This window comes from Thamnophis sirtalis, unplaced genomic scaffold (genome assembly GCF_051295495.1).
Source record: "Thamnophis sirtalis isolate CommonGarterSnake01/CBP01778 unplaced genomic scaffold, rThaSir2_p1.2 scaffold_5, whole genome shotgun sequence".
In the NCBI taxonomy this organism is placed as follows: Eukaryota; Metazoa; Chordata; class Lepidosauria; order Squamata; family Natricidae; genus Thamnophis; species Thamnophis sirtalis.
This window is the reverse complement of record NW_028261385.1, coordinates 24,861,476-25,005,654: the sequence shown is the minus strand read 5'-3', so window position 1 is coordinate 25,005,654 and position 144,179 is coordinate 24,861,476. Positions and strand designations below refer to the sequence as shown.

At 38.5% G+C, this 144,179-nt stretch overlaps 1 protein-coding gene across 1 annotated transcript; it reads left to right on the top strand.

Moving 5' to 3' along the window:
- The first annotated feature begins 48,655 nt into the window (after positions 1–48,655).
- Positions 48,656–140,309, top strand: FGF10 (fibroblast growth factor 10). Its single transcript, XM_087715472.1, has 4 exons — positions 48,656–49,208; positions 49,373–50,301; positions 132,990–133,093; positions 139,164–140,309. Exons 2-4 carry the CDS (start codon positions 49,917–49,919, stop codon positions 139,380–139,382), a joined length of 708 nt encoding a protein of 235 aa, XP_087571598.1. The 5' UTR covers positions 48,656–49,208; positions 49,373–49,916; the 3' UTR covers positions 139,383–140,309.
- Positions 140,310–144,179: the final 3,870 nt, after the last annotated feature.

Here is a 144,179-nt window from a genome sequence, read left to right as displayed (position 1 = left end):
AGAAATACAAACATTCATTTCCTTCCCTCCTTCCAACAGAAAAACATACAACAGATACACAGACTATAGTATCAGGAGGAAGAGAAAGGTTATAGAACTGTGAACCAAAGGAAAGGGAAAGAGAAAGTTGGGGACAAAGTTATTTGGAAAAAAGGACTAAAAGAAGAGGTAATTAGAGAAGATAATACAGCAAAATGGGATGTTTGGGTTTTTTGTAAAATTAAATTCATCAAAGAAGCAGATTTCCGAAACAAGGAGGTAACAGTTCCTTTTCATTAATATTGTTTATGGTAATTTGCTCCTCTTTTCTATTCTGTTGTTTTCATTCACTTTTTTTATCCTTCTCATAGCCCATAAATTCACAGATAATCAGTGATGACAGAGGGATTTCAATGCATCTATTATTTTGCAATTACACTGCAAAAGATAGAAAAATGAAAAATGGGTTTTGAAAATACAAAGTACCTACAGAATGGTTGCAGATTAAACATGAATTGAGCTCTGTGAAAGGCAGCAATTTTCATCAATGAATTTGCTAATATATCAATCAGTGCAATTGTAAAATGTTACACGAATTACACCCCGTGACGTACTTTTTAACCATGAATTCTGTTTAACAACCTTGATTGATTGCCTGGATAAACCCTTTAGCTGTAATTTTCCACCGGTGTTTATTTTCTCTTTCACGATATCCATAATCCCATATTTATTTCTTATTCGGAACTTTAAGCTAATTGTAATACTTTTAATTAGGTTTGAGAATTGTAGCCCACTGAAAAAGGGTGAAGGGTTTGGCCCTTTGATTAATCTTTTTAAAGTTTTCTTAAAATATTATTTTATTTCCTGTTTGGATAAAAATGGATACCATGAAAGCAAACAGCAGATTAAGTTATAAAGGTTTGGAATAGACAGTAGGCACAAAGTGTAAGAATTACAGATGTTTCGTATTGCATAGCTGGTGAATGGATATAGTGTAGCTTTATCAGAATGTTAAATATATATAGAATAATTGCTCTGGATTTATAAAAGATCTAATCAGTTTAGGAAACATCTTTCCCAATGTAACAAAATATCCATAGAGATAAATGTCAGCAATTAGTGATCAAACTGATAATTACATTAATGTATGCTAAAAGTACACATATGCATTTATGCAATATTTGGCTTATTCTTGTATACTGTGTAATGAATGGTTTAGCTGACCTAATCTCATTCCACATTGATATAATCGTAACAGATTGCACCTAAAATGATGATTTAACCCCTGTAAGGCAGCTTTACTTGGATCATGTATGTACAACTTTTCTAAATAAAATAAATACTTTAGTTATGTTAACTAACTAAATTAATGATGTCGTAGTGAAGAACTGCCATGTTCAATTCCTTATTTCCTACCTTTGAAACTGAATATAAGATCTTCAATCAATTAGTATTTGTCATATTAACTGTCCCAAAGATGCTTTTTCAAGAGGCAACTGGACTTGGATGAGAAATGAAACATCTTAAAAAAAAACACAGAAAGTCCAGTTGCCTCTTGAAAAAGCATCTTTGGGACAACCATGACCTGGATGACTGAGAATCTCTGTAGACTCTCAGATTAACCCTTGCAAGTAGTAGGAGGAGTAGGAGTAGGAGTAGGAGGAGTAATTGGTTGAACTTCTTGGCAGAAGAAGCTTTTGTGTTAATTTCAAGGATCACCTATGCAGTCGTCTTGGTAACAATGTGGAACAGTTTGCTATGGTTATCTTCAAGATTCCTTACTAGGTATTCTTCTGTCTAACAATTGGCCTTGAGTGTCCCCCATCTAAGTTCAGCACCACTTAGTTTCTGGGCTCAGATATCATCTCCTGTTGAGACTTGTCACTGAGGAATGGAAATGTGCCTTTCATCAAATTATTTATATCAGATATATATCTTTTGAAGGCTGACTTTTGTGAGAAATTGCTCATTTCATTGAATATTTTCCAACATGGTGATTTTGATTCTGTTGACCTCTTGGAAACACTAATATCCTGACAGTGAGGAGCCTTTCACGCACATTGGTTTTCAAATTATCAGTATTTTGAATTAAAACAGTATGTACTCCAATCCCTTATTATTTCCATGCTGCCAGATATTAATATCTTTAGGTAGAGACCATACCAAAGCAGCCACAGTTGTTTTGAGTCTCAACATAGAAAATACCTTTTCTTAGATGACACATTTGCGCAATACAAGTTCCTCTAATTTTCCTCAATACCCCATATAGGTTAGCTGTTAACTTCCTTTTAGCATAATTAAACCCAAGCATATATCCTCGGCAAACTTTATACCACAATATTTGGCACACTTTTAAAAGAATTAGTGCAAGATAGGAAGATATGGAGAGATGTGGCCCAAAAATTCGCCAAGAGTCAGACAGGACTGAATGGATAACATCATCATCATCGCCAGATTTTTCTGGGGAAAAGATTATCCTATAAACTGGAAAGGATTGGATATTTGAAAGAGAACTGGATATAAATCCTGAGATGACAAGAAATAACATATCTGACAAGAAATATTATATCTGTCTAAACTTATCACAGCATTCGAACCATTGTTTTTAAAATTAATTTTAAAAGATTACTTAATATTGACCTAGCAATAAAACTGGTAAAAAAAAATCATTCAGAATCTTGAAAAATATGCTTTTTAAAATATTTTTCAATAAACTTTTCTCAAAAGATTATATTTCTTTTGATAATCTAAAAAGTATTATAAAAACAAGTCAATGTTCTCACAATAAACTACCTTATCAGTGCAATATGCCTTATTTTTAATAGAAAATAGCAATCATCATTTGAAGGAATGTAAAGACTGACTTGATCTTTGGGTATCAAATTAAGGGTGAAATCTGTGATTTCAAAAATATTGATTGCTGTATTCTTTTATACAGTGTGCAACAGGAATAATGTTTTGTGTTCCTCAGTCTTTTCAAAAGCTTACTGATTGACTTGGGACAATCAAGATCCCCAAATTAATTTCTTTTATATCCCTCCTCTAAAAGATACCTTGGCTTGGGAAAGCTAACATTTTCCTGATCATTGTGCTGGACACCCTTATTCCTTGGCAGCCTGCAATGGAATTGAATAATCAATCCCCCCCCCCCCGGCACCCCATCTCATCAAGATTATGTGCAACCAAATTTAGACACAGAAGACAACTAAGAAAACAGCAATGTAGAGCATCAGCCAATATGCAGCCATTGTAAGCTAATATACATCCAACGTGTCTGTTTCCTATCAGTACCATTAAAAGTTACAGAGTGACCTCAAACACTTTTTTTCAAAGTATACATGCTCTCTTTGAACATGAAGGTGTTACCTTCTGGGAGAGAGAAAAAATTATCATCTGAACATAGAATAAACTGATCCCTGTAATTTAACTCTTTTGTAGCAAAGCAGCCTGACACAACAAAAAGATCAGGTGTTTCAGATGTTAAACTTCAATGAGCCAGAATGGATTACTTTTAAGATAGCCTACCTATTTTTTCTTAATTTGTCAGCTGCACAACCCTTATTGGCTTGTGCTCTTAATGTTGGCATTTGAAGAGGGACTCCACCACACCTGTCTCTTTGGGGCCTGTGGTTTTTAAAGTCTTTTGTACCCCGTAAATCTTTGTTGTGGTCTGCTATTCAAAGAATGTGCCCCATCTCTAAAGCTGAGCCCTCTTTCTATCCTGTTTCTTCAAAGTCCAACTTTTACTCCCATAAACCTCACAGGTAATAATACCATTGCTTGTGCAATTCTGATCTTTATACTCCAGACACATCCGGGCATATAAACATCTTTTCCAAGGCCTTCTATAGCTAGAAGGATGATTGATGAAGTAAATAATATATTATGTGCTGTCATGTTTTGCTAATTTGGAGCCAGCTGATTTTGACATAGTCTCATTTTTTTGGGTACACATTCCACAACTTGACATGATGGGCATAACCAACCATAATCAATAAAGTACATGCCAATTTCTTTCTATGCTTTTATTTCTCAGTCATCCAATGCATATCAGCAATAATGTCTTGTGTTCCTCATCCTTTTCTAAACCTTAAACCAGTCAACATCCCTCAGGCCAACTATCCTTTATGGTTGCCATTTTAGAGAAAATTGGAAGATGGAAAACTCAATAAGCCGCTTTTCTTAGTAAAGACAAGATGTAAATAAATACATGCATTCAATAACCTTTTACAAGGAATAATATGACATTCTCTCCTGAAACTCCAATATGGGTACTTCAGCTTTTTAGTCTTTCTATTTATTTTCACTTATAAGGAGCAAAAAGGAAATTTATACAAATACATTTATTTATTTATTAAATTTGTTTGCCACTCAACTGGCTACAAGGTGACTCTAAATAAATAATAAATTTAGGTTTATTCTGTTGGTCCATTAAGTGCTTCTTCTTTTGATTTTTTTCTAAGCAATTTTACTTAGGTTGTCAGTCTTTATCTTGAAATTTAGCACAGTACTGTTGGAGGAATTGTCCTTCTGGGTTCAGTTCCGAGTGGGGAGAAAGACACTGGAAACATGGAGACTGCTTGGAAAGATGGTTCTTAATGGTGGACAGGATCACATGATTTGAGGTCCTGAGGGAAAGGGGAATCACATGCCTTGAAGGTTTTGAAGAAAAAGGGCAGAAATGCTGAGAGTCCCTGGGTTTTATGCCCTCTCTGGGCTTTTGAATTTGAGCTTGTATTCTGATTGGTTGTCAGACTCCCCTGGGGCCATGCAGGGGCAACTGTGTAGGTTGTGTTGTGAGTCCCAGGTTTGGTTGACCCTTTGCTGGCTGATGATGTAATAAAAGGGCTTTGGGATTCCTATTATGGCTCTGCCTGAAGGAGGTAGATCTTTGATATGTAGTATAGACTGGCTCAGACCTTAATGGCCCATTGACAAAGCGGGGGGGGGGACGGGACTGAGTTTCTGCCTCGCATTTAGGGGAAATATTCTGCCCTTTTAATATTTCCTAAAATATCTCATTTATCTAGAAGAGGGGTGGGTGCTGACTTCCAACAGTACTATAAGCCACTGATGTACTGATCTTGCTTTTATTATTTCTGTATGTAATGTTAATATTTCTATATTTATGATTTTAATTGAAAACTTCCTAGAGTCACTTTGCAGAGTGAAATGGGTAGTACCCTGTTTCCCTGAAAATAAGACCTCCCCAGATAATAAGCCCAATCGGGCTTTTGAGTGCATGCGCTAAAATAAGTCCTCCCCCTAAAATAAGACCTCCCTGAAAATATTGCAACAGAGCAGCAGCCATGAGGTGCCCACACTCACTGCCTCCTGCACCCCAAAAATAATAGGACCTCCCCAAAAATAAGACCAAGTGCTTATTTTGAGAGTCAAAAGAAAATAAGACCCTTTCTTATTTTGGGGAAAACGCGATATATAAATCAAATGAATGAATGAGTACCATATAGAGAAATATTTAACTCATGGCATCAGTTGGGTTTATTAGCTCTAGCACTGACCTCTTTGGTTCTGGCACAAAATACATAGGATTGGAGAAAATTGTTCCCAAGCCTTCCATAATCAGCTAGGGTTCCCATTTTGAAAAAGTGCCACGGAGAAAGCTGAATGTGTGTTTTTGAAGAGGGAAGGCTGCCATGTTATATATTGGGAAACCTCCATTGTTTTACATGTAACATCAAGAAAAAGAAACTTCTGCATAAAGTACAGTAATTCTTCTAGTTTTCATTATCATGGAACATTAATAAAAAACACTTTAACCCCGGGCAAATATCACTCTGCAGTGAGAGCATTAAAAACAGATAGAAGGATCATGCTTATTTGGTCATAATTAACTTAGTCTTTTCTTAAAAATAAACTTTTATGATTTTTTTTTAAAAAGAAAAAAACAGGCAATTTTCCCCCATTTTTTCTGTATGTACAATTGAAAACAAACTTGCTTTCATAGCAAGACTTGAATTCACAATTTCCCACTTTCCAGTCTGGTGCCTTAATCACTAGACCAAACTTTTCCTTCAGCCTCCAACTTCTTAACTTTCTAAAGTGGGGGGGAGGGATACGAAACCATTCTCTAAACAGAAAGCTAAGGATCCTAGAAAAAATAATTCAAACAGCTAAAAGTACCAAAAGGTAGCATTTTCATAACAAAACAAGTTTATGAAAATGCATTTTGAGTACCTTCAGTATTTGACTTATTTTCTAGGATCCTCAGTTTTTGAAACATTTTATTGTGTATCTTCATTATAATTATTTGATCACCCAAATAAATAATGCATCACTTACTTTTAAGTTGATCCATTTACTCAATTCACACTTCTGTGAAATTAATCCATGTATTCATTATTTAACAAGAATGAATGCCTCTGCACTTCATAGCAGTTAAATTATGCAGAATTAGGGACAGCGGACCAGCTAATTCACAGAATGATACTAATTTATTTTGAGTTTATTACATTTATTTGTTCTCTGTTCATAAAATATATTTAAGTGAGCCTGAAGTGACAGCCAAATTGCCATGATTTTAAAGGATTTAAAACAATGGTCAAAGCCAATAAAAATGAATGTCCGGTGCTAAATCATTGATAAACCTTTTATTACTGTATTATATTCAGAGGGACATTCAAAACAATAAGAAGGAAAAATTAAAGGGAATAGATACAGAAAGATTATTTACCAGCACCAGAAAATAATTAATTCTTATCCCAACTGTAATTGAAATGACATTGATATAATGCCATATTAGAATATCTTATATCAATTTAAAGTTTTGTCAATTTAAAATTGGTTATTATGCACTAATAAGAACTGAAACTTGTATTGTTCAAATTACTGTAAACATTATAAAAGGTAAATAATCATTTTTTCTTTGGTGTACATGATTTGACAAATATAAGAAATGATAAAGATATTAAATATTGTAGTCTTTCATTGGGATAAAACCAAATACATTTACTTATTTTACTCAGGCCTTTCAATGGTAAATAAAAGTATCGTCATTAAATGAAAGCATTAATTTGTAAACAGAACCAACCAACATAATGATTATGATTAAGGATATCAAAGAATTTAGTCTCAATAACAACTAAATTTTCAATCTATAAACATTATTACCTGTATACTTTCTACATTTTCCTTCATGAAAATAATTATTTAATATTGAAGTAAGAGGAGATAAATGTAGATTGTTTTCATGTACAATATTCATTCCAAACCTTTACAACACTGCTTTTCATTGAATGATCCTATATAGTTTGTATTTCTCTTTTTGCTAACTGACCAAAGATATTTGCACAAGCCATTTGGAAATCCTGTTCCTTCCATGAGGTGTGATAATCCAGTTCGTAATCCAAGTTAAAAAAAACTATCTTTGTGATACAATTTAACATTTGGTACTGCCAGTCCATCTTGTTCTTTTGTAAGATTTTAAGCTTTATCCGAAAATTTTATTAGACCATATAAAACTAGTTGTTTGTCTCTGTCATTCATTTAGTGGCTTATCTTCCATTCTTAGTGCATTTTGTCCTTTTCTTTACAGCAAAAAGTTGAGCCTTAGCAATGCATTTAGTTTTACCACTGCAGTTCTTCCTAACCACAACAGTTTCAACTGTGTCTCTCTTGGAATGCTGCCACTTATTCACTGGCTTCCTCTGAGTGACATATTATTTTCTAGCCCAAATGATATCACAGGGTGGTGGTTATGATGACAGTTGAAAGAGATAATTATTGATTGGTTTATTGGTTGGTTTGATTGAATCAATTAATCAATCAATATGTCCAAGCTGAAGAAAGAAAGAAATGGTCTCTATTTAGACTAAGAGACAATATAGTAAAACATATTCTAAGAGCATGTATGTTTGAAAGCTGTAATTTTCTGGTCATTCTGCAACCTTGCTTTGCAGAATCAAACTAATACTAAATATAGATTTCTATGATGTGAATTGTAGCTTTGAATCGTAGCAATAGAAATCTATACTTACTATTAGTTCGATTCTCACCGGCTCAAGGTTGACTCAGAGTCCCATCCTTCTGAGGTTGGTAAAATGAGGACCCAGATTGTTGGTGGTGATATGGTGACTCTGCAAACCACTTAGAAAAGCACTGTGAAGCAGTATATATGTCTAAGTGCTATTGTTAGTGCTATTGATATTATACTCGCTCAGAATCCTAGCTAGTCTTCCCTAATCTAGGGTTGACCAGAGGGATTGGAATTACATCTCCTAGTATTTCAAGTTAGCTTGGTGGTTAGCCATCCTAAAATGTAACAAATTAGGAAATATTGTGCTAATTTATTGTTTTATATCCATTTTACATTTTGTTTTGCTGATATAAAAGGGAGTTTGACCATAAAGCATGTAATTCCATTTTAAAAATCATTGACTAGTAAATTGGGAAGACTTCTGCCAAATTAGATAATAGAGACATGATTTAACTTTACAATACAGTTAGTTACATATAATGTATTCTGGTCTATTTCTGTCTACAATACAGGGGTGAAAAAAACTTACCTTCACTGCCAGTTCACAAATGTGAGCGCATCTCTGTGCATGTGCAGAGCATCAAAAACGGGACAGGATGACATCCGGGCAGATGGGTAGAGTCTCCTGCCACCACTGCTACCGGTTTTCCCGAATTGGATAGAACCGGCTGAATAGCACCACTGCTACAATAGGGATTGATACCCTTTATTATAATAATTCTAACATATTAAAATACATTTTCACATATTAGATTCTGCCTTGACTTACCTGAGCAAATGCATGTCAATCAATTTTGTGCTGCCCATCAAAATCAGTCTCAGGTATTTGGAAAAAGGAAGAGAACCATGTTTTCTTGGTTGGGCTTTTAATATCTGCTAAAATAAAATGAAAAATTTAAAAATACCGGGAGCCACAAAACCCTTCCCATGCCTGACTATTTCCTGAGTGGCCACAAAACTAGTATATGTAGTTGAAGTAAGCATTCTGTTTTCTTCTGAAACTTTTCTTTTCTTGGATTTCACCATGTTTGGCCTACCGGGGGTTGAAAAGCTCAAGAAATCATGTTCCAGCGGGTGTCGCACATTGGTGGGTGTAACACATATTTTGAGGGACAGGGAGCCGCAGCAGAGGGATAAAAGAGCCACATGCGGCTCCAGAGCCACAGATTGTTGACCCCTAGGCTTGGTAATATACTATTATTCTCTCCCTCCCTCTCTCTCTCTCTCTCACTCTCTCTCTCTCTCTCTGTACTTTCTTTTATTTTTCAGTTCTTGCTTAGGTTCCAATTCAAATGTTACAAGGGCCCTAAGTTCAATATTAAAATGATTCATCTCTTTAAGTAACTAATAGTAATTATCTTGATTAAGAGCAAAGGAATTCAAAAGTTATGCTTCTTGAAGTTTCTATAATATAGGGGGTGGGAACAGTATCTTGCATACTTAAAAAAAAACCAGTTGTTTTAAAGCCCCCCAAATTATCCTCACTGCATGTTTCCTTTCTGATAAATGAATGGGAAGATGGATTTCATTGATGCTCCAATACTGTCCTCTAATATCCACTTGCACTGGCAAGTTAATTGCAACGCTATAACAAAAGCATTTCCACAAATGCATGGTCATTTTTTCCCCCTACTGCTTCAGAATGTACTTGCTGTCAGGCTGAAAAAAATGCCATACATGCCCTTCTGAACCTTATAGAGTTTATTTTATGAAATCCATCTGCTTTACTGAAAATTCCTGAATATTAGTGCCATTTAGCATTTTGCAAAATTCTGCAGCACCCAGAATGGAGGGGTGGGATCCTACCAGTTTATCAACCAGTTGACTGAGCACGCACTTCGCACAAACTATATTACACAGACTATATCATAGATCCTCAAACTACAGCCTAAGGGCTACATATGGCCTGCCAATGTAAAGTGTCCGGCCCATGAAGTGATGGGATTCCCATGCCCTGCCCCACACTCTGCCCCACATCTTGTCCCTCACCATCAGCCTAATCTTCTATCAAGCATCCACTCCAGCTGCAATTCTGGTTAGTTATTTCACCGGTTGAGCTGCACTTCTGATCACACAGCTGCTGCTGAAGGTAAGGCCGAAGGGCATGGGGGAGGACCAGCTGACTAAGGGGTGGTCTCGCCAGGGCAGTCACATGATCCAAGACCTGTGGGTGAGTAGGGGAGGGGCTGCTGCTGGCTTGAAAAGCAGCTCTGCTGCCAGCTTGAAAAGTAGTGCTTTAAAAGTCTTTAAAACGCTTTCAGGATGTTTTTCACAGCCATGTGATCCAGAGCCAGTGGGTGAGTAGGGAAGGGGTAAGTACAGCAAGGACAAAAGCAAAATGGACTGCTAAATTGGCCACACCCACCCAGTCACATGACCACCTAGCCATTTTCACCCAGTCATACGACCACCTAGCCATGACCACCCAGCCAGTCCAGGCCCCCCACAGTCTGAGAGACCGTGAATCAGCCCCCTGTTTGACTATCCCTGGTTTATATTAACAATGGAAATGCACAGGGTTGGACTCTGCTGAAGACAGCTAAGAAATACTGCAAATAAGAGATTGCATATAATAATTTTAATTGGTATTGCAGCACAGTAAAATTGCGGGTTAAATATTTTTTAGAGCGTCCCTTTCCCCAAATATACTTTATTTTAGAGTGTACAGCCATATAAAATGAACAGAGATTAAATGAAGAAATCTACCATGTGGTATATTAATGATAAAACATTTTTCATTCTTCAGTCATTTAACTTGTCATTGTTCACTTTCTCATTAAAGAATTTTTTTTAAAAAAAATTATGTTATGCTGGAAACCTTGGTAACATAATGTCCACATCTGGAGGGGAAGCACTACAATTTTATAAGCAGTGAACCGTGAAATATTTTACCTTTATTTCTAGTGTTTTTTTTTTCTAAATAACATAAAAAGAACTCTGGATCACCCAGCTCCTTGTGAAAATTTTGTAGGTCTTTGTTATCATTTTAAACAAGTGGCAGGATGGTCTAGTGGTGAAGACGCTTGCCTCACACTTGGAAGTTGAGAGTTCAATCCTAGGTAGCGGCAGATGTTTCTGTCCTAAGGCACAAAGAGAAAGTATCTGCAGGAGAGAGTGTCAAGATGGAGGCTGCATAAACTGAGATGGGATTTTGATTGCATGGTTGTGGAAATCCCTGCAGGTACCTATTTTAGTCATTCTATTACCACATTCTGAGAGAAAAAAGCTTATGTGCTCTTTCTTCTACATCAGTGTTTCTCAACCTTGGCTACTTGAAGATGTCTGGACTTCAACTCCCAGAATTCCCCAGCCAGCATTTGCTGGCTGGGGAATTCTGGGAGTTGAAGTCCAGACATCTTCAAGTTGCCAAGGTTGAGAAACACTGTTCTACATTCTTCAGTTCTTCTCTTCAATCGTAGACATGCAGTTTCTCCAGATTGTTCAATTGTGTCTCAGTCGTAGCTTCTTGATTGAAAGGAACAACAGATGTTCTCTACAGGTAGTCCTCAATTTACAACCATTCACCTAGTGACTGTTCAAAGTTTATAACAGCATTACAAAAGTGGCTTGCAATAAGTCCTCACACTTATGACTCCCTGCAGTCATGTGCTTGGCAACTGGCATGTATTCCCTCATGCGATGGCAAAGATGATAATTGTAATCCAGTCCATCTGGAAAAATGCAGGGCTTGTTAAAGCACTTTTAGTTTATGATAGACAAAAACACAATAATTCTGCAATATGGTAGCAATAATTTTTTTAAAAATCATAACAGCTGCAATAGGTAAAGTGGAAACTAGACACTGTGTGGTAAGAGAAGATGTGTTCAAACACCTCTTTGAACTTCTATAGTGTAAGGAAAGTTATTGTCTGTGGATTACAACAATGGAAACTCACAGCAAATTCTAGAAGGCAAAAAGTGATAGAATAGAAACAATGATTTTTTTTGAAGCTCCAGAAGGTGTACCTAATGTTAAAGAGCTTAAGAGATTCATTTGAAATACTTGTTATTGATCCAAATCTTCAATTCTTTGAAGTATGCAACTGCTAACATAAAGCAATTTAAAGTTGTGAGTTTTTATAGTGTTTTCTTTATACCCAAATATTTACTTCTATTAAATATCTGTTCCTTGGTTGCCAAATTATGCACAGGTGAAGTTCAAGGTGCAGTTATTAGTCCTGAAAGCCCTTTAAATAGTTTGAAATTCAGAAACTTGAAGGGCCTCTTGGGAGAATTGGACTCTGACAGACTTACTAATGTTACATTGCACAGTTGAGTGTAATTTCCCTTTACTTCCCCTCAGAGTACAAGCAGACAATCTGCTACCTAAATTCACATTTAATTCTTTTTTAAAAATGGAGGAGGGGGTAAGTTAACATGCTATAACAAAGTAAAACATTTTTCTTTATTTTTATTGGAAATCCTCACTGCTTGCTTTTTTGCAAAATAAAAACGTTTTTTCTGGAAATGTAAGAAAATAAAATATAAAAGTATATCTTTTGGAGTCAAACATAAAGATAATAATAAAAATTATTTTTTTAGGATCTTGATATGGTAATAGAAAACAACCACTGTAGTTTTTATTCTACTAAATGTTTTGTTATTGGAGATGTCTGTCATGCAAGGGAATTTGTAAATAAGCAAATTTCCATGATGGTCACTTGTCAGACAAAACACGACACAACCTCAAAATTCAGAATGTGGCCACTAGGCCAACTTTTTTCCTTAAAATTACCTTGAAATACAGAACTCAGATAAACAAATATTGGAATGCTTTTTCTGTTGGTAAGGCCCCATGATATAGAGCCAAGGTGGCGCAGTGGGTAGAGTGCAGTACTGCAGGCCACTTCAGCTGACTGCTAGATCAGCAGTTCAGCGGTTCAAATCTCACCGGCTCAGGGTTGACTCAGCCTTCCATCCTTCCGAGGTGGGTAAAATGAGGACCCAGATTGTGGGGGCGATATTCTGACTCTGTAAACCGCTTAGAGAGGGCTGAAAGCCCTATGAAGCGGTATATAAGTCTAACTGCTATTGCTATTGCTATGATCAAATTAAGTTGGTGTAGTTTTCTAATGACCCTGCAATAACCTCATTGAATATACATGACTGTGGTGGCACACGTGGTTAGGATACTGGGCTGAGACCAGTTGCTGTTGTATGATGGAGTGAATTCCCATCATTCACTCCAGCTTCTGCCAACCAAGCAGTTCAAAAGCAGGTGGCTGTGAGTAGATAAATGGATACTGCTTCAGTGGGCAGCTTAATGAGGACATGAAAAGAGTTCTCAAGTAGGCATCCTCCAGGCAAGGTGATGTCACCAGCTAATCCTTTCAACCCGGAAGCAGAGGTGGGCTGCTGCCAGTTCAGACTGGTTCGGGCAAACGGGTAGTTCCGACCAGCAGTCCGGTGCTATCCCATACTATATAATAGATGTATGTTTGATGCCACGCTTGCTCACATTTTCAGTTTTGGGCGAACCAGTTGTTACATTATGTGATACCCACCTCTGTCCGGAAGCAGTTTAGCACTCCCAATATGACTGTAATAGTAGGATTGAGTATATATCAATACATCAAGGTATATCTACCTATATCATCTATAGCTATCTATTTATGTAGTTATCTAGCTATCTATCTATCCTGATGAAAGACTGGATTTCACATGGCAGGAGGAATCATATAATGACTCCATCAGTATTCTGTTATGCATTGTCCTACAGTCATCCTCATGGAGATAGGCTCATGGCAATAACAACAGCATTTAGACTTATATACCACTTCATAGTTCTTTGCATCCCTCTCTAAGCAGTTTATAGAGTCAGCATATTGCCCCCAACAATTTGGGACCTCATTTCACCCACCTCAGAAGGATGGAAGGCTGAGTCAACCTTGAGCCTGATGAGATTTGAACTGCCAAATTTCAGGCAGCCGGCAGTCAGCAGAAGTAGCCTGTAGTACTGCACTCTAACCACTGTAGCTCATAATGCAGAATAATGTTTTTACTTGGAATGCATGGTCCCAATCCATATCAGAGTGCCTCCATTATAAATCTAATTTCATTACCTCCCTTGAGAAATAGACATTTAAACAGAGCCTTCTTACAGAAATGTTCAGAGTATCCCCACCACCAAAATAGAAAAAATTCCAGACCAACAAATGTCCTGTGAACACAGCATACAGGATTGAAAGTCTACCCATTTGCCAAAAATGGTGCTTTTATATCAATTGTGGAAAGCAAATACTTTTGATTTGACACACGTAACCACAGAGTGAGGAGGAAACCGTCAATTGACAGTTGTCTCTGGTGGAGTTGTTTTTTAAGTCAGAGACCCTGAAACACAATACAATAGCAGGTTGTTTCTTTAAGAGGAGGCAGAAAATAGGGCTGACCATTTACTTTTTAAAGAGGAAATTGATTCTTGGATGTTGTAAGTCTGTTGCAATGAATAATTAAAACAAAAACAGATGGTATCTTTGCTAGGCTCAGTGAATCAAGGAGTCCCACAAAAGCATGACTGTTGCTAGAATTGTTCTCATATCAGCAGGTTGGGTTGAGCATAAGTTTTCTTTCTCTGGATAAGGTTGCTTGTCAGACACTCTTGTTACTTAAGTCCTGAAAACTAATATTTGTATTTGCATCTATGTCAAACATGTACAAGATAGCAGGTATAAATATAAACATGGATATGAATGAAAGAAATGAATACAAATAAATGGGGACAGTAGGACAAAGGCGGTAGGCACGGTAGTGCCCTTATGCACACCCCATTTATGGACCTCTTAGGAATGGGGTGAGATCCACAGTAGACAGTTTAAGGTTGAAGCTGTGAAGGTTTGAGGATGTAACAACGGAATGAGGTAGAGCATTTCAGGCACTGACCATTCTGTTGCTGAAGTCGTATTTTCTGCAATTGAGTTTGGAGCTGAAGAAGTCATTGACAGGTAAGATATTGTAGCAGATAATTTTGTGTACTGTGCTTAGATCATACCACAGACGGTGCAGTTTCAGATTGTCCAAGCCCAAAATTTCAAATCTGGTGGCAAAGGGAATTCTACTATGAGCAGAGGAGTGGAGGACTGTTCTCATGAAATACCTCTGGACCCACTCAATTGTATTAATGTCTGATATACAGTGTGGATTCCAGGCAGATGAGTTGTATTCAAGAATTAGTCTGGCAAAGGTTTTATATGCCCTGCTTAGCAATACAATGTTACCAGAGAAGAAGCTTCGCAAAATTAGTTTAATAATTCTTAATGCCTTTTTGGCAATGCTATTACAGTGGACTCTGGGGCATATAAATATAAGTGACATGAACTCACAAAATCATCAGTTTCAAGAGCCGAGGTGGCGCAGTGGTTAGAGTGCTGTACTGCAGCCACTTCAGCTGACTGTTATCTGCACTTCGGCTGTTCAAATCTCACCGGCTCAGGGTTGACTCAGCCTTCCATCCTTCCTAGGTGGGTAAAATGAGGACCCAGACTGTGGGAGCGATATGCTGACTCTGTAAACCACTTAGAGAGGGCTGAAAGCCCTATGAGGCGGTATATAAGTCTAACTGCTATTGCTATTCATTCTGAAGTAAATCAGTATCCAGATTTTGGGGATTCTAAAATAAATTAATAGAAGTTTAAGAACCTAGTGAAGAACCAAGAAAGTAGATGTCAGGATTGAAAAGCAAGATCAGGAATTGTTAAATAATTTAACATACAGTATCTGAACTCAGGGGTTCAGTTGTCATTTCTGAAGATTACCTCCAGCGGCACAGAAAAATTCAAATTCTGAAAGGTAAGAAATAAATTTTGTGAGTTCTTACATAGGGTAACTATTCACAGACAATAGCTCCTGACAGTTTAATTTAAAAAGAGAATAGGATCAACAGTAACAGAAGGAGATGGCTTAGATGAAGTTCAAACTAGTTTCTGAAGCTTTCTACACCAATTCTTGTTTCTAAGTTCATCCTGACTAGTATATTGTAATTGTAATGATTGAACATTACACATAACATCCTTGACTTCTTGAGGAAAACTGAGCTTTAAAAAACATTTGATCATCAATTTTCACCATCATCAAAGCCAACAAACCAAATCACTTACAGGAGATTTAGTAGATATTTATCTAATGCTAACATTTGGCATCATACTATAGTAGGACTGTAGAGATACATTATACTATGATGCCAAACGTTATATGACCATATAGGTATGTAACAACTAAGTTGCTATAGTGCAAAGACTGCCAATATTTGATTAGGAAAATGTTGTTTCTCTGGATAGGAATCAAATATGTTCTAGACTGATTCTGATATTATGGAATCTATTGGTTTCTTAAGAACAGAAACAAAAGATGAGAATGCTTTTTGGTTCTTAATAAACCAACAGATTCCATAACATCAGAATCAGTCTAGAACAGATTTCATTCTTATTCAGAGAAGCAACATTTTTCTAAACAAAGATTGGCAGTCCTTGTAAGATTGGCAGTAATTGTAATTACAATTACAATATACTAGTTAGGATGAAGTTCAGAGCTGGTATTCTCTCCAGTTTGGGTGAACTCGTAGTGGTGGCTGCTGGAGGCTCCGCCCATCTGCCCCCATGTAATGCACGACCACTGAGCATGCACAGAAGGTGGTGCGTATGCACAGACGCAACATGTGCACGCACATTTGCGAACCAGTAAGGAAGGTCAGGGAATCCCACCACTGATGAAGTTAGAAACAAGCATTGATGTAGAAAGCTGCAGAAACTAGTCTTGAACTTCACCTATGTCAGAAGATCTGAACTCATCCAATCTACATGCTGTGTCACGTAAGGAAGAACAAAGTGCATAGACAGGAGGACGATAACCTTCTTCCATGGCAGCATGATTTTGCCACTTTTCCAAGTGCTAATTTTATGACATAGTGCAGCTTTGCTACTAAGAAAAGCAACTTGCAGTTAAATATCAGTCCTTCAGTCCTGGTACTCAATGCTGTTAGCTTTACATAATATACCATAAGAATGGGTAATTAGCATATTTTTTTGTTCTGGCTTCTTTCCTTTGTGGGAAAGAATATCTTTCAAAAACAATGTGTTATATTAAGCCTTTGGGCTTTGGGTTCCAACATTGACAATGTGTGGTGGCATCTCCTATTTCTTTTATAGTCAAAATCAACTGTCAGAATTCAGAAATGTAAATAGCATCACCACACTACTTTTGCTTGCCTCCTTGGGTACACAGTAACAGGAATATATGCTGACTAACTGAATGCCTGACTGGGAAATTTCACTCTACACCCATACAACTTTGAAATTTTTTGGAACTCTAATAGGGGATAAGTGTGTTGTTCAGTGTTTCCACTGTAGCTGTATTAGAATAAGTTTTTTCCCCCCGAAAAAATAATAATAAAAGCAAGACCTTCATGCCACTGAATAAACAAAAGATGTTTCCTTGTCTTCCTAGCTGAAAACCCCTTTTCTGCAAAAGCGGGAAGAGTGAGCATTCTTCATTTGAGGAAGTATCAGTGCTAATGCCAGGTAGATGAAAACTATTTCCTGTTACGGGAAAAAGTAGCAAGCCTGTTTTTAATGTTGAAATCCGGATATTATGAAAATCATCAGGATGGGAATATTTAAGAATCTAGGAAACTAATTTACAGTGAATCCTATTATTGGTTCATTAGATCCAGGGCTTAGGTTTACCAGAGGTATGGTTCAAAAACATAGCCAGCAACTAGACAGCAGGAAGCAGTTACAGTGTTGTCTAGTGGTCATCTACATCAGGGTTGTTCAAACTTGGTTTTGCCGAATCCTAGAGTTCCACAATAACTTTATGGCATCCTGTGAAAGACTCAGGACAAAAGTCCCATAAGGTTTGTTCAGATGCATCCAGGAGCACTCATAACATTTTTTTTATGGGAAAAGTAGTTTACAAGCATTGAACATCAATTTGTTTGGTTAACCTAGTGTTTCTTTAAGATGTGTTTTGTTAACTTTAAGATGTGTGGGTTTCAACACCTGGAATTCCACAGTGTGTTGACTAGGAAATTCTGAAAGTGTGTGTGAGGCGGGGAGGGCCTGCAGAGATCCATAGTGCCTCTGCCAACAAAAATTATATCTACATTTTTGCTGGCAGAGGGTTGCAGAAGCTCATTGCAGCCAAAAACGGAGCCAGGGAGCCCATTTTTGCTGGCAAAGCACTTGAGCCATCATAAGCGCCCCCCAACACGAGTGACGTTGAACTGACCATGTCCCCCCCACCCCGAGGTCAACACAACCATTGTGCAGCCCTCAATGAAATCAAGTTTGACACCTCTGCTCTAAACTAATAAAAGGGAAGCTTTGCTGTGCAACTCTTCCAACCAGGAGCTACTAAACTTAATGAAGAAAACAATTGGCTTGTATGAACAATCAGATGTCCAGCACACTCTTCCATTTCCTAGGGCTAGTAGAAAGATGATGTTTAAAGAAATGTCCTAATGTAATTTATTTATCTTTAAACATCAGAAAGGCAGAAAGACCAACAGAATTGGAAAAAACCTTGGAGGTCTTCTAGTCCAACTCACTGCTCAGGCAGGAAACCATATACTATTTCAGGCAAATGATTGTCCAATCTCTTCTTTAAAACTTTCAGTGTTGGAGCATTCACAAAATTTGTAGGTAAATTGTTTCACTGATTAATTGTTCTAACTGTCAGGAAATTTCTCCTTAGTTCTAGGTTGGTTCTCTCCTTCGTTAGTTTCCATCTACTGCTTCCTGTCCTGCCCTCAGGTGCTTTGCAGAATAGCTTGACTTCCTCTTTGTGGCAACGCCTGAGATATCGGAACACTGCTACCATGTCACCCCTAATCCTTCTTTTCATTAAGCTAGACATACCCAGTTCCAGAAACCATTCTTTATATGTTTTAGCCTCCAGTCCCCTAATCATCTTTGTTGCTCTTCTCTGCACTTTTTCTAGAGTCTCAATATCTTTTTTTACATTGTGGTGACCAAGAATATCAAAGATGCTGACTTATACCTGGATAACAAACTGAACAAAGATGAATGAGATGAATGAATAGTTCAAGTCTTCCTGCTATGATGAGATGTATTGTATTTTTTTATTAAATTTTATTGCTGTTCAGTTGCTAAGTAGTGTCCTATTCTTTGCAACTCATAGATCATAGCATGCCAGGCCCTCCCATCTTGCACTGTCTTCCAGAATTTTCCCAAAATCATGTTCATGGAGTTGATGACACACTTTAGATTCTGCTAACTTTCCATCTATGTGTATTAATCAACATATGTAAAGTGGAAGCAAAATTGTGTCAACTTTTACCACCTCCCATTCTAGTGATGCATACATTTCCTTCAATCATAAAAGAAAAGAAAAAGTTATCCCAATAACCCTGTCCCATTTCCCCTTACTCCAATTCTGTTCAGAATTCAAACGTTTTAAAACTCGGTCCTTAATAGAAATGAATTAAAACAATCTCACGTCCTTCCTGCCAACAGTTGCAGATGGTTAGGGTTAGGGTTAGGATTCTTCTGCACATTTCTCCAAATTTTTCTTGTTTTAATTGGTCCCTGTGGCCCAATTTTAATTTGCTGTGCCATAAAGTGACAAGAAACAGTTCTTTTTGATAGCATGAGCCAGCCAGGACTGCTTTGCTCTTTCCAACCCTTTTCTCTCTATGTCATTAAAAAGAAACAATAGACGGTAGATTTCAGTTTTAGTTTTTGTTGCATTACGAATATATTTACAAGCTCAAATGCTTCACGCTGTTTTTCCCCCTAATCAATGTGGGAAAGACATCTAAGTGGCACAACGTATAGCTCTTAAAATGCAAGATAAAGATACCCTTGAGATATGTTTGATGCTTACTGACTATGTGGTAATCACCATAATTTTCTTGGCTAGACTCTAATACAGAAGTGGTTGTTCCTTGCCTTTTCCCAAGGTGTTTGGAATTCTAACCCCTAGAATTTCCAAGTTTCCCTCTATCAAAGAATTAGCCGAGCCAAACAACACTATGTTTCCTGATCTAGACTGGGTCAACCAGTCTATTTGTAAGCAAAGGATATAACCAGTGGTGCTGACACTTTAACAACCAGTATGGGGAGCGTGTGCTTTACACGTGCACATGCCTAAAGCGCTTCTGTGCAGTGTTGAAAATGGAGCATTTAGAAGCTCAGCTGCTTACATTTCAAGTCAGCAATGGGAAGTAGAACAGCGAGGGCGATGGGAAATCAGCTGTGCCAAGCAATTGAGATGAGCTGGAAAGCAGGAAATAAAGGACAGGATAGGGTGTGTTTGGATGGGCGGGGCCAGCTGATCATTGGAGCTACCGGTTCATCTGAACTGGTCCAAACTGGTTGAATAACACCTCTAGATATAACCAGATATAATACTGATAGCAGTGTTCCAATGTTTAAGGGGTGGCCACAAAGAAGCTATGTGGCACCCTATTCTCCAAAGCACCTTGAAGGCAGAGTAAGAAGCAACGGAGGAAAACTAATCAAGGCGAGAACCAACCTAGAACTAAGGAGAGCTTTGGAACTACTTGCCTCCAGAAGTTGTGGCTGGTCCAACACAAGAGGTTTTTAAGAACAGAATGAACAATCATTTATTTGAAATGATATAGGGCCATGATAGCGAACCTATGGCATGTATGCCACAAGCGGCACACAGAGGCCACACCAGCTGTTGCCCCAGGGCAGCCCCACTGTGTACACATCTTCCGCTGGCCAGCTGGTCTTCGTGTCTCTACAGCACATGTGTGGGAGGTGGGGCACATGTGGGGGATGCACGTATGGATGCGTGGGGGTCAGGGGGCATGCACAGGGTGCTCACATTGCATTGTGGGGCCTCCTGCAGCACCCCTATGCCCCATTTTGGGCCTGGAAGACCTCCTGCACCAACCTGGAAGCCCAAAGTGGGCATGGGGGTGCATGCGCAGGGGAGGGTGTGTGTGTGGGGGGGTCAGCATGCAATGACAAAAAGGTTATCCATCACTGATAGAGGGTTGGACTAGAAGACCTCCAAGGTCTCTTCCAATTCTATTACTCTATTAACCCTTTGAAGTTGCATGTATCGATCTGGTTTCCACATACTTTATTAAGAACCCTTTTGGGAGGAAGAGTACAATAGATTAAATGCCTGGACATTTCATGGAAAATTATGTGTTTGAAATGATGAGCTCGATCTTTTTTTAAAAAATTCAAGGTAATAAAAACCAATCTTAAAGAGCCAAGGTGGCGCAGTGGTTAAAATGCAGCACTGCAGGCTACTGCTAGATCAGCAGGTCAGCGGTTCAAATCTCACCGGCTCAGGGTTGACTCAGCCTTCCATCCTTCCGAGGTGGGTAAAATGAGGACCCAGATTGTTGGGGGCAATATGCTGACTCTCTGTAAACCGCTTAGAGAGGCCTGAAAGGCCTATGAAGCGGTATATAAGTCTACTGCTATTGCTATAAAAAAAAAAAATCTCTTAAGATATCATCTCAAAGTATTCAAATCAAAAAGTATTCCACACAATTATAATAGATAGTAAAACATTATAAAAAAACAAACAAAAATGAGCTAGCTGCTGGAGAACCACTGGATCCCTGCATTGTTGTCTCATTGGTATTACATTTAAGTTTATTAGGCTGTATCTGTCTCCAAACGGTAACACTTGGTAAAGAAATCATCCCAGCAACTCCATGTAGGTAATTAAATTGTGGGACACCAAATAGTGGGATCCTGATGAAATCTCCATCTTGAAAATTGGCAACAGAACCGACTTCCTGGGAGGAGCCTACTGGTGGAAGCAGCAAAAAATCAGCTGCCTCCGAATTCCTGGCTACGTACCTGTTTAGAGGATCTTCCATCTGACGTCTTATCAGGTTTTCTTATCCTTCAGGCAAGAAGGAAAGAAGAAACTGTTTTGCTGGCAAATGCTCTTCGATTTTTGCAGCTTTTGTGCTTGCAAGGAAAGGGGGGCTAGCCCAAGGCAGAACAGCTGTCCGTGCTGGGAACTTCAAACTGCCTTGTGCAGGACAAAGTAGGTCTCTCCCACTCTGCTCTAAGCTTTGTTTGATTTATTCTTATCACGAGCTGGATCCGTTCACTGTGGACATTAATTGCTTATCAACATTTTAGCTTCTTTTCTTTTTCTCCTCCGAAAAATTATTTACTCAGAGGCTTCTAAAATGGCGCCGAGCAGCCTGGTTTCTCCGGTAATAACGAACACTTTTTGCTAGACAATGCAAACCCTCAAAAGAATGCAAAACAAAAGAGATTGCTTATCATTTGTTTTGGTTTCACAATAGAAGAATTTTACTCCTTTATTAACCTTGCTTACTTGGAAGTTAAATGGTGATGAATCTGCTGAATGGTCTTCTTACAATGTTTACTCACTGAAAGTTTTGCCAAGCCTTAAACTTCAAAATAAAAGCCTCTTTTTTTAAAGCTGCTTATTTAGGCAATAGAGTTTTATTAACTGCAGGCAGATAAATTTTGAAATGGCCTCAAAACCAAATATTAACTTGAAGTCGTCACCCTCTACTTCCAGGGGCACATCCTCAGTGCCTGGCACAAAGCTGCAGCCTCCGCTTCCTACGCCCCCTGCTGGGGATGTGTTAACGAAAGAATTTTTTCTGAGTAATCTAAGCGAGGCTCTTAATGCACAGACAATTAAAATGGAAGATAAATTTAGAGATAATAGAGAGGAGAGAAAAGAGGAAATAAAAGAAATGAAAGAAGAAATTAAAAATGAAATTAAAAGTGAAATAAAAGGACTTAAACAGGAGTTGTATGAGAAATTTGAGGCTAAGGTTGATAAAATTAGAGACGACATGCTGAGTCTTGTAACTGTATTAACAGAACATATTTCTGGAGTGGAAGATACTTTAGAGGTTCTTAATGATGCCAATGCTAACTTGACATTGAAAACAGAGGTGGTGGAACAAAAAGTGGAAAATGCTGAAAAAGAAATTATTATGATACAGTACCGACAAATGGAGTTCGCATTAAGAGTAAGGGGGCTGCGTGAGGAGAAACAGGAGAACCTGAAACAGATCCTATCGGAAGCTTTTGACCGCCTGATGGGAAGACCAGGGACCAATCAAGGTTGGCAAATTGACAAAGCTTACCGCGTCAACTCCTGGCTGGCAAAGCAGAAGCAGCTTCCTCGAGACATCGTTATATATTTTACTACAAGAGAGTTTAGAAATATGGTACTGCAAGCATCTTATAACACTAAGCTTCAAATTGGCGGTCAAGACCTGGTTGTTTTGAAAGAGATACCACCTCCAATGTTAAGAGCCAGGAGAGACTACGCTTTTTTGGTCGAAGAACTCAGAAATCGTCAGATACAGTATAGATGGGATGCACCATTTGGCATCATATTTACATTTGATAAGCAAAGGTACCGCCTCAACTCTGTATGGAAAGCCCGAGATTTTTATTATAATATATTGAAGGCCGGACACCCTGCACCATCTGGACCCAGAGAAAGACCACAAGAAAGACAGGATATACAGCAAACTACACAACCATCAGACAAGATGGAGCATCTTTCTTCTCTAGAAGTGCAAGGTGCTATGGAACCAAGACCTAGCCGCATGACTACTAGACGTATGGAGAAACAAGCTAAAAAGCAACAGCATCAACAATCATCGGCCATCGATCAAGGATCTACAACAACAAATCTGGAAGCAATGGGAGGAGCTAGACCTAAGGTTAAACAGGCCGTGCAGGAAGCTCTAAAAATGCTTCAACCAACCAAAAATGACAACTAAGATTTTAACATGGAATGTCAATGGACTGAACTCTCCACAGAAGAGGAAGAAAATATTTCATTATCTCAAACAGTTTAAGAACGATGTAATTTGTTTGCAAGAAACTCATATCAAGTCAACTGATCAAAAATATTTGATCAACTCAAAACTTGGTCAACATTTTGCAGCTTCTGCTATGGAAAAGAAGAATGGTATAGTTGTATACTTAAGAAAAGATATGAAAGCTGAATTAATAGAAGCAGATCCCTTCGGAAGATATATTGCTTTAGACTTAATCTTAGAAGGGAAAAAGACATTACTTTTGGGAATTTATGCTCCCAATCAACAGCAAGATAGATTCTATAGAAATCTTCATGCTAAATTAGTACAGTGGGACTATAGTTCCTGTATACTATTGGGTGACTGGAATGGAGTGATAGACACTAAGAGAGATAAGAAGATTTCCCGCCTAAATACCAAGATGCGAGCAAAGTTACCCAAATCTTTCTTTGACATTATGGATGATTTTGAATTGAGAGATATTTGGCGAGAAAGAAATGCAGAGGAATATGACTTCACTTTCTTCTCGGACAGGCATCAATCCCTTTCAAGGATTGATTTTATCCTAACCACTAACGATTTGCTTTCTAGGGTCAAGAAAACAAAGATTGCAGTTAGGGTCCTTTCTGACCATAATCCAGTTTGGATGGAGTTGGGAAGGGTAGTGCAGGCAAGAAGGTCTTGGAGATTGAATGAAAACTTATTTAGATATGAAAAGTATATTAATGATTGTAAAAAATTATTATCTGAATATTTTGTTTTGAATATGAATAAGGGTACATCTATGGAATTTGTATGGGACGCAAGCAAAGCGTATATGAGAGGAGTTTTGATGAATATAAATAAAACACATAGAAATAAGCAAGGGTTAAAACGAACAGAACTGGAAGAGGAAATTAAGAGAAAAGAGCTGGAGTTAACAATGAACCCAGACGATACAAAGGTTAAGGAAGCTATTAACATATTAAAATCTCAATTTGACATGTTGATCTCTGACCAGGTGGCTACTAATCTATTATATGCAAAACACAATACTTTTTGTAATGCAAACAAACCTGGCAGATGGTTAGCTTATCAGATTAGGAAAAAAAGGAAAACTCGAAATATATCTAAACTGTTTTACAGAGGGAAGGAGGTGTTTCAACAGGAAGAGATTCAAAAGGCTTTCTGGGAATTTTTTACAGAACTGTATAAAGGGGATAAAATTAATGGTTTAGACATAGACAAATATTTAGACAAAGAGAAAATACCTTCAGTTAGAGAAGAACACAGGCAAAAATTGAATCAACCAATAACCTCGGGGGAAATCCTGCAGGTAATTAAGCAATTAAAGTTAGGGAAAGCACCAGGTACAGATGGCTTGACAGCGGTTTACTATAAAAACTTACAGTTAGAAATGGTAGAACCTCTTAGAGAATTATTTAATATGATTCAAACGGAAGGTAAAGTCCCTCCATCTTGGAAGACAGCGTTTATATCTTTGATACCCAAAGAAGAACAAGATACTACTCAACCCAAAAATTATAGACCTATTTCATTACTGAATGTAGATTATAAAATTTTTACTAAAATATTAGCAAATAGGTTAATGTTGGTCATTCAACAATTGATACACACGGACCAAACAGGTTTTATACAAGGGAGACAGATGAAAAGTAATGTTAGATTAATTATTAATGCATTAGAATATTTGGGAAAGAACAACCAGATCCCTGCTGCGTTTATATTTTTGGATGCTGAGAAGGCCTTTGATCGAGTTAACTGGCAATTTCTGTTGAAGATACTGCAAAAAATGCAGATAGGAGATAATTTTCTACAGTCAATTAAAGCAATATACCAACAGCAAACAGCACAAATTATAGTCAATGGAAGTCTAACAGACTCTTTTCAAATTGGAAAAGGTACAAGACAGGGCTGTCCTTTGTCCCCATTATTGTTTATTATAACTTTGGAAGTATTGCTGAATAAAATACGGGGCTTGGATGGTTTAAAAGGGATCAAGATTAGGCAGCAAGAATATAGAGTCCGCGCTTTTGCGGATGATTTGGTCATAATATTGGAACAACCGCAGGAATCTAGTATGGTTTTAATGAATATGATTAATCAATATGGTCAAGTGTCGGGCTTTAAAATAAACTTAGGAAAAACCAAAATATTAGCTATAAATATGAATATTAAACAAAAGGAAGAATTAGGAGTGATGCTAGGATGTGAGGTAGTTAAAAAAGTTAAATATCTTGGAGTTAACATTTTAACTTCAAATGGGAAATTATATAAGCATAATTATGAACCACTTTGGCATAGCATACAGACAGAGATGAAAAAATGGGAGAAATTGCACTTATCTTTGCTGGGTAGGATAGCGGCAGTGAAAATGAACATTTTACCAAAATTTTTATTTCTCTTCCAAATGTTACCTATACTTAAAAAAGATGCGAACCTTTTAGAATGGCAGAAGGGTATCAACAAATTTGTGTGGGCAGGAAAGAAGCCGAGGGTAAAGATGAAAATAATGCAAGATGTACGTGAGAGAGGAGGATTGAAACTACCTAATTTAAAAATATATTATGATGCAGTGGTATTATCTGTAATTAGTGACTGGATTCACTTAACCAATGATAGAATATTGAACATTGAGGGACACGATCTGGTATTTGGTTGGCATGCTTACCTGTTATTCAACAAAAAATTGGATAAGAACTTTAAAAGTCATATTTTAAGAATTGCTTTATTGCGGGTCTGGAAGAAATATCAATATAAATTAAATGACAAGATACCCATGTGGGCAATTCCTAGACACGCAATTGAAAATATGAATACAGCACAAAAACAGGACAGAATTACCTACAGACAGCTTCTTACCTCGGAAAGGGGGGTATTACAATTAAAATCTTTAGAGGTATTAAAAGAGGAGAAGGTAGTTCAAACATGGTTCCAGTATGGGCAATTACAGGCTAGGTGGAAAATAGATCAAAAAATTGGTTTTATTCAAGTTGAGGATAATTTGTTTAAACAAATAAGAGATCAAAGCTTAATGCATATAAAGAGGATATATAATGTATTGATATAGATGGATTCGGAAACAGAATTAGTTAAAGATTGTATGATAAAATGGGCTCAAAATATTGAGGAACCAATAATGTTGGATACATGGGAAAGAATCTGGGTAAGAAATGTGAAATTTACACAAGCTCAAAATCTGAGAGAAAATTTTTACAAGATGTTCTATAGATGGCATTTAGATCCTAAAAAGTTGGCTTCTATGTATCCGAATGTACAGCCTAAATGTTGGAGATGTGGTTCTCTCGATGCTACATATTATCATATATGGTGGACCTGCCAAAAGGTTAAAGCATTTTGGATAAAAATATGGTGGGTCATGCAAAATGTTTTTAAAAGAAGGATAAAGTTTAGTCCTCAGTTATTTTTACTAGGTATATGTACTGACTTTACAGTGGTAGAGACCAATTTGACTCTGCACCTGATAACTGCAGCAAGACTGTTGGTGGCGCAATATTGGAAGAAGGAAGACTTGCCTACAATTCAAGAATGGACATTGAAAGTAACAAACTTAGCTGAAATGGCTAAAATATCGGCATATCTCAAAGATCATTCAAATGAGAGATATAAACGAGACTGGAAAAAATGGATTGACTATATACAAAATAAATACGGGACTAAGAAATTCCAGTTAGCCTATGCTTAAGATCAGAAATGATTTAAATTGTTTAAAGTTAGTTCAGTAAGAAGAAGCTAAGGTCAATCTAGAATGTCATTAATTTCTTTATTTCTTTTTTCTCAATAGATTTTAGACTGTGTTAGTTAAAATTCTATACCGTGTACGGGTTCTGGGAAGTCGGGGGGGGGGAAGGAGGAGGGGGGGTGGGGGGGTGGAGGGAGGGAGGGGTACACACACAAAAAAAATTGTACTTCAATGTTTTAATGATTGACAAATGATGACATATTTGTGTTTTGTTTTTTTTAAAGAAAAATAAAAAAAAGTTCTGTTAAAAAAAAGAAAATTGGCAACAGAACCAAGCAGAGATCCCATTTTTCTAAGAAGGAAGGGAGAATTGTTGGTTTAGAGTGTTTCACGACTCATAGAATCAACCCAACAGGATACAGGGGGCTGTTTCAACGTCTAGGCTTAATAATTCCCTTTGTACATTAGGTGTATAGAATTATGATTAGAGCCATGCAGAAAAATTCTGCTTCCTTCCTTTCTACTCATTTTCATTCAGAGAGATGAAAGGGAATATACTTTTATACTTCATTTCAAAGGGAAAGGGTACTGAGAGAACTTCTCCTGCATGCAATTTGATACTCTTGAACAGATCTCACTGCAGGTGCTTTGTATTTCAGTGGATCATCTATTTGCCTTGATGGATTCCCACACTTCTGTGCAGTCTGAAAGGGAGACATGCTCAGGAGTGGACCAGGGCTGGCCTTCATATCAAAATGGCAATATGCTCACAATGACACCTTGAGCCAAGTCCCACCTTTATGAACCTGAAGTCTGACACACGTTCATAGATATGGCATTTATGACACGATGTGACAAGTGACGCAAATCCCATCATTTGTTCTCCAATAAAGATGAACATGGAAGGAATTCCTCCTTTGAGATGGGGAATTATTGTTAAGGAGGCTTCAGAATCACATAAAGAATTATGCAATTATAATTATGTAATTGTATTATATATGTATAAGGTGGCTAAGACGCTGAGCTTGTCAGTCAGAAAGGTTGGCATTTCGATGGTTCGAATCCCTAGTGTCGCGTGAGCACCTGTTACTTGTCCCAGCTTCTTCCAACCTAGCAGTTCGAAAGCATGTAAAAATGCAAGTAGAAAAATAGGAACCACCTTTGAGGGAAGGTAACAGTGTTCCGTGCACCTTCGGTATGCTGGCTTTGAAATAGAGATGAGCACTGCTCGGGAACGACTAGCACATATGTGCAAGGGGGACTTTTACCTTTACCTTATTAAATATATATATAATAAAAAGTAACCACACCCCTCCACCACCTTCAATAATAAGGAAAGCTCAAAAGCATCACCAACATAAAGTCAAGACACATTCATCCTTAAGCACCCTGAGAAATATTAAAGTATGTGTGTGTGTGAAAATGGTGTTTCACTCAAGTCCCACACTTTTGAGAATGTGCAATCAGATAATAGCTCATAATTAATTATTATATTAATCTGATTTTCCAATAAACTTTGAACCTGAAGCCAATACTTGCCCACTCAAAAACAATATCAAAAAGAGAAATAAATGTAGGTGGAGTATGTTGTCTTCCTGGCCAGGGTATTTTGGCAAACTAAATACCAAGGTGTTGTGCATAACAAGACCATAGAGGTCAGGAGGGCCCTATTTTCCCCTGTGATCAGGAAGACATTATCTGTCACAGGCTCGTGCTCTCTAGTGCTGGCCAAGATCCAAAAAGACTAATTCTTGGAGCTGAAGAGGTCCTGACATCAAGTTTCATTTTCTCATAAACGTTTGCCTTTGTGCCATTATGGCATACTGCTTTTTCAAATGGAAGGAAATGTCAGAATCAGTTTGTGACATGAAATTAGAAGGGTGGCATTTCCTGAATCTATTCAAAGGAGAATAAGAACATTCCACTAGGTGGATTCAGGAACCTGCTGCTACCATTAGGTCAGATGACCATTTAGCCCAGGGTCATTCCACCCCCCCTGAGTAAGATGGACTTACTAGAATCTCAGGAAAAATGTTACATCATATTTGGATTGTTTCCTTGTTCATAACAACCAGGGTACTCTTTTAGATATGCTTACATCAAATTGCAATCTCTACTGTAGTGTTGTTGTTAGTTGCAAAGTCATGTCCGACCCATCACAATCCCATGGACAACGTTCCTCCAAGCCTTCCTGTCCTTTACTATCCCCTGGAGTCCATTTAAGCTCACGCCTACTGCTTTGGTGACTCCTTCCAGCCACCTCATTCTCTGTCATCCCTTCTTCTTTTGCCCTCAGTCATTCCCAGCATTAGGCTCTTCTCCAGTGAGTCCTTCCTTCTCATTAGGTGGCCAAAGTATTTGAGTTTCATCTTCAGGATCTGGCCTTCTAAAGAGCAGTCAGGGTTGATCTCCTCTAGGACTGACCGGTTTGATCCCCTTGCAGTCCAAGGGACTCACAGGAGTCTTCTCCAGCACCAGAGTTCAAAGGCCTCAATTCTTTGGCACTCAGCCTTATGGTCCACTTTTCACAGCCTATATTGCATATATCTACTTTGCATATATCTACTGTAGTATCAATGTAAAATCTATTTTCTGGACTCCATTTTTCTATATCTTTTCAATATTTTCTGGATATTTGGACACCCAATCCAGATCTAGGAATTCCCATCTTTAGTCTAGGAGGGGGCTGCACTTCCCCATTCAAGACCAATGTGCAATCTGACATTCATCATGGACTCACAAGTCCTGTTTGAGAAATCGATGGTTACTATGACCTGAACGAACCAGTAGTATCTGTTCCTAGATTGACCCTCCAGTTAGTCACTGATGCACTAGTTGTTTCATGAATTATTGCAGTGATCTCTACATGGAGCTGTCCTTGAAGATCACAGCTGGTCCAGAATGTGGCAATATGGGTAGTGACACATGTCACAAGATGCCTATGTGTCATGCCTGATGCATAAGTTGCACTGGCTGTCAGTTTGCTTCCAGTGCAAAGATCCTGGTTATTTCTTACAGCAAGTCTCTTATAATACCCTTCAGGTTAATTTGTTTATTTTTTAAAGAAAACTTCAAGGGGCTCTCTTAAGTAGCTTACTTGAAAATAAATATGTGGTTTGAGACCAATGGTATGCCTTGTAGTATAGGATGCTAGTTATTTCACAAGAACTTAATAAATTATACTGTTTCCCCAAAATAAGACAGGGTCCTATTTTCTTTTTACCCCCCAAAATAAGCATTTGGCTTTATTTTCAGGGAGGTCTTATTATTTTTGAGGTGCAGGAGGCAGCAAGTGTGGTCACCTCATGGTTGCTGCTGTGTTGCAATATTTTGGGGGAGGGCTTATTATCCAGGGAGGGCTTATTTGGGAGAAAATAGGGTATCTTAGGAGAGATATAACATCTGGAGGGACATCTCTGGGTATCCCACTAGTAGCAGAGTAGCCTAACCTGAGTATTGCTTTTCTCTGTTTTGTATCTTTTCACTGGACTGGGAAGTTGAAAAGTCACCCAGAAGAACAGAGTGGTAAACTACTCTTATAATGCTGCCAAGAAAATTGCCTGGAAACAGTCTCTGGGTATCAAGCTTTTTAATACGTAACAGAAATAAAAGATTTGCTTACAAATCTTTTGAAAATCCAGGTAATCAGTGCTTTCCGAATCATTCTTACTCACTTGATTTTGGCAAGACAAGACTTTTTTTGCAGAAGGTGCCAGGCCTTAGCCTTTTGATAGTTTTATCTTTGATGACGTTTTTCACAATTTATATACAGCTGAGCCAGAAAAGCTGGCTCAGGTTCCCAGTCTTCCCAACTTAGGAAATATGATAAGATTTCCTTCTTATCTTAGATAAGATTAATTATGTATCGTCTGGAATGGGAGATTTTAATACTTCTCTTAGCAGTACTCCAGATAGTCCTTGACTTACAAGCACGATTGAGCCCCGAATTTTTGTTGCTAAATGAGACAGTTATTCACTTGATTTTGCCCCATTTTATTACCATTTTTCCACAGTTGTTAAGTGAATCACTGCAGTTATTAAATTAGCAACACAGTTATTAAGTAAATCTGGCTTCCCCATTGACTTTGCTTGTCTGAAGGTCGCAAAAGGTTGTCATGTGACCTCAGGACACTACAAATGACGTAAATATGAATCAGGTGCCAAGTGTCTGAATTTTGATTATGTGACCAGACAGATGGTGCAATGGTTGTAAGTGTGAAAAATGGTCATAAATCACTTATATCAGTGCCATTGTAACTTCAAATGATTATTAGATGAACCATTGTAAATCAAGACTAGGGACGCAGTAGCTCAGTGGCTAAGACACGGAGCTTGTCAGTCAGTAGGTCAGCAGTTCAGAGGTTTGAATCCCTAGCACTGCGTAATGGAGGAGGTCCCATTACTTGTCCCAGTTTCTGCCAACCTAGCAGTTCAAAAGTACATAAAAAATTCAAGTAGAAAAAATAGGGACCACTTTGATAGGATGAAGTGGTGGGTTTCAAAAAAATTTAGAACCATTCCGTAGGTGTAGTCTGTTTTGTGGGAGTGGCTCGGTGATCATGTGACTTAGTATATCAAGGTTCCCGATTGGCCCTGGACATTTTCAACAATTGTTCTGGAAGCAAAGCTGCCATCTAGCAGGTGACTGTAGTAAAAGCAACGGACATCTTTCAGTACACCATACCTTTTCCCAAGGTTCGTGCCAAGCCACACTATTAAAACAAATATATAATTTGTGAACATACTAGATCTTTAGCTTGAAGCAGTTTTATCACAATGTTGACCACTTGATCTGTCGGAAGCAACATAGGAAGCTGTGTTATAGCAAATTCATCTAATGGCACATTGCTTTTTTAAACTGCTCTCTAGGGTTTCATGCTGAACCCTGTCCCATCCCCATGTGAAGCAAGCAATGATTTAACCAGAGATCTTCTGTTTGAAAAACACAGTCAATGAACTGCAACCCCATCCTTCGCCTTTAAGCACTGGTAAGACTCTTTTTCTCTCAAAAGCATAACTGTCTTATAGTTTTTCTGGCCTGAAGCATTCACATTGTTTCCAAACCTTGCTCCAGCTTAGCCAAGGCTGAGATATGCAGTGTAAATGAGAATCCCCACTAGAGAATTTTATAAGCATTTCTCTCTCCCCACCATCACCACCCCATTCATAACACATAGACCAGGGTATCAAACTGGATTTCTTCGAAGACTGGATCAGCATTGTAGTTCTCCTCCAGGGGGTGACCGGGGGTGAGGGGTGGGGTGATGGGATGGACACCGCCTGCAGCATCCTGCCAGTCAAAATGGGGCATGGGGGGCCATGGGGGGCATGTGCGCCCTGGCACGCCCTGTGTTTGACCTGGTTGGCCTCCTGCAGCATTTTGCAGGCCAAAACAGGGCATGAGGGGGCTGCAGAGGCTGCACATGCCCCCCCATGCGCCATTTTGGCGATCAAAGGCACCATGGGCTGGTCCTTTGCTATTGCCAAGCTGGCCCCATGGGCCAGATTTAAGTAACTTGTGAGCCCCATGGATCTGGGCTGTAGGCCTTTATTTGGCACTGCTAACATAGAGGAACACATGATACAACACCTACATTTCTTGTATAGCCACGTTGATCTTAGTAAATTAGATCCTACATAGCTCTTCTCAGTTTTGTTTCTTGATAATTGAAAGGTAAGGCAGAATATCTGAACAGGAAATCCTCAATTTATGATGACATTTGGGATCAGAATTTTCATTGATAAGCAAGGTATCTTGTTAAGTGAATCACACTTTATTTTACAAAAAATATTGCCACCGTTGTTAAGTGAATCACTGCAGTTGTTAAGTGAATCATCTGGTCATTACATAAGGCAGGCTTCCCCCTTTGACTCTGCTTATCAGAAGCCAATTGGGATAGTTGCAAATGGAAAGCACATAACCCCGGGATGCTGCAAATATATACCATTGCCAAATGCCTGTATTTTGATCATGTGACTATGGGGTTGCTGCAACAGTTGTAAGTGTGTGAGGACTGGTCATAAGTAACTTTTTGAGTGCTAATTTTGAATGGTCATTAAATGAATAGTTGTAAGTCATGGACTATCTGTAATTATTTCTAGATAAGTAAAATAGTGAATCTTCTTTTAAAGTAATACTGTGCCAAAAACTTTCCTACAAACACTAAAAATGTTTTTCCCTATTAAAAAAAAAGGTGCCTGCTTTTTTCCTCCTTTCTCATGGTACTTTTTATTTTCTTTTGATATCACTTAGTGGTGTTTTTGCTCCCGTTATTGTTTTGACTCCCATTATATTGTTTCATGTGGCTTGCAAGTGTTCTTCCTTTTTCACTTAACGCTATTGCTCATTGCTCTGGAGCCTCTTTAAAAAAAAGTTGGTGGAATTTATGAAATTTTCTTGAAGAAATCAGAAAGGCTGCCAGCTGCTGCAGAAATTATTGAATAAGTAGCAGAAATCCAAACTGATGCCACAAAGAACATTTCCCCTACGTTGTTTGTACTATTTCCAACATTTTTCCTACCATTTTTCACTTAATTCACCGAGGGGGGCAGGATAATTTGTCTTTTGAAACATCTTTTAAAGAGGAAAAAACAGCGAACATCTCACAAGTGCGCTATGAAAGTCTTTTATTATGTAATGGACTTGCAGTGAATGTAAATATCTACCTTTAATTGTGCAGTCCTTTCTTCAGTGATCTGCAGCCTCCTTATAATGTAAAAAAAGAAATTTAGCTATAATGTCTATTGTCCTCTCCATTGATAAAAAATAAATAAATTCCAAAGCAGCATAAAGAAATTTAAAAGAAATGTTCAAAAGGATAAATTTGGAAGAGGGGACAAAACTTTTGGTAAACCTCCATGATTCTGGTGGAATCTTCCATAATTGTCGGTTCCAAATGGATTTAGACACAGCAGACCATTTTGTAAACAAACACTTGCAAGCTTCTTTGGGATCAATAAAAGAGCCTTCTCCTTACAAGATCATAGGAAAGCTGCCTGAAAGAAAACCAAGAAGTTCCTGCCCTATCAATTGGTACAAATAGGTTCTAAATGGGAAATGGTTTAGTTATTGGAATTCCAGTAAGCCCAACTTTATACTTCCTAATAAATCTTGCTAAAGTCAACTCAGTGAGAATCAACCTTAGAAAGTATCACTTTTGATTTTAGGCAGCACCCAAAGACCATATAAGTGAAGTGTATAAATATGGTTAAATAAATAAGTCCCAAAGTTGCATCGGTGTGAATATTTAGGGAATTTCCTCAGCAATTTTTAAATAATTGCATGAAATTGTCTGAATTTCAAGAAAGTTTCTTGTGGGAGGGGACCATCATATCTTCCAGTAGTCTGAATGAGAATTGTGAAAATAAAACAGACGTTTGACAGACCACTGTATGTATGTATGTATGTATGTATGTATGTATGTATGTATGTATGTATGTACGTACGTGTGTGTATGTGTGTGTGTGTGTAAACTTTGAGCAATGAATAAGCTCATATACATATACATGTGTATACACACCCACATATACATATACACACATGTGTATACACATACACACACATATGTACATACATACATACATACATACATAGAAAGAGAGAGAGAGAGAGAGAGAGAGAGAGAGAGAGAGAGAGAGAGAGAGAGAGAGAGAGAGAGAGAGAGAGAAGATCCAAAACAATGATACATCACAGAGGCGAGTCAACAGATATCAAGCTTCTCCAACTTTTTACTTGGCAACTGATGGTCTTCTCTGTTCCCACCTGGATCCTAAGGAGACATTCAGAATCAAGAAATAAATCCTTTTTGGCTTATTAGTCTCTTTTTCCCCAATCAAGAGAAAGGTTCTGGCTTCTGGGAGACAAGCAGGAGGCACATCTAGGAGCCTGGTGATATTCCAATAATACAAGGGGGTCAAATACCTTTTACAAACCCAAAATAAAAGTGATGGCATGCAAAAAATAAAGGGCAAAGCAGAGGAGTGTACATGTTCTAGCAAAGAAAAGGAAACAGAGACATTTCCTTTAATATTTTTTCCTGAACCCAACCAATTTCCATTTGATATGTTTGAACCCATTTCGGGAAAAGTGGTGGGAATGAGCCCACTTTCATAAGCAGCCTTCACTGAAGGGGAAAGGGCCTTGTCTCCTTGGCAGGGAGACTTGACTGAAAGAGCCTGTTGACAATTCTGAGTTTTTTTTAAAAAAAGTTTTATTTCTGTTATTTATGTAACCTCCAATTTTCATCGAACAGTGCGTGTTCTGGGTACAATTGTGCTTAAGTAATCATATTCTACATTTTTGTTATTATAATTCCTCACCAACATACTAATAAAAAATAAAATATAATAAAATAACAATAACAAAAACCCCTCTGAGGAACTTTACTTTGTCGTGGTGGAGGAGCTTGCACAGTCTAATGATCCTAAGGGATATGCTGAACAGGTACAACCATATCAGACAAGTCTTAGGTGAAGGGCCAGACAAGATTTGCTCCACAACCCATTCAAATATGGTGAATACCAAAAAAAATGAAATTTATGCCGGCTGAACCGTCTCCCAGATTAACAAGGGTTCCGTTGGATGCTGTGGCTCCTGGGCATTCTGTGCAAAATGAGCTACAGGGCTCAGCTCCCTCTGCTAGGCAACCAGGGCATGAAGCTGACAAGCTACTGGAAGAAAAAGTGAAAAAGCGAAAAATCTGGACTAGGGAAGAAAACATCTCTATAATGAAAGCTTACTATCAGTCTGAGCCAGGAAAACATGGATACAAATGTATCACGTTTGGAAGGTGAACCACACGGACTGTGATATCAGTGAACAAAGGCTAATTGACCAACAATGTGTAATTCTAAGCCACAAATCTTTCACTACAGCAGAATTAATAGGAATCAAAGAGAAAGCAACTAATGGTCTGAGTATACCAACAAAGAAGAGTAACATCAAGAATGATTTGCAGACTCAAAAGCAAAGTGAGGAAGAAAGGGAGGAAGAGGATGCTGAAATGGATGAAGATAAAGAACAAGGAAGCACTGAGGAACAAACACCAACAGATATTGCTCAATTAGCTGAGAAAATAAAGCATCAAATGGAAGACGCTGAAAGAACACGTTTGCCAAAGCTGAACCAAGTGAACCGGAAAGAATTGAGAAAGGTACTAAAAAAGGTCAATCAGGCTGTGCAAACCATTCAAACCACTACATTAGCTGAAACAAACCAGCTGATGTATGCAGTAGCCTTCATAACTACCAAAGAATTGGGTTTGAAAATACAAAAGAACCAAAGAGACAAGAAGAGGAAGCCTAAATGGAAAATTTGGTTGGAATTGAAGATCAAAAAATTTCATGGAGACTTGAGCAACTTGAAGAACCTAAGGCAAGGACAGCTAAAGAACAAGCAGGTCAAAAGCAACCTGGAAGCAAGATACGATTTGGAGAATAAAAAGATTGCGATAGTAATTGAAGAGCTGAAGCAGAGGGCTGTTCCCGTTGCTGAAAAGATTAAAAGATATGAAAACCGAGTAACTCAATTCAAGGAAAACTCACAGTTCAGAGCAAATCAGCACCAGTTTTATAAGAGCTTAGAAAGTGGAGATGGAGTAACAACAAATGAAAAGCTTGATAAACAGAAAGCTCTGAAATTCTGGAAGAATTTGTGGGAAAACAACAAGAAGCACAACAGAAATGCAAAATGGGTCAAACATATTGAGGATTCTATTAAAGTGCATAAAATGGAAGATGTGAAAATAACAAAAAAAATGGTGCAAAGACAGTTAAGAAAAGTGAAGAACTGGAGTGCACCTGGACCAGATGAGTTACATGACTTTTGGTTAAAGGCACTTACAAGTATGCACAAAAGATTGGGAGCCCAAATGAACCAGTTCTTTAAAAAAACTTGAAAATGATGAATGGATGACAATTGGAAGGACATTTTTGATCCAAAAAGATAAAGAAAAAGGAAAGGATCCTGGAAACTATTGGACAATCACCTGTTTGCCAACAACATACAAGCTCCTTACCGGTATCATTGGAAACCAATTGAATGGATACTTGGAAAGAAATAACTTGCTTCCTGTAGAACAGAAAGGATGCTGCAAAAATTCAAGAGAAACAAAGAACCAACTGCTGATTGACAAACTAATCCTAAAGAATTCAAAGAAAAGATGAACCAACCTGTTCATGGCTTGGATAGACTGTAAGAAAGCATTTGATTCAGTTCCCAATAGCTGGATCAAGAAATGCCTGAAAATCTTTGGCATCAGCAGCAACATACAAAAATTCATGGAAGCTTCAATGAACCTCTGGAAAACTAAGCTTATAGCTAATGAAGATGTACTGGGTGAAGTTGAAATTAAATGAGGCATTTTCCAGGGTGATTCCCTTTCACCCCTACTTTTTATACTCTCAATGTTACCACTGACAATCATTTTGAAGAAGATGAACTATGGATACAAACTTGCAAAGAAGGAACTGAAACTTTCACACTTGGTATACATGGATGATTTGAAGCTGTTTGATAAAACAAAAGCTGAACTAAATTTATTAATTGAAAGCACAAAAGAATTTAGCCAAGACATTGGTATGCAGTTTGGAATTGACAAATGTGCAACAATGGCAACCAAAGCAGGTAAGGTCATAGAAGATGATGGAATAGAACTTGAGAATGAAGAAATGATAAAGGCAGAAAAACCAGAAGAAGGCTACAAGTACTTGAGGATTTTAGAGGCCTCTGACTTAATGCATAATAAAGTCAAGGAATTAACTTCAGCCAAGTACATTCGACAAATTTGCAAGATATTAAAGTCCAAATTGAGTGGAGGAAACATCATAAAAGCCATAAATATCTGGGCTATACCTGTGATTCGATACTCTGCAGGAATAATTGACTGGACCCAGTTGGAATTGGACAATTTGGACAAAAAACAAGGATGCTTATGACAATGAATCATGCTTTGCACCCTAAAAATGATGTTGATCGATTATATCTACCAAGAGCAGAGGATGGTCAAGGACTCCTACAAGAAAAACAGACTGTGGAAGAAGAAAAACACAGCTTGAATGATTACATCCAGAAAAGTGAAGAACTAATGATTAAGGAAGTAAATAAAGGCGGCCTTTTAAAGACAAGTAAGTCAAAAGCTGAATATAACTAAGAAGTAATTGAGAAGCGAGCTGAAAATTGGAAAAACAAAACTATGCATAGCCAATACTTGAAAAGTATTGAAGCCAAAGCCCACCAAAAGCTAACTTGGAACTGGTTAAGATCAGGAGCACTGTAAAAAGAAACAGAAGGCTTTATTTTGGCAGCTAAAGAACAAGCTTTAGCCACAAATGGCATGAAGGCAAAAGTTCAACATGTTACCATCAACAGCAAATGTTGCCTCTGTAATGAGAAAGACAAGATAGTCGACCACTTGATCAGTGGGTGCAACAAAATTTCAAACTGACTACCTACAATGCCATGACCGTGTTGCTAAGATCATTCACTGGAAATTGTTACAGGGCTCAGCTCCCTCTGCTAGGCAACCAGGGCATGGAGCTGACGAGCTACTGTATCCGCAAATTGAAGATAAGCAGCAAGAAAAAATCATAAAGAACCAGGACTTGCAAATTGAAGTTGACCAATAATGGAAAAAGAAATCGAGTGTTGTCCCAATTGTAATTGGAGCCCTTGGAGCAATATCTAAAGGGCTACCTCGCTATTTGGAAATTCTACATTTACCTGACTTGAACATTCTGATTATACAAAAAAATCACCCTACTTGAAACAGCTTATATCCTCTGACATTACCTTAACAGTTCCTAGGTCCTTGGTTAGGACTCCAGCTGTTGAGCTACCAACCAGCCCTGAAGGCTGTGAATCTCACTTAAGATGATGATTTTATTTATTTATTTATTTATTTATTTATTTATTTATTTATTTATTTATTTATTTATTTATTTATTTATTTATTTATTTATTTATTTTGTATGCCACCCACTCTCTAGAGACTCAGGGCGGCTTACAAGTAAAAAAGGGAAGGGAAAACATACAAAAAACAAAACAACATTAAAAGGTCCACAACATTCACAACTTAGGATGGGGCTGGACAGAATCAACAGCCCCAGGCCTGCCGGAACAGCCAGGTCTTAGTCGCTTTGCGGAAGGCCAGAAGGGTAGTAAGGGTCCGGATCTCAACGGGGAGATCGTTCCATAGGGCCGGAGCAGCTACAGAGAAGGCCCTCCCTCGGGGAGTCACCAGTCGACATTGACCGGCAGATGGAATCCGGAGGAGGCCTAGTCTGTGCGATCTTATGGGCCTCTGGGAAGTAACTGGCAGGAGGCGGTCTCTCAGGTAGCCAGGTCCGATGCCATGTAGGGCTTTAAAAGTAATGGCTAGCACCTTGAAGCGTGTCCGGAGACCAATGGGAAGCCAGTGCAGCTCGCGGAGGATAGGTGTAACCTGGGAGTACCTAGGTACACCCACTATCGCTCGCGCGGCTGCGTTCTGGACTAACTGAAGTCTTTGAACACTCTTCAGGGGCAGCCCCATGTAGAGCGTGTTACAGTAATCCAGTCTTGAGGTGACGAGGGCCTGAGTGACCATCCGAAGGGCCTCCCAGTCCAGATAGGGTCGCAATTGGTGCACCAGGCGAACCTGGGCAAAGCCCCCCCCCCCTGGTCATAGTCAACAGGTGATGTTCTAGCGATGATGATGATGATGATGATGATGATGATGATGATAAAAAAACATTTGACATCATCTTCTTTAACAACTCTCCTCTTTACCATTTCCTCTAGTTGTATCTCCTCCTTTCCAACTTCTATTATCTAGCCATTAATAAAATATGCCCCATATCAAAAAGTATTCCGTTTCTTCTTTATCCTTAATGGCAAGTGTTAATCTATCCATTTCTGCTCAGTCTAAAATGTTCTTGATCACATTCCCCTCAGACGGGATCTCATCATCTTTCCATTGTTGCACAAATACAATTCTAATTGCAGTTAAGATATGCAAGATCAAGTATGTGGTCTTTTTATCATATGTTTCAGGTGGAATGCCCAACAAAAATATCTCTGGTTTCAAATCTACATGTTGTTTTGTCATTTTTTCCAGCCATGTATGTATTTTCATCCAGTATTTTCTTGCTTTCGGGCATGTCCACCACATATGACATACTGTATGTTGACAATTCTGTTTTGTAGACCCTAAAAAGAGCTCCTTATGGTTTTCTAATAGGTGAGAGCTTATTCAAAAAGTAATTGGTTTGATTAGAGGGGGAGGTGTTTTGTCACTTTTTAGAATGCAAAAGGCAACATAAGGATTTACAATTGAGTAGTTCTCACTGGGGCAAGCTGCATCTGAAACCTAATGGCCCCTTCAGGAAAGACCTAGATTTCAGGTCTCTCCACAAGGCTGCATAAGTTTGGGGTGTGTGTAGCCAATTTATCAAAGAGTTCCAAGAGGAAAGTCTAGACTTCAGAAGTTTTTGTTAAATCTTTAACATGCTGGATAAATTTGAAATAATGCCCGAAAGAAGATACCATATTATTAAGGTTTGCTCATGCACTCTGATGTTTGCAAGAGCCTAAGCAATTTGCTAATAACTCTAAATCCTGACTCATTTCAGTATTTGGAGGTTTTGATTCAACCCGACATTTCCCACAATTTAATTAGATTATAGCCAGAGCAAACTTCTAAAATTATGGTCCATCCCAAGCCTTATGGCCTACAGCAGGGGTAGATAATTAAGCTTCACATAGCTACAAAGAATAAGGATATCCATGCTGGGAGGTGAGCAGTGGCTTTTATATGTATCTCAGCATTCTCCAAATTACAGATGGTTCAGCCATCCAAAAAACAAGGACCTACCCTGATGGCCAACTGCCCACCAACAGTTTCTGAGAAATCAAGGTCCTTCATTTCATCAGTCTGCTATCCAGCCAGCAACCAGATACCTCTTACTGCTTTCCAGGTACTACTATTCCATAAGCCCAGGATTCAAGGTAGCATGATAATTATTTATAATAACATGGAAATTGGGAGGGGAGTACTACCTGATAGACATGGCCTTGAATCAGGTGAAGAGAAGGAGGAATGCTGAACAAAGTAATTGCTATATAAGCACCTGTCTTTCCAAAGCTCTTTTTTCAAGAGGCAAGTGGGGTTTTTTTTTCTTTGAAGGCGTTTTGCTTCTCATCCCAAAAGCTTCTTCAGGCCTGGCTGGATGGTGGGGAATGGAAGGATTTATACTCCTTGCAGACAGCTGCAGTCATTTGCATTCTTTTAGAGTGTCATTGAGGCCACCTGGAGGTTTATCTATGTCCTCAGGGCCACCTGAGTGGTGCAAATGGGTGTGGAGCCTTTTTTGAACTGTTGAAAGGACTGTGTTGTAGACTAGATGATGTTGTATCCCTTCCCCTCTGTTGAGAGAGGGCTGTTCAATTTTGACATAGACTCTCTAAATCAGGGGTAGTCAACCTTTTTATGCCTATCACCCACTTTTGTATCTCTGTTAGTAGTAAACTTTTCTAACCACCCACCGGTTCCACAGGCCTGGGGCTAAAGAGCTTTTGCCCCCCTCCTCGAATGGTATGGTTGTTGTGTGTTTTTAAATTGTGTATTGTTATGTTCATCTTTTTATCCCCTGTCTGTACCCCCTTTCCTGACTGAATTGTGAGCCGCCCTGAGTCCCCTTCAGGGAAAAGGGCAGCATATAAACGTAATAAATCTAATCTAATCTAATCACAGTAATGGTGATTCATAAAGTAGGGAAGTAACATTACTTTGTAAAATTTATAAGCAGAGTTACAGCAAAGCCCTACCGCCCACCATGAAAGATAGAACGTCCACTAGTGGGCGGTAGGGACCAGGTTGACTACCACTGGTCTAAATGAATGCAAATGACCAGCTGTCTGCAAGGAATATAAATCCTTCCATCCCCCACCATCCAGCCAGAGCTGAAGAAGCTTCTTGGATGAGAAGCAAAATGTCTTCAAAGAAAAAACAGAAAGTTCAGACACCTCTTGAAAAAACACCTTTGGGGCAACTCTGATGAATCTCCGTAGACTTTCTTTTCTCTTCCCAATACAGCTTCAGTGCATCCTATACCATACGTGAAACACTGTAGTGAATTGCATTACATTGTATCAGAATATATTATACTGCCCTAGCATTGTGTTATCCTTGAAATTATACTATAAATATTATATTAGGACAATTTACCTTATGATATTTATACTCCATTAAGTCTGTTTAAGAACTACAATATGCTTGTAGCACACATAAAAATGACAAGTGTAAAATAGACACACATATAAACAATACAGATGCTACCCAAACAAAGGTATTAAGCACAAATGAATCCAAAGTACTCATAGAAGTGCCAAAAGGGCTGATTTCAAATCAGAATGGATTACAGTGCTTTGAGGAGGAGAGGTCATGATTTATAGCAGCAAAGGAGGGGGGGCAGCCTATTTTCCAAAGCACCAGAAGGCAAGACAAGAAACAATGGATGGAAACTAATTGAGGAGAGAAGTAACCTGGAATTAAGGAGAAACTTCCTAACAGTGAGGAGAATTAACCAGTGGAACAGCTTGCTGTCAGAGGTTGTGTGTGCTTCATCACTGCAGGTTTTTAAGAAAAGATTGGACAGCCGCCTGTCTGAAATGGTATAGGGTCTCCTGCTTGAGCAGGGGTTGGGCTAGAAGACCTCCAAGGTCCCTTCCACCTCTTACTCTGATTGATTGAGGAAAGGCAGCTGTAAATTGTGCTTAAACGATCTATGCTTTAACATAGAGATAAAACTCTTATTTAAAATTTTGTAAATGTTAACAGTCAATAGATACAATTATTGAATAAAATGACCACGGTGTTTCCAATTGCTAAAATTCCTTGAGACAGATATAAATTCACTGAACCTCAAACGTCATTGGAAGTGCAAAGATGGTAATACTCTCAGTGAAATCAGTATGGTACAAATGTGAGGATTATCATTTGAACATCACATGCCCCCCCCCCCTCTCTCTCTCTCACACACACACACACAAACACAGACACACACTTTTCAGGCATTTGCAAATATAGCTGTTATGGTGGGAACAACTTATTAGGTAGATTCATTAGGCTTTGTATTATTTCCTCTCAAATAATAGAAAAGTTGAGGATCTAAAATAGCCATATCTTCTTTTTTTTGAGATTATATTATCAGCTTATTGCAATAAGCAAGCCTTTAAAATGTTTTGTAAAATGCACGACATGCAGATTTTAAAAGGATAAGGGGAAAGGGGGGGGGGAGAGAAAGACACACAGTGTGGATGTATTCTTCTAGCCTAGGCCTTGGTCTGAAGATAGGTTTCTTTCAAATCTAGCAGGGGAACAATTAATAAAGGAACCCATTAAGGCCTGATTGTTGCTGCTAAAAAGGAAGGTTGAATTTCAGTCCTTTGAAGTAACTGAGAATGATTCAGGCCTCATTACAGAGATATAATCTACATTCATACATTTATGTTAGTGATTCAGATCTATTGGGACAGATTGAATTCCGTTAAATAGTGCATCTTTCCTCTGGAACTTTTCTCAGGCTTTTTCAGACTAACCTAAGAGGGAACCTAACAATACAAAATAGTATGGTACTTAGGGATTCAACTGTGCTTTAAAAGAAAAGACTATACAGAGAGCAGAAAAAAAGGAATGAGATAGAATCTAAAAAGCTACGTCAGCGTTTCATTGGGCCTCTGTTTTGTAAGTGCCCATCTTGTCATTGCTCAGTAGAGAGAGAGAAAAGAGGCCTATGAATGTTTCTTCACCTGCTGAAACTGAATTTTATATGACAGCATTTACGTTGTTTTAAAGGAAAATGCTTTGTCTGGAGCAACAGTTCAAACTGATCATTTGGTTCAGTTTATATTCTTTTACGCAAAGAGTAAAATCAGTCGCTCCTTTTAAAAAGAAAAATATTACAACTCTCTCTCTCCCCATGCAAATACACATTTAAAGAAAGTATCTAAAGCAACAGGTGACAGCACTTTGCTTAGTCAGGAATGGCACAGTGGTTTGGAGAAGGAACGCAAATAAAATGTAACGCTTGCAAATTAAGTGTCGGGAATACGTGGACCTGTTTCTTTATGAAATTTTCTACTTACCTATTCTGTCATTTAAATGAAGGCCACAAGTAGATGTACTCGTTTGCAGTAGACTGCATGCAACAGAATATCATTAAGATGTTGTCTTCTCATGATTCATGAGACTCATGAATCTACCTAGGCTAATGTTATTAGGACTTGACTTGAAGCAACTTTTCAAGTCTTTGGGCAGACATTTTTCTAGGCCAGCCCAGAGGAAATGGAAGCTTTTTGCTTGGAGTTGTTTGCACTGAAAGAACGACTGTTTCTGAAGAACTTTGGAAATACATGCGTATATGCTCTTCCATTGTCAGATCCAAGTTTCTTCATAGCGTGGATGAACACTGCAATGAAGAACTTCATGTGGTTAGGTTATCTATCGTAAAGCTTCTTTGTCTTCGACGACAATTTTTCCCTTGGACTAAAAGGTGGTGAAAGCATATTGTAGGACCCCAGCCAACCTAATGTCTCCCCATCAATTGCTTTGGACATTCTGCCTGGGAATTTTGGGAATTGCAATTCCAGAATTTGGGGGGAAGTACATCATATTGAGAAAATGCTATTATTGCTAGAAATAGATCTTTTGTGAATACCATTGGTGTCTCACAAATTTCTGCCTAATTAATTGCCTAATTCCAAATCCACACTAATAATACCTTTACTAGGCAACTGAAGGCACAGAATTATTTATTGACCTCATGATTAGAAAAGAAATGGAGAAAGGAAAGGCAAAAGCTACTCAGTCCATTTAAGCTCTTGCCAACTGCTTCAGTGACTCCATCCAGGCATCTTATTCTCTGTCATCCCCTTCTTTTTTTGCCCTCAGTCTTTCCCAGCATTCGGCTCTTCTCCAGCGAGTCCTTCCTTTTCATTAGGTGGCCAAAATATTGGAGTTTCATCTTCAGGATGAAATCTCTAGATAGGTAACTTAAATCTCATTAGACACTGAACTGGTCTTAAAGCTGACATAAAGATGAAGTTGTTGATAAATGATCACATAGATAAATTGCTTATATTATATATAACAAATGGTGATACATTAACACATGCGTATATAAAAACAAATGCATTTCCTGCATGTCAAAAAATCCTTCAAATCAGATGCAACCTTGATACTTTACAAAGGATGCAGCACACGCTTCAAATATGAAGACCAACTATTTCAAAGGCGCGTAAACAATGTAATAAAGCACATAGATTCCAAAGCAGTCTTCTTTTTTTCTTTTTTCTTCTTCGTTCTGAGGGCCGTATAAATGTTTCCTTTTGAATTGAAGTCCATAAATTTCAGAAATGAGTCTTCGGTAATCAAGTCCACATTGTAATTGGAGAAAATCATTTCTAATTTTCTACTGCATTACCAATATACTCAAAAGCCCAAGCTAATGAATCAATCCAATCTGAGAACTATTTGTTCTGTGTGTATGTTGTGCTAGTCAAGGAAAGATTGATTCCAAATGCAGACAATATTATGCCCTGTCTGTTTTTCCATTGCATTCCATTGATCAGCATTTTCTTTAACTTGCATTTTATTCCAAGAAGCCCTCTGTTTATATACGATAGAATCCAATTGTGTGTTTTTTAATTTTGTTTTATTTACAAGCTATTTCTTTCCTCTGTAGCATTTCCATAGAACATGAAAAAGAAGTCCACATTTTACATTTTGCAATATTTATTTTAGGCTGATGAATGCCAACCCACATTTTTATGGCCTGCTGCTGCAACCAAAAGCCTCCCCCCACCCAGCCCCGGTTGATTTAGAGTGCTTGCACCCATCCTTAAACTAGAGAAAACTATCTGGCATAAAATGTGTTGCACTCATTTCCATTTCCTATCCTACCTCCTCTACCTGTTTCAAGTCTCTGTGGGCACCTTCCAAGAACTCAAGAGATTTTACACACCTTGAGGCTGGGCTTAAATGGCATCAGAATCAGAGGTGGGTTCCTACCAGTTCGCACCTATTTGGCAGAACTGGTTCATCAAATCTACTGAACCAGTTAGAAGAGGTTCCACCAGTGGACCCGGAAGCAGGCCACACCTACAGAAAAGGTTCCAAAATTTTCTGAAACCCACCACTGGTCCTTGGATATGATTATTCTACACTATCATGCTCATATTTATAAAACTCAGTGCCTCTGTGGAAGGTAAGGATGACTACTGCAGTTGTGGTGCAATCAGAACATTGCGTGTGTTGAAGTTGTTTTAATGCAAACCAAAGATGCCTTTTAAAAAACAAGTTTACATCATATTCTTATGCATGCCAGTGCTGTGTGTGAGGTAATTTAAGGTGGTCTGGCAAGTGTCATCGGCATCTTCATATTCGGTCACATGGGCAGCAAGCCACTCCCATCCGGTCACATGGGTGGCAAGCCATTCCCACAAAGGAGGCCACACCCACAGAGTGGGTTCGAACAATTTTTGAAACCCACCACTGATCAGAATAAAGAGGAAACACTACCTTAACACTGTCAGAGTATATTCATAGACTGGACTAAGCAACAAGGTCAGCCAATGTGGACTGTTTGGAAACTGAAACAGTATTTGCTGGAGACAGCTGGGAGTCTGGGCGTGGCTTAATACTATAGCTCTGAGTCTGTGCTAAAGCTAAGAAGTGGTCTAAGCTCTGAACTGAAACTGGAAACTGCTCTCCCCTCGCTAGCACGTTGGAAGAAACACTTTTGGTATTGTATATATGCCTTATTTGTTATCATGTGTATAAAGAAGTTAACGAATCCTGCTGAATCAGTGACCTGTGTGTGCTTTCTGGATTTGATTGCTGCAACGAACTCTGACAAACACACCTACAATTGGCTTAAACCAGTTTTTTCTTGTGGAATGAAGATGAGATGAAGGCAAACAGAGAAAAACACAGCTGCTCAGAAGGTGTACAAGTGTTAAAAGGCCCTAATTACCTACTGCAAGGTGATTTAAAGATGATTAAATCCATTGGAAAAGGACAGTCTCACTGTCTCTAGTCTTTTCCTTTAACCAAGTGGTAGGTATACAAATCTGGCAGCCTCCATCCTGGAAGAGTACTAAGTGCTGGCAGCAGTTGGGGCCATCACAGGAAAAACATAGTATATCTGTCATGAGGAACATGACAAACTTGCTAGGAAGGGTGAATTAACAGCAGCACCTTTTGTGGAAGATAAATCACTACCCACACTTCAAAAACAATAGATGTTAGATGTGCAAACCAAAAACAACAATAAGTCAAAAGGCAGAATGAAGGAAGAAAAATCAAAACAAAAAAATGTGTCCCTTTCTGGTAAAGGAAACCACATTAATGGGGGAAAAAAAGAATTTTTTTAAAAAAAAAACATGCAGATTTTTATGGGCCAAAACTTTGCCACGCCAATAAAGCTCCCTTCTCTTAACTCTCTAAACCCCCCCCCCCTTCTTTTGAAGTCGCAGGCGAGATTCAGTAAGTGGAGCCATGTTAGCAATTAGAAATTTGGCCATGGCAGGGACCTTATTCTGCAGAGTTGGAGGGTGATAAATCTTGAAAGCTCTAAAGAAAGAGGGAAAAGTGTGATTTCCCCCTCTGTGTTTTTGCTTTTAATTTCAGCCACAGAAGCCAGAAATCGTGATTAATGAAAGCAAAGGGGAGAAGGGAGGCCAGGGCAGGCAAAAGAACTCCTTGGAGGCAAAGTGAGCTGCCTCCCTCCCCATCTTTCCTTTTTTTCTTCTCTCCCCATTTTCTCTCCTATCCTAACAGCCCCCCCTCCAGCAGGCTCGCGCCCCCCCCCTCAGTCCTGCACTATATTGTTCTTTCTCCGTTCTTAACTCCCCCCTCCCCCTTTTTCTTCTTCCTTTCTTTAAGGGGAGAAGGCAGGAGGGGGAGTCAGCAAGCAACATGCACCAGGTGGCTCTCAACTGCTGCCTGCCAAAAAAAAAATGAAAATAAAAATCCTTCTCTAGAAAACAAGTTTTTTTTTTTTTAAAAAAGGAGGAGGGCTCCCTAGAGGGGATTGGCTGAGCCTGGAAGACAGGGAAATTAGGAAGGCATGAGTCTCCCAGCCCTGCTGGTGGCCAGAACGGTTTGAGGAGCAATTAGCAGAAGACGGCGGCTGCGGTGGCTCCTACAAAGAAGGAAGGAAGGGAGCGAGGGAGCGCGCAAGAGAGAGAGACAGAGGGAGAGAAAGGGGACAGATCTTGGGGAGTCGTTTTTCCTCTCTGTGTGTGGGTCTCTCTCTCTCTCCCTCCCCCAGCAGGCGCTTGCTCACTGCAACTTGCGAAAGGGTTTCAGATGTCCCAGCGCCGCCGCTTGACAGTCTCCCCCCCTCCACCTCCCCGCAAATAAAACTTGACCACCAGAGGCACGTCTCACCTCTCAGCTTTGTCATCTTTAGCGTTTAGGATACAGCCTCCCAACCTGCCGGCAAACCAAGGAGAGAGAGCGCGAGCGAGCGAGCGACAAGAGAGCAAGGCGAGCAGACGCGTCCGAGCCTGGTTCCCGCCGTCCCTATTTCCTCAAGGGAGAAATAGAGCTAGCGGCGTTCGTCGCCGTAGGTTCGCCTCTCGCCCTCGGGAGGATTGCGGAGAGGGAAGGAAAAGTGTACGGAGAACTGGGGGTGAAAAAACCCCGGCAAAGGCGACTCCTGCCCCGCTTAACTTTTCGCTGAGGAGAACCCGCGCCCGAGCGAAGACTTCTGGGGTGAGGAGAAGGTGCAGAAGTCAGTCCGGGGGGTGAGGGGTGGAGAGCGTGGATTCGGATTTGCTTTTAAACCGTTTCATTTGGGATTTTTTTAAAAAGGATTCGAATTCGAGAGCCATTCTTTGCCTCTGGTTGTCATTTTCCTCTCTCTCTCTCTTTTTCAGAGTTTCGGCTGCCTCCCCTGGGAAGATGGTGCACGGACCCCCGAGGACCGAGCCTCGTTAAGCCCCAGCTTTGGCGCGTCCGGATCGGGGCCGCCGCCTCGTGCGCGCGACTGGTTTCCTTTGGCTCCCGCCTCTCACCTCCCCCCCCCCACGCCCACCCAGCCCCACCCGCGAACTTACTTATCACCACACGGTGGGTCTTCTTCGCTCCGCTTTTCGCCGAGAGTCGGCTTCCCTCAGCGGCCAATCGCCGCCCCTCTACCCCCACCTCACCCCCGCCCTGAGGCGAAGGGCCAAAACTCCCAAGGGCAGACGTCAGGCGCCCCCGAGGCAAAGGGCAAGGGGGAAGGCGGCCGTTTCCCCCCCGGAGAGCTGGCCCCCTGAGGCATGGATGTCGGCGCCCTCCCTTCAGGCCAGATCAGCGCGCCGGAGGCTCTGAGCGAAGGGGCTCCCCGCCGGCTGTCCGCTCGCCTCGCCCGGGAGCTCACCCTCCCAGCATGTTTCTTTCCATGAGGCCTCTCCCAGCGCCCAGAGCTTCAGTACAATGTGCAGATGGAGACTGATACAGGGTGCCTCCGCCTCTGCCCACCTGCCTTCCTCCTCCTCCTCTTCTTCCTCCGCCGGCCGCGGCGGCTGCAGCTTCTTGCTGCTGCTCTGCCTGATGTCTTCGCTGACCGCCTCCAGCCATGAGCACGGGCGCGGCGTGCTGCTCCTCAAGGCCGCCAACGCCTCGTCCACCTCTTCTTCTTCCTCCCCCTCGTCGTCTTCCTCCTCCTCTTCGGCCGCCAGCGCGGGGAGACGCGTGCGGAGCTACGATCACCTCCGAGGAGACGTGCGCCAGAGGAAACTCTATTGCTTCAACAAGTTCTTCCTCCGGATTGAGAAGAACGGGAACGTGAGCGGCACCAAGAGGGACAACTGCCCCTACAGTAAGTGCGGCGCCTTGACACTGAGGTCTCCTTCTTCTCAGGCATCCCGTTTCAATCCTCCTGAGTTAAATCCAGTCATTAAATTACTCCTTTGAGTAAGGCGGTGAACTTCTGCCTGAGGTCCACTCCGAGGATCTCGGAACTGTCTGCTTTCTCGGTGGGGCAGTTCTGTTCTTGAGGGCGGCGGGACCCTGCTCCCCCCCACCCCACCCGCGGGGCACCTGAAGGACCTGCTTGGGGTAGAAGGGGGATGGCGGCAGGCCCTTTGCACATGCTAAAAAGCTCTGCATCTTGTGCGTCTCTCTCGGGTATTTTCATTATTGTTTCATCTGATTGACTGAAGGCTGGCGCATCTATTGGTCTGAATAAAGGTAGTTGCTCCTGTTAAGGGCTATGGGTTCCCCTCTCCCCTTCTTCTTCTCCCCCCCCCCTTCTTGCTTATTCTTCCCCAAATCTAGACTTTTTCTCCTTACTTTCGGGCTGATCCCCTTTAATCTCGGGTTTTCTTGAATCGTCTCGGTGGATTCACGGGCAGGAACTTCACCGTGGGAGAAGTAAATCTGGGCTGTTGAACAGAAGGGATCATCCGACAGGTTGTATTCTCGATTGTTTGACTAAACTTGGCTTGCCCTAGCTCGCATCTGACTGGTCGTCAGTCTCCGTCCACTTGGAGTTTGCCACCTCCCTGGGCAGTTTTGATCACCTCGTTGCTGGCTAGGATGCACAACCTGGAGGGCATCGGGGTTTTAATTACTTGGAAACCATCATCCCCATTCCATCGTTTCTCTCTGTTTAGCGGGACCGTAAGGTGAGGATGTAGGAGAAAAAGAGAGAGAGATAGAAAGAGAGGCGGGGATAAACCCCTTTCTCGCCGCTCCGTCTGGTACCTGCCCGCGGCGTGCGCTCCTGCTTAGTGCCTTCCCCGAGCCCGGGAACAGGCGGCAATGCCCGCTTCGAACCTGTGGAATGCCCGCTTCGTCTGCAAAATTGACCCAAAAGTTTCCTTCCACAAATCACAAAGCAGATCTTTGTGATTTGTAGCCAGATCTTCAGTAGGTTCAAGGTGCAGAAGCTGACGATTAGGGAGCGCGGCGCTGTTCTTCGAATAACCGAATCTTTGGGGAGACGTAGGTGGCCGGTTTTTTATTTAAGATAACCACTTAAAGAAAAATGGGAAGATGCTTGGTCTCCGCCTAATTTTCTGTCTGTTTAAACAGCTGGCTTAAATGGCCCTTTACAGCAGTGTTTTTCAACCTTTTTTGTGCAAAGGCACACTTTTTTCATGAAAAAAATCACGAGGCACACCACCATTAGAAAATGTTAAAAAAAATTAACTCTGTGCCTATATTGACTATATATAAAGTGTTTTTCCCACGGCACACCTTACACTATGTCACGGCACACTAGTGTGCCACGGCACAGTGGTTGAAAAACACTGCTTTACAGTAAACAGTAACAGAGTTGGAAGGGACTTTAGAGGTCATCTAGTCCAACCCCCGGTTCAGGCAGGAGACTTCTACTAGGGATTCGAACCGCCTGAACTGCAGACCTTTCTGATCGACAAGCTCAGTGTCTTAGCGGCTGAGCCATGTTAGTAGCTGGACAGCACAAACCTCTTTTTTTCCCCCTGGAGTGTTTCAATTCATTTTTTTTAGAAGGTATGTTTTGCGAGCAAGGTGCTCCCTTAGAGGCATTTGGCATCAGTTTTTGCCTGGGCTAAACAGGACACTGTGTGGCTTGGAAGCATTTGACCTGGAGTTTTGTGTATTCTGGCAGGTTTTAACTCCACTGCCCCTTTTTAAGGGTCTCAGGCTGCAACTCGAAGATAACCTTTTAAACCTCTAATGCTGTAAGGGATCTCACTCATACATCTCTTCTTATTCATATCTATTCAGATTTAAAGTCAAGTAGAATTGTCTTGGCCCTGGAGAAACTTCCCTCCACTTGCCTGCACAATCTCAGCAGAAACAACTGCTGTAAATCACAGCCTGTTTCGTTATACTTTTAAGTGACTCCATGCTGCTGAAATTAAATAAATAAATAGCATGTTGGGAAAGATAGCCTCTGCTAGACAAATGTTTGAATAAGCTTCTTTATTGCCTCTGGATGTTGGGAAGGGCGGCTGGTGTTTCCCCTTCTGATGCCTTGGATGCCTGCTTATTCCTATCCAGATCCTGCCTTTTCTCAAGAATTGAGAAAACTGACAACTTTGGGGTTTTCCTTTTTTTATCATTCCAGTAACCCAGCGAGGTAAACTGGGGACAGCAGCGCAGGGCGGGGCTGGCTTTGGTGTTGGCAGCCTCAGAAAAAGACTCTGAGAGAGCTGGCACCCTTGCCCTGTGATTGACACTATTGGGATTACTCCTTTATTAGATGTCAAAGTTGTCTGTGGCCTTAAAACTTTTCCCTGGCCAGGCGTGCTGGCTCAGAGGTCTTAGATGCCACTATTTGGTCTCATGGGTTAGGAGTCTGGTAGCACTTTTTAATTTTATTAAAAACATATACAAAAAGTTGTTAACGCATTACACTTGTTAATGGATAAGCTACTTGGAAGCTCTCTCATATGTCACTTGCATCAGCATAACCAACCTAGCTCCCCCACCTTCCCTTCTCAACCCAGTTTAAACCCTACATCAATCTAAGGTGAAATGAGCTACAGATGATGCAAGATTTTCGATAAATGTGCTAGTTGGAGAAGGTGCTACTATACTTCTGTTTTTATAGCCACTGACTAACACAGCTCTGCTTTTACTCTGTCAAAATGAGTCAGTGGCCATCCAGGAGTCTTCTGTACCCAGAACGAGAAAGACGACAGATTCCTTGGGTTGGCCCTGGCATCCTATTTATTTCAAGACAGAGGATATTTCCCCACTTGCATGCAACCTTGGCTCTAATCTTCCCCAAACAACATTTTCTTCTGCCATCTCCACCTCTTCTCCAGCCTGTGAGTTCAATTACTGTTGGTACTGTCACCAATCCCTTCATGGATTACTGTCTTGTCATGGCAAAGGGGCTTGCGTAGTTCAATGAAGCTATGAGCTATGCTGTGCAGGTCCACCCAAGACAGAAAGGTCATAGCAGAGAGCTCTGATAAAATGTGATCCACTGGAGAAGGAAATGGCAACCCACTCCAGTATCTTTGCCATGAAAATCCCATGCACAGTGTTGTCCATGGAGTCAGGATGAGTTGAACATGACTTTGCAACTAACAACAACTCTTACCAACTGTTACTACTTTACTTTTACCTATATTAAAATTACATTCTCCACTCCTATTATGACACTGTCCAAAGGCTGCATCCAGGAGTATATAAAATCTCATAGGCTCTGTTACTTCTTACCTTGGAAGGAAATCAGAGGACTGGCAGTGATTGGGAACAGAGTAGAGGTGGATAGGAAGCAGCATTGGAACAGCATATTTTAAGAATATTGAACAGCTACTTGTCTGAAATGGTATAGGTGCTACTGCTTGAGCAGGAGTTTAGATTAGAAGACCTCCAAGGTCCCTTCCAACTCTGTTATTTTGTTACTCTGGTACTCTCTTTATTTCAAAGCTAAACACAGCCTGCTCCTTCTATTCCATCCCACACTAACTTGAAACAGCAGGCATGATGCAAAATTTGAATGACATTTATTACTGGACCGAAGTATATCCCCCCCTTGCTGAAAAGAATCTAATGTTTAATTTCTTTATGCTCTGCAGCTCTATATGCTCCACTGGGCATTCTGTGTCATCTACTGTTGGCTTTAGTCATTTAACATGGGCACGAGGGGATGCTTATTCTTCTGGAGAATCGGTCTATGCCAAAGACATTATGAAAAGACTGTAATAGGAAGCAATCATAGGCCCACTTCGTCTCCAAAAACGGATTGATTCTTAGGGCTCTGCAGTACTTTAGATTTGAAAGGGGGAAGATACTTCAGAGCATATGGGGGGTGTATGTTCATACAGCACCTATTTGCAGCCCTTCAAATTGTTATATGCTTTCTTAAAATGATTTAGCTGCAGCATAATTCCAAAAAAAGCACCTCGGGCTTAAGGAATTGATGACAGGTGCCATGTGTCTACCCAGACAAACTCCAGGACATCTTTTCCCCTTTAAACCAAAACACGGCACAGCCCTATTATTGAATTTATACAGTGTCAAACTTTTTGATGCACCACAAGATAATATGATGCACACTATGACCTACCCAGGGAACCAACATGCGGATAGATATTTTGTCTGCCACCTTTTCTTGCCCCACATGACTTTAATTTGGAGACGGTTCTTTTAATTAAAGTGATTAAACAGGAAGCTGGCATACTGCATCTTTGATTCCAAGAATATAGTGCATCAGATTCCAGAATAGATCTGTGTACTTTCTTAGAATTTTTTTTAAAAAAAAATGGGTATAAGCTAAGGTTTGCTTGGAAATATTCTTTCCTGTCTTGAATACTGAAATAAACCAGTCATTAGAGAGTCCTGGGAAGATTTCCAGGACCAATTTCATTGTATTTAAGTACAATGACAATAAAGATTATACTTAAGATAACACAGAGCAACCTCACTTGTTTGCCTACTGGTGAAAGGATTTTTGTAAGAAGGTCTACAACATGCGCTTAAGATTCCATAGACAGTATGTCCACGCAATCAACTTCAAGGCCATCTTGAAATTATTTTCCAAAGGTATATCAGAGTGCAAGATAGAAATCTTAGCATTTGTTGAAGATGCTAAAGATACAACTGCAGTTTGCCCTTTATCTAGCAAGATGCAATGAATTAAAGGTTTCCAGAACAACCCTGAATGAGGTAGCTGCCTTAAGCAACAAATTCTTAGAAATGTGAAATTAACTACACACTTGTCAGTGAAATAAATTAGGGTGAGAAGTGCTCATTCATCTTTAAAAACATCATTGGAGAACTGTTATTAACTGCAGTTAATAATACTATGATAAGGCACAGTGTTACTGTTGTTTCAGGATCTATTATAATAATTATTAGTGGTAATTATAATCCTGCCTTTCCTCCAAGAATTTAAGGAGCCGCTGTGGCACAGTGGTTAGAATGGAGTACTGCTGCCAGAAGTTTGGCAGTTCGGGTCTCAGCGGCTCAAGGTTAACTCAGACTTCCATCCTTCCAAGGTCAGTAAAATGAGGACCCAGATTGTTAAGGGCAGTATGCTAACTCTGTAAACTACTTAGAGAGAGCTGTAAAAGCACTTTGAAGTGGTAAGTCTATTGCTAAGGAGATTTACTTGGGATTTTCTCTTCATTTTATGGGCTGTGCTGGGACAGATGACCAAAGTCAACCTACCAATTATCTGTGACTGAGGGTAGACTAGATAGCCTGTTGTCCCCAATGCTAACTCAGCACCTTGCAACTGACTCTCCACACCATAACTCATTGTTAGGATCTGGATCCCAATATGTCCCCAAGAACACTATGAAGCTTATCATTTCATGGGAGTAAAGTTTACACAGAAAGTGAAAAAATGATCAAAATATGCTCTTGAATAAAGATACGAAGGACAAGGGAGGCACAGAAAGGGTGAGGGTGCATGATTGGCTAGTGCACTGTGAACATCAAGGGGCTGGGAAAGACTTACCAGAGCAACTGGCAATCTTTCCTACAGGCTTCTGCATTGACTGGGGAAGCCATCAGGAAAGATTGCAAATGGCAATTAGGTGATCTCAGGGTGCTTCAACTGGTTGCAAGTGCAAACTGGATGCCAACCACTAGGATTGGAATCATGTGACCATAGAGGTGCTGTGACAGCTATAACTCCAAGGACCAGTCATAATCATCAATCATTTCGTGCCTTCATAACTTCGGTTGCTGAACAAATATTCATAGGCCAAAGACCACTTGTAGGCAAATTGTTATAGAAAATCCCTTTTTAATTGCTTAAGACTTTTCAAATTAAAAAGTTACTTCTATCTTCTTGCTCTAGGCAGCTAAGTATCTTGAAATAATGCTATTGTTGTGGTCCACCAGTGGCCAGCAGAGCTGGCAGCAGATTCAGACCAATGAGGAGGTTGGGGAGGAAAATGGGCCAGTCCTGGATTCTCGGGAAGGCTCTGATGTGGCCTCTGTGTAGGAGGGAGAGATGGGGCCATCTGTCAGTTATCAACTGCCTTCAGAATCAGACATCAGTGAGGCAGGTGAACAGCTGGAGCCTGTTCATGTGCAGAGTTGCCAGACGAAAGGAACAGCTAAAAAACAGGGGTCGGCTTGGGACTAAGGTGATGGTGGGCGATGAATGGCTTTCCCAGAGAAAATAAAAGAGGAGCAAAAGGGGAGTGGAGTTTGCAGGAGACAATTAGTTCACTTAATTGGTTCGTGATTCTTCGAGACTCCTTGCCAAGTTTTGCAGATATCGACCTGTCAGCTCTCCAAGTCAGATAAGGTCTGTGACTGTACATCCTCCCTTGAAAGACTGCTGAATGTGACTGAGCAGAATTCATAGTACATTAATAAAAGGGGTTTTTGTCAGGACAAGGCATTTGCTTCATGCTCTTGGCAAGCCTAGGTCAGAACAGCTATGGATTAATGTATTTGAGCATATTTACCCAAAAGCAAGTTAATTTTGATGACAAGAAACTGTACAGTCTAGTGTCTGTTTAAATTGTGTTTCCCTGTTGATAAGTCAATCTCAAGTACAACAAGTTGTCAGAGGTGCAGTGTGTGTGGTGAATAAGATGTGCAACCTGAAACACTATTCAGCTACTGAACTCACTGGATGACTTTGTATCAATGATTATATTAGTCTGGACCGCATCATATAGTTGTAAGCCCTGTAAGTTAAGAGACTGTTAGCTTTAAAGGCAATGACTATATAAGTGCTAATAAAATTGAAGTTTGGGGGGAGGAAGAGAATACTCAATGCAAGATTAGTAGACGTATTGTTTCTATTTAGTATCTTGGCCCAGTTCCATTGGGCTTCTGCTGCTCAGGCTTATGGCAACTATGGTATTGGACCACAGATCTCAATGAGGGTGCTCTCTGAGCTTGGTTGCTTTCTTGCAGATGTTTCATTACCCAAACTAGGTAACATCATCAATGCTAGTCCTGATCATACTAATGCTAGCACTGAATATCACTAGCATTAATGATGTTACCTAGTTTAGATAATGAAACATCTGTAAGAAAAGTCTATAGAGCTTCTCAGTCATCCAGGTCATGGTTGTCCCAAAGGTAATTTTTCAGGAGGCAACTGGACTTCCTTGCTTTTTTCTTTGAAAACGTTTCATTTCTCATCCAAGAAGCTTCTTCAGCTCTGACAGGATAGTGCTGAATGGAAGGATTTATATTCCTTGCAGCTGGTCATTTGCATCCTTTTAGAGGATTGTTGAAGCACTTGGAGGTTTACCTGTGTCCTCAGAGTCACCTGAGTAGTCCTTCTGGTTCCTGTAGTTTGCATTTTTTCCCTCTGGAAATCCATTCCTACTCCCACACTATTCAAAGGGTGTTCATCCCAAATTGCATAGATAACAGTCTGTAGAGATTCTCAGTCATCCAGGTCATGGTTGTCCAGCAAAACGTCTTCATAGAAGCAAAAGAAGGTCTTCAAAGAAAAGTCCAGTTGCCTCCTGAAAAAGCACCTATGGGGTGATCTGAAAGAAAACAACCAAGCTCAGAGAGAACTGTTACTCATTTCAACCCTAAATACAAATATTCTCCTTCATTGGTACAGTCCTCATTACTCCCAGCCAGCATGATACAAGAGGGAAGAAGACTAGTTTAAGCTTACAGAGAAAGAGAGAGAGAGAGAAGTCTTAGGATCAATGGGAAATATAACCCAGACCATGCTGATTAAAGTAGCTTCAACAAGATTCATTTTCAGAACAGGTTTAATATATACTTTACATGAAGCCCTGGATAAAGGTTTACTTTGGCAGATGTTTTCCAACATGATTGCACAGAGCTATTACCTCAGCCTTTTCCCTACCTTTAGGATAATGGGAAAGTGGGATGAATTATGGTGGTTCTGTCAAAAGTCTGGGACAGCTCGCATAATTTAGCATTGCTGGAATATATCTGTCACTTGAAATGTGTAGGATGGCTTGAGTTTTGTTTTATTTTCTTTACTGCTAAAGCTTTACCCTGAAACTTGACCACTTGGCTGTCCTTCTTACCTCAGTGGTGCAGCTGCAGAAGTCTTCTTGTGAAACGGCTCTTGAGAAATGGATTTCTAGGGAATAAAGCAGCTGTCTTAAAACACTGCTAACATATGCAAAGTAAATAGTCAAGAATAAGCACTGCAGCTTCATTTTAGGGGTCTGTTCAAGGAATATCTGAAGACTGCCTAGAAGGAGAAGGAGGAGAAAGAACATAGATATCCAGATTCTGGAAAATTTTCAGTATTTTTCTACTCATGTTTGTTCTGAAATAAACTTACTGGCTGTACTTTCAAATCAATTTATAAAGAATTGCCAACTGTTTTCCTGGTGTGGATCTACAAAAGGAGAATGTTGAGACCTTGGGCATCCTTTGGGATTATATCCTGATCTTTCAGGTGAGAGACACTGCAAGGGGTTCAGTATCCCTCTCTTTGCAAAATCTTTTGCCCCTGTATCCCCCTCTAACTGCTACTGTAAATTAATTAACAACTTGGTTCCAACACAATTATTAAGACTGCAATGTTTGGCTAACAAAACATGCTCAAGAAAAGAGATTAATATAGATTATATGTAAGTGAAAAGTCTTAACAGCTACCATATTGGGGGAGAGAGTGAAGTCCCTAATAATCTTTTTCTTCTCCATTCTTTTTCTATGGCATATACATTATCCATCTTTAAGCCAAACGTTTGCTTGGTACTTTAGTGATTCAAATAATTTCAGATAAAAATAGAGGGAGGGAGGGAAGGATGGACGGATGGATACATCAATGGATAGATAGATTTAATTTAGTCATATTTAATTTGTATTTTAATTTGTTTAAATTGAGGTCAAATTTGTGAGTTTAATTTCTTTACATCTGAAAGCAACTTCTTAGCCAGAGGTAGAATGGTTATCATTCAGAGCTTCCTCCATTTTCCCCCCCCAGAATTCCATTCTTTCTTCTTCAACTTCTTTGTTGAAGTGCCTCTTCTTGTTACCATGACACATTCATTTCCAGAAAATTTGGATAGTACCCACTGAGCTGTGGTTGGCTGTGGTTGGCTAGTTGGCTAGTTTGTAGCATGGAGCAAAAGGTGAACCCAGCCAATGTGATGATTATTCAGTGTGTTGAACAACCTCCCCCCCGCACAGTTTGATTAATTCAAGTAATCATAAATTAGCATGATATGTTATAGCATGTTGTTTTATATTCTGCCTTTACTATTGCTTCAGACAAATACTTCCCTGTTGCTGCACAATCTAATATTTTATTCAATAATAAAAATAATTTTCAAGGAAGTTCTTGGCCATGCTGATTTCACTGGAAATTTTTAATAGCTTTTTAGGTACAGTTGTGATAATTGTTATGAAAGAAATAATAAGATTTCATAGAATCTCCAGTTTCTGGGTTGAAATCCATCAAATAAATAGCTAAGATATGTCTGTTCAATGGAATCCTATTGTGAGACATTTTTTCTTGATTCTTTGCTTTACTTATTGTATTATCTTTAAGAAACATCTAAAGAGAGCTGTAATTAGCAAGGCTGATTTTGATTGTATTAGATACTGGTTCTTGGGGATTTAAAGAATTGAATTACAAATTGATCTGTAATTTGCTTGCTTAAAATGCTGATGTAAGAAGCCCAACTGAGTTTTCTATCTGAGAGTTGTGTTCTATTCCTTGGGCTCACTGCCAATATTATACACTTCAATGACCCAGAAGTATATCACTTAAAGTTAATACTGTCCAATGGATAAATTTAAATGTAACCCAAGGGCAATAAAACCACTGTTTATCTCAACATCTCTTCAAAACAGCATCTTATTATTACACTATGCCTTCAGATTACATTATTTATATACAGTCATGTTTATTCATATGTAAAGGCAATCTGTTGCTTTGGATGATGGCTAATTCTTATTTAAGGAATGCCAACTGAAATCAATGGAATAAGTAAATAAATACAATCAATGGAATAAGTTATTGATGATGAAAGAGTCACTATAAGTGTCTATTAAAACTAAATTTGGATACTACCCATCAACTTAGAAATAGCTCTTAGAATTTAGTTTCCTCAGTATAGAAGATGTAAGATTTTTGTTATACTAAATGCATTCTCATTTAAGTCTGGATTGTTCCTGGATTTATAACCATCAATTTTTGACCATGGATATTTGGGATTTATGGATCCAGAAAGGATTGCAGTCTGTCCTATCTACATGACACTCTCCTGTTATTTTCTATTACATTCCCATAGGATAGATGCTCCACGCACATCACTACAATTATTATAAATCTATTAAAATATATAATTGTAAGGAGCCTTTGTCTTCATAAATTTGATTTATAGCCAACTGCTAAAGATGGCTATGAAAACATTTGGTAAAAATTACCTTGGCAACCTAAAAAGAATATGACACAACAGCCAAAGGAGCTCAGTTTTCCTACAGTATTTCAACATATTTAAGTTTATGGCCCCTTACATGTATTATAAATTCATCATTGATGGGAATTTGCCCTGACTAAGAAATTCCAAAATATATGCTTGGCCTAGAGAAAAACAGCAATTTTTCATACATTTTTTTGAAAGTTTAGTCCATTCAATGATGTGGAACTTTCTCTTGAGGTAAGATGCATAGATTCAAGCAGCATCTTTGGGGAAGCAAAATAGACCAGCATTTGCCAAATATTTCTACAGTTCTCTTAAAGATGCTGAGTAACATTTTTCATGAAGAACAGACATGAAACAAATGCAATTCTTTTAAAACTATAATTAAATGTATTTCAAACATCAAGAACAAATTTACAGTGGCCTAAAGGTTGTTTCACGTTATTTCTAAAATGTCCAGTTGCAACTGGATGATACTATATGTGTTTTTCCAATGCTGGTTTGCTGTAATTGTGCACATTTTAAAAAGTAAGTGAATACTTATTTTTATCTGATGGAAATGTAAGCTGACTGGGATGAGTAGGAAAGTTGGAGGAAACAAAAGCTGAATAGATGTAGAGATGCTATTTGAAAGTTGTCCCTTTGCATGGTTTAACTTAAGGTTGAATCCCTTGGTCGCCTTCCAATTTTGTGGCCAGTTTTGTAAAATATTGATTTAACCAGGACTGCTATTTTTGACTAGAGGGTTGGCTATCTCGAGCATATTAATTACCTAAACCTAATAATGATCTTCATATCTCAATAGTTAATGAACCAAAGTAAACTATGTGGCCCAATAATTAAAATGCAGTATTTCAGGCTAAGTCTGCCTTGAGCCCATTCAGTCCTGATAGGCTCAAGGTTGACTCACCCTTCCATCCTACAGAGGTCAGTAAAATGAGGACCCAGATTGTTGGGGATGATATGCTGACATTATAAACTGCCCCAAGAGTACAGTAAAGCACTATGAAGCAGTTTATAAGTCTAAGAGCTATTGCTTTTATTAAGACATCCATGTCTTATTCAAATACAAAACTTTCTTTCTGGCTTTAAGTCACCTGTTTAGATGTCAATATTGGTGAGTGAGAAATGTAGGGTCCATATATATATATGAGCCTGCCCTAATATGTTCTTTAAGCTTACAAATAAATATTTTATATGAGTAATCTAAAACAACCTTTAGGTTTTCCTCAAGTGTATTTGCTGGGGGACTATCTATAAGTAGTAATACCTTTGAAGCAATCAATTTAATGAATTGCTGTCAGCTGCTACCTAGAAATACGAGAATTAACATTGGGTTAGATTTCATGGAGTTCAAATAAATGCTTCAATCAATACTGCATTTGTTAAAGGTGTCATTTGATACAGTCCGTTGATATCCTTGTTTGTCTCCTGTCTGTTCTCCTTTGATGCATTTTTACACCATTTTACAGCATTTGTGACAATATGAAAGCTGCAGGGTTTTTTGTGATAAGCAATCTGCAAAAGTATTACCCAAAAATAGCTAGGGTTCCTTTTGTAGATATGATGAGAAGCATAAATGATTGTACAGTCTCAGTCTATACCTAGTATTAACTTCTAAACTTCAGCATGCCTAGATAGGTTCATGTTCTGAATTGTTTACCCAAGAATTTGATGCATAAATCTCAGTAATTTGATTCTAATTTAGTGGCAAAAATATTGTCCATCTTTCTGTTCTTTGTTCAAAGTTGCAACTAACCTTTTATGACTCATTTTTCAATCTGATAAGGTCAGAATAGTTGTTACTAGAGCACAAACAGTTGTAGTTAGTCCGCAATTATTTGTTCATTTCATTTCTAAGTCTTATCTCAAGTTTTTTTTTTGAAGAACTCTTATCCATATTAAATGGAATTTAAAGAATAGGTGAGTAGAGAATATAAACCATTTCTCATAAACCAGATCCTTCTTCTATGATGGAATAGCTTAGTTCATTCCACATGGTCCTGATTTTTACTGAGATGTGATTGAGGAAATGTGGGAACATTTATAATGTGTCATGTGTCACTTATTTAAAGAGTGGCTTTATGGACATTTTTCACTTTTCAATTGGGTCACCGGCATTCTTCCTTTGAACAGTCTGTTCTAATTGTAGCTATAAATCACTGAAGATGCAGAGTAGTTTCTCTTGTAAGGTGGACCACTGGACTGGACAGTGCCTTTTGCTGCTCCAGACATGTGCTGCAAATTCTGTTATTGCCTGCTAAGAGATGTGGTGTCAGAAAGAAAGCATTGCCTTTTCTTTATTTGGTCATCATTCAGAAATGATCTCTCTCATTCATGGTTCTTATAACACATGGATAGAGGCATAGCTGTATGTAAAGAATTGGCTGCAATAACAGCTTTATGTGCACAAATTGATTGAATTAGATTCAGAGGGGAAATAAGATGTACGTTTAGGTAACATTTATAAAAAACCTATCTGGAAGAGAGTAATGGTCTCCCTCATGCATTCGTAGGTCATGACCCACACATCCAACAAATGCTTGCAAATAATTCCCCTTATGTCATTGATTTCTGATCTTCAACTTTGGTGTCCTGTGCCCACAGGTTTCTGCTCCTTATCTGGATGGGGAAGTGAAGGTCTGGTAACATTCCAAATTAGGAAAGGGAGGGGGATGATTTTATTTTTTGAGAGTCCAAAGTGGAAAAAGATGAAGAGGATAAGGGAAGAGAAAGTTGTACAAAGAAAGACCTGTAAAATTAGGTTGATTCTACTTTAAGATTATTATTTTTTTGAAGGACTGTTTATCTGGCCTATGATTTTCAAAACTAATGTAGCAAAAATATCATTAGGGATTTTACTTTCCTGAATTGATAAACTTTTCTACATTTGTCTTTTTTTTCTTATTCATTAGTGCCAAAGTGATTTAGGTCTGTTAGAATGCAACATCTTAAATTATTTAGAGTGTATCTTTTCATAGTAACACTAAAATATTGCAGTTTCTTACTTATTAAATTAGATGAGCAGAGGTATTTTATGTAATGCTATAGAAGTGACCATCAATGTTTCCATCCCTGAGTTACAGAAGTATAGCTTTAATCGCAATATGATTGAGGTTCTACAGATAATCCTCAATTATGACCATAGCTGATAATTTCTGCCACTAAATGATTGAATTGCACCCAATTTTGCATCCAATTTTACAATCTTTTTTTGCCATGGTTGTTAAGTGAAAGACTGTGGTTGTTAAATGAATCACATGGTTGTTAAATGAATCCAGCTTCCCCCACTGACTTTACTTGTTGGAAGCTGGCTGGGAAAATTGCAAATGGCAAAACATGTGACCCCAGGAGCTTGCACCCATCATAAATACATGGAGGTTGCCAAGGACCCAAATTTGAATCATGTGCCAATACTGCGACAGTCTGAGACCCAGTCACTTTCCAGAGCCATTGTAACTTCAAAAATGGTTGTTAAATGAACTGTTGTAAGTCAAAGGCTATTTGTATTTCAGGGGTTTTTAAAACAAATTCAGGCCATTGAACCTAGTAGGTTTTTCTAAAAAAAAATCCTAAGACCTCTGATCAAGAGGCAAAACTTTACTGATAAAAAGCTGGCTGCATTGCAGTAAACTCTTTTTAATTCCCCTTTAATGTCTCATGTAACCATCAGACTCTGCTGTACCTGAAGGAGCTTAAAAAGATGGTTTACATGTGACTAGTTATTCCAGAAGGAGAGGGAAGTAATTATGCATTGAAATGCCTATAGCACTGAAAAAAAAATATAACACTTCAATTGACGCTGTGATATAATTTACAAAATGGGCATTTTTTCATACTAGCATACAGTGCAAATAATACATGTACTATAGATGTTATTGGGGAGGTAAAGTGATTAACTAATTCATTAACCCTCAGCTTAATTTTAAAAACCCTGTAGCAGTCATTTCAGATGAGTGCCAAGTGGACAACTGCATTTGCAGTTCTTTTTCTTTTGTTAAAATTCCTTGCAAAAGGAACCTTAGATAGATTCTTATGATATGGAGTTCTTGTACTTATTTCATTATAGCGTAGACATCCAGTTGTGAGTGTCTACAATTTCATTACATAAACATTTCTCTAGCAGACCCTCTAGCTTCCTATACTTCTCTTAAAATACCAAGGAAATTTCTTCCCTGCCTTTTCCTAGCATTGTCACTACCACCTGTTGCTTCTTAGTAACAGTGAAAAGGTCTTCTTTCCCTAGAGAAATTCAGTGAAATTGTCCACCCAATTTCTCTGCTCTAACCCAATGAAGAATTTTCAAATGTGGTTCATATCCGTCTCTAGTTTTTTTTTAGCCAGAGCAATTTGTCCAACCAGCAAACAAAGAGAAGTGTTCAAGTAGCACTATTCAATAGCATTATGAAAGGTCAGGTTCAAAATAGGCAAGATGACAACCATTTTGTGATTCAGGACCCTTCCCTGTTGTAAGTGCTTCAAAATAAACAGTATTTACAAAGAGCTGCAGCTACCATTTTGCTTTTTTGACTTTCCCTATCCCGGATACAATTGGCAGCATGAGAAAAAGAGATGAATGAGAGAAGAGACAGAGGGGGGAAAAGGGGGTTAGAGACAAAGAGAGGGAGGGGGAGGGAAAGAGAGAAGAGAGATGGGGACAGAGAGGAAAGAAAGGCAGAGAGGGGGGGGGGAGAGAAATGTACTTTTTTCCTATTCTTTTCACTAGCAGCCAAGTGTCCTCAAGGGAATACAGCCTCCAGGCATCAATAGCCTCCTCCTCCCACCACTTATTTTAAATGGATTAGGAACTTCGTCTTAGCTTTATAAATGAAATATAATTTGATAAGCGTGTATGTACTGCATATAGAATGGGGATTCCCACAATGTCTACATTTTATTCTCCAGTGGTGTCCGCAACAGAGGAAAAAGGTTATGTTTAATTGACCCCAATACACAGCAGATTTCCAGAAATTTTACACCTCTAAGCCTAATATGTACGTGTCTCAGAGCCTTGGATTCCGGCCAAGGCTGAATGCATTCAACAACTATGTTTGCTTTGCAAGCATATATTAGTGGAAAATAGCAGCCTCCTGTCTAGTCAATTAATACATTTCAGTTCTTTGCTCTTCTGTCATTTCTCCTTCCATTCTTCAGCATGATTGTCCATCCCATCCCATCCCATTACTCCATTTAATGAGATCATACAAATGCCCTATACATGACTTTGTTCCAACCATATGCCTATTAACATGGGATTAGATCCCCCTGAAATTAATCCAAGATACACCTGAGTAAATAATGCATTGAGTTAAACCCATGATGGCGAACCTATGGCATTCATAGCCGTCAGCTCTGACGTGTATGCACACGCTGGCCAGCTGATATTTTGCCCTTCCAGAGGGCCGGTGGAGGCTGTTTTACGCCGTCCCCCACGCTTCAGGAAAGTCTCCCTGAAGCTTGGGAAGGGCATAAAACCGGAAGTTCAAAACGATTTGTTTCCAGCTTCCAGAGAGCCTCTCGGGGATGGGGGGTTGCCTGTGGAGGAGCCACATGCACAGGTGGGCAGGGAGGATTTAATTGGTGCAGGCATGTGTGCGTGCGCAATAGTGCATGTGTGCGCAATTTTGGCATGCTGTAAGAAAAAGGTTCTCCATCAGTGAGTTAGCAATAGCAATAGCAGTTAGACTTATATACCACTTCATAGGGTTTTCAGCCCTTTCTAAGCGGTTTACAGAGTCAGCATATTGCCCCCAACAACAATCCGGGTCCTCATTTTACCCACCTCGGAAGGATGGAAGGCTGAGTCAACCCTGAGCCGGTGAGATTTGAACAGCCGAACTGCAGAACTGCAGTCAGCTGAAGTAGCCTGTAGTGCTGCATTTAACCACTGCGCCACCTCGGCTCTTCAACTATTCAAGTTTAAGTGGTTAAATGCAGCACTGCAGGCTACTGCTAGATCAGCAGTTCAGCGGTTCAAATCTCACCGGCTCAGGGTTGACTCAGCCTTCCATCCTTCCGAGGTGGGTAAAATGAGGACCCAGATTGTTGGGGGCAATATGCTGACTCTTTGTAAACCGCTTAGAGAGGGCTGAAAGCCCTATGAAGCGGTATATAAGTCTAAGTCTACTGCTATATTATTCATTTGTCAAGTTTTGTTTTATACTCTTCAACTGCTATCTAGACTATAGTTGGGAAAAGTAGGATTTTATAAAATAATCTAATTCAAAAACTGCTTAAATATAGGGAGATTATTACAGTTACATGACCAAGGTAGAAATCACATAGAATTCATCATCTACTGCTGCTACCAATGGCATACGTGTGGTCCTTGACCTTTGACGCTACAATAGCACTGAAAAAAAGTGGCCGGTTTTCACACTTAAAACCCAGTTTGGCAACTGGTTCATATTTATGATGGTTGCAATGTTTGGGGTCATATGATCATCTGCTGACCCCAAACATCAATGGGGAAGCCAGATTCACTTTACAATTGTGCTACTAACTTATCAAGAGCAATTCACTTAACCGTAGCAAGAAAGGTCTATTCTATAAAATGGGCATTGCTCATTTAACCACTGTCTCAGGTAGCAACAGAAAGTTTTGGCCCAATTGCGGTTGTAAGTCGAAGACTACCTGGTACTTTAGCACATATTATATTAAAATTTTAGTCTGTAGTTCTTACCAGGTCCTTGAGAACTCACTGGACATATTTAGCTGCTGCTGGTTTTACAAGTCAGGTGTACACATTTCTAATACACGTGAACACATTGAAATAGATCTAATTATGCCAATGGGAATTGAAATATGATAAATTCACTGGCTGATGGTTGTGCAACTTTTGTGCTCTTCTGACAATGTTCATGTGTGCTGATGTAAAAATGCTACATATTTGCAAAAGCAATTTAAGTGGCAGATAGATAGGATTTTCCCAATACTATAATTGGCCATGATTGTGCTGCAATCAGTGGAGGAAACAAGCTGGAAATAAATTCATGAAACAATGACCTGGCATATGGCCAGGAAGTGGCTAGCAGCCAGGAACTGTTCTGGTGGTGCCTGATAAGACACCTTTAGTGGTGGAAGTGTAGAAGGTGTTTTCATATTTTCTTTCGGGGCATTCTCATGATAGCGGCTAAGCCTTGTTAATGCTGAGACCAGGTTACATTTCCCAGCTGCAGAGCCTAGATTTTAAGGTTTTACTGAACTTTGCAGGGTTGTTTTGCTTTGACAGTGCTTCAGGCAAATCATTCCTTTGAATGAGGATGGCTAAATGGAGTCACCAAAGCAGTAGGCATGAGCTTAAATGGACTCCAAAAGATGGTAGAGGACAGGAAGTCCTGGAGGAACGGTTGTCCATGGGGTCATGATGGGTCAGACACAACTTTGTAACTAACAACAACAACAACATGCTTTCCTATTAGCATTTCAAATTTAGAATCGCATTTCAACAAGTAGGGGCATATGCCTATTGACAAAGACAATAAATGACATAAATGGCAATCAATAAATGACAATAAATGACAAAGAACAATGTATAAAAATCCGTGTAGATGGGATAAAACAAGGATGGTTTACAAAGATAGAACAGTATGGGGATATACAGGAAAGGATGTTGATGTAAACTAGATTTAATTAAATGTGCCTTCCTTTTCTCTTATCTCCTTCCTTTGGTTTCTTCTCTTACTATTTCTCAATCTTTGCTGCTTTGTATGGCATTGCTTCTCACAAAGAGGCAATCTATACAGTCTATGAATGTGTCCAATTTCCCAATGCTGAGAGAAAACTATATTGCTTAATTTTTCCTGTTTAGATGAATAAATCCACAAAAACTTTCTAGTAGTATTCTACCAGTACAACTAGTCTTTGGAACAAATTGTACCTGTTGGTACATAAAAATTACAAGCATTCCAGAGAACTGTCAGTAAAGCAATGAGGAAAAATTGGGAGTAGTAGTATTTCAAAGATTGTGTGGAATGTATGTATATGTTCTGAAAATGAAGCCATCAACAATTCCCATTGGGAAAATATTGCTTAAACAGATCTGTCTGTAGAATTTATGCTTTGTCTACAAATAGCATCACAGACAAGAACCCCTGCTTTATTGTTCCCTAAAATTCCTCCTCTGTTTCTGGAGTTTATTATTCCACCTTTATTATTTTTTTATAAAGGACTAAAATGGCAAACATACCCTGTTTCCCTGAAAATAAGACCTCCCCAGATAATAAGCCCAACTGAGCTTTTGAACGCATGCACTAAAATAAGCCCTCCCTGAAAATATTGCAACACAGCAGCAGTCATCAAGTGACCATGCTCGCCGCCTCCTGCACCTCAAAAATAATAAGTCCTCCCTGAAAATAAGGCGAAGCGCTTATTTCAGGGGTCAAAAGAAAATAAGACCCTGTCTTATTTTTGGGGAAACACGGTATCTAATATTCCTTCCTCCTCCCTATTTTCCCCACTACAACCAATCTATGTGGTGGGTTAGGCTGAGAACATGACTGACCCAAGTCACCCCACTAGCTTTTTGTGTCTAACTAGCATATACTTGGTCACAGCTTATTCTTGCGGATAGTAATTGCTATTTTCTACTTGACATTTCATGAAATGCTAAATAATAATATTAGTTAATGTGCATTAAGAAAGAGTTGATCTCTGCGAAATAGCTAGAGATAATTCTTAGACTGAAATGTATATATCTTAAGACACCTTTTCAGTGCTAATTGGACACACTCATGTGTTAAATATATATTTAAATTACAATAGAATAATATAACTTTATTGTCACTTTGAATGTATACTAATTGGCATACATTAAAGTGACATTTAATTGCATACAGTTCTCAAAGGGTCATCATTTCCAATATATACTACGTAACCATGACAGACTGCCAACCTAGCAGTTTGAAAGCATGTAAAAATGCAAGTTGAAAAACCTTTGGTGGGAAGCTAACAGCGTTCCGTGCGCCTTCGGTGTTTAGTCATGCTGGCCACATGACCATGTCTTCGGACAGCAACTTCTTCAGCTTTGAAATGGAGATGAGCACCGCCCCCTAGAGTCAGGAATGACTAGCACATATGTGCAAGGGGAACCTTTATCTTTACCTTTACCTTTAACCATGACAGAATGAATGAATGAATGAATGAATGAATGAATGAATGAATGAATGAATGAATGAATAAATAAATAAATAAATGCATAATTATGCATATATCCACATATATTATATGATACAGAGAAATGATATTTGAAAAGAAGGAAAAACCAGCACATGTTTCAAAGTGACTCAAAATGAAGAGACTGGACTTTAAGTAAGGAAAGAAAAAATGAAACAAAAATAAATAAATAATTCAACAAATAAAAAAATTGCCTGAGCTTTTTGATAAACTCAGATATTCAAAACACTGAGATGAAATACTATATCTTTTCATTAATATCAGAAGGTTACATCTAGTTCTGTGCATTCTGAATTGTGTTGCATTTAAAAATAAAGGCAAGTTGAAAGAGAAAACTACGGTTTATCCTGTCGAGCACAGAACCCTGTAAGATGCCAAAGTAACTATGTTTGACATAGTCCTATCCAGTCTGGAACTAGATAATATAAATTCTAGTGTGGCCTGGTTGGGATTGCTGGAAAACTGGGCATCCTACACCCTCAAATGTTTCCTTAGGCTGTTTATTATGAGAAGGTACATTGCCTGAAAGTTTACTATAAAGCCTCATGTTACAACAATTTAAATCCAAATCATGGATGATTTCAAGCTATTACAGATAAGTTGCAACTTGTGTACTGTAGACAATGCACAATCTTTAGGTAAGAACTAAATATTAATATATTTAGCATAGTGTAAGATAGGGATAACCTAATCTTTGGGGCCCCATCTGATCATTGAGAGTGTGTTGTGAATCCTCACAGAATATGCCTACTATGGGGAGTTTGTGTGTTCACAAAATGGTTGCCCCAACAGGTGCAGCCAGTCAAAAAAATGCCCCTTTACCAGAAAAAATCCTGACATCTATTTGGTTTGGAGTTAGTTGGACAGTTAAATCCAAGAATGAAATAGCAATAGCACTTTGATGTATATACCATTTCACAGTGCTTTTACATCCCTCTCTAAGCAGTTTATAGAATCAGCATATTGTCCCCAACAATCTGAGTCCTCATTTTACCAACCATGGAAGGATGGAAGGCTGAGTCAACCTTGAGCCTGGTGAGATTCAATCTGCCAAACTGCAGGCAGCCGGCAGTCAGTAGAATGCAGTACTGCGTTCTAACCACTGCACCACCGCTGCTCATCTGTGATGAACTTCCCCAGAATACTTGTTATTGTCACAGGTTTGGTTTCATTTGGGGAGGGCAGTTAGTCTCTTAAAGTTAATATTAGGATTTAAATATTTAAACAATTAGTGACACAATTGATCAAATGGATTTTTAATTGACTTAAAAGTTTCTGACTATTTACAAGTATGAATATGTCATTGCATATGCATGTGGGTAATTAATCTCTCACCAAAATAGGAGGAAATACTTCATTTAAACATTTGATAATCAAGAACAGCTTTTCTTGACTGGGTGCCTACCAGCTGTGTTGGGAAACATAGCCTGCCGGGACTTTCAGTCCAACTCATCTGGAAGGAATCACATTGAAAAAAGTAACAGTGAAAATAGGCTTCTTTCTCAATAAATCTTTTATCAATACGCATATTTAGTAAGTGAATCTATCAACCTACTAAAGCTCAAATAGTGGCTCATTAAAATTTATTCCATTGAGTTGCAATACCAGGGTGGAGTTAATGTTTTGTATTAATCCTAATCCTATCCAGACCCAAAAACCTCAAACAGACTTGGTAAAGTAGGAATGTACAGTATACAAACTAACTCTTTTTCTATCCCAGTATGATTTTTGATCATAGGTTTTGCATTGTTTTTAAGAGGTTTAACCCAAAACCACATGTTGAACCTCTCTTATCTGAGCCAACATGTTCCTAAAGCTATGTGTTGAAATTGTGTCTGGTTTCTCACTCTTCATTACACTAAAATGTGATTAGCTACTTTATGATTCAGCATGTTGTGCAAATCCCATCCCTATTGTTAGCTTAATAGAGAAGAACACACTGTACAAATCCAGAATTTGTATTAATAGAGAAAAGTGTGGTCTTAATTAAATATAATACATGTGTGGCACAACAGAGCCAATCTGGAGGTGGCAGTTGTAGGGGCAGATAGTTGGGATAAAGCTGTTCAGCACAGCTTCTCCAGACATTTTTTTGTTCTTCAGGAAATGTTTCTGCAGTGATTATGTTACCTAGTTTGGGTAATGAAATGTCTGCAAGAAAACAAATCAATCTCAGAGAACAGCAAGGATTCTTTAATATCTCCCAAGGAATTCTTCCCAGAGAAAGTAGTAGGTAAGGTAAAGGTTCTCCTCGCACATATGTGCTCGTTGTTCCTGACTCTAGGGGGCGATGCTCATTTCCGTTTCAAAGTCGAAGAGCCAGGGCTGACCAAAGTTGTCTCTGTGGTCATGTGGCCGGCATGACTAAACACAGAATAGCAATAGCAATAGCAATAGCAGTTAGACTTATATACCGCTTCATAGCGCTTTCAGCCCTCTCTAAGCGGTTTACAGAGTCAGCATATTGCCCCCAACAATCCGGGTCTTCATTTCCCCCACCTCGGAAGGATGGAAGGCTGAGTCAACCTTGCGCCACCTCGGCTCTATAAGAAGGCGCATGGAACGCTGTTACCTTTCTACCAAAGGTGGTCCCTATTTTCCTACTTGCATTTTTACATGCTTTTGAACTGCTAGGTTGGCAGAAGCTGGGACAAATAACGGGAGCTCACTGTGTTACACAGTGTTAGGGATTTGAACCACCAAACTGCCGACCTTTCTGATCAACAAGCTCAGCGTCTTAGCCACTGAGCCACCGTTTCCCTCAAGGAGTAGATAGAATGGGTAAAAGACATATGCTGGCTGGGAAATTCTGGGAGTTCATTCCCAACATAAAAGTATATCAGGTTGGGGAGTCTTGCAGATTCAGACAAAGACTTCTCCTGCTTCTTCTCTCTCCGCATTGCAAGTGTGTGTCTCAAAATTTGATTTAGGATTGTAACATTCTCGTATCTTTGTAATTTTTTCTAAAGAATTGTTTTATGGACATAGTACCTGGTAATTAACTGCCTGAATAATTTAAAATTAATGTCATTACAATAATTCCATTCTTTTTTTTCTTCCCTTCTATATTTAACCACCCCCCAATGTTTCAATGCTACATTCTGTACCATGTCCAAAATAATTAAATTTCTCTCTTTAAGAACAACCTTTTTCATATGTAAAGGTTCATATACACATTATGAAAGAAAAAAAATTAATAAGATTTATCTAATTGGTTGTCTTCTTTGTTTGCAGTAATTTTTTTTTCTTAGTTATAATTTGGAACCTTACTTTTAGGCCCAAACACATGACTTTAAGCAAATACTTAAAGAATTTCAGTAGTCTGTAACTTTGTTGTTTGTATCCTTATGATTTATATTGATATTGATTGTTTCCTGATTGCTTATGTGTACCCTAAGACTATCATTAAGTGTTGTACCTTATGATTCTTGATGAATGTGCCTTGTATTTTTATGTACGCTGAGAACACATGCACCAAAGAAATTCCTTGGGTGTCCAATCACACTTGGCCAATAATGAATTCTGTTCTGTTCTGTTCTGTTCGGTTCGATTCAATTCGATGTTGACTCTTAATGACTACATTGATAGATTTTTCTTAACAAAACTCTGTTCCTAGCGTGTCCTTCCAAGTCTCTCCATAGTATACCTGTCACCAGTATAGCTCAATCTATTCATCTTTTTGTTGGTTGTCCTTGCCTCTTTTCTTCCACCCAACAGCATTTCTCCAGAGAGCTGGTAATTTGAGTTTGGCCATTTGTGCCTCAAGTGATTATTCAGGCATCCCAGTTTTGTTTTCTTAGTTATCCATAGAAGATTCTTGGGAGTTTCCTTCAACAGTAAAGTTCAAAAGCATCAACAGTTTTTCTATTCTGCTTCTTCAATGTTTGTAACGAAGAATTGAAGAAGATAAATCTGGAGTGCAAGTTTCTGCATTGACCCTAGATAGGTTGCAATCCTAAACCAACCTTGTCAGGGTTGAGGATGCCTAATATTTTGATGACAGATCAGGAAATCTTAATTCTATACATTACATTGAGAAGTTTTTAAAAAGGTTAGAAAAAGGTAATGACGAACCACTACTGTATTGTTCAAATATCTATGAAATAGTTGGAAATCAAGTTTGATTTGTGGGGATTGTTATCTTTAGTGAAATATATCCAGGGATATCAGAATATTTATTTATAAGTATTTATAAACAATGCATTGGTGTCCAATCATTTAAATGTTCAAAGTGTATATACAGTCTAAATTATATTACTTAATTATAATATCCACCTTATTCCCTTACTGCTGATATGGGGCGGGGGAGGGGGTAAGACTGAGAGAATACTGGTTTGCTTAAAGCTTAAAGAAATCAATATAAGTACAAAATCATAAACATCTTGAGTTTGTGACAGAGTATATGATAGATGTGTGAGTTGCCGTTCTTGGTCCATGCCTGAAATAGTGTAGTTCAAGTCTGCCATTGTTTACTTTTTCGAAAGCATCATTTCAATGATTGGGAAATGCTGCCTCAATTCTAAATATTTATTTACAGAAAATCTTGTTTGAGTTCCAGGGTGAAGAGTCACATCACGCAATCACTGACCAATGAGACATTCTTAGAAGCTGTGATTATCTACATTTATGCTTCTTAGATATTTTCTGAATTAGAAGTTTATCTTTCAGAATGATATACTATGACAAAATTGCAATCAAGAATTTTGGTAATAAGGTAATAGATATATGTTCCTGGTTACCTGTTAGGTTTTGAGGCAGGGTCATTTCATATTTAATAGCCTATAAAAATGATTGAAATTTAGGATGGAATGTTGGAACACAGTTCCCTATGTTCATCATAATAAAATTTTCCATACTATCACAAGCTTTCTTGCGCCTTTTCCAAATATTTTTTTATTATTTTATTTCATTATATTGCTTAAAATATGCTTCTCTCCTTTTTCTAGGTGCCCAAATAACTATCAGTTATTATTTGCTTGCTGGCTTGGTTACTTGCTTGCTTATTTAAAACCTATTTTTCCTCCAGCAAGGACCATAATAATTTCCCCCTTCAGCTGAGAAAATAAATTTAATGGCAAAGTTGAGATTTGAACCTAACCTGAATCAGATCTTGCCCAAATTCCAACTGTACCATATACGCAGAACAATAGCAAATCCCTAACTCATTTTTTTACTACCAGCCTCACAAATACTTTTCTAATAGCTTTTGTTTTCAATGTTTCCTTTATTTGATCATTTTTCTCCTTCCTCCTTTCCAGCATTTTTTCACTAAGCATTTCTTAATGTATAATATACAATTCTATCCCTCCTTCTACAAGGAGCTACAAGCACTAAGGATCTCTATGCCAATTTTGCTGTTGCAATACCGTAAACCTGTGAGTTAAATTAAACTTAAATGTAGTGATTGAAGAATAGTCCAAATGAACATTTGGACTACATCTCATCAATTCCAGTCTGAAATATAAAACACTCCATCACACTGATCCACTTTATTAATAAGAAAAATAATAGATCTGGTTTTGATTTTTCCCTTAGTCCTGCAATTTGTTTTTGCTGCAAAATATCCCAGGAACGCACTAAATATTGTTCAGCAGAGAGGAATGGAAAAATGAGAGACCTCTGAGAGCGAAGGGTGGAGATGTAATCTTGATTGGATAATTACCTTAAGGAATACAATAAAATATAGTAGGGAAATTTCACTCAGCACAGAGGCCCTGTAGTAAGGTTAAATAAGGTTCATTAATAAATCTAAGTTAGAAATCAAATAAAAATGAAATCATTTGCTTGGAATAGCCTCGCAAACCAAATAACCTCATTAGTTTAAGAACTGAACGTCATAAAACTTTTTGGAAGATCAATTATGTGCCAAACAGAGATACACCAGAATTGTTCATTCTGTGACCATAGAAAGTGTTCAAAATAAAGCAAAAATAATAAAGGGAAGGCTAAATAAACAACTAGGGATGCTACTAGTTGTGCTTACTTTTGGTCATTACTTTTGGTCATTCCACAGACTTCTTGCTACAGTAGAAAGAATATTTTGAAGTAAATTAATCCAATAAAACAACAAAGGAGCAAAAGACCATTTTGCATGGACCAAACCAAAAAAATGCTTGTTTTGCAATCATTTCATTATATTATGGGAGATCTTTGAGGTCATCTATAACTTATAAATCCACATAATCCTCCACTAACCAGCTCTAAAATATTGCTGCATCAAGTAATGGCTTGAGCTGAAACGTAGTTAGTTTTCTCATTTAGAGTAATGTTTCTTATCGTTGGCAATTTTAAGATGTGTGGACTTCTACTCCCAGAATTCCTAGGCAGCCTTGCTGCCTGGGGAATTCTGGGAGTAGAAGTCTACATATCTTAATGTTGCCAAGAATGTGAAACACTGCTTTAGAGCTTTAAATTCTAAAGGAAGCATCCCTTTCTTTGAAATGCTGCCATCTATTGAAATATGAAGGAATAATAACAATCTTTTACCAAAATTTATCCATTTGTTTACCAAACTTTTATCCATTTGTTTACCAAACTTTTATCCATTTGTTTACCAAACTTTTATCCATTTGTTTACCAAACCTTTATCCATTTGTTTACCAAACTTTTATCCATTTTGAAGGGAATTACACAAATTTTTCAGCTTGTCTCTGACTTACTCTGTTCTTTCCAAAAAGTTCAGATTTTGATCCTGAACAACTCTTACCATACAGGCATTAGTAGAGATTTATATATATAAAAGATAGAGGATATTTATGACATTCCCAGCAGACCACAATGCACGTTGATGGATTAAGCATAATTGTTGGCTCTCTTTATCTTTAGCTCTGCATCTTTTGCTATGCATTACATAAATCCATGTTATTTCATGCAGAAATAAAACAAAGTTACATTTTGATGTATTCCCTGTGATATAGTTATCAACTTTCCAACTGTCAAGATGCTGGGTTATTCCATGAATATCTGCATGTTGATAAAGATCTGTTGATAACAACATTCAAAAATGAGGAAGGGATTGATGGACCCTTCCTTCCTTCCCTATTCAGTCACTTCTTCATGACCCTGGTTTAGCCTGCAGACTAAATGGGAATATGCGAAATCCATTTCGACCAGGGGAGGAAAAAAATATGGCTTTATGCCTCAGACCACACACCGAACAGCACAGAGAGTAGCATCCAGATTTTGAACAAAATTTACCACGCTGGCTTTACTTCTCACTTCTGCCACATTCATATTTGCCAACAGAGCCCACAGCTGATTCAGCTTATGGAGCAGGAAGTGTTTTGCAATGGTGTAAGGTTCATAAAGGGAACTGCAAAAGAATTGACAGATTTTTTGCAAAAGAAGTAGAAGACAAATGGAAATAGCCTCTTCTTTGACTTACATACTATTTGGAGAGCTGTCCTATCTTACAAGAAAGATATAACAGTCTACATATAATATTATAAAAGAAGATATATATTTATTTGTTGTCCAGAAGGAAAGATCTCTGGAACTTGAATGTATGTTCTAACTACTTCTACCGTTCCTTTATTTTAGAGATTTGTACTTTGTTATTCAGTTAAGTTTTGGATAAGGACTTAGTAGAATTCAGATTTTTTTCCCCCAAATGAGAGAAAAATCACATTTAAGCATACTTTTAAGAGAAAACACAACAGACATCTAACTCTACCAGTTTTATTCTTAGTGATATGGCATACATCTGATACAAGTCATCATATTCAGCTTTCATTCTCTTGCATTTCCGCTATTTGTAATATTCAATCGGCTAGCAGTATCTGAAGGTTTTGTACTACAAAATATTGTAGTGTGGCATCAGTTCTGAATAAGCCCAATTCAGGCCTTTATGATGGATGTCCATCGTGAAAGAGTCTCTCTGAGAAGTCCAGCGCTAAATTTGAGGCATGCTGAAATTTAGTTATGGATTTAGATTTTCAAAATTATACTTTTTCATAGCAATGTAAGAAAAATATAGTGGGAAAAGGAGAGAGAAGAGGGAAAGTATAGCTTTATGATTGACAGCTCTTTTTGTCATGGTGAGTAATTTGAGCTCTCCAGCCATAGTTGGTGGATTATAATATTGTTTGATAATGCTTGATTGTTGCTGAATTCAATAGTCAACAAGGAGCAGTTTAAAAAGAAATTGTTTAAAAATAGTTTTAAAAGCTTAAAAAGAGTTTATAAAAATTGTATCCATGCTTACAAAATTTCTTGTTATATAAGCTATATTTACTATCTACTCTATCTAAGACTTGGTTAAGTTCAGCTTGTTAGATTCACAGATAGATCCATCTAGTTTTTTTTAAGGTTTCACATTGCTCTTTTTGAGATGCTTTTTCAAGTTGCTAGTCTAGCTTGCAGAAGAAAAAATATTAAAGAACAGGTTAGCGGACATCATGATATGCAATTCTACAGTACATGATAATGAGGAAGTCAAAATATTGCTATTACATTTCATCACACAACCAGATGTTTACTTTAGACTGGATTTGGCATTTTAACCACTTATTGAGTCCTTCCTAAGGACCAAGGATAGGCAGTTGCAGTTTGATGGCATTAATGAGATTTGCAGATTTCTTCAGTAGAGGAAACTCCATAGTACATGCTTTATTTACAAGGAATGTACAAAAAGAACAGTTATAAGAGAATAAGCATATCCCCTTCTAGAACTTCCTAGAAGGAAACAGTTCATACACAAACAAAAAAATCCATGATCCTATTCATAGAAATTTGGCAAGCTTGATTCCCTGAGAAGGCTCGATTTTGTCTACCAAGTTCATCCAATGCTGCCATGAATTAAAACATTACTGGTATTTTTCCATGGCTTACCATGGCTCAAAAACAAGAAAAATACTTTGCAACTAATTTTAATAAAGACAATGCAGAATAGAAATTGTATAATGGAAATAATAAAACAAATATTCATATATCTCTTCCAGAATATATATATTTCAGGTGAGCAGTTGAAAAAGTAGATATATAAAATGACTAAGTCCACATACTACACTACGCAACAAAGAATAGTAGGTAGAAGAAAAGGAAATGTGGTGGACTCTGAAACACATCAAAACTAAGACTTGTATGTCAGGATCACTTTTCCATTCACGTGTATATATGTGTATGTGTGTACACAAACACACACACACACACATTCTCTGCTCAATGTAGGTCTCTTCCTTAGCCTATAGCTTGAGTTACTTTGAGATAATATGGGTAATCAATAAATTAGATGAAGATATAGATAGATGACTGATGATAGATAGAGAGATGAGAGAGAGAGAGAGAGAGAGAGAGAGAGAGAGAGAGAGAGAGAGAGAGAGAGAGAGAGAGAGAGACAGATTGTATATTTAAACTGCTGAGGTTCTGTGATTCCAACCACCATCGTCCTTTGCTACCCTGGGCTGATGTGCATTGAAGTTCAATAGCATCTGGAAAACCATAGGGTTTTTTGCATCTGTTCTGTATAGGAAGCACAATTACATATGTGAGGTCACATGGAGGTGTCATCAAGCAGGGGGGGACTTCCCCCTCCCCAATATTTCATGTCTGGATTGATTACTCCCCATTGTTTATTTTAACACGAAGAGTGAGACACGGCAATGTTAGCACATATATTTCACAAAGGGATGCAGTATCATTTCAGCTTTAAAGGAAGTGCTTCCCGCCCGCCCCACCAAACAAATATTATTTTGTGCAGCTCCAGTTGTGCAACAGAATTCATCAGATGTGCTTAAGGGTCTTGGCTGTTTACCGCACTTGCTATTAACTACAATCTGTAGACTATTAAGGGATGTGGAGGGCTGATCAGGCTAATGAACTAAATGTGACTGGATGCATGAATAAACTCTTCTCTCCTTTTCTGGGAGGATTATTGGGGAGAGTTATGGAGCTTGAGAAGACGATTTGTTATATTTTGCTAAGTTACATCTAATGCTATAATTGGCCTAGTGCCTCTCTATGATGCCATTTTGTTTTACTTCTGACATCCAGTTTACACAATTTAAAACAAATGGGATTTTCCCCCTCCGCAGCCATTCCTTTCCCACAAGGGCAATTTGCATGTGTATGCAAAACCCTGGGATGTGGAATTTCTGCTGATACTTCAATCTAAACAGGTAGCTCTAAAATGATAACAGCAAGGAAACATTTATGCTTCCTGCTACCCCCATTTATTGCTTGTCCTTTAGCAGCATTTTATAACCTTCAAATGCATTGGATTTCTTCACTTATTAATATATATCTCACCTTTCAGGAAATCACTGCAGTGTATAGATTGTTCCTTCTCCTATTTTCCCCACATAAAACAAACAAACAACCATTTGAATAGGTTAGGCTGAAAGAGAGTAGCTAGTCATTCAATGAACTTCCATGCCTTTGAGTGAGTTGGTCTCTCTGCTCCTTAACCAACCTCTTAGGCAACTGGATACCAGTCCTTAGTTGTGTTGGATGACTTGTTCTGGCTGGGGTAATTAGAGCAGTTTGCTTAAGTAAAGGAGAAAGATGGGGAAACAATTTCCAGTCAGCCTCTGTAGCTTGAGGCAGATAAACTAAGGGTAGGGCCCAGGGGTGGGCTTCAAAATTTTTAGCAATGGGTTCTCTGCCCGGTTGCTGGGTGGCATGGCTCCTGCACCATGGCATGGGGACCATTTTTGTCTTTCCCAGGCTCCAGAAGCTTTCCTCGAGCATCTGGGAGGGCAAAAACTGCTTCCCCCAGGCTCTGGAGTACCTCCGGAGCATCTGGGAGGTACATCTCCCCCCCTCTCTGAGCCTCTGCGTAGGCCCTGCATTTCCCTCGCATCCAAAATGGGCTACATGGAGACACCTGGGAGGGGCATGTGGGAGGGGCAAGCCAGGTGTGCGGTTTGGAGGGTTTCTGAACCAGCCATAACATTAGCTATGGGTTCTCCCGAACCCAGGAAAACCCGTAGCAGCCCACCCCTGGTAGGGCCTGATTCCAATATTTCACTGGATTCCAAGCCTGGTCAGGAAGAGTTTCAAACTTGACAAACTTTTCCCACCCTCAGAACAAACATTCTTTAGGTACTGGCCATATAGTGAATTGAATTCCATACTTATTGTTTCTACATCACATTTGTAAATATGGTCTGGTATAAAACTAGCAAAGACTCAAGCAGAGGTAGAGGATAACTGACGTGCTGTCTCTAAAAGATACTAAAACAAATGACATGAGGGACATTATATGACATGAGGAACATTGATAGACTCATATCACACCAGGTTTTCCTCCATATATGATGTGCGCTGGTACTAATATTTGTGTATTATGTGAGGTGATACTTAAAGAACATCTAATTCACCAGTCCTCGTCGCCAGTTTTATGTTCTGAGGCGTCAATAACGGAGGAGGCAGCAATGCAAGTAAACGTTTATTAACGAAAACAACTACTGACAGAATAGGAGCAACAAACCTATTTATACGTGTAGCTGTCAGATGGGGAACCAATGGGAGATTTGTATTTTTCCCGCTGGCCGGCAGGCGCGTCTAGACCAATCAGAGGCATTTCACACAGTGCCAGCTGCTGGCCACGTATGGTGGAACACAACACCTTTCTACTCCAGCAAATAGTCTTTCCCTATATGAGTTTATCTTGTGGGGGAAATAAGTGAAGGTGTGGGGGGGAGGGGAAGCATTCACATTTCATGTACAAATGATAATTTGTTTTCTGTGGTGTGCTAAGAAAAAAAGAGCTGCTGTTCACAAATCGTATGTCAGAAACCACTAAAAGTGTCAGAATCCCACAGGGGGGGGGGGGCTTTGGTGGCTTGTTAATATCTTCTCTGTCAAGGAAGCAGCCTAATTCATTTAGCCGTAATGAAAGCCATGCCTATTTGGGTGAAGCCTCAAAACCGTGTTAGCCCCAAACAAGCCCAGCCTTCTTTCTTCACCTCCTTTTTTGGCTTCAGTCCTTAAACAAAATCTGTGATGTTTTTATGTCTGTGGTCTCTCAGATGTCACAGATGTAAAAAAAAAAAAAAAAGAATTTGTCATTATTGCAGCAGGGGAAAATATATACATTTATGGTGGGTTTTTTTTCCATTTCACTCCGTTATTGTTCTCTTCTTTCCTGCAGAATGATTGTCTGCACAGTGTAAAATGGATGGGCCGAAATGTTAAATGGAAAGACCAGATGTATTCCTAACCTTTTGGCCTCGTCATTTGATTCAGCTTCCATTAAATCAACCCCAAAACTGTTCCAAATAACAACTTAAAATAACTAGCAGCAAGAAAAAAAAACTAAGAGTTACAAAAATGATATAAATAATTTGACTGACAGATGATACAGTATATAAAATAAAGGCATTGCCCATTAACTTTACAAACAGATACAGCCTAATGCCATTCTCATACCTCTGTTCAAATATTTCCCAGAACATAGCAATAAAATAGCAGATTGAGGGGAATAACTGATAGGAACAATAATATCCCGTAGTGGTAAGAAAGACATTGTAAGCTCAGTTAATATAAACTTGCACCACTTTAATTCTATCTATAAGAGACCTAAAACAAGATGAATCAACAACATCAGGAAGTATTGCGGGCCCAATTAGCAAAAGAAAGTTCAGTCCATTTTGGTCGGAAACATATAGAAGAGGCCTTCATCTTGCAATGGATGGACATTGGCAAAGAAGGAGAAGGAGGGGAAGGAGGAGGAGGAGGAGGAAGAGGAGGAGGAGAAGAGGAGGAGGAGGAGGAGGAGGAGGAGGAAGAAGAAGAAGAAGAAGAAGAAGAAGAAGAAGAAGAAGAAGAAGAAGAAGAATTATTATTCTATCTACCACCACATCAACACTATACCCGATATCTGCAGCTTTCATATATTTTATACTATATTCAAGTCACAATTGTGTGGGGTGGATGAAGAGAGGGTCTTTTGGTACCAGTCTTCAGGGGAAGAAAAAATAATAATCCAAATACCATTGAAATAAGTACTCAGAGATGTGTTGTGGCCCAACAGGAGCCATTGGAGCTGCCACCAGACTCCAACAACGAGGGGCCCTATGAGTCAGCCCTGGAGGATGTGGAGGACCCTGGACAGGGTTCCGACTCCGAGAAGGGCGCAGAGCGACTGGTTGACCACCAGGTGTGGCGCCTGAGCCTTGGATCAGTGGGGAGGAGACAAGGGAGAGTGATCCAGAAACCAACAGTGAGTTGTTCCTGGATGCACGCCATTGAAGAGCTACTCGTCAGGAGCAATTACATAATTACAGGAGGTAATTGCGCTCAGCTGATGGTCATTAGGCTCTTCTCCAGACTATAAAAAAGACTGCTTGTGCCACGCCCTTCTTGCAGAAGTCAACACTTTGACTAAAGAGAAACTAGCTTGGCAGGCTGGATTGCTGCCAAGGTTTGTTTGAATTGCTGCCAAGGTTTGTCAGACTTGCTGCCAAGGTCCTTATCTGTTTGTTTACTTGGCTTTCAGCCACCGAGATTCTGGTCTTGTTATTAAAGGACATTCCATTTGAGCTTGTCTCAGCTTTCATTACTGGACGGAGGAGGGGGTCAGAACAGAGATGCATGTTTACAAACCCACAGAAAGATGTGCTAAAGATGTGTTGTGGAGCTGAATGCAGATTCACAGAGCATCTGCAAATCTGGTTTTCAAGTACTGTATATGTACAGCCCTTTATCACTAAATGATACATTTGAAAGACATAGTTAGCTGCTGGCAGCATCAGGCAATACCTGCCCTTAGGTTGTCCGTATCTACTTGGCAGCTGAAATAAAAATCATTTCAAAACTCTTTGGAATCCATAATAGCTCGAGTGGTTACATTTGTTCCAATAAAAAAACATGTATGTACAGTAGCTCAAGATTCAACTGTGGAGTTCTTGATATTCCCTAACTTTGATGTTTGCTTGTAGACATTTCGTTACCCAAGGAGGTTACATCATCAGTGCTAGTGAGTGTGAGTTTGCTCCCTGTTTATATACATTAGCTTTCCCTGCCAGTGTTGGGGATGTGATTTTTCTCTTGGTAGGTCCTTGAGTAGGTATTGTTTTCTGCTTGATTATCTAGTATTAATCCCTGCTTATCTGAATGTTGGTTGTTGGAGAGGACATATTCTGATCTTTTTGTTTTCTTTTTAGGTTTTTTTTTTATTGTCTCTTTTAAATGGTATATAAATATAGTTAATCTCCATCTGTCCATTCATGGTTGATGTATCTGAATTCCAAGTTTACAGGAATCCTAGAACTCTACCACTTTTTAAAATTTGCTTGGTCTAGAATATTCAGAATTTCCCAGTTGAAACTATGGTTGAGTCTCTAATGTCTTGTAATTATAATTGTCTCGTGATTGTTTCTGAGATGCCTTTGATGTATAATAGTGTTAACTCTTATCATAGCTTGTACTGATTGTGCTATAGTGGATTGAATGAACAGGTGTTTCTTGATCAAGTTGCATGGGTATCCATTTTGTTGTGAGATGTTTAGGCAGTCAATTTCCATTTTCTGGCATTCTGGTTTGTTGTAATACATTTCTATTCCTCTGAATAATGTTCTTACATAGCTCCTTTGGAAAATTGGTATATTGTTACTTTGGTAATGCAGGACTTGGTTAGTGTGCATTGTTTTTCAATTGATTTGTATTCCTAATTTGCCATTGTTTTCCCTACTAATACGTGGGTCTCTGCCACGTATGCAGGGGATGAATGTGGGAGGTATGCATGCATGCAGAAGGCTGGGGGGAGTCACACACACATGTGCGGGGGTGGAGGAAGGCCTGCTAAGCCCAAAATGGGGTGTGGGGGTGCGGTCCATTTCTGGTCCCAGGAGGCTGCAGGGAGGCCTGCACAATGGGTGTTGCACGGGTGGAGGGAGATCACAGGGGTGTCACATGCACATGCGCAGAGGAGCAGGGTGCACATTGCATTATGGGTGCGGGCACGCCTGTGCTTGCACTGTCACATGCTTGCACACTTTCAGCATGTGATGACAAAAAGGTTAGCCATCACTACCATAGGTGATGGTAAAACCTTTGACTTGTTGGTATATTTGTCATCACAATGAAAGTAGGTATTGAGTCAGGTGTTGGTGAGGTCCATGAGTCTGGATATTTCAATCTTAGAATATTCAGCTAGATCCGTGATGGCGAACCTATGGAAAGCATGCCACAGGTGGCATGCAACGCCCTTTCCGTGGGCATGCAAGTAATCACCCCAGTTCAGCTCCACCGGGCATGCGCATGCACCTCCTGCCAGCCAACTGCTCTTCGGGTCTCTGCAACGCATGCGCGGGGGGGGTCAGGGAACGTGCACAGGGAATGCACACATGTGCAAGGCTAGGCACAGTTGTGAGGGGTCGCATGCACATGCAGGGGGTGCATGCATGGGGGCTACACATGCATTACATTTTGGGGGTTCAGGTGAACTTTGGGAACTCGGTCCGGAAAAGGTTAGCCATCACTGAGCTAGATCAAGTGTTTCAGACTCAATTGTGGTCATAATCCAAGGACCATTTGTATCCTGTTTTCTATGATGATCAACCGCAGACTCTGAAGAAGCCACAAGGAATAGCTCTCTCTGTTTATAATTGGGAACAAATGTGAATACTGAATGCTGGATTTCACTTCTAGCAAATTCTGCGATGGATGGACAGAAACTATGATGAATTATGTTTGTGTCTATCCTATTCAAAAAAAATCTTGGGTATTTGCACTTACTTTAGTTTGCCAGGTGGTTAAACACTTAAAAAAATATTGTCCACTTTATAAAGTGCCACCTTTTTTGCTCTCACATTTATCCAATGGATAAATTCTCATTGGATTTTTATTGTTTGAACCAAAGTCCAGAGTTGGCTAGATCAGAAATCCATATGTAAAAACCCACCATTAGAATGATCAGTCTCTATCATTAAATGACTCTGAGGCTGGAGATCAGCCAGATCTATTGGGACTAGCAAACTTTGACAGACTGCCTCTTTCTTTTTAAAAGCTCTTTAAATTAGTATCCATGATATCTCAGACCAGCAGATTTCATGCGGGTGTTTCACAAGTAAGGGAGGCACATTCATTCCATACTGCACTTTCTAAGATACAATTGCTCGGGTTACTTTAAAATCAAACATTTGGAAGGAATTAATCTTTGCATGCCGAGACTCAAAAATGACTCCAAAATAAAGGGTTGGGGGGGATTTTCCATGTATACAGTCATTGCATAGCTTTCTACTTATTTGGTTATGGACACTGAATTGCAATTCCTTAGGCTATAACACTGACACTAGTATCAACGTTGTAGTAAGTAGTTTGATGATTCTTTTCGGCATTTCCTGTTTTTCTCCAGTAATGGATAAAACAGGTATAAATTGGACCCCAGGGGTAGAAAAGTGGGGGGGGGGGAATCCTGCATTGTGTGGCATACACAGGTTAACAAATCCAAAGTAGTATTCCAGCTTTGAACTGAGAGGGTGGGCTTGGCCCTTGATTTTAAACTTGCAAGCCAAATTCTTTGTCTTTTTTTTTATTCTTCCTTTGTACTTTAAACTTGGCAAACCATAAGAATTAAAGTGTTCATGCTGTGAGTTTTGCATCTATCCCACATACTTTCATCGGAAGGAGTGAGGGGGGAAAAGAATACTGATAATTTTTGCCAATTTGACAGAAAGCATGGTATATTACAATATGAGTAAATTTGCTAGCTACAAGAGTTGAAGCTATAGACCGTAAGAGAACTTTTCCAAATCTGATTCCTTCCAGATTCCTTCCAACATAGTTGTTGGTCATGCATATTGATACGGATGGTAATTTGTGTCCAAAGGGCAGCAAATTGGGAAAAGCTATTTCAGCCCCACATGGGATGAAGGACAAAGGGGAATTTGAATCCATAGCTTTGGAGTAATTATTATTCAGAATAATAATTCACTCTATATTTGCCAAAAATACGTAGGAATGGTCAATATTTGGTAGTGTGCACGCCAATGCCAAGCTTTAAAAAATCTTTCTTTGCTTTCTGCCCAATTCGAGGAGAAGGAGGAAGAGGCAAAAGGGCTTCTTATTAATTTATAAGATTCCTTTCCCCCACATTTTTCTCATCCTCATTTCCATGTTTTAATGCCAGTGGAAATCTAGTACTGTCAGACTTAAGTAACCTAGACAAGTTAGAGAACAGTGACAAAAGGTAAGAGATGAAGAGTGTGCATTTTTGCAGTATTTTTAAGTGGAAAAGTCTTGGTAAACGATTTTCTTAGTTCTCATGTAAAGCTTGATTATTTTTGAAATACCCACTGCCCTTTAATAATAAGCCACTGCAGATTTATAAATAAAAATAATATGGGGGTGGGGAATGAATCTCTTCATGGAAAATTTCTGGTCAAAAGAAATGGTCTACTTGTTCTTCTCTTAATGGATTTATATTTATACAATTAAAGTCAAACCAAAATACTATTGGTGGGCCAAATATTGTTAGCAGGCAGGGGAACTGTGAATTCAAATCCTGATTGGAAAGTACTTTATGTGGCTTTTCCAAATCATAATTATAGTCTCATAGTTATACTGCATGATGTTATAAATATTCTGGGGTACTTGAGATGCATACATATGAAAATGCATGGATAATGCTTGGAATTGTATGAGGTATCTAGGCAGGAATAATCATTAGAAAGAACAAAAATCTTTCAAAATTACTTAATTTTCATGGGAATCAGCCAGCCATTTTGATCTACTAGGGGGAAATTATTACGGTTGCAGTGCCCTTCTTAAGTGAAATGGTTGTTTTTCAATAGCTATGCCAGTTCTTTGGAATGATCTTCCAGTAGACATGTGATTGGTGCTTATCCTAACTGCTTTCCAGAAGGTGGTCAAAATACTGCTCTTTCACAGGGCACTTGGGCTGTGACTCCATCTTGTTATAAAAAAAATCCATTTTTGTTATACTTTGGTTTGGTTAAATTAACTTTATTCTGTATTTTTCATTAGTTTGTGGACCTTTTAGCTTTATACATTTTGTTTGTATTGCTTCATATGTAACCTACCTGCTGATAGTCTTTACAGATCTAGCCATCTGTAAATAATTAAAAAAATCATTACAATAGGCATCCTGGGTGCAATTCCAGAACATCTCAAGCACCACTCAAATGAGATCAGCATTGACAAAATCACCATCAGTCAATTGTAAAAGGCAACTTTACTTGGGACAGCTTACATCCTGGGACAATACCTTTAACATTATCAAGCAAACAAATCTGCCTACCTCAGGTCCTTGGACTAGCTTCTAGGATCTTTAATCTTCTTATAGTATTCTTATACACATATGGTTAAGATGAGCCTATGTACTTCCACAGACAAAATATGAAAAAAAAGATTCATTTTATTCTCAGCCAGAAACTTAATCTCATATGTCTGGGTTAATTTGAGGATTCCTATCCACAGCAGGAATTGAACTAGAAAACCTCCAAAGTCTCTTTCAACCCTAGGATTCTGTGAATCTGTGTAAAAGACTTCCTACATCAATGTCCTTAACCTACATTTCTCTAACAATACTATAAGCATTCCATATGCATTTATACATAAAAAAATTAAACAAACAAGGGGACACCACACATGTTTCTCTTGCTCCCTGTTCAGTGTTGAAACTATTGTAAACATTCCAGTTATTCTTGTGCATGCTTTATTTCCATCACATACCGTTCTTATTGTATAAATGGCTAATTTCACACCACACTTAAAGCCAAAAACCATGTCTGGATTTATATTTTGGCCTTGTCTGATGGTTGAACCCTGTTACATAATAGGCATATTGTAATATCTAGATGAAGTTTTAAGTTACGCATGAAAAGCACAACACACATTAAGATTCCTATTGAAGAATTTAGCTCTATTCCATTCCTTTAGCTTCATTATTTCCATCTATTAGGACAATTGCTTTAACAGTCAATTATATTCTATATGTGCAAAATATCAGCAAAATAGGAAGAATAGTCAGGGGTGGGCCTCAAAAATTGCAGCAACGGGTTCACTGCCCTGTTGTTGGGTGGGAGTGGCCATGGTGGGCGTGGCCTAGTCGGTCTCCTGCACAATGGCGGTAGGGGTCATTTTTACCTTCCCCAGGCTTTGGAGGCTTTCCTTGAGCCTCTGGGAGGGTGAAAACTGCTCCTCCTGGGCTCTGGAGGCCCTCTGGAGGTTGGAAACAGGCCTGTTTCCAGACTTCCGGAACCTCCAGTACAGAGGTGGGTTCCTACCAGTTCGCACCTATTCAGTAGAATTGGTTCATCAAATCTACCGAACCGGTTAGAAGAGGTTCCAGCAGTGGACCCGGAAAGCAGGCCACACCTACAGAAGAGGTTCCAAACTTTTTTGAAACCCACCACTGGTCCTTGGATATGATTATTCTACACTATCATGCTCATATTTATAAAACTCAGTGCATCTGTGAAAGGTAAGGATGGCTGCTGCGTTTGTGGTGCAATCAGAACATTGCGTGTGTTGAAGTTGTTTTAACGCAAACCAAAGATGCCTTTTAAAAAACAGGTTTACATCATATTCTTATGCATGCCAGTGCTGTGTGTGAGGTAATTTAAGATGGTTCTGATAAGTGTCGTCGGCATCTTCATATCTGGTCACATGGACGGCAAGCCACTCCCATCTGGTCACATGGGCGGCAAGCCACTCCCACAAAGGAGGCCACACCCACAGAGTAGGTTCGAATAATTTTTGAAACCCACCACTGCTCCAGTAGGTCCATTTCCCCCTCTGCCCGAGCCTCCATGCAGGCCCTGCACTTACCTGGCATGATGAATGTGCCCCGTGGAGACTCCTGTGAGGGGCAGGGTGTGGTGTCAGGGGCAGGCCAAATGTGGTATTTGGGTGTTCATTGAAATCCTAGCTAGAGGATCTCCCAAACCCATGCGAACCCCCAGCAGCCCACTCCTGAGAATAATTTTAGCACATCCCACAGTGATGATGACAAAGGAGAGAAATGTGTGTGTGAGAGAGATCTCCTTCCAAATGCAACAGGCAGCATGAAAACTATGCAGAATTTATGGCAGGAAAAGATGGATTGAATGAATCAAGCATTATTTGTCTGCATATATTCTATAAGGATTACAAAAGTGAGTTTATAAAATCATCCCTTTTATCTCTTTTCCTTCCCAGATAGTCTGAGAGATGCTCCTAAGGGGGCTGACCCTGAGTTTAGAAATATAATTTTGTTCCAATTCAAAATTCAAGAACTGCAACCATATTTCTTTAGCTTTGAAGAAAACTCAAAAAAAAAGGTGAAGGGGAGAAAATGACGACAAACAGTAAAAATAAATGTATATGGTATTTAAGTATATTGCAAGATAATTTAGTTGGCTCTTCAGAATGTTTTGATTTCTATATGAGTAGTTCATCTGTACACTTTGCATCATTATTATTATTCCTTCCAATGAAGCCCAGAACAATTTACAAGGGAACAATAAATATAATCTTCAATCAACAATAAAATTACATAGAGTGCTTTAAAAAACAAAAATAAAAACAAAATTCAGTTTTAAAAGGTCATCTAAAAAGAAATCTAAAATATACTGATCATGCATGATTGGCTTTCTTTATTCAACTTGTATAGATGCCCAACTCAGCCAATTGACTCAGTTATTGTCAGCCTTTATATTTCTTCATATACTTTATTATTTAACATTCTATCTATCTATCTATCTATCTATCTATCTATCTATCTATCTATCTATCTATCTATCTATCTATCTATCTATCTCATTCATCATCTATCTATCTAATCTGTCATCTATCATGGGACTCCATGGTGGTGGTTAAGGTGCTAGACTAGAAACCTGGAGAATTTGAGTTCTAGTCCCACCATGGGCCAGTTACTTTATTTGAACCCTAGGAAAGAGGCAATGGCAAAACACTTCTGAAAAAAACTCTTGTTAAGAAAATTGCAGGAACTGTCTCCAAGAATGGAAGAAAAAAATATTTCATAGATTTAGGATGAAAAACCTCCCAAAATATTTATTCATTTGTAAGCAACTTAAGAATTTGTAGACTACAGGTAGCCCACGACGTATGACCACAATTGAGCCCAAAATTTAGGTTGATAAGTGAAACACTTGTTAAATGAATATTTCCCCATCTTACGACCTTTCTTCCACAGTTGTCAAGTGAATCACTGCAGTTATTAAGCTAGTAACACGGTTGTTAAGTGAATCTGGCTTCCCCATTGGCTTTGCTTGTCAGAAGGTCGCGAAAGATGATCACATGACACTGCATGTAATCACCTGGGACACTGCAACCATCATACATATGACACAGTTGCCACGCCTCTGAATTTTGATCATGTGATCATGGGGATGCTGCAAGGGTCATGTGAAAAAAAATCATTTTTTAATGCTGTTGTAACTTTGAATAATCATTAAATGAACTGTTGTAAATTGAGGACCACTTGTACTTTCAGGGTAGTGTGCAGAAGATGCAGATAATTCAATAATGCAATTACACTGACTGAGAGAAATGCTGCATATTCTCAACCCTTCTTTAAAAGCTCCAAATCCCCATTTCCTAGGGAAGTTCATTTCCAAACTAATAGATGATGACAATGGATGGATTTATCACTAGCTGACTATTAAAGGTAGTCCCTGACTTATGACCAGTCACTTAGAAACTGTTTGGGGTTATGATAGATCCTCCCCCCAGAGGGTACTTACGAACCATTTCTGTAGTTCTGATGACCAGATCAACCCCACCAGCCTGAGCACTTGGCAATTGGGCTGCATTTACAGCCATTTGTGGCATCCAGGGCCATGATTTATAATGTTTTTGCTGAAAACAAGCATCTATTTCTTCTCATCAGTAAAAATTTCCTATAGCAAGCCATGGTTTTGCTTAATGGTCACAGATTCACTTAACGACCATGGTGATTTACTTAATGAGCACAAAAAAGGGTGTAAAATCAGGTTGGATTACAATCTACGCCGGTTTAGTGAAGGGGGGAAAAATTGTGATACGTCACATGATGACACTGTGATGACATGAGTTTGACACTCCTGATCTATGCACATCAAACATCTGTACACGTGCCTGTACACACTTGTATACTTCAAATATTTACACACATCAAATTCAGCAATGTGACATCCATCAAAGCCCCAGGGAAATTAATTGCTGAAAGCTCACAGGTTCACCACCTCTTGTGATATCTTGTATCAAAATTCCAAACTCTCATGGGAATTCAGTTATCTAGAGATAAGTGGGCTTTTAAAGTTCTAGCCATAATAAAAATTAATTAAAGGATTCTAACACTCAGTGCAGAATATTCTAAGCAAGTCACACATGTCTTTGAGCATCTATTTTAGCTTGATGCTGTCAGCCTTGCAAATAGTCTAGACAAGAAACTCCCAGAAGTAATAGTTCTAACTTTATTGTAAAGTTACATTAATAAAATCTTGCAAGTCTGAAAGTACATCTCTGCCTCCCTCACCATTGATGAATGATGCAGTTTTCCATGCCCATATTCCTGCTCCTGGGGATGAAAGCTATAGCAAAGTTAGATACCATACTAAAAAGGAGAAACATCCCCCTGCCAACAAAAGTGTGTATAGTCAAGGCTATGGTTTTCCCAGTTGCAATGTATGGCTGTGAAAGTTGGACCATAAGAAAGGCTGAGCGCCAAAGAATTGAGGCATTTGAACTATGGTGCTGGAGAAGACTCCTGTGAATTTGAATTTTCCTTTATTTGAATTTCCTTTATTTGTATGCCGCCCTTTTCCCTGGGGGGACTCAGGGCTGCTCACAATTCAAAAAGGGAGGGGGGGAAAGACAAACAGTATTCCAATATGGAAACAATACAACATATTAAAAGAGAGCACAACAGTCACACAATTCGGGTGGGGTTGAAATCTTAACCCCAGGCCAGCCGGGACAGCCAGATCTTTAAAGCGGCGTGGAAGGATTGAAGGGTGGTGAGGGTCCGAATCTCCATGGGGAGTTCGTTCCAGAGGGTCGGAGCAGCCACCGAGAAGGCTCTCCTCCGGGTAGTTGCCAGTTTGCACTGGCTAGTAGATGGAATTCGGAGGAGGCCTGTGAGTCCCTTGGACTGCAAGGCAATCAAACTGGTCAATCCTAGAGGAGATCAACCCTGACTACTCTTTAGAAGGCCAGATCCTAAAAATGAAACTCAAATACTTTGGCCACCTAATGAGAAGGAAGGACTCACTGGAGAAGAGCCTAATGCTGGAAATGATTGAGGGCAAAAGAAGAAAGGGACAACAGAGAATGATGGATGGAGTCCTCGAGGAATGTTGTCCATGGGGGTCACGATGGGTCAGACATGACTTCACAACTAACAGCAATATTCCTTCTGGACACTCTGTTGCTGCTCATCTAACCATTGTCTAACCAGCTTTTCTCCTAACTTCCAAAGTCATTTCCATATAGCATTACAATGCCCTGACAAAATGACCACTATTAAATTGGCATGTTTAATTTGCAAATATACCACCAATAAGAGACATGGTGGCTCTGTGGATAAGACTGAGCTTGTAGATCAGAAAGGTTGGCAGTTTGGTGGTTCGAATCCCTAGCGCCGCATAATCGAGCTCCCATAACCTGTCCGAGCTTCTGCCAACCTAGCAGTTCAAAAGAATGTAAAAATGAAAGCAGAAAAATAGGTACCACTTTTGGTGGGAAGGTATCATCATTCTGTGTGCCTTCGGCATTTAGTCATGCCGGCCACAGAGACGTCTTTGGACAGCACTGGCTCTTCAATTTTGAAACGGACAACTGGCACATATGTGCGAGCAGAACCTTTACCTTTACCTCACCACCTGAGCTATTTTACTGACAATTAACTTTGTTCCCCTCCTCCTCTGTTTGCTTAACAGACGGAAATTTATGGTTAAAGGCAAAAAATTCAGGCTAAGAAAAGTTTTGTCTTTAGAAAGAAGGAAGGGTCTTTGGCAGCTGCCAAAAATTATTCTTTTCCAAATATAATACTCAGAGTTCTCATTAAAAAGATTTATCGGGATGAAAGAGATGGGGGTTACAGGAATTTCAGCAACTGAACTTAAACTCATGTATACTTTCTGATTTTCTTTCTAACAGTTGTCTGTGACTCTAGCAATTTGCTAATAATGGAGAAGATCACAGCCAGCTGTTTATTTAACAGTCTTCTGAATATTTATTAGTTTGAAAACCAATGATTACATCTAAGAAGATAATGAGGAGTGACTAAGAAACTTTGCTGCCATTGTTAACCCTTATAGCTGCTGAGGCAATTATTCACTTTATCTAATGGTACTGTGTCTTTCCTGCCATTCCTAAAATACCATCTTGCCTCTAGTAGTAGCAGAAGGAGTAAAGTAGTAAAAATATTGGAATTCAGCAAGATCTGGAATGTTCTGTTACCAATCTGTTCTGCACTCTTAATTCAATCCAATTAAAATATACATTATATATTTGTATCTTTGATATTTGTGTTGAGTTACCGATGCTAGGCAGAGAGCTGCACTTTTAGTCTATGGAGAATCCCAGTCATCCAGGTCATGCTTGTCCCAAAAGTGCTTTTTTTATTATTTTTGACTCCCAAAGTCCAGTTGCCTCCGGAGGGGGGGAAGCACCTTGGGGACAATTGCACTTTTACAAATGGATATATGAAAGATCCATAATATTCCCTTGCTTAGTATCTTGTTTGCATTATAGGGTTTTGTGGATAATTTGAAATATATTACATGTAATCTAATTTGGATTAAAGTTGAAATTATGGCAAGTAAATAAACCAATAATACACCATAGCAAAACTACATCTTCACGTTACCGTGTTGTATAATTCTTACAGTCTATGAAACAAAAGGAATCAGGCCACTCACCAAGCGATTATGGTGAAACTGAATCTCATATGAACAAGCTTCCAGACATGAAAATGGACTTTTTCATCCCATCGCTTACAAAAACTGATTCTGAGGTTCTCCCCCAATCCAGAATGTGTTTTGAAGGCACATGGGGGGGGGAAAGTTTACAGAGGGACCTTTCAGTCAATCTGGTTCTGCTGAGAGAAATAGGTTTGTCAGTGAATGAAAACTGCCATGGCATTTCACCTATTCATTTATACCACCTAAATTTCTATTACAGAAGTAAAGAGGGGGGGAAAGTTGATAGATGTGTTTTCCTATTGTGACAGATCTTTCTAATATAATATTTCCTGGGGCCAGTCTGTGCAATTTTATCTGTTCATCACTTTTCCTGACAGATATATCAACAGGGAATATTCTCAGCAAACTGGCTTTTAAAATATGTCATGAGTAGAATGTTCACCATTACCAAGCAATGTATACAGATAATGTACACCACATGGACATAATTCCATCTTTGTGTCTGGCTTTAATCATTGACTAATCCATGCAATGTTGCAATCTTGAATTGGAGGAGCCATTACACCCTTCTATAGAGTATAACAGTGGATTATAGGTGAACTGCATAAACAGGCTACAGAAGTTAATTATGCCTGAAGGTTTCCAGGCCTATCTGCTTCAGCTGACACTCTCAGAAGGCTATGGAAGCAACCGAGTGACCATTATTATACTGTAAGAAATTAGCTTTTTTTTCTTTAGTCGGCAATGTGTTTGGGAAGTTTCCCTGCCATTGAATTAATAAAACCTCATTCTCCAGGCTTTTGCAATTACCCATTATAGAGATCCCGCAATGTAAGCTCCCCCATTTACCAGATCTTTGTCTAATAGATCTTGCCAAAAACTAGTGTCCCCAGACGTGTTAAGATTACAGGTTCCAAAACTCTTCCAGCAGCCTTCAGAGGAAATAGGATGGAAAACACTTTGGTCTAATCCAGCATGAATCTAATGTTCTTCTTACGTAGGCCTGCATCCAAGTCAGCCACTAATCCAACCTAATCTCTTCACTAATGGTTCTTAAAGCATAGACTCACATAGATTCTGTGAAAACCCAAAAGAAAAACATCATTTGTGGAATGCAGTACAGAGAAGTGTCTGCTTTTCCATGAGAGTTCATGGTCCTCTGTTTCTGTAAAGCCAAGTAACTCTATAACCTGCTTTTTACAGAAGTCAAAATATCTGATGCTCTGTACTAAACAATGTAAAGGCTATCTTGGCTCTTGAAAAAAAATCTTATTCTTACTATTCTGTTTTTCCATTCAGAGGGCAGTTAAGGCAATAAAAGATTATCCATCATTCACTAAAACAAATCATTATAAAATTGAAGATTAACTGTCGTAGTGGTGAACATATTATTGCTAAGGTTTATACATTGTTATTGAATTTGAATTTGGAAAGTGAATATGTAAAGCATTGCATGATTCAGTGGACAAGAAACTTTGGATATAATGGATGTAATGCAGTGGTGAGTTCTGGATCCCATTGCAACAGGTACATGCATGTGTACTTACCGTCCGCTGGCAGAGTGTCACGCAGGCACCATATGCTCTGTGCATGTATGGTTCCTGGTGCTCCCAGCAGGCCTGTACCGGGACATACCAGCTGTACCCCACCATTGATGTAATGCTTGAACAATGGGAGACTACAGTAGTGGCCCAAACTGTGGAAACCTTTTGGGAAAAGTGTATTTTCTAAAAGTAGTTAATAACACCACTTTTTTGGGGAGTAGTACCATAAAATTTTATATCAATGGAAAAATAATTTAATCAAGAATGTAATGCGATAACTTTTATAAAGGATTTGCTATTAAATAGCCATTACAATATAAAGACGAAAAGTGAAACACTTAGAAAAAAAATGAGATATACAAAAATTATCACCATAGAAAAAATGAGATTATCACTATGTCAGTTAATACTTAGTTGGGTAACCTTTAACTTGAATTGCAGTCTTACAACGTCTTCCCATGGAGTGAACCAAGTCTTTTAGTTCTGCAGCTGCTATAATGTGAAACCAAGATTGAATGATTGCTTCTACTAACTGGGTTTTATTGCTGGGTCGCTTCTGACTAAAAGGTTTCTTTAGTCGGCACCATAGATTTTCAATTGGGTTAAGGTCTGGGCTATTCCCAGGCCATTCCAGCAGTGGAATATGATTATCTTGAAGCTCCCTTTCACAGAAACAGAGAATTAGTTTGCTCTTGGCTTGAAGTCAGAGCTATTGGTTTGGGCGAACTGGTCTGAAGCCGTAGAATAGCATCTCTCCTTTGATTTTTTTAAAAACCCATCCCATTACTTTTGTTCCTGCTTGGAAACCACTTCTTGACTTTGTGCTTAAGTACAAAATATAATGAGCTGAAAATAAAATCACTGCATAATCCCCAATGAAATAACAATATCAAGAAAAGCCGCATAGCAAGAAGAACCACAGTGTTCAATCCCCAATATGGCTTCCTGCTTTTGGACCTTTATTTTATGTTTCAAGGGCCAGGACAATTTCTCTATTTAAAAGAACCAATTGCATAGGCCATACAATAGGGCAGACATTATATTAAAAGCTGTCATAAAGAATAATATTAGACATACTTAGTTCCAGCAACTGTTCATCATATGTTTTAACCTCCAGCCCTCTAATCATGTGTGTTGTTCTTTTCTGCACTCTTTCCAGAGTCTCATTATTTATTTTATATCACAGTGACCAAAATTGGATGCAATATTCCAAGTGTTGCCTTATTTAAGTAGTACCTATATGATCTTGATACTATTCCTCTGTTAATGCAGACAAGGACTGCACTGGCTTCTTTGGCAGCTGTAGAATCTACTGGCTAATACTTAAGTGGTTGACCACTAAGACCTCTTCAGCTTTCTCACAGTTGCTGCTTTTGAGCCATAGTCTGTACCTGTGCATTTGTTTTTTCTTGCCTGAGTGTAAAACTTTTCTCACCACTGAGTTGGATTTTGTTGGATGGGACCCAATGTTCAAATCTATCTAGATCCTTCTGGATCTTGAGCTTATCTTCTAAAGTGTTGGCTATATCCTAGCTTAGTGTCATCTGCAAATTTATGATCTAAATTTAAAGAAATCACATAGGAAGATGTTAAAGAGTACTAAACATAATCTTGGAGTTCTCACTGCATTCTCTTCTACATGTAGATGTGGTTCCATTGAGGACTACATTTTCAATGCAGTTTTTCAGTCAGTTATAAATCCTTCTGGTGATGATGCTATATATCCCACATTGTTCTTACAAGAAGAAGATTGTGGTCTACTTCGTCAAGTGCCTTTCCAAAGTCCTAATATATTATGTCCACACCATTTCCCTGGTCCACTGATTTAATCACTTTGTCAAAAAATGCAATAAGATTTGTTTGGCATGATCTGTTTTGAAAAACCCATTTTGACTTCTACCAGTATTTATCAGCACAAATGCAACATACATACATACATACATACATACATACATACATACATACATACATACATACACACACACATACACACACACATATACACACACATACACACACACACAAACAGTAAAACTAAAAATATAGCTAGCAGTGATAATTACAGTATATTAAGAAGACTCTGCAACACCTCCCAATGTCAAAATATGCTTAGAAAGTACAGCAAATGCTAGAAGTATGTTATCTAAAAGGAAGGTACAAATCTTTTCACTGATTAGTGTTTGTTTTATATTTGTTTGTGTATTCTACACTCAAAATCTAACATGACTGTGCTGTGCAACGTGGTCCCACGCCAAAAATCATGTACTGTATACAACATTTTAATGTGATGTGTAAGACGAGAGTTGGTAATTCAACTAATCAAAGTGATTAGCCTTTAACTTTGGCATGTAAAGTGCAGTTTATATCTTCTACTATTTGTAGAAATGGTTTAATGCCAAAGTAGCAAACAGTCTTGGCTATTGATGAAATGAAAAGCACTTCGAAGGTCAGTCTCAAAAGGGAATGGCAGTTTCAGCCCATTAGGAACTGAGCTGAGTGAGGGGAGTAAATCTCATTTTATAATATAAGTTGAATTTATGTTTTTGTTACATTTGTATTTCCCCCTTTTTATTAAATGAGGAAAGTTTTGAGTACAACAATTATGCTTTTTAAACTCTGATGCACCACGATCCAGGCGAGTGGGGGAACTTGAGTAGATCTGCATATTACAGGGCGGGGCATAACCTTTTCCTAGGGGGTCACAGCAACACTTGTAATAACAACACAAATAATTCATACACCATTCGAAAGCCCATCAAAAACTGAGTTTATTGACACGATTTAATAGTCAGTATGACCACCATTAGCCCTTCGAACAGCATTCAAACGAGGTGGATAAGAACACAACAAATCTTCAAACAGTTCCGTTCGATTTTCCAGATTTTTCAACACTGTTTCCAAATTCATTCTCAAAGTTTCAACCGAATATCGATTTTGACCTTGCTCCTGAATCATCAGAGCTTCCACTTCATCCTTAATTATGGCCCCAATGTTCTCTGCCGGATTGAGATCTGGCGAATTTCCCGGCCAGACGTGATTGCCCCAAAATTCAACATTGTTTTCCTTTAACAATTGCTGAGTCGCATTTGCACGCATGCAAGGAGCTTTGTCATGAAGAAAGACAGCCTCACCAACCACCAAGACATTGTCTGGATCACTGAGAAATGGAATGACATTCTCCAATAAAATTTTCTCACGGAAATAACTGCCATCCCAGGATTCCCCTTTATCCTTCAAAACCCAATGCAGTTTCTTGGCTGTGAAAATGACGAAAATCCCGATGCAAGTCGGATTGCGAACGATTTGTCGATATCGTTCATGTTTGGCGATGTCGTCGACGTCTTTAGCCCAAATTCGATCGTTCTGGAAATTCGGTTTTCGAATGGCATAAACGAAGAATTCGTCAGATGGCGCCAAATGAAGAAAATCTTCCTCGGTCCATTCAGACAACCAATCGCACAACCAAAGCCGATCTTGAACGTGTGTTTGAGTTTTCAATGGTTTGCAAATGACGTGGAATGGCTTCAAACCTTCTCGTTCTCGATATCGGCCGATTGTCCTTTGATCAACTCGTTTTCCACGAATTTGAAGGATTTCTTGGGCCACTTTTCGGTTTCCTTTTCGTTGTTTGCGACTGCCAGTTGCAATGATGGCTTTGCTTTCTTGGGACAGTTGCAGAGGATGCCCTTCTCCAAATTTTGTGAAACATTCTTGGGCTGTTTTGTTCCAATTATCAGTAACCCAATCCGGATGACGTTTCAATTTGTTTGCAATCCATTTTCGATTGATAAACGTCGCTCCAGCATCGCGAGCCTCTCGAAAGGCAATGCATTTTATTCTGTCAATGATCCTTTGTTCTTCCGAATCGAATTTTCCAGCCATTCTTAAAGCAAATTTAACATTTAATAGCTCATTCAATTCAGTTTTTTATGGGCTTTAAAATGAGGTGTCGCGGAAGTTGTAAACTGCTGTCGATCTTGCTGTGACCCCCTAGGAAAAGGTTATGCCCCACCCTGTATATCAGGAGAAAGAATTCCAAAACATTTCTTCTTAGTTTTCTTGATTCAAGATGCATGTGTGCATCTGTGTGAAGCCCTCAAGTGACACATTATGGTAATTTATCCATGTGTTAAACTTACAATTATAAAAATTGTATCATAAGACTATTTTTGTCCTTGTCTCAACTATGCATCTCCAACATGGACCAAAGTTCAACATATTCAAACTGGAAAATACACAATGTTTGCACAAAGAGTTTCATGTGAATTGATACAAAATATGGAGACCCAACCAAGGTAGTGAGTTTAAGTGGAATAGAATTTAACTATGATGTAAGTAGTATCTGAAAGTGATCTTCTTAACAGCAGATTAAAAAGTGAGCTAGTTATTGTGGCGCAGTGGTTAAATGCAGCACTGCAGGCTACTGCTAGATCAGCAGTTCAGCGGTTCAAATCTCACCGGCTCAGGGTTGACTCAGCCTTCCATCCTTCCGAGGTGGGTAAAATGAGGACCCAGATTGTTGGGGGCAATATGCTGACTCTCTGTAAACCGCTTAGAGAGGGCTGAAAGCCCTATGAAGCGGTATATAAGTCTACTGCTATTGGATTGGAGTCTTTTGAATGGATACTACTGTATATAACATAACTAAGATAAAGCATTAGAATTTCCATTGTTTATCTCTTATAAATTCAGAATTGAATTTTACTTGCTTTGCATTTTATAAAAAAACTATTTGTATCAAGTGAACATCATATTCATCCTTTTATTCCATGTTTGCAGAATCATAAAAAAAATGCTTAGGCCTCAATTTGGTGAGTTTAGAAAAAAGGATACCCTTTTAATTTTTTCATGTTTCTTAAATACTAGTATATTTTGTTTAAATATTACTGATTATTGGCATTGTCTAATTTATTAAAGCTATTGTCTAAGGAATTGAAAAATGTCTTTTAAAAAACATTTAGGTCACTTCCCCACTGCCTGAGACATGTTGTTAGTGCTCTCAGAAATATTTTTATACCATTCAAAATGCTTTGAAAATGTTTCAGCAGAACAGATTACCTAGGTTTGCTCTGAAGTTTCAGTTTATCCCAAATTTAGTGGCTAGCTCCTCTTAGTGACTTTGGTTGTTGAAAGCCAATTGGGAAGGTTGTAAATGGGCATCACATGACCCCAGACACTGCAGGCATCATAAACACATGCAAGTTGCTAAGTATCTGAATTTGGATCATGTAAACATGCAGATGGTTCAACAATTGTAAGTGTGAAAATGCAGTCATAGTGCACTTTTCTCAGTGACATTGTAACTTTGAATGGTCGCTAAATGGATGGTTGTAAGTCGAGCAGTCTCTGTAATTCCAGGGACTGCCTTAAGAAGTTGCTAGATATCCACTTCATACTGATGTAATTAATGATGCCGTTAGCTAAGGGGTTTGGGGAACTGAGTGAACTTAAGAAGACTATAAAATGTCCAAATAACTTGAGGGCTTGATTCTGCTATTCCTAAATGTTCTTAGCAAAGAGGGTTATGGATGTGTGTGTGTGTGTGTGTGTGTGTGTGTGTGTGTGTGTGTGTGATATATATATATATCATATCAGTGGTGGGTTGCAGGCGGTACGCGCTGGTAGGGCATACTGGAGCATGCCTGGAGCACCGGGTACCATTGCAGTACGGTGCTCCAGCTCCAGAGGGCCCGCCCGCCCGAGCTCCTTACCTGTCCTTTAAGCCTTTGACGCTTCCATGCACATCGCATGTGGCACCTGCGCGATGCTTCGCCGAGCAGCTGGACCATTGCAGAGGCTTTTGGAGGCATCGCAGGCAGGTACAATACATGCACGCATCGCACACGTCCATTTGGGTGACACTAGGCTCATTCCAACCATACCGATTGAAACGGGATCCAGAACCCACCACTGATAGATAGATAGATAGATAGATAGATAGATAGATAGATAGATAGATAGATAGATAGATAGACAGACAGACAGACAGACAGACAGACAGACAGACAGACAGACAGACAGACAGATAGATATCCTCTTAAATATATGAATTGGAAATCTAAGTATGTAATAAAAATGAAACAAAAACTATTTTTCTTCCTTCCCACTGTTGTACTGTTTGGTTCATATTATAAGAAAGGATCTAGAAGGGCAAAATAGCTGTGTGATGAAAAGAAATCTTGAATTTTTAGATTCCGTATTAAATACTGGCCCTTTAGTAGATTAATAAAAATATTAGCAATACAAAAAATCAAAGAATCCCAGCATTTGGTTGTGCAAGAAATTATAAAATTATAATACAGTACTTAATGTATTTATAGATAGCCTTGCACCCCTTCTGAATGTCACATTTAAATATATTGATATTTAAACATCATGTAACACTTATCTAATAAGCTTTTAAGAATGTATGACTTTCTGGCAAGGCATAGCCACTCATCAGGCTAATTATATCAAGCATTTACACTTTACATTTATAAAAGCTTTCAAAACATAAACTAATTAATGTTGCAGGGGCAGAGGAAGCAATAAACTTTAATAGAGGTTTAGTATGAACGGGGCAGTGCAACTTTAATCAGTCTAGTTAGCTAAGTGGAAAATTGGCTTAATTGAATGCCCTGGTATGATATTCATTGGCTTTTAAAATTGAAGCAAAAAATGCTGTGTAACCTTGTCTGAACAGTTTGCTCAGTGATAGTGGCAGTAAATGTTTAAACGGGGAGAAGGGAGTCATATAAAGGCCAAAACGTGAATGTACCAAAATTCACATTAAAAACAAATAGTAATAACAATATATTTCACATCAACCTCAAAGTATAATGGGAGAGGCATTGAAGAATGTTGCTTGCACATATTCTGGTGTGCCTTATGTTCTTCAGAATCAACCAAACTAATTGATTCGCAGGGTAAAGAATTAATATATATCTCAGGCAATAACTTAATACTCAGAATTACAACATTATTTTATTTTATTAAAGCAGAGTACATACATTCAGGAAAAGGAACATACATTACAAATTTTTGTGAAAAGGGGAACTGATGACTTAAGGAAAATGCAGTTTTCTAAATTCGCAAAAGCCACGATTTTGCATTTAAGAACTAGGAATGTATGAATCTGTAAAATTCAGACCGTTTTCTTCAAATTTACACTTGATTTTGTCTTGTCTTCTCCTGTCTGCCTCTTCCCCCCCTCTCTCTCTCACACACACACACTGACTCACTCACTCACACAACAGGGTGATAAGCATTTTGAGAAATGAAGCAAACAAATTTCCCCCCTATATTCCTTTTATCCATGAAAGCATCCGCAGCTGTCTTTAATTGTTATAATCTGATTTTTATGTATTCACTTATTCATGAATTCACTTAGGATGAAGCTGTTTTGGCTTTCAGAACCTCTAGGTTTGTCCAGGATGCGACCCCTTCAGGTTTAAACTAGCATGTGAGTCATGGATGACCATCCAACCATATAGGTCAAGAAAATGTTTTAGTTTCTTAGTCTCTTAGCAGGTAGTGGAGGCAGAGGCAGACGAAACAAACAGATGCAATGGTACTTTGCTGGTATCATATCATAGCTGAGAAAGAACATTTAACATCTCACACATTCAAATCAACTATGAAACAAGCTCACCAATTCAGTCAGCACCCCTGGCTAGATGGGAAAACCAAATTGTTAATGCTTTGTGAAAGGCCAGCCAAGTTGAGCCAACTCTGACTTTAGGAGGGGATGATGCAAAACTAAATAACATTGGATTATGGAGCCCACCGACTCTAGGACTGTATCATATCTGGTGCTGAACTAGATTGTGCTACCCCTAACAGACCCTGTGAAAATTTGGAGGCCATCGTGGACTCATAAATCCTGTTCAAGGAGCAGGCAGCAAGCATAGCTAGCAATAGCAATAGCAGTAGACTTATATACCGCTTCATAGGCCTTCAGGCCTCTCTAAGCGGTTTACAGAGAGTCAGCATATTGCCCCCAACAATCTGGGTCCTCATTTTACCCACCTCGGAAGGATGGAAGGCTGAGTCAACCCTGAGCCGGTGAGATTTGAACCGCTGACCTGCTGATCTAGCAGTAGCCTGCAGTGCTGCATTTAACCACTGCACCACCTTGGCTCTTGATCCTTTGCCACAACTTTGTATTGTGTGTCACCTTTACCCCTTCCTGGAACAAGGGGCACAGCTCATGGGTCATTTATGCCTTTTGTAGGCAGAAAAACCAAAATCATGGAGGTTGTTGTTTTTTAGTTTAGGAATCCTTTTTTGCCTTTTTTGTCGCTTTGTTTAAAAATATATAGTGGGGCCAGTGAGAAACTCAAGAGATGTGGAAGAATGCAGGTTTGGCAAGGTTTAAAATATTTGGCCCAGTTATTTGTTTTTGCCTTGTTTTGTTTTTGCAGAACTCAAGAGCGATAGAGTGCAAAATAGCTTTTATTTGAATTTGGGATATTATTTCACTTTAAAAAAAATGGAAAAAAACATTATGCCACTGTGTGGCCAAAAATAGATGTGTTGAACATGGAAATCTAGTAGAATAATCTTAGAATGCATTGAAGGCTACAGAAATTGAGTTAGGGGCTGTATGAGGTTCAAATGTTGTGGTTTATACATCCTGGTTGGCTGGTTCACAAAATAATATGGGCCTATAAATGTAACTCTTAGATTCAAAATGCTAAGCATTTTGTCTCATGTTTGACATGACCCTGAACTTACCATTGTCAATGTTGTCAAGGTTTGTTTCTTTTATCTCAATAAAAGCCCCCTCGGATCCTATTAGCTATTAAGGTTTTACTGATAATTTAAGGTCAGGTGAGTGAAATGACCCTTCTTTAACCCCTTCATCCACAGTTTCTAGTTCTTTCTCATTATTTAATGAATTGTGTCTGAAGATAAACAGAATAGGTTATCTGGGACTCCCCCCCCCCTTTCTAGTCTTTTCCTGCAAGTGCAAAGTGTACTTTTTTTCAGATCAATGAAGTATTGATCCATTTGGTTGCAACTGGAATTGACTGACTCAGCTTGTTGCCTAAGCCCGGCATTGTGGGTTGAGAGAGAATGACTAGTCCAAAATCACCCAAACAGCTTTCATGCCTAAAGCAGAGCTAGAACTCACAGCCACCTAGTTTCTAGTCCTGTTCCTTAACACTAGACCAAATTGGCTCTCTATCTGGGTCTCAATCTTTCCAGTATTTAAAGTAATTCCATGAAGATAAATGCTATGAGTTGTAGGTCTGAATTGCAAATCTGCCAACAATAGTATGGCTTCTTTGTTATTCCATGCTTTCAAACTCAAGAGAGTTTATTTTGTATAATAACAATTTATGGTTTTTGAATATGTGTGTGTGTGTGTGTGTGTTTTCGTATATTTTCACGGGTGTAGGTATGCTGGTCTTGTTGTATTCGGGTCTTTTCCCGTGTAAGATTGAGATTGTCTTGGCAACGTTGAGTGAGCCCTCGCTGAAACGTTGCCAAGACAATCTCAATCTTACACGGGAAAAGACCCGAATACAACAAGACCAGCATGTGTGTGTGTGTGTGTGTGTGTGTGTGTGTGTGTGTGTGTAGCATTATATATTATCTGTAGGTGATATCTTCACAAAATTGTTTACTTAAGAGCAGTCATCAATAAAGCTAATCATAGACAGCAGCAAGACAAAGTAAAACCAGAATAAAACTATTAATCACATTTAAAATATACCATAACTTGAATGACTAAAAAAATATGTCTGCTGATCTTCAGAAGATAAGAAACAATGAAGATGACTTTTCCTGGTAACATATCTCAATATTCTGGGTTTTTTCATGAACACCATACATCATGCTTTATTTAATTATGTGCCAACTGTTGAGAGAAAGAAAATTATTTCAACATATTACACAAACACAGTAGTCTGAATGTTTTTTTAGAGAAGCATATCTAACATTTTCTTTCTTTTACTATATATGTAATCATCTCCTTTTCATCTGTACATGAGCAAAACCATTACTGAATCAAAACTATGGCACCTATGACTATTTTAATGCAGGCACAAGAATTGCATTATTTTTCATGTGTAATGGAATAGGCAACTATTGTTTGCAAATGTTCAGGCATTACTTATTCATTCAATTTATACGCTGCTCTTCTATTCAAATTGGCCAGTGGCAAGGGATTATGGGACTTGTTGCATAAAATAAAACACCTGGAAAGCAGAGGGTTGCCTGCTCCTGTTCTTTAGGAATAGAATTAGATTTGCTTACATTAGAAATTACACTTCCTTTGATAGTTGGCAACCTATCAACAATATTCAGTACTTTCTTGACAACCTAGAAACTGAAAAGTATTGAACATCTGTTCTCCCAGATTTCATATATTCACAAAATAATATGGAGACAAAAGTACCATCCTTTTATGGTGATCAGGATTTCAAATAATATAGTACACTTTAATAAGCAGGAGCGCTTTCCAATTCCTCTAACTTGTAATTATTCAGGACTGAGACTGAATCTGGCACCTGCATATAATGAGCACTTATAAGACTACAAAATTTGAACTAGCATCCAAGACACTTCACAGAGCAGACATTTTTTTGCACCATTTTTTATTTCAGAAGTTGATTGAGGGGTTATAAGTTCAAATAAGCTCAGCCCAAAAGAGATGAGAAATTTGCTTTACATTTTAGTGTGATCTTTCCTAATTTCAAACCAAACCATAAAGCGAAACTTGGATATCCTTTGAAATTTGTTCCAAATGTTGTGATGCAGTTTTGTAGTCAAAACATGTATACAAAGTATGCATTGTAAAGTAAAAACATTAAGCCAAAATACTTACAAAAATGTACCTGTTAGGGTGAAATCATAAAGGCATACATAGACATTTAGACAGAGGAACACAAACACACATTTAAAAAGTACTCAAAATTGTTGTGGAAGTAGATAAAAATTCATTCTTAAGACTAGAGAATTAGAAACCGAGAAAAGCAAATGTAATAAGAATATGTATGGACTGTTAAAAAAAAAGCATGCATTCTTTAGCTTTCAGATTTATAGTGCATAGAGAACACAGTCTGACAGAGATGGAAAGGATCTTGGAGGTCTTTTGGTCCAACTTAGTTCAATGTGTGATGAAGATAAGGTTTCTGTCTCCATGTAGGTAAATGTTTAGAAATAGACTAAGCCATTAGATGTCAAGAAGATACGTCTTCTGGGGGGGAAAACCAATCCCATCTTCTGGATCCCTACTGAGTTGGGTAACACTGTAGAAGCTAGTGTTGCAGTCTGTGGAGCTGTTGTTATGGCCTGCGGAGCAGATTCAGACAGTGAGGAGGTTGGGGAGGAACATGGGCCATTCCTGGAGTCTGGGGAAGGCTCTGATCAGGGCTCTGTGTTGGAGGCAGAGAAGGGGCCAGAGCCATATATGCCAGTTATCAGCTGCCTCCAGAATCAGGCATCAGTAGGCAGAAAAACAGCTGGAGCCTGTTCCCAGTGTGTGCATGTGCAGAGTTGCCAGATGAAGGGAACAGCTAAAGAACAGGGGTCAGCTTGGGAGTAAGCCACAGGTGGACGATGAATGGCCCCTCCCAGAGGAAATAGGGAGTGGAGTTTGCAGGAGACAATTAGTTCGCTTAATTGGTTCGTGACTCTCTGAGACTCCTTGCCAAGTTTTCCGGATATCAGAGTGTCAGGTCTGACTGTGACTGTATATCTTCCCTTGAAAGACTTTGCTGGATGTGAATGAGCAGAATTCACAGTAAATTAATAAAAGGGGTTTTTGTTGGGACAAGGACTTTGGTCAGTCAGAACAGCTATTTTGTCTGGAACTCTTCTTCTTCAGAAGAAATTGTCCCTTATAACCTTGTACTGTGCATTGTGGCTGCACACACTGTGACTCATATTATCATACATTTCTTCATTTTATCTCTTGACACCAGAAGTCCATTGCATTTGAGTTACCCTTTGGAGTTGATGTAGTACCTGGCAGGCCACATAACCTTGACAGATAAAGAAGGTGTCAAACGCTCCAAAGCACTTGAGAGCAGAGGCACTTTCATCTGTCAGCACGTGATCATTTGGCTTATGGTGTGTGGCACACTTGTGATCACAGTTCTTGCTTTAGATCTGACTCTTTGGCCTGTGGTCATCTATGTATAATTTTCTTGTAGAGTTACAAATCAGATATTGTTCAAATTAAGCCAACCCAAGGCTTAAAGAGCTAAGTACAGGACTTGGAGCTGAAGTTTTTTTGATTATTATTTTTATTTATGTATGTATTTATTTTTGGTCACTGCTGCTTTTCTGAAACCTTCCCTTGGGAGCTAAAATTATTCATTGCAAGTTGGAAGATTTGTTATGACTAGAGCTGAGTTGAGCTTCTGGCTTATATTTAGTCTTTCAAACCACTTTGCCATTGACAGGGCTTAGAATAGGAAGCAGCAGCTGAACCTCTTTCCCTTTCCAGGGATTTTTTCCTTTTTTTGTTTTTAAACAGGACTTAGAGCAAGCTTTCCAAATTAGAAGTATTGTGTGCGCATGGATGTGATTCCATTTGGACAATGCTTCATTTTCATGACATTTTATGAGTTTTAATTTTTTTTAAAAAAAAAATCTCAGTTGGACTTTTTGGGATTTTACTATTGCTTTTCTCATGTGTTTCAGTGTATAATCGTATTCAGTAAAAGCAACTACAGGTAGTCCTCAGCTTATGACCAAATATGAGCCCAAAAATTCATTGGTTAAATGAGACATTGGTGAAGTGAGTTTTGCCCCATTTTACAACCTTTTGTGCCATGGTTGTTAAATGAATCACTGCAGTTGATAAGTTAGTAACTTGGTTGCTAAGTGAATTGGCTTCCCCATTGACTTTGCTTGTCAAAAATTTGTATAAGATGATCACATGACCCAGGGATACAGCAACAGTCATAAATATGAACCAGTTACCAAGCATCTGAATTTTTATCACATGATCATGAGGATGCTATAAAGATTGTAACTGTGAAAACTGGTCATAAGTCCCTTTTTCAGTGCCATTGTAATTTTGGCCTCAATCTAAATTGATCCTACTGGCCTTCAAAAAGACTCTAAAGGCTTCTCTCTACCCTTGAATGTTGGGCCAGAATCTTGAATAAGTTCATTTCTAGAGAGCATCTTTAATTGTCAGTTTGTTTTGTTTGACCTCATATGTATTGTTTGTTATGATTGTTTTTGTTTGTAAGCTGTCTGGAGTCACCACGGCTTGGACAGCCATAGAAGCTGAAGGAGGAAATAAATAAACCGTCCCCCTCAATAGTTCCACTAATGGCTATATTCCTTGCTTGGATTAACTTTCTGAAACATTTAAATCAGTGTTTCTCAACCTTGGCAACTTGAAGGTGTCCGGACTTCAACTCATTCGCTGGCTGGGGAATTCTGGGAGTTGAAGTCCAGACATCTTCAAGTTGCCAAGGTTGAGAAACACTGATTTAGATGAAGCTTATTTGGCTCTCTAAAATGAATGTATTCCCAAATACTTAGATTCTAATCCTTCACCTTGTCTCATTCTTCCAGTAGTTACTTAAGTAATATTATCTTTCTTCCTCCATTTTGTATGGCCCATGTACTCCATGTATCATGGCCCATTCATTAACAGTTCCTTCCCAAATCTAGCATATCCCCAACTGAACTTTATGCCTCTTAGTGTTTAGTCTTCCATTTTAGTTTCATAGAACTGCTAAAATACTGGTTTAAAACATATCATTTTGATATAGCATAATGGATTTCTTCACCTGGAGTTTGGTAGAGAAAATTATATTATTTTCAAAAAACTTAATAGATCATTTTCTGTTCCCTTCTTGCTTGTAAAAAGTGATAAATGATATGGCATTTAAATCGGGTGGCTTTTTATCTTCATTGCAATTTCTTCTTAGCAGTATATATAAAGATAATACATTTGAAATATTTGGAACCAAGTGGCAAATGATTGTGTAGTATCAAATAAAACTTCCTAGATCTTTCAAGTAATAAAATTGCTCATAAATATGACATTATATCAGTAATCCTTAAATCCACCCTGTAAATTCATACTGCTGCTTTATTGTAAAAGAGACCACTCTCATTGAAACAAAGAATATTGCCTAGAACTATTTAGAGCTTTTTTTACAGTAGTTTTGCATATTATTTACTAGACTTTATAGCTCGATCTCTGATCAATCCTGAACACTAGAGATATGCTACTGTTTTAATAATGGTAGTATCTAGCCTTTTAGTTCTCCCCTAATATTTTAAATCAGTAGAAGCTGCATAGATTCTTAATTCCCTTTGTTCTTATCATTGCCAGCTATAATGTTTTAAAACATCTCCCACATTCAAAAGTTAGTGGAGAAGGACATGTATTATTGATTTACACATCCTCATAGAGCTGCACATTAGATTTTTATAATTATCCATCGCATCCCACCCTGAGGGATGGAGGAATGACTGCTAGATGAAACAAAATAGTCTAATCGTTACCCTGCTAAAATTAATATACTAGACTGCTTTGGCTTTGATGTGAAGGTATTTCTGACACTTTCTATTGCAACAGTTCAAAGCAATAAGGAAGTGTTGGTTACAACTAGCCTCCTCAAACTTCTTTGAACTTCAGTGAGGGAGAAAGACAAGAGAAAGTGCTTTCCTGAAATGCTAAGTACATCAAAGACTTAAGAAACTAAACACTTCGTGCAGATGCGTTTGTCAACCTGAAGTATATTTCCTCTTCCTACCTTCTCATAGAAGGAGGAGGATGACTTATACAGCATGAAGATAACAAAGAATTTGGGCAAAGGCTAATCATTGGATCTGCCAGTTCAAGTCATGCCATGTATTCAGTGCTCAGTGAGGCTATATTGAAGTAGCATGTCCTGGTAGAACTTGCCTGTTTTCTATCTTGGCCTTCTTGCAAGTGTTCCAGAGCAAAACAGTAGAATTGGGAAAATGGAAATAAACTTTATGCAGTTGGCTATGGGCTAGGTAAGAGCTGAGGTGGCGCAGTGGTTAGAATGTAGTACTGCAGGCTACTTCTGCTGCCTGCCGGCTGCCTGCAAAGCTGAAGGTTGACTCAGCCTTCCATCCTTCCGAGGTGGGTAAAATGAGGACCCAGATTGTTGGGGGCAATACGCTGACTTTGTAAACCATTTATAGAGGGCTGTAAAAGCACTGTGAAGCAGCATATAAGTCTAAGTATTATTGTTATGGCTCAGTTTATCTCAGAAGAAGGGACAACAGTAAGTAGAATTGTGCCTGATAGACACATGCAATTTCCTAGAGCACAGAAATTCTGGTACTCCTGTTTTTTATGCTGTTTTCACTCGTTAATATGGTGACTTTCCTGAGACATGCGTAAAATAATCCTCCCCACCACAAGCAAATAACATTTCATGCTTGAGAGTTTGCAGTTAGCTGTGCCGGCATGAAGGCTTCAAAAATTTAATTTAGAGAGTGAAAATGATTATCTAAGGTGTTCTGCTCCTAGAAGCTGGCATGACTTTTATGAAGCCATATTTGAAACTAGAACTCCTTGAGCCCAAGTAACTATTTTAAAAAGTAAGCTGTGGGAAAGAGCTAGTTTGGTCTAGGCTAGAAACTAGGAGGCTGTGAATTCTAAGCCTGCCTTAGGCATGGAAGCCAACTGGGTGACTTTGGACCAGTTTCTTCCTCAGCCCAACTCACTTTCCACACTGTTGTGAGGAAAATAAGAGGAGGAATAAATATTAGATACGTTTTCTGTCTTGTGTTCTTTGTAAAAAAAAGAAAGGCAGGTTAGAAAAATCTAAAATAAAGAAAAGGGATTTTAAATTGGTAGGTCAACCATTTAATTCCTTCTTTAAAGCAGATTCTCTCAACCTTGGCAACATTAAGGCATGCGATTTCAATTCCCAGAATTCTCAGCCAGCCATGCTTTATGCTGGCTGGGGAATATTGGGAGTGTGTCTTAAAGTTGCCAGGGTTGAGAAACCCTGATTTAATTATATTTACCTCATTCATCAATATCCAGAACACCTCACCTGATCACAATTTTCTACACTACAGTGAAACATATTTCTAAAGTCTTTCCCTCCCCTAAATTGTGTATTCTAGAGGTCAGCAGTATGGCATTCACAAATGCTAGGGTAACTGTTACCACCAGAATTCAATTCTCAAGCCCCTAAAATCAAATTAACTTTAAAAGTGGTTGAAATATTCCATATACTTCGTGGTCTTCTGAGGCTTCAAATTATTTTGTAAATGATATACAAGTTACATGAATCTGTGTCCCTTTGTCTTTTCTTCTTCTGATGTTACATGTTGTCTGTTCTGGAAAGCCATTTGCCATTCTAATAAAAGTATTTGTCTGAGGTTTGTTTATGGGAGAATGAGGAGGCAGAAAAATCTTCTGTTTCAGAAATGCACATCCATTAAATACAACATTGCTGTCTTCCTTGGCCACAATTCTACACATAGGCAGTTCATAAATAACTGATTTTTAAATTGTAGCTTCCAAATATCTCTTGTTTTTCACAATGGGGCCTAGGTTGCCCTCTTTTAATGGAGAAGGGCTGAAGTTCCAAAAGAAATATTTTTATGTGGAAAATAGTCTAAAATCCATGTGTTCTTGGGGCTGGAAGAGTCAGTTAAAAATCAAAAATTTCTCCATTCCAAATCATTCCATTTTCAAGACCGGGATACCTAAGTCTCAAAAAAAAAAAAAAAAACCACAAGTCAGTTTCGTGGCCACATAGATTATAACAATGTGTCAACCATATGTGGACCTCTGATCTGAGTTAAACCTGCCCTCTGTACTATGCTCTTGGGAATGTTTGACTCTTGTTAGCACTGCTGCATTGATTTCCTCTTCATGTCCAAGCCTAACACAAACTACAGCTCGATAGCTTTTAAATGGCAATGTTAGCATGTGCCGTTTTGGGACCAACAGCTAAACAATTAACCTAGCTCACCAAGGATATGAAACTTCTTTTTGATTCCCCGCGATATCTCAGAAGAGTTTTAGTACAATGAAGCATTGTGAGAAATGTAAATTGTACCTTCAACATACTCTAGCACGTGGTGGCTCAGTGGCTAAGACACTGAGCTTGTTGATCAGAAAGGTTGGCAGTTCGCAGTTCGAATCCCTGGTGCTGCATAACCAAGTGAGCTCCTGTGATTTGTCCCAGTTCCTGCCAACCTAGCAGTTAGAAAGCATGTAAAAATGCAAGTAGAAAAATAGGAACCACTTTGGTGGGAAGGTAACAGCGTTCCGTGTGCCTTCGGCGTTCAGTCATGCTGGCCACATGACCATGGAGACGTCTTCGGACAGCGCTGGCTCTTCGGCTTTGAAACAGAGATGAGCACCGCCTCCTAGAGTCTGGAATGGCTAGCACGTATGTGCGAGGGGAACCCTTTACCTTTTAGCTCACCTTAGAACAGAAATTGTACTTCTAGCTCACCTTAGAACAGAGATTTTCCAGTAGGCAAAATCTTTCTCCAATGCAGAACTGTCCTTTTGACTGAGTGCTCTGAAGGACCATTTCCTCTCATAAAACCTGTTCACTGAGAAAGAAGAGGACCATTCTTCTCCCTTTCTGAAGCAGAGAAATAAGAGCCATATTGGTGTTTGAGTAGTCCTCAACTTATAACCACAATAAGGCCTGGAATTTCTATCAGAAGTAGGGGCAATCTTAAAGTGAACCATCATGTGTTGTTAAGCAAATCACATGGTTGTAAAGCAAATACAGCTTCCCCAATTGCAGGTAGTCTTCGACTTACAACACTTCATTTAGTGACTGTTCAAAATTACAACGCCACTGAAAAAAGTGACTTATGGCTGTTTTCCACAGTCAGGATCTCTGCAGTAACCCCTTGATGATGTGATCAAAATTCAGATGCTGGGCAATGGTTTTTATGTTACCGTTGCTGTGTCCCAGAGACACGTGATTTCCTTTTGTGACCTTCTGACAAGCAAAGTCAGTAGGGAAGCCAGATTCACTTAACAAACAAATTTCTCACTTATCAACTGCCATGATTCGCTTAAGAACCATGACAGGAAAGGTTGTAAAATGAGACAAAACTCACTTCCCAAGTATCTCACTTAACAACAGAAATTTTAGAGTCAATTGTGGGCGTAAGTCAAGGATTACCTGTAAAGCTTTTTTGGGGGGAAACTGGCTGCAAAAGTCGCCAAATTGTAATCACATGACTGCGGATTGTTGCAACTGGTCATAAATGCAAGCTGGTTGCCAAGTGCCCAAATTGCTATCCCATGACTAAGGAGACAGTGAAATTGATATAAGTACAAGGGCAGATTGTAAATTGCTTTTTCTGAGGAGGTCATAACTTTGAACCACCTTTAAATGAATGGTCATATGTTGAGGACTACCTATGATGATTAAAGGATCTGGACTAGAAACTGAGATCATAAATTCAAACCTTTCCTGAGGCATGAAGCCAGCAGGGTGATTGTGGGCCAGTCATTCTCTCTTCGCTCTTAAAATAAGGCAAAGGCATGCCATTCTTTTAAAAGCTTCAAGGGCTTGTAGCAGAGCCTTTTCAGCATTGGCACCCAACCTGAGAACTTCCTCACTTAGAGAGTTGTTGATTGATAACTTTCAATAAATACATGTTTGGCCTGTCAACATGAAGCTATTTTCATGAAATAGTCACGGTGGTGCAGTGGTTAGAATGCAGTACTGCAGGCTACTTCTGCTGACTGCCAGCTGCCTGCAATTTGGCAGTTCGAATATCATTGGGCTCAAGGTTGACTCAGCCTTCCATCCTTCTGAGGTGGGTAAAATGAGGACCCAGATTGTTGGGGGCAGATGCTGACTCTGTAAACTGCTTAGAGTGGGCTGTAAAAGCACTGTGAAGCAATATCTAAGTCTAAGTGCTTTTGCTATTTTGGTGGTCCTGATTGCTGCTGTTTCATATATAATTGAGATATGATCTGATTTACTCCTCATTGGGCTACCTAGCATCAGATCCTCAAAGAGGCATTGATCTGTATTCTGTGATATTTCCAACCTTCGTTGTGCTTCTCACTGTCACTTATTTTTTTCACTAGCAGAGGTGGCATTTGTCTTACAGTATCCAGAGATACTTTTCTACAGATAGTTATAAGGAGGGCAGGCCACACTTGTGGAGCTAAACTCAAGGAACTAACATGGGAGTGCTGGTGTGCTGTTGCCCCATTGCTCCGTTTCATGTGTTCTGCTTTTCTACAGATAGTTATAAGCCAAGGTGGCGCAGTGGTTAAATGCAGCACTGCAGGCTACTGCTAGATCAGCAGGTCAGCGGTTCAAATCCCACCGGCTCAGGGTTGACTCAGCCTTCTATCCTTCCGAGGTGGGTAAAATGAGGACCCAGATTGTTGGGGGCAATATGCTGACTCTCTGTAAACCGCTTAGAGAGGCCTGAAAGGCCTATGAAGCGGTATATAAGTCTACTGCTATTGCTATTGCTATTATTGCTTTGTTTTGATTTGTGTGATTATTATTATTATTATTTTTTCCTGTGAAGTGGGGCTTGTGCACAGCTCAGAGTCCATTTTAACTGGAACAATCTGTAAAGCCCATAAAATAATTTTAAAAATGAGGATCTGGGAAAATGCTTTCCATTGCAATGTAATCTCTTGTATTTGTTCTGACCCCCCCCACCATCCTGTAAACACTCATTTCTTATATCATTTCACTTTTCTCATATTCAGGATTACATTTTAATGACCTTGTTTTCCAAATGCTAGCTGTTGTTTCCTCCCGCCTTTTGAAAATGTCATATTTCAGTCCCCACCCTTTTGTATGCATACGTGCACTTTCAAATAAACCTTGCTTTAACCAGACATGAATAAGAATGTCAACTTTGCTTTATTCTCCTATAATAAAAATCACAGACTTTAATGATTACCAGCAATATTAATGGCACACCGGTGTTTACATCCGGAATATGCTTCCAATTTTCACAGTCAAAGGCAAGTTGTTGGCGATATCTTAGTGTTTTGTTCTCTCTAGGCAGTTAATGCCAAACCTCAAGGTTATGATCTTGAACTGAATATTTCCCAGATGTGTGGAAAAGTGAAAGGTGGCACGCCTAACAGAACCTGACTTTCTATCTGCGTTGGTCTAACTTAGGTAAATTTTAAGTCAGGCCTAATTAAAGAATGGGCCTGACAAGCTTTCACCTTAGCGTGGCTTCAGATGAAAGGTTGGAACTTGTACGCCTGGTAACATAAGCCACATGTTGGGCAGTGGAGAAAAAAAGAAACAAGAATTAGTTGTTGGTCCTGTATGGTTTATGGAGACCCCGTGGTTGTTTTCCTGCCAAAAGTAAATGAATTTGGAAAATCTCATTGTACTTGTATCTTCTCGATTCCAGAACTTTTCCTTCTTGTCATAAACAAGACTTGAATATTCTGATGGTTTGCCATGATCTGTGGAATTCTGAATTATAGTCATTTCAGTTTCTTTCAAAAAATACCTGGATATGACCCTGGCTGCTCTCCTCTACTACTACAACCAACAATTTCAGTGACCTTATACCTCAAAGGACAAACATATGAAGAGATCATGCCATCTGGCTGGTGTTTTATAAAGACTGACTGAGTTGGCAGCTACTAAGATTGGCAACTGCCAACTTTTAAAAGAAACTATCATTCTTAAAGATCTTCATGACTACTGTGTTAAAAAAATAAATCATTCTTGAAATGTGTTTTTGGGGTGTGCAGAGAAAGGCAGATGTTGGCATGTAAACTATCCCAGGGGCAGGCAAACTTTTGGAATTGGTGAATATAATTGGAATTTAGAAATCATTTTTGTGGGCGCCATCATAGATTTTGCTTTCACGTGGGCTTCCTGGTGACAGTCTCCAGTAGGTCTATAATTATCCAGACAAAGATTAATTTTGTCTGTTTTTTATGGTGAAGTAGATAAAAATCAAGATCTTTTTTGGAGGGGACGCCTGCTGAGCACAGAAGCATTTTTGGAAATAATAGTAATGTGAGAGATTGGCACTGTGCTTCCTAGCATGATACATCTGATTTATTTTTAATTTAAATTATGTTTAGAAAGGCAATAGTTATGAAGAAAGTCTGGCAAATGTCAAAGAAAGGTGACCACACTATTGTTTAGTACTGAGATAAATTATATTTTGAGCTAGATTATAAGAAAAAATCATTCCATGGACCTTTTCTTTTTTGAAGGTCAGTTACAATGACCAAATGTGATTTTTTGAGATGTAAGGAATCTGAGCTGGGCTGATCCATTCTCTTCCTCTTGGTTTGAAGCAGAATTTTAATTGAATAGGATCATGAAACATCACATCAAAGTGTAATGATGCCTTAGGATTATCCAATGCACCACTTCATATTAGAAATTGGAAAAGGAAGAGAAGAGAAAGGGCTTACAGGGGGGTAAAGGGCCACTACAAAGACAATGTTTAGATAAAAGAAACCTGAATCTGAGGCAGAAATGTAACCTTTGAAAACATCTCAGACAAGACATTCTCTTGTTTTGAGGAAGACAAAGCAAGGGAAAGGAGAAATGCACCCAGACTTGCAAGATTCTGTTACTATATCTTTACAATAAAAATACTATTGACCTACAGGATTTTAGTTTCCTTGGCTGGTCTACCTTGTAGGGCTGATTGAAATCTACAAAATGAATGGCCCAATCCAAAGCAAGGGACGCAGTGGCTGAGTGGCTAAGACACTGAGTTTGTTGATCAGAACGGTTGGCAGTTCGGTGGTTCGAATCCCTAGCGCCGCATAACGGAGTGAGCTCCTGTTACTTGACACAGCTTCTGCCCACCTAGCAGTTTGAAAGCATGTAAAAATGCAAGTAGAAAAATAGGGAGCACCTTTGGTGGGAAGGTAACAGCATTCCATGCACCTTTGGCAATTAGTCATGCCGGTCACAGGACCATGGAGAACATTTTCGGACAGTGCTGGCTCTTCAGCTTTGAAATGGAGATGAGCACCGCCCCTTAGAGTTGGGAACGACTACCACGTACGTGTGAGGGAAACCTTTACCTTAATCCAAAGCAATGAAAGAAAATGGCTGATTAACTCAAACTTATTAAATTTACATTACCAATAATAACTGCTTTCATGGCTCTTCATTATTATGGATGCATTTTCATTTCAGCCACAGAGGTCAGAAAAGACAGAAAACTTTAATAGGCGATAATTAGGCTGTGTTAAATTCTTGGGATCTGTGCCAAAAACCTAATGACTATATGGGGAAAGTGTACATTTAACAGAGGGAACAGAAATAACAGGCTTAATCAAAACATGAGAATACCTCTTCTGTGTTGCGTCTGTCTGAACTCATTAGTCATCTTTAGCGTGCCAGTTTCAGATGTCTCCATCAAGCAAAGGGAGCTAGATGGCGAGAAGGGGCAGACCCTTTGACATCCCTGGTGTGCATTAGGGTTTTGTCTTCTCCCAGGGTTTCTCTATCTTTATCCTGTTTCTTCTGTTCGCTGAAATCTGGTGTAGTTGTTTCTATTATATCTATGGGTTATTGCCTCTTATTATTTTATGAAGAAGTTTTTCTTTACATTTTAAGGAGCTATGTCCATGATGTTGAACCTATGGCAGGCATGCTAGAGATGGCATGCAGCACCCTCTCTGTGGGCACGCAGGATGTCACCCCAGCTTAGCTCTGCCACACATGTGCGCTCACTTCCCACTGGCCACCTGGTCTTCGGGTCTCTGCCACACATGCACGGAGGGAGGGCGCATGTGGGTGTGGGTGCATGCATAGGGGGACACATGCATGAGGAGTGTGCACATGCAGGGGGAACGGAGGGAGGGCACCTGTGTGGGGTGTGGGCATGTGCGGGACATGTGCGCATGCACAGGGATGGAGTGCATGCATGTGGGTCATATGTGCATTGAATTTTGGGGGTCCGGGCACGCGCACACTTTGGGCACTTGGTCCGGAAAAGGTTAGCCATCACTGAGCTATGTCCTCCACAAGAGGGCTTTGAACTGTTGGCCAAATTTGAAAATACATTCACCAATCCTTGCATTCAACTCTACAGAAATGGAATGGCAGGTCCTTACCTGACTCCATGTCATTAGAGTCACACAATTTCAGGATCAATGTGTATGTATTAAGAGCTGAAGAACTTTAAAACTATTGGGGGCTTCCCATGTTCATCCTCCAGAGTTCTCAGAAAAGCTAAGACTTTACTTTCTGGTGGTTGGTTTTTTTTTAATGAAGTGTTGAAAGAATGTTTAAGGAAATGGTACCTAATAACAATAGGTTATTGTTATTACAATGGAGAGAATGTTAAAGTGCTTTCTCCAGAGAGACAGGCAGCATAATCCAGGCAACGAGGAGAATATTGAGTATTCAAAGATAAAAACACTGTAAAAGGCATGTTCCAAATCTGTGCAATGTAGGCATACCTGGGAGATATTGCAGGTTTGGTCTCAGACCATGGCAATAAAGTGAATATCTCAATAAAGCAAATTTTATTATACAATTATTTTTAGTTTCATGGTTCGTATAAAAGTTATATTTACACCATATATGATTTATTACGTGTGGAGTAGCATTTTGTCTAAATAAACAACATACATATCTTAGTTTAAAAAATACTTCATTGCAGCAAATGCTAGTCATCATCTTAGCCTTCAGTGAATTGTAATCTTTTTGCTGATGGAGGGTCTTGTTAAAAATGCATAAAATGAGGCAGGCTTGAATTAAGGACAACTGTTAACATAGGTAGACAGGAGAGATAGCCTTGAGTTGCTTTGAATGAGGTTACACAGGGAGGTCAAAAACCATTCAAAGTTGCTATAAGGATATCAAGATACAGGTAACACATCAGAACTGAAAATCAAATGACATTTTTATCAAGGTGCAATTTTATCAATGTACCTTCTCTCACACTATAATGCTGTGGAGTTAGAGACAGCTTCTTGTTTACTGATCTATTAAATGTATGAATGATATTCTTCATGTTTGCACATTCCTTTTTAGATTTAGAGCATTGCCCAGAATTATATGCAAATATTGTATGGTAAACTAATAATGAAAAATATATTTGCATGGCTATATGGAGTATTGCACTCAATCATTATTTCTATATCTTATAATTGAATATTCCAGCTGAGGTTGTAGAAAAATTCAAAGTTGCCTAGTGTATCTCACATGTTCAGTTAGACACGTAGCATATGATAACAGTAACCCGAATAAAAGATTTCCAGAATCTGATATTCATCATTTTGGTGACTGGTAGCAATTTTAATTATTCTTTTGGTATAAGAATCTTTTAGCATCAAAACTGTTTTTTTTAAAAAAAGTAGCAAAAGTGTGTTAGTCTTTGTAAGGCATTAAAATTGGGGAAAGAGTATACATTCTGGTCTTTTCTAGCAACAGCAATCCACAAATGACAAAGATCGTTCCATCCTGCAGAAGTCTTAAAAAAAACACCACAATATTTATTTATTTATTATGGTTTAATCCATGAAGTACCTGTTGTTTTTTCAAGTTTTATTTGTTTTATTTATATAATATCCAATTTTCATCTAACAGTGTGTGTTCTGGGTACAATTGTGCTTAATTAATCATATTGTACATTCCTCACCATCATATTAATAATATAATAACATAATAATATTGTAACATTGATATTTAACATTTAACATCATCTTCTTTAACAACTCTCCTCTTTACCATCTCCTCCAGTGGTATCTCCTTCTTTCCAACTTCTATTATTTAGCCATTGATAATATATGTCCCATATCAAAAAGTATTCCGTTTCTTCTTTCTCCTTAATAGTAAGTGTTAATCTATCCATTACTGCGCAGTCTAATTTTTTTATCACATTCCCTTCAGATGGGATCTCATCATCTTTCCATTGTTGTGCAAATGCAATTCTATTTTCAGTTAAGATATGCAATATCTTAATGATCACTCAGAGGTATAGAATGATTTTTGCAGCATCCAACATTTTGGTGAGAAACAGTCAAAGCATTGTTAATGCAAAATTAACCAACTAAAGAGTCTCCAATTCTCAATGTTTCAGAGTTCCTAAGATATTTAATGGTAGGTGACCATCTGGAGAGATAACAGGAGTTTTGACGAAGTACTGTATGTAGTGATCTAAGAGAGCTGATAACAAGGCCTCCCTGAAGTAGCTCTGCTACAGGGAAACCTGTATCTTCTCAAATCTTTGCCTGTCTTTTGACTTAATGCAACAGCTGCTTTATCAGTGGTGCTTGTCACCCAGTTGCTTTGAAAGAAGGGAGGAAAAGAAAGTTTCTGGTCGGACTCTAACTGAATTACTATTTAGCTACATTAACCACCAAATGAACGACTTATAAGAAGGATTTCAGGAATTTATGAGCAGTATAATGACCAGAATATAAATGGTGGGCTAAGCTTGCTTATGTTTACAATTCTTTCAGGATTAAGATGAGAAGGGAGGAAAACAATTCAGAGTTAGAAACATTAGTGGTAGCCATGGATGTATATAGATGGGAGATCCTTTTACTACATATATAAACCTATGTCAAATTTGCTGAATTATGCTTAGCCAAGGAACAAGGGATAAAAGTTGCAGCTGAAGCACAAGTAACCTCAATCAGGTTATTAGTTTAACTAACACTCTATTATTGATTCTGACTTGGAAGTAGCTTCTCTTCTGGTCTGTGTTTTACTATTATGGGTTGAATTAGGTCCGAATTAGGTAATATCAAGAAATAGAATTCCAGGAATGTTCTTTATTGTTGTAGGGTAGAATAACAGGATCTTGAAAATTGTCCAAGTTTCGATTTGCCATATTTTATACCAAGCAAAATCAAGATAGGTGTTATTTTGAGTTTCTTTCTCATGTGTTCTACTTTTTCAGGACTTGAATTGCTATTTCGTCTTTCCTTAATGGTCCATTGCTCTCTTCCATCTTACCAAGGACAGTGCTACATTGTTTTACAAATACTAAACAAAAGATAGTAGAACTTACAGTAATAGGGCACAGAAGATACATTGCTATATCTTGTTTTCTAGTCCAATTGAAGTTGCTCCTTGATTGAGAAGCATTGAGAGAAAAGCACATTAAAGCATTACTGGTTTGAGCATATACAGCATTGTACACTAGGTGGCACTTTCTCATATTTTTGACTAGACTGGTGTCAAAAAAAAAAACTTTAAAAAGGGTGACTAAACCAGAGAAACTAGTTCTGTGTTAGAACTAGGAGTTAGAGGACTTTAACAGACAATTCACACCATTATAAGCAAACTTATAATGGTGTGCAAAAACCAGATATTTTTAAAGGAAACATCAATCAGTTTGAAACAGACTTCAAAGTGATTTCTGTACAGACGTGTCCTAATATTCATGAGATGAATATAATTCTTCAGGTGATGACACTGGCATACACTGTTATTTTTAACAAAATCAGATTTCATTGGTTATATACCACATTAATATTTTCATTACCAAGTAAAGGAAAACAAAATAAAGCAAACCATAAAAAACAAACACCCCCCCCCCCCCCAAAAAAAAAGAATGGAAAATTGGTTCAAAAATACGTTCTTCTCAACTTGTAACATTGTTCCAACTGAAGATAACATTCTGACATTTTCCTATAAATTCCAGTTGGGATGAACTAATGTTACTGGACAAATCCCTTAGAAAATATTCATTCATGTATTCAAAGAAACCCACCCATGAGAGTAACTGTGAAGAACTCGCACAATGCTCATTTCATTTTAAGCCTTAATATGCCCTGCTTGGTTTTTTACTACCAAAGAAGAAAATATATTCTTCAGTTATGTTTGATTATGTCTTCTGTTTCTCATGCCTCATTCTGAAAACGTAACACTTTATGTTAAAAGATACTATAGCAAAGTTATTGACAATTAAAAGGATAACACCTAACAGATCTGAATTTTCAGCCTTAGCAAATAAATGAGATAGACGAGAAATTACAATGTTTTCAGGAGATTATCACCTGCAAGCTTCAATCTAAATCTCCAAGAGAATGAGAAGCATCCTTGCAAACTCAAATGGGCAAACAGGCGAGTATGATACTGTTTCCAGATATCCTGCTCTAGAATCAATTCTAGAACTGAGAACGGCCGCCATGTCATCTGTGGTTGAAATTAAGAAAACATGAAGCTCTGCAGAGCTTGTGGATTTTTCTTGTTGATAGAAACTCTTAGCTGGCCCCACTATGCTCCAGATGAGGCCATATTCTGTTTTCTTAAAGCAGAATCATTGAATTCCTGTTTATAACAAAAAAAATTCTCCCTTCCTCCATGCTTCTTTCACTCCTTTTTTTAATCCAAGTACACATGACTGAGGGGCAGGGGTATCAAACTTGCATCATCATGGCATCATCACATGATGTATCATGACTTTTTTCCCCCTTCACTAAACCGGGTAAAGGCTTGGCCAGGAAGTGACACATCTGGCCTGCAGGCCGGAAGTTTGGCAATCCTGCAATCTGTGTAATGCCTATTGATCTACCAAAGCTTGTTCCCCCAACATAGCAGCCCAACCAAGGGAGCTCAGGTGCAACTCACATAAATTCTATCTCTTCTATTCATGGAAATTTGTCTTCACTTTGATACAACTTTTGTATGATATTGTGAAATGTGAACTCTATAACAAAAGTTTAAAAAGTACATATTTTAGCATATAACTCAGGTCAAGCTAGTATACATGCTTAAAAAACACTATAGGGCATTTTTATTACAAAAAAATGTCAAGGGGCTGGCCATCCCATTTATTTTCAAAGGTAAGGGTTGTGTGTCTGTGTGTTTTAAATTCTTTCTCCCTAAACAAACCAGAAAACACATGTCAAAATCTGAACATATTCCTTCTGAAGCAAAATTTTGCCCTTCAAGCCAAAAAGTAAAAAAAAAAATCAGATTTACACAGATTCACACATTCCAAATAGGGGAAGCCAAGGAAGACTATCAAGAGCTTTCAACAAACAAAAACTACAGCTACAGCACAACAATGGATGAGATCCCGACAGATTAGAATATAATTAAGAAAATATTAAAATGTGCAGAAATGGATAGACTAATGCAGTGTTTCTCAACCTTGGCAACTTGAAGATGTCCGGACTTCAACTCCCAGCGGATGCTGGCTGGGGAATTCTGGGAGTTGAAGTCCAGACATCTTCAAGTTGCCAAGGTTGAGAAACACTGGACTAATGCTTACTATTAAGGACAAACAATTGTACCCAGACAATACACTATTTGATGGAATTCAAATTTTTATATGTTATATAAATAAAATAAATAAAACAGAAAAGGCAAAAAAAACCCAACCCTACAGATACAGAGCCCTTCCTCTGAGTATCAGATTGGGAGAAATCGTTTGGAAATCCATACCTGTTATGGCTAGGTTCCATAAGCAAGCAGAAGTTTCAAATTTCAGTGCACAAAAGCACAATCTGCTACACTATGTAGACTTTAGACATGTTGAAAAGTATATATTCCACTTCAAAGGTAGATTATTTGATGCTTATGCTTAAATTAATGCCCAGTTAGAAATATTATATGGAGTTAGTTAGTGCACATCATGTAAAGGCTGCCAATATTATTTGAAGTTGAACATTTGTTGAGTCACAGAGGCTGAGAACGTGCATACAGAATATTCTATATGCCAAGGTGGCTCAATGGCTAGAGTGCAGTACTGCAGGCTACTTCAGCCGATTGCTAGCTGCAGTTCAGCAATTCAAATCTCACCTGCTCAAGGTTGACTCAGCCTTCCATCCTTCTGAGGTGGGTAAAATGAGGACCCAGATTGTTGGAGGCAATATGCTGACTCTGTAAACAGTTTAGAGAGGGCTGTAAAAGCACTATGAAGCGGTATATAAGTCTAAGTGCTCTTGGTCTTGCTATTACAGTTATTTCCATGGGCATATTTGGAAATCTGAAGCCTACAGCTAGCTCTCATACAGATCCTCATCAGAAGTCAACAATCTGTGAATATTTTCTAAGCAAACAATTCTACAATCAAAGCAAAGCATTCCTTCCCCAACTTTATTCATATTCATTTAATATGATATTTGGGCATTTGTATATGTCTGTCAATGAGATTCCAGGCACATTTAGTGAAATGCGCAAAACTCAGTAATCTTCTGTTCATTCCAAGTGTTTAATTTTTTTTTAGATAAATTTAGGGACTGGAAGATAATGAATAATATTACAATCAACAGTGCTAAGTGGCTGATCCTAAGAACTAGTATTATCTATTATTAGTAGTAAGTACTATCTAACTTATTAAGTACTAACTAGTAGTATCTAACTTATTAAGACTATTTTGTCTTAATAAGAACTAACCAGACTTCTACCATAGCTTGTGATTTTCTATAAGTCTGTTTGGTTTCTTTCACCTTGTTTAATACGAATATAAAGAAATGTGGAAACAATGTATAAAATCACAGATAATATATGCGGCAACCATTCTTCAGTTATCTTGCCGTTTTGCATAAAAAGAATTTGCTCTAAGTACAAAGGAACAGTTGAGTTTAGCTAGGATATTTGCTTGTTCTGTAAAATATGGTTCAGAGTGATATATCTATAAAGTAAGCACTTGCAATGTCTACAGAACATATCTCATTTTGATATTTAAAACATTTCTAACTAACATAAGTTGGAAATGGTTCCAATACTGAGAAATCTACTTTTATAGTGGATGTGGGCAAGTAGAATTAGCCATAATTGTTGCCATTTTTAATGTTAAAAAAGAAGAGAGAAAATAATGTATTTGCCTTAAAACAATTAATATGTGGACTTCAAAATGTACAAGCTTAAGATAGTACAAGCTTAAATTGTTCATGAACTACTACTTAGAAACATCAAGGGTATTTTCTTGCTTTTTTCCCTTTGCTGTTAACTGTCTATGAAGATTCCCAGTCATTCAGGTCATAGTTGTTCCAAAAGGGCTTTTTCAGAAAGAATTCTAATGAGCAGATGACTGCAAGGAATATAGCCAGAAGTAGGTTGCTCCCGGTTAGGCCCAGATCAGGCGAACCAGTAGTAGCTACGGCGGGAGGCTCCACTCACCCGCCCAGACGCTTATGAGCATACACAGAAGTGTTGCACCTGAGCACATGAGGTGGCATCTCGAAACCATAGTAAAAAAAATTGGCAACTGACCACTGAATATACCAGTATATTTTTTCATCTTCCACTTTTCAGATAGAGCTGATGAAGCTACTTCAATGAGAAGCGAAACATCTTCAAGGGAAAAGCAAAGTTCAGATGAAAAAGCACTTCTGAATTTGATGTTAACAGTAAAGTCATCTGGTAACATCTTTCAGAAATAAATACTTCGAGGCATTAAAGGTGGGGTTTTTTTGTAATTAACTCAATCTTCTTATAAGTCTTGAGCCATAGAAACATTCCTTCACAAAATAAAGGGAAAACACTATCTTAATGCAACCATGCTTGTTCATGTCAAAATGTATATTAAGTTTTTCCTCCTTGCTGATTTACGTGCTTAGTCAAAGATACCAAACTATCAAGTAAGTACTCAAAACATCTAATTCATGAGTAAACAGTAAATATTATGTTTGGTCCACATTTGTAAAATTGACACATAATGGACTAGGGAAATATATGGTCCCATTTCCACTTTTTAGCTGTTCATCAGAATATTTTGCTTGTTTATCACAATTATGATAAATCCCAAGAAATTCAGGACAGGGTACAATGGGGAAACTCATTTTATGCACAAAAACCTGTCAAGGTTTTAGATTAGCAGGAGGTGCTCTTTTCTGCTTCAAAACTGTGAAAAGATTTGACACCAGGAGTACCTAGTCTCATAGTCGTCCCACATGTCATTCTGGTTGAGAGCCTTCTAGAAGCAGCAAAAAATATTTCAGACACCTCGTCATTCGAATTAAGCAAGTTCAGGATTCTTTCAAATTTCTCTGTTTGTTCCATTGTACATCTGGAAATATTCATAAGGAAAATTACACTAAACGAGATGATAGATTAAGATAGTAGAATATTAGATTATGCTATTGCCCTTGAAGAGACGGAACATATTTTAAATATTCCCTGTGTTTTTCTAGGTTTTGATAAATATTTCAATATAGGAAGAAACACATCGGATTTTCACCAATCTACCCACTGTGCTTGTTTACAAAATAAAACCATGTCATTACATGGGGATATATACATATGTATGTATGTATGCATGTTTGTGTGTGTGTGTGGTTTTTTTTATGCACCAACATACATGCTTAATGTGGCAACTAGCTTTGTATCTGTTAAAAATTGTCCACAGATGGTCTCAAAAAACATGGTGTCAATAAGTTTTCCTGATTTACTGCTTTCTTACCACTTCATCTAGAAATCAGATGTAGTCTAGCAATGGAATGTGTATAATTTGCAACTCTGAACAACAACCCAACACCAGTTTTTCCACTTTTTTTTTTGCTTTTGTTTTTGCCACTTTGCTGCCTTTGCAGGATAACAGATTTATAGGATAACAAATTAACAAATGGAAACCAGATCCCAAGGATTGGATTTTAGGCGTTGAGATCACCTGAGGATATGAAAATCAATTCCAATTCATCTTTTACATAACAAAATTGAGAATTCAGCCAAGTTCAATCAAAATTCTCATTATTCTGTCTAGCTTGAGTTAGACAAATAAAGGGGAGGAGAATCCAAATTTTCTTTCACTGGGTGGCACCAGGGTCATAACATGAATTCTGATCGGAACTTCCTAAATATAAATATATGAATATATGAAATAATCCAACTAGATATTATTTTATTCTGATTCAATGTATTAGGAAGCTCTACGTTGGTTAAATATTGGGTCAAAACAAAATAAGTTTCTGGATCATTTTGAACTGCGATAGTTGCCAGTTTCATAGTTGAACATCCAGCTCAAAAGTTGAACAGATGACTAGGGCTGCAAACTGATACTTATTAGTCAATAGAATTGCAGTATATTATAAAGTGTTGCAATCCTTATAAGCAAAATAAGATAAAAAAAATTAGACCATTGGCACATAAACTAATACAATTCCATGAAAATGTTAATGCAACAAGGAATTAATTCAGTCTGGCATTACTACAGAGGCCACAGCAAACAAACATGTCCTTATGAAATAATTGTCTATGTTCCCTATTGCTGTCTGACAAGCTGCAGAATATTGATCACAAAAAAGGGAAAACGAGCCAGTTCAAGCTGCAGTGAGACATAAATACTCTTTGATGAAAAGAAAGCTATATTGCTTGGATTGCAACAGAGGTTCTCAGTGGAAATCATCAAACTGGCCATTTTATCCCTCTTGCTAAACAAAGATAGATTAAGGTGGACAGGACTATTTCCCCCTCCTTGTTTTAATGCTGGAATTACAGTTACTACAATCATTATGAGTCAGAAATCAAATGACACCAGGCAGTCTGTAAGACTTTAACATAGGATGCACTCTACAAGCCATGAACCTTGAAGTATCAGCATAAATGTGGCATTTCCAGGAGAAGAAAGTATTAGCTTTACAGTTGATTTTGCATGAGATCCTTTCTGGGGAAAAAATAGTTCCAATTGATTCCAACTGGAAAACTTAGAGCAGATTCTATTTATTTTGTTGTCCCTTCCATATTTTGCCCTTTTTCCAAGAATTTAATGGTCAACAATTATTGGACAAAATAAAATATTGCCCATGATTTCTTACTGGAGTTCACTGTCACCAGATGTGGAAATGATCATTAGTTTAAGTAGACTTAAAGAAGAAAATTTCATGAACAATGCATCTTTAAGTGGATCATGGGACTTTCACATCCAGGGACAATCTGTCATTGAGTATCAGTTACTACAGAACATCAAAAGATCACATGTGCATGAATACCTTTCAGTTCTTTCCATCTGAAAGGCAACTATGGGAATTGAAAAAAACTGAGCCAGATACATCTGAGGCTGTTAGCAATAGCAGTAGACTTATATACCGCTTCATAGGCCTTTCAGGCCTCTCTAAGCGGTTTACAGAGAGTCAGCATATTGCCCCCAACAATCTGGGTCCTCATTTTACCCACCTCGGAAGGATGGAAGGCTGAGTCAACCCTGAGCTGGTGAGATTTGAACCGCTGACCTGCTGATCTAGCAGTAGCCTGCAGTGCTGCATTTAACCACTGCGCCACCTTGTTATCAAGTTGGAAGATAGTATAGAAATTGTTATAGGAGAAGCTTGTACTACTATATCATTACTGGTTATATTTTTAAAGGGGGGGAATTGTCCCAGACTCAGAGCTGGTTCCAACAGGACAGAAAACGAGGAGCTCAAATGTTGCTTTGGACTGACAATGTCACATTAGATGACCAGTAAAGTTTTGGAGCAGAGAGATCATTATTTAGGAGCGTTTTATTGCTTATATTGTAGCCTATTAAATATGGTAGACTAATCAGATGCTAGGCATGATAAAGATTTCACAATCTTGTGTCAGAAGGGAAAAGAAAATTGTTTTGCCTGGCCTCATTCATGTGGATTGCATTAATTGCTTATGTCTGACAAAATGGATGATTTATTATTGAGAAGAGAACTGCATCCCACATCTGTTGTCATTATGAAAGCTACACAAAATGTTACTGAAAACAAAAATCTGTTTGATTTTTGTTTATTTCCTTTGCTTCTCATTGTATTACAATATTGGGGTAATATATTACTGGACCCTGAATGGATGTAACTGAAGAAGTAAGTGATATTAGAATTAATTTTATACTAATTACTATGACTGAATTACACACAATTAATACTGTACAACAGGGGTATCAAACAAGATTCCATTGAGGGCCGCATCAGGGTTGTGCTTGACCTCGGGGGCTGGTGTAGGCATGGCCAGGTTGGCCATGGCCAGCTTGATGTCACTCATGTAAGGGGCAGAGACACTACGGGCCAGTCCTTCGCTGTTTCCGGGATGGCCTTTGGACTAGATCTAAGCACCCCTGCTGTACAATAATAATAGCTCCAACACATTTCCAGATTTATACAACAGACAAAGCACAGGTCAAAGCACTTTTGACTTTTATATTCTGAAATTAGATATAGACAATCCTGAACCACAAAATCATCAATTAAAACTGTTGTATTATGTATTACTAAATGAAAGACACGTGTTGTCATTACATACTCTATAGTCTCTTCCATCACTACATTTCCCATTATGCATGTATAGTTGGAGAGAGAAGAGGTTGAGTACCAATGGTCATTTTTGGCATTTTTTCCTCCAACTGCTTGTCTTTCTCATATCTAATATCTCTTTCTCCTCCATTTACCTTCTGTTCCTGCACCAGAACTAAAAATATTTAAGAAAACAAAATCCAAGGTGGAGCAATTTTAATCTGCAGCACATCTGAAAGATCTCTGTGTGGTCTCATTTACCTTCCATTTCCACAAGTAGTCCATAACTTACAATCATTTGTTTAGTGACCATTTGGAGTTATAATGGCACTGAAAAAAGTGATTTATGATTTTTTTTCACGTTTACGACCGTTGCAGCATCCCTGTGGTCAGGTGATCAAAATTCAGGTGCTTGGCAACTGGCAGGTATTTATGACAGTTGCAGTCTCTCAGGGTCATGTCACATGATCAGCTTTAGTGACATGCCAAATCAATGGGGAAGTCAGATTCGCTTAACAACTGGGTGTTACAAACTTAACAACTGCAGTGATTTTCTTAACAACTGTATGAAGAAAGATCATAAAATGGAGGTAAAATTCACTCAACAACCGCCTTGCTTAGTAATGGAATTGTTGGACTCAGTTGTAGTTGTATGTTGTACTTGTTTTTCATTCCCCTGTATGGCCATTGAAAGGGTGAAAAACCAAACCAACATTGCTCATCACTTCATTTCAATCTCAATACAGTTCAATGATAGTTACCCCCAAAGGAACAGTTTTCAAGAAAGATTAAGAGGAAAATTATTTCCGCCCTACCTAAGACTGGATCTCTTTAGAGCTAAATTTAACTATGTCAATAAACCTTCCAGTGATCCAGTTAAGCATGTTGTAGGGGTCAGAGCAACAATGACTTATTTATTTGTTTGTTTGTTTGTTTAATATATTTTTCATGGCCCTACTTGTGCCACTTAAACATTTGCCTCAGCTCCATTTATACAACTGTACAGAGATTCATCCAGCTGTCCTCACAATATGCTTATTTTTTACTTGTATCACCAATGTGATACACTTGTATTTTACTTGTATCACTACATTGCTAAAACCCTGGTTTGAGATATTAAGCTATTTCACACAACAATTCAAACAGTCTTTAGGAGATGGCCAGGCTGAGCCTGAGGAAGGGAGTCAAACATATCATCAGTCATGAGTTCCTCTGTGCCCACAAGAGATCTAAGTCCATCCCACCTTGAATTCCTTCTTAACTCCCACTTATTTCCCTTGACTGTTAATAGTTCAGATTCTTGTAGAGACCTTAAGCTTGCAATAAATCCTTATATTCATTTGACCTGCCTGAATCTCTTGATTTCCACCATGATTGACAGATACAGCCTTTATGAGCTAAATAAATGATATACCTGTAGGTACTTAGATTGGACAGGTTAATCTGCTATTCTTGGCCCCCAGTAAATTTGGGAGGGCCTGAAGAATCTCCCAAAGTTGGCATTGAATTGTAGTTTTCAGTATGAATAGAGAGTAATTCATTTAACTGAATATAATTGATGTGATTTACATTCCATTAAAATTATTCAAAAGTCCATTTCTCTGAGCTCTCCTCACCTACTTTTTGAATATGACTGGCAGATGCCAGTGAAACAGTATGTATAAACCTCAACCACCAAATATATTATGTACTCTTAGGACAATAATTTTCAGGATATCTGCTTATAATGATACATTCAGTAGACAGGGAAGCAGACTCAATCTGCCTTTTCAGTTTAACATTTATTGCAGTCAATGTCCAGCTAATATAAAAAACAAAATTGCACAAACTATATGATAAATCAAAATATACAGCATGCTGTCATGTTAGAAGAAGTAGCGGGTATGGGTATATAAACAATTTGAAATATATCACCTGGCCAAGATTTGAACTTAAGTTGTTGTTAATATTATAATAAAATAAAAATAATATTACTTACCTAGTTTGGTGAGACAGGGGGAATAGAGAAAGAGCCAAAAACATCCATGGTCCACAGAGAGGAAACTCTATAGAGAAAAGAGGTAAACACATTTTACTGAAAACGCAACAAGGAGTTTTATGGTATTTAAGAGGACAAGACAATCAGATTTAACTCAGCCATATTCTAAATTATACTTGCAAAAAACATAAGGTGCAGCCAAGACGTTTAATTTTATCTAAATATCCTATAAGGAATAAAGGGCTTACCACTGTTTTCTGCCTATCACAATGAATTTGCTATTCTATTGACATATGCTATAAATTTAATTCAATATTGTGGTTTAGATGTCTCTCTTGATAAATTTCAGTGAAAATCTGTGCTAAGAAGAGTTGAGCTGTTTCACTAGTTAAAGAGTTTGAAAGGCAGAGAGAGGAAAGGAAAGATGATAATTAAAACAATGTTCATGTAAATCCATGCCATAATAGTTTCTGGGGCTCATTGCCTGGATGTTTTGGAGGTTAAAAGGATTTGATTAGTTTTTGATCATATTGTACAAAAAAAAGTTTATCTTGGTTTCCCGCAATATTTTCTTTGTTAGCTCCAAAGATCATGATCTGTGCTTGTCTGATTTCTTTTATCTGTTCTTGTATTGTAGGCATATTGGAAATAACATCTGTGGAAATTGGAGTGGTGGCTGTTAAATCCATTAACAGCAATTATTATCTTGCCATGAATAAGAATGGCAAAGTCTATGGATCTGTAAGTACATTTCACTTACTCATATCTAGCTTCTTCTGTTTGTTTTTTACACATACACACACGCACACCAGTGGTGGAATTCAATTTTTTTTACTACTGGTTCTGTGGACGTGGCTTGGCGGGTGTGGCAGGGGAAGGATATTGTAAAATCTCCATTCCCACCTCACTCCAGGGGAAGGTTACTGCAAAATCCCCATTTCCTCCCAATCAGCTGGGACTGATAGATGGGGCAGAGAATAGATGGGGGCGGGGCCAGTCAGAGGTGGTATTTACTGGTTCTCCGAACTACCCAAAATTGCCGCTACTGATTCTCCAGAACTGGTCAGAACTTGCTGAATACCACCTCTAATATAGACATAAGATACATAGGTTTCTCTACCTAAAGGACTTGCAAGGCAAGTTATTATATATAAAGAGCAAATCCCACTGATAGATGTTACTATAGTTCCATTGTCAGGCAATCCGCTACCAACTGATTGGAAGACACTCATGATTGAAACCTAGATCTTCCACATGCAAAGGGAATGTTATTCAATTAATTATATTCCATTATTTCAAGCTATTATTACCCCTTTCCCTCTATAGCTCAGAAACATGGAACATTTTTATAGGTTTCTTTTGCCTGTAGTAGCATAAAACTAATGTTCATAGCTCCAATAAATATTTTCCTTTTTTTCTTGGATTAAATAGCCCCCAAATAGCTGTATTTAAACTTCACTCTGTCCGTAAAAATAAATTCTGCCCTGATAACCAAGTTATAAATAATGTGGACATCCAGCTACGTTATTGTCTATCTATATACTACTAAAACATGTAACCTTTAACTGGGCAAAACAGAGCAACCATTTTTGAACTTTTTTAGGTAACTTAAAAAGTCATGATTCCCATGGAATGGGAATTTGACAAATTTTATAAAACATTTTATGAAAAAAGATTTTAGATAAAAATAAAGAATAAAGAATAAAACAGTTTATAACATAATATGAAATGTCATAAAACATTTCATCTGCTAATGTTTGTGCTATGCAGTTCGGCATGGGCTACTTTCAAGGCAGGTACTTCTCTGGGGAATGGGACAACTCACCACTGCCAACTCGCCATGGGACAACTTGCTATGGCCAACTCACCATGGAACAACTCGCTGTGGGACAATTCAACAATTCAATTAATTATTAAATTAATTGAATTTAATGATTTAAAATAATTTTAAAAATAATTTTAATTATTGTCATTCACACTTTATTTTGTCCCTCCTTTGGTATCCTTTAATGATTCTATTTGACTGTTTCTTCTATATTAGTGTAAACCTTGTCCTATGGTGAATTGTCCCACAGTGAATTGACTGTGGCGAGCTGTCTATGGCGAATTTGCTGTGGTGAGTTGACCATGGCAAGTTCTTGTAGACCTACATCTCTGAATATATCCCAACTTTTCCAGATAAGGTAGCACATTAGAAACATTGTCATCATTGAAGACCTTGAGGAATCTGATGAGGAAATATCTCTGAAAAGATGATACAAAAAAATCACAGATTGCCTAGGTTAATAATAAAAATAATGTCAATACCCGCGAAAGAAAATTCAAGTACACACTTAGCTTTCCTTTTCTATTTTTTTAATCCTTTTATCAAGCTTACCCTCATGGAAAGTAGTATAATATCATATGATGCAACATTTGGATTGGAAGACAATTCATACAACCTTCAGTTGTCTATTACCATGAGCCAAGGAGGCGCAGTGGTTAGGGTGCAGTACTGCAGGCCACTTCAGCTGACTGTTATCTGCAGTTCAGCGGTTCTAATCTCACCGGCTCAAGGTTGACTCAGCCTTCCATCCTTCCGAGGTGGGTGAAATGAGGACCCAGACTGTGGGGGCGATATGCTGACTCTGTAAACCGCTTAGAGAGGGCTGAAAGCCCTATGAAGCGGTATATAAATCTAACTGCTAACTGCTGTTGCTATTGCTATTATCCTAGGAAATGTTTTAAAAAGTAAACAAACAAATCAGATTCACGGATCTATTTCTATTATTTTATTCCCTTCTGTATTAGAATATATTTAACTGAACCCACAATAGCCCAAAATTCATTTCATTCCAATTTAATCAGACATTTTTCCTGGGAAATTTGTCAAATCATCTGATTTATATGAGCTTTGAAATCCAATAAATCCAAAGGGTGCTTGAGTGGGGGGAAAAACTAATATAGAATGTATGAAAGATTTGTTCATATTTAGTTTAGATCTTCTAATAAAAACCAGAGTCACTAATTTTTGTGCAACTTTACAAATAGGAATAATTTCTTAAATGATGTTGCACATGTACCACTTTCACAATGACATGGTCCAATAAATCACGTTTTAACATTTATATAATTCATTATATTAATAATCCTTAGCAGCCTTTATAAATTAATTTGCATTATTATACTCATCTGCCACACTCGGTAAATCAGATTTGAGGCTAAGAGATAATAATTTTCTAAAACTACTTGCTAAATTTATGGCAGAAGCAACATATTTACAAAGCGGACTGAACAAAATATGACTTTTATTTCTGCATTTTATTTTGTTTATGATGTGAAAATTGAAAATGTCCCAGAGGTGGGATGTATCACATGACTAATTAAATTGATTTGTTGCTGCATTAGTCAACAACATCCACCTGGTGAGTCTGAAGAACTCCAAAATTATTTTTTACAAAAATGAAATCTCTCAAGATCATTCAATATTATAGAAACTTTGGTGATCTTGCATGAAGTCTTGCAAGATTTCTGAATTCTCACATGACATCAAATTAGATGGACATCGCAGAGGATAAGCGAACAATAAAATTGCATGTTGAAGTTGTTTTGTATGCATGATATATATATTAAAAAGGGATGAGGCTTCGATCATGTGGTTGTGTCTACCATCTTGACTTTTCTTAACCTCACCCCCAAAAACTTCATCATATAAAATATTGGAAGTGAGATTTCCAAGTTTCTTAAGATTTGACTATCCATTAGATTTTGGCCATTTTAAAAGGCATGAAGGAGGTGGCTCTCTACAGTTAAATCTGAATTTATTTGTAGTGATTGAATATTCTAAGAAAAACAATTTTCATTTGGATGGGTAGCTATGTCACATATATCAATCTTCTAATAAATAATAGGTAATTTATTTCCTTTGGTTTAATTTTAATTTACATTCAAAGAAAAATAATGTTTCATGTTTATTTAAAATAATTTTTAGCATTGTAGTGATTCAGTTTTGAGCCATTTGAAAAGACTCTGGTCAATGCACCATCACAAAAATAGGGATTAATTTATTCAGCAACTTGGTTACAGAATTTCTACAATTTCTAAAGGAGAGGTTTGGTTTTTCTTTGAAAGTAATTTCTTTAGTTTGATGTACTAGTTAAACCACTTCAGCAATTCTTTCTGGGAGTGATAAACAGCGCAACATAATTTTATAAGTAAAACAATACATGTAATAGATTAATCTGGTTGTCAACTTTAAACCGAACCTGGCAGCAGCCATTTTTCTGTTCCACAGTTGCCACTTTTTAGTTGACTACACTGAAGTTCTAGAAGGAAGATTGTATCTCATAACTGTCCAAGCTCCCATATATAGCAATCAAAAATATCATCCTTGAAATGGCACCGCATTCCCCTAGTGTTTGTATAAATTTACCAGAGATTTAATTATTCTTTTCCCACAACCAAACAAGGACATTCTGCTAAAAATATTCGGGTTTTTTCAGAGGTCATCATGTATGTTTAGATCCACTCTGATCTCATCTGCTATGATTGTCTAGCATTTAAATCAAAATACTGTGTTAATTTGTAAACTACTTTCCTACTTAGGGCTCTGGCTTACGCAATATTCTGTATAAAATCCATAATTATGTCAGATTTCTGCGAAAGTTAAGATTCCTACTAAGACTTTCTAGGGTAGTTACAGAGAGTTATGATAGAGGTCTTTGGCTTTTACAAGCTGATGGATACACAAAATTGCCTCAATAATTTTTTATTTAATTATTTTTCAGCACAGCTTTTTTTTAAAAAAAAAGAGTTTAGGCACTAGTATTCATGATAAATACAATAGTATTTATGATAAAAATACAATATTTCTAATATTTGTCATATTTTCTCCTGACAAGGAAGATAGAGATGCTATTTCTAGAGATGAAAACAATAATAGCAAAAAAAAAACTACTTTGGAAGAATGAAATTAAATCTGTTTTAAATCCATGCATACATGGTAGAACTTGTTTCCTAGATAATTGAATCAATTCCCAAAAGTTCTGAAATATATTTCAGAGCCAGGCTAGAGGAGATTTTAATTAGGATTACAAGGAATGAAATTTTACTTGAAATTGACCAAATCTCCATCATCCATATAATAATGCATAACTGGAAGAGATAGTTTTAATATGTTGCATTGTCCTTATGTTGGAAATTGTTTGTCCTTCTCCCCCCCCCCCTTTTTGAACTGTGAGCCGCCCTGAATCCCCCCAGGGAAAAGGGCGGCATACAAATAAAGGGAAAATGAAAAATGAAAAAAAAATGAAAAAATAGTGTGAATCAGATTCTGAAATATAGGAACTCAAATAATTTTAGGACTGTACTCTTTAGCATAATTTAAAAGTGTTTAATGTTTTAGAGAAATTAAATTTGTATTTGATTTATCCTTCACTGAGTCACGTCACAAGTCAATCACTTCACTAATTCTATATGCTATTTCACTTATAGTGGAGAATTGCTAGTAGAGAGTTATCTGAATGACTTTAAAACCCTTCTTTTTTTCCTTCTCAGTTCTTCCATCTTGTAATAGAATATGTCAAAATGTTCCTTCCATAATCAATAGCCACTTCTATTCCTAATTTCCAAATTCCCAATTATTTGAAAATGTATAAAGCACAATTTTAATGAATGTAGAGTCTAAATCGATATCAAATCCTATGATAAAAGTGAGCTTCAAGTTGAGTAATGATTAGAGAAGAGTAATCACACTGTTTTTGAAGAGTTTTAACTTGTATACTTTTAAAGGTGGCTTAAGAATCTCCATGGCTTAGTATGTTTATTGTGCTTGCTAAAAAGAGAGCATAAAATATGTGGAGAGGGAGAAAGAGATTAGTGGTGTTTCTTCATTATAGAAATAAAAGCATATCCTTATTTGTTATTCAAGGACCACACTTTGGGATTCACCTTTGATGTATGTCTCTGTCTATCTGTCTCTCTCTCTCTCTCTCTCTCTCTCTCTCTCTCTCTCTCTCTCTCTCTCTCTCTCTCTCTCTCTCTCTCTCTCTGTTTCTCTCTCTGTCTCTCTCTCTGTCTCTCTCTCTCTCTGTGTCTCTCTGTCTCTCTGTCTCTCTCTCTGTGTCTCTCTCTCTGTCTCTCTCTCTCTCTCTGTGTCTCTCTCTCTCTCTCCCTCTCTCTCTCTGCATGTCACTTAGAAATGGTAGATCTATGAAATGCTGCCTGTACATTCCAGGCAGATGCGCCATGAGTTTGCACACATTTTACTTTGAACTTCTTTGACACATTGATGCTGCTGCTGTTTCAGCAGCACAGTGAGAATGTATGCTATACCACTAATACTTGAAACTCAGTGGCTAGGCAAATTATCTTATTCTAACATGTGCCCTGCTTGTTTGTCACATATGTTTATCAAGCAAGAATGATACAAACAAGGGAGAAGAAATATTTATTGTGAGCTTTGACAGTTGGGTCTGAAGATCCCTTTTCAGAGGCAAAAGAAACTTACCATTTTTGGGCAATGACCACTCTGGCAAACAGGATATTTGACCTTTAGGTCTGAAGCATGTTGGGCCATAAAATAAATGTTTGCTTGGGTACTTTGATGACCATCACTAGCTCTCTGTGCTTTTGGCATCTATCCCGTGGTTCAAGCCTTGATGGTGCATGGAGGGATAGAACCCTACAGAAAGAATAGCCACCATATGTATAAAAATCAGTTCTAAACATACCCCAAAATTATCTCCTTCTTTCGATTGTACTTAGTGGTCTTCATTTCCTCACCTTCTGATATTTCTGTCTCTCTGTGTTTTGTTTTTTTCTTTTCATACAGAAAGAGTTTAACAACGATTGCAAACTAAAGGAGAGGATAGAAGAAAATGGATACAATACGTATGCCTCATTCTCCTGGAAAAACAATGGAAAGCAAATGTTTGTGGCTTTGAATGGGAAAGGCGGGACAAGGAAAGGACAGAGAACCAGGCGGAAAAACACTACTGCTCATTTTCTTCCCATGTTAGTTGACCCACAGATGAAGGACTTCTTCTACTGATTGCAGCTGAACCAAAGATTTTGTCAGGAATACCTTGTACTCCTCTCAAAAGGCAAAGGCAAAACAGAGCAGATGTCTGTTTGACGGAAAAGGGGAAAAGGTCTTCTACTCTCTGTTGCATTATGAAGTACCTCTAATTAGCTATGTGTCATATGCTATAATCAAAACACAAGCTGGATCAAATGGGATCAGAGCTTTTTCCAACGCAAGAGAATTATGATTATTATTTTTTTATCTTGCCGGTAGAACTGAAAGGATATGAGACGATGTATGGGGTGATGTTGGGGAAAGTTATTTATGGAATACTAACTCAAATCAAAAGAACTTCATTCAAGCTTAATGATCCAATGAACAGTTAAGCATTGACTGTAAGCTCATGGGTCATATGCAGAAAGAAGAAAAGATTTTGGAACGGTCTCATATGGAAAAGATGAATAGGATTAAGAAATATAAGCATATTAAAGTTGTTCTAACAAAATAAATAGTATGATTCCCCATCTCTTTGTATGCTAACGCTATGCCTTTGTATTTCTCCCTAAGTTATTTATTTAATAGGATGTTAAATATCTTTCTTCTCTTTTTTTTGATTGTTTGAAGGATTTTCTTAGTTGCTTCCTCTCGCATAATGGTTCTTTTCCTGCTGTCTATATTCTTTGCAAGATTGACAAAGTCAAACCTTGAAACCTTGCCCAAATTTCCATAAATACAGGAAGAACAACACAAAAGAAAAACATGGGATTGTAGATTGTGTTCAGTTGTGTTCCCCCCCTTCCTCCCCCCCCCCCCTTGAAACTTGTCTTTTAAGATTTGCACTTAAAATTGATAGGATCAGAAACGAATGGAAATGGCAACCGGATCTGTGTGCATTTTATCAACATCTTTGATTACTGCTCTCCTTACAGATCCAAAACTTCCTATATAAGATCATCTACAGAGTTTTGCTACTGTTTTGAAGTGGGCAGAATTTATTTAGATATTCAAATGTCATTTAATGCCTGACCCCAAAAGTATTGAAATTGAATCAGAATAATTATCTTTTCTTTAAAAAAAAAACAGTCATAACTATAGGTGTCCATGTGTTATACCAGTGGGTTTTTTTTAAAAAAAAAAATCAGCTGCTTTAAAATGTGTGGACTTTAATTCCCAGAATTCGAATCTTAACATTGCTGAGGATGAGAAAAGGTATTTATACTAATGCAATTTCTTTTCAGAAAGACATTGAATTAAGTATATTGAACTGATAACATCTGAGCAGCTATTCATTTACATCATCACACCCGAAAAAGTAAATAGAAAAAGCCATTCCTTTGACTGTAGTCTGTTTCAGAAAACAGCCCTGAAATACATGGTGTTGAAAATCACATCTCGATCTAAATAAAATTCAATTCAGGATAGTTTCAAATATTGCATAGGAGTTGCAGAAGGGAAAGGAAAATGCATTGTATTTAACACTATCAAACCCAGTGCAAAAGCCTATTCCACAAACCCCTGAAGATTAAGACTAAACTCCTTTTATCTCTGCAGAAAATGTACACTTTCATGCAATGACTAGAACCATGTGCTATCTCCTGTGTAGTGTTGAAAGCTGCCCAGGGTTCTCGAGCATGTCAGTTTAAGATGTCTGTACTTGGTTCTACTAAAATCTTACCATTACAAATGAGAATAACCCTTTAATTGAAGATAAAGAATTGGCTGAACATCAGATGTGAGCGTTCACCTTTACGTAGGTGTGCTGATTGTCAGTTGTATCCCTGGGAGCCTTGGTTAAAAAGTTTGAGAAGTAGCATCTCAATTGATGGTGCTGAAAACCTGGTAGAAAGGCGGGTAGAAAAATATTGGGATTATATTGACCAAATAAGTGGCTGTTCCCTTTTTTATTTTGGTCATTACTTGCTGTTAATTTTTAATACAGGGGTGGTTAATCCACGAATCACATATTCCTATGCTCCATGTTCCTTCTGTACAATTTCTGAAGCTTAGGGAGAAAATACCAAACAATTGCCTTGTACTTACCACCACCCAATGGTGGATTCCTACCGGTTTGGCTAAACCGGTAGCAGTTTGGCGGCCTGGGTCACTGGAACTGGCAGCGACCCAGGCCTGCCATGCCCCCAAACCAGTTCTCTGGGCAGCTATCTTGTTTTTAGCTTCTGTGCATGGGCAGAACAATTTTTATTACATTGTGCATGCACCAGTGACGTGCGCTCAGCTTTAGCCCCGGTGAAGCTGTTTTTAGACTTGTGGACTTCAACTCCCAGAATTCCACAGCCAGGCATGCTCAGTTCCAATTTAAAGTGACAGCATTTTTCCCCCTTGCAAAATAAGTTTTCCCGTTCTTTTTCTTCTCCCTCCCCCTCCTTCCTCCCTCTCTCCCTCCCTCCCCCTCTCTCAAACAGACACACGCACACAGAGAACTTCGATCCTTCTCTCATTCACTCACTCTCAAACACAAACACAGAAGTTGGATTGGATATATTTTCCAAAGGCTTGAAAGCAGCTCCTCTGCCATACCCCCCCCTTTCCCTGTTGCCTTCCGATCAAACTTTTTGAATTCCTCCCCCCTCCCCACACACGCACCTTTTCCAGCTGTTTCAGAGAGATTTCAACTCTGCTTTTCCCTGCCCCGCCCTTTCCTCTTGAAAAGCCAGAGCTCTGAAGTCAGACTGAGCTAGTCACTCCCAGAAAACTCTAAAAAGCCTCTACATGAGGCGAGAGAATACGTGCCTCATTTGCATAAGAAATTCTTCGCTTGTTAACCTTACTTAACTCTTAAAAGGCGAAAAAATCCTTATGCAAAAGAGGCCCCTAGTTCTCTGGCCTCCTCCTAGTTAATACTGAGAGCAGACAGCAAGCCACTGTGACTTGAAATCTGGTAGCAACTACCCTGGCTTTAATTATTTTAAGAAAATTATTTAAAATCCTTTCCTTTCCCTGAGGAGACTGGTGAGGCCCCGCCTCCCTTGCCTCTAGTGACTGCACGTCCCTAGCATGCACATGCCCACAAGAGAACCAGCAGTAGTGCTTGACGGAACCCACCACTATCCTGCTACATTGACTCTCAGCCATGGGCCACCAATAAAAGTGGGAGAAGAGATTTCGAAAACAAAAGAGAAGCCCAACTCTTGCTCCAATTCTTCTGTGACATCATTCCAGTCTTGGCCCACCCACTACATCCCTTGGCCACTAGGGAAAAAATTAAACATTGCTAAGCTAAGAAATTGGTCATTCCTACTTTAATGTTTAGAGGCTAAGATTTTGTGTATTATATATTCAAATAGGTAATCCTAGTTCCAACTCCTGTGGATTAAGGGTGCACGATCTAGAAAAGGCTCCACAATGTGATCCCTTGTCAGTGTGAGTCCCAGAGGAAAAGAAATGCCTTGTCATCTTGGGGTGAATATTTAAGGTCCGAAATGGACTTTGATTATCATACAGCCATTCCTGGCCATTTTAGCCTAGTCTAACTATATTGATGAGAATGGATCTGGTATAAATTATTTGAGGATTGCAGCCACTATTTTTCTTATGTGTATATAACTCTTAAGAGCCGATCTACAAGCAACATCTTTCTTCGTCTATCCAAATATAAGCAATGGCTCTAAAGCAGGGGTGTCAAACTCAAGGCCCAGGGATTAGATCTGCCCTGCAGGCCTGGCCTAGAAACAGCAAAGGACTGGCCTGCAGTGCCTCTGCCAGTGAAAATGGAGCTCCATTTTCTCTGGAAGGAGGGTTGCAGGAGACAGTTGCAGCTGAAAACAGAGCTCAGGAGCCTGTTTTTGCTGGCAAAGTGCTTGGGCCACCACCAGCACCTCTGACACGAGTGACGTCAAGCTGGCCACGCCCACCCTGTCACCCTGAGGCCAAACACAACCCTGAGGTGGCCCTCAATGAAATCAAGTTTGACACCCCTGCTCCAAAGTGTAATATTGGGCATAATTTTAATGGGGGGTTCTTTTTCATAGCTTACACTGAATAATGCAGTCTTCAGTTAAACATCATATCAACTTCTTTCAGTCTGAAAAAAGAATTATATGAGTTTTATTTTTTTGTTTTATTTTTTTTCTCTTTAACATTAGAGAACTATGGATCAATATAACCATAACAAGATTCATTTTGTTAGAACAAGTTAAGTAGAAACTGTACATCCAACCAGCACGTAGCACCCTCTTCACAGTGTATCCCACTAAATAAATGAAGAAATGCTTATGTCTTCTTTGCAGTGTCTATAGTGAAGAGCAAATGTAGTTTGTTGTTTAATGAATATTAATATTCAAAATACTTTAAGGGGCTAAGTATATTGATACTGCAGGTTATTTTTATTTAGTATTTTTTCTCACAAAAAGAATGGGTTTAAAATGTTTGGAATTAGTAGTTTGGTACAGATGCTTTACAAATAGGGTCCTTTTCGAAATAATGCATAATTGTGCAGTGTTGATCATGTTGGTGATTTTTATTGTACTCTTTTTCCATTCTCCCAATTCACTAAAAAAATCAACTAAAACTGTCCAGTAGGGAAACTATTCCAGAGTGTAATATAGATTGGTAAAAATTTTGTTCAGGTAATCCTTGACTATAATGGAGCCTGCCCATCATGAATGTAACTCGTGATGGTCATAAAATGAGACTGACCTGATTTTATTACCTTTCTTATGGAAAAATACCTATTGACATTAAGCAAATCTGTGGTTGTTAAGTGAACGCTGCAGTTGCCATGGCCGTGGTTTTGCCAAAAAATAGAAATAAATGCTATTTTCTGCAAAAACTTTGTAAAATGCAATGATGTGACTGCAAACAGGC

What these genes read in the sequence shown, in the direction of transcription:
- FGF10 (XM_087715472.1), top strand. Translation starts at nt 49,917, where the DNA reads ATGTGCAGATGGAGACTGATACAGGGTGCCTCCGCCTCTGCCCACCTG. An exon ending in GAGGGACAACTGCCCCTACA is followed by an intron (nt 50,302 to 132,989) that starts GTAAGTGCGGCG and finishes CTTGTATTGTAG; the next exon opens with GCATATTGGAAATAACATCT. An exon ending in ATGGCAAAGTCTATGGATCT is followed by an intron (nt 133,094 to 139,163) that starts GTAAGTACATTT and finishes CTTTTCATACAG; the next exon opens with AAAGAGTTTAACAACGATTG.